Below are 119,968 nucleotides of genomic sequence, written 5' to 3'. Positions count from 1 at the left end.
CAGACCATATGACTTGGTATTCCCATACCACCAAGAAGTTGCCACAGTTTGTTATGATCCACACAGTCAAAGGCTTTAGAATAGTCAATAAAACAGAAATAGATGTTTTTCTGGAACTCCCTGGCTTTCTCCATTATCCAGCAGATATTGGCAATTTGGTCTCTAGTTCCTCTGCCTTTTCTGACCCAGTCACAAAAAAATCATTTTGCAGGGTTAATTAGACTCTAGCTACTAGACAAATGACAGAGGAAAAAAGCCCAAACGTGGCTGGAAACATGAAGACGGCAGTGGGTAAAAGATAGATGGGGGAATTAAAATCAGGAAGAAATGTGGGCTATAAGAGTGGGTGGAAATGACAGCTTGGGTTGTAAGCAGGACAGAGTTGCACAGAGAGCCTGGAAGATAAAGAACAAGATGTATGAACTGGTGGGGAGGAATAGGAATTGACAGGTGGGGAAGACATTGTCATGGAACAAGAGAGAGAGGCAAATGAGTTTGATGTCTGAGTTTTGGGCAGGGCTGGAGTACACACAAACACCTGTGTGTCTGTTCTCAGTACTCCATTTTTGTGACCAAGGATGCTGCAAGATGGAGGGTTTCTAGCATAACCACTCAGAAGCCATTGTGCAGTTATTCCATCGTTTCCTCCTTAACAGGTTTTCTGCAGAAAGGGGAAAAAATGGTGGAAGAAATTATGGGATAACCTGAGAGGGTTGCAAGTGGACGATGTTGTCTGGACCCCCTGTAAAATCCCGGAAATGGCGTAATAAAAATCTCATCTGGAAGCAGCCCTAGCAACAGAACACAGAATGAGGCTAAGAAGCAAAGGTGACTGTTCCCTTGCTTAAAGTACATGATGAGTGAATAACCTTATTATACAATAGAAATATTTCAGAACGTACTTAAAAGCAATGGGATTTTCTCAAGATGACTTGCAACCGAACCAAATGTTTGAGAGTTAATATTTAATACTATTTTTATACTAAGAAAGGAATAGAATATAGGGTTCAGATCAATTAGAGAGGCTGATTAAATATGGATAATTATAGATAGTTATTGTAACCAGTGATAGTTATAATTAATAACTTACCAGAATTATGAACCAGGAAGGCAGTCTAATAAAATACATCTAGCAATGAAAAACACCAAGTTTAACATTTTTGCTCAAACATCATTAATCAAAATGAATGTTCTGACAAAAATTAATCTTAATTTTCCAATCATTACCAACTTATGTCACTAAGAAAAATTGAAGGAGTGATGGAGAAGGCCCATATGGAATAAAAACAGGTGAGAATTAGCTTAAAGAAGCATAAAAAGAATTGAGGTCAATCTTATATAAGACTTTACTATCTTGCGAAATATTTAAATTGGATGGTGGACTGGTTTAAAGCCTCTATATGTCTCGCTGTAGAAACAGAGCATGATTATAGGGCTCCATCACACAAATGTTTTATCACACTATTGTCCTGCCTTGTTTACCATTTTTTCCCCACGACCCTCACATGACATCATCCCTGTCCTGCAGTCTTCTCGCCTCTTCCTCTCCATTTTCCGTGTTTTTCTGGAGCAAGGAAAGTGCAGTCAATGAAACGCTAAATCGCTAAATTTTAGACAACAAAACCAGAGCGGGGGGAGGGAGGAGAACATGTCCACGTCCATCAGAATGTCCATCGACCACAAGAACCAATGAACTGGAGGGGGAAGGACTAAAGGCGGGGCGGTGAAAAGGTAAACAAGGCAAAATACCACAGCAATGCACACACGTCAAAGTGACCAGCACTTGACGCTCTAAAGAAATGAAGGTAGAAATTGCAGATGCATACCAGGAAGAAAAAGTAGGTGTGATGGAGCTCATAGTAAGCTTTTCTTATCAGCTCTATTATTGGAAAAATAAAAAAGGAAAGAGCCAAAGAAAATTTGGTAAAAATATTTATTGTCTCTATACTGATGATTTGGGATTTGCATTTAAAAAATAAGCCCATTTAGGCTTCAAGCCTGTATACACTTATCTGGGAGTATTACCCTCACTAGGACTTACTTGAGCAGAAGAACATAGGGCTGCACTGTAGACCATCGACTATGAGTGTCTTATATGAACTATATTTCAAACTGGGGTTTAATCAAAGTCCATTTTATCTGTGGCAAAATTGTAAAGATGCCATTGATAAGAAGAATGTGGCAGTATCCTATCAAAAAGCAAAAAGAAGGATGGATAACTGTGACCTTCCTTGATTTAAATATTCACATTTAAATATGCTCTAATACAGGCATTGAGAACAAGGTATCTATTACCACATCAGATGGATGTTGAAGAAATAATACAAGTAAAGGATGAGAATAATATAATATAAACATTCATATGATGTTACAGGATATTGAAGGTAACAGTAGCTCTATTGAGGTAGCTGGTGCTCATGGGTAATGGTCAGTGGGAATGCCTCCTTTGCAATGGGACCAGCTACGCCCTGTCTCCTTTACAATGGGACGAGCTACCCCCAAAGTACAGCTTATATAACATATGGCAAGATATGCAATCCTCCTCTTTGAAGTAAGTCAACCAGCAATTGTGTGTGAAAATAAAAGAGAACTGCTTCAGATTCACTTGATGGTACATTATATTATATTATAAATCAAGCTGAGTCCCATTATGATTCATGGAGCTTATTCCCAGGTAAGTGTGCATTGGGTTGCCTTATAGTAAGAGATTCAAAATTCTCAGTAGGAGAAAATGCCATCACTATCTTCATTGACCAGGTTTGCACAATCACTGCAGCCCACTGTGGCTTATTTAAGCCATGGCGGGTTGCAACACATGCTAGCTGCCTTTTTAAATATTCAAGTCATGGTGGGTGGGTGTCGCAGCTTATTGTGTCATGCAAACCTGGTGAGGGTGGCTTACGTGAGTGCTAAACAGCACTCGCATAACCCTAAAACAGCCCATGGGTTAGCCATGGCAGGCTGCAGTGATTGCGTGAACTGGCAATTGTGTGTGAAAATAGAAGATAACTGCTTCAAGTTCACTCGAAGGTATGTTATTTGAATCAAACAGAGTACAATACAAATACTAGAACTTAGGTTGGAAATGTTGTAAGGAAAAAGAAAATTATTTGTGGTGGTACCATGTGTTAGCTAAAAAGAAAAACTGGACAATTCAAATGATAAAGGTAATTCTCAGTTATAGATCCATTTGGACCATAAAATGTGTTTGTTAACTTATATAAAAGATGAGACAATTAAAAACAAGCAAAAAGAAGCATCTATTATAGGATCATTATGGACTGAATATTATAGGTTGGATTCAGACTTAGGCCGTTGCTAGACGAGGATTTAGCCCGGTGCGAGGCCCGGGCTCCCTGCTGTGCATGCAGATGACGCACAGGGGATCCCGGGGTCAGGCCAGGCTAAATCCTCCCTTGACCCGGGATAACCGGGGGCGGGGGGGAGATCTACACAACTGCTTTTAAAGCACTTTAAAGCACTTTGAAAACGTTTTGAAACTTGTATATGCAGTGTGTCCTGGGCCCCAACAGTTGTCAAAACTGTTATAAAGCGCTTTAAAGCAGTAGTGTAGATCCCCCTTAGATCTGCTTGTGGCCCGGTTTTTCTGTAGCCCCGGGCTGAGCCCAGGGCTGCAGAAGGTCTAGCTACTTCTGTGGCTTTTCCTGGCTGCTCGCTTACTCGCGAGTAGCTGGGAGAAGCCACGCTGTGCCCATCTGGCTGGGGGGGAGAGAGCGGACCCGGCAGGAGAGATGGGGGGGAAGAGCGGAGCCAGGGTGGAGAGATCACAGACGGGGGGGCACGGTGGAGGCATCGGACATGGTGGGCGGGTGATCAGGCGGGCATGGCGAGCGGGCAGGAGGGCATCAGACATGGCGGACGGGAGGGGAAGAAGAACGGGGCCAGGGCAAGGAGATCGGGGACGGGCAAGTGAGCGGGGGCCAGGCCAGGAGATCGGGGACGGGCGAGTGAGCAGGGCGGACATAGAGAACGGGGGAGGATGGGTGAGCGGGCAGGGGGGGCATCAGACATTGTGTGTGGGGGAATCGGGGGCAGAGGGAGCCGGGAACCCTTTATTATTATTATTTAAAAAGCCTTACCTTTCCGTTGGTGTGCTCCTGCGCACATGGCCCCTTTAATTAAAAAAAATGGCCGACACGATGGGGCTTTTCCTTACCCCATCACGTGTTACGTCTAGCTAGGGGCAACGGCCCGCGCTAGCTGCAGCGCGGCCTCGCCCAGACTCCCCACCGGATTATCTGGTAGGTCTAGCAAGGCCCATGGTCATATTTAAGAGTAGACCCAGCCAAATCAATGCAGCTTAATTTAGTTATGACTAACTTAACTCTCACTGGTATATATTATTAAACATGGGCAGGGGCTGTTTTATATTTCAATATATGTGAAGCACTTAGCAAATTTTTTGTGCTTTATAAGTCATGATGATTAGTGATGATTGTAGTAATTAGGAATTATCATGGCCATATCATGAAGATAAATGAGCTATGTAGGGGCTGATCCAATTCCTTACTACATGTGATGTTGTATGCTGAGCTCTTCCATTTGTGTAACTCTCTGTGTTCCAGAGGGTTGCATATTCAGCGGTAGGGGACAAACTATAGCTATATGCATATTGACAATCAGGCTTTACTATCAGCTTTAAAATTAAGGATAAAACTCTCAGGAATGTTGGGAGTTGTAGGCCTTTTTTCTGTCTAAATATCCATAGGATCATGCCTTAAGTGAATCATGCTTCCCCATCTTCCACGTTTTCTGGGCAAAATTGTATATAATTTCTCCAGCTGCAATTTCTGACAAATTCTAGATAAAATATGTGATAATATTTTGACACAAAGTCTAACCTTTTCTACTCTGATCATTGACATATTTACTAGATCCTATTGATTTCACTAGAGCGTTTTTCTAGGTGTGCTTTGAGAATCCTTACTGTACAAAATATTTATTTCAGTCCTCCCACTCTTTAAACTCAACTGAAAAATATTGTGGGTGGGAGAAATGGGGAAACAGCATGAGAGAATGGGGACATGAAATTAGAGGCTCTGTTTTCTTTGAGCAACAAGAAAACAAAGATGCAAGCGGGGTGGGTGGGATGTAGGATAAAAATAAATGAGAACCAAACATGAATTATATCTACTCCCGCAAAGATTAAATAGGTATCACACATTCTAAGTGATGGTGGCATCAATGCTTCGTTTGGTTGAGCAAATTAATATGATAGGGTGACCATATTTGGGAAACCAAAAAAGAGGACACCTAGTGTGTGTGTGGGGGAAGCAGCTTTCTGAGTCCTGCAGAAAGTACGTTATTCCCCCGCCACCTTAAAGAACCTGATTGGAGTGGAGGAGGGGAAAGGATTTCATTCTGCACCACCACCATCCACTCTAATTGGGGCCTTTTCTATAATGTCCACGAATGACCCACTTTCCCCTTTAAGACCTCAATTGGAGCTTGGGATGGGGGAATGATGTGCCTCAAGAAAGCATGTCATTCCCTCCTGCCATGCTAATGGCAGCCTTAAAGGGGAAGGTGTGTCATTATAGAACATTATAGAAAATTATAGAAAATCCCCCCTGACACCATGGAAAGAACAAAAACCAGGACAAATCCGGGGAAATCCTGACAGTTGGTCACCCTATAATATGATTCATATGTAGCTTACAGGAATTAGGGCTCCAATTCTCATTCCAGTAAAAACAACATAGTGGCCAATATATATACATTTTAATAAAGGCTTTGGTTCACAATAACTAAATAAAATAAATATCAACTAGAGATCAGGATAAGGAAGTGGATCCAAAAGTGCTTCTTTCCGCATGTGGGAAGAGCTGCTTTACACATCATGCTACTAAAGCATCGTCCAAGAAATGTGAAACTAAATTCAAGGTTGTGCTACCTCCCGGACAAGTCTGCAACCTCCAGTATCAGAGGCAGTAAGCCAATATACATGAGTTGCTGGGGAACATGGGTGGGAGGGCGCACATGTGTCTTGCTTGCGGGTTCCTGGTTGGCAGCTGGTTGGCAACTGTGTGAACAGAGTGCTGGGCAAGATGGACTCTTGGTCTGATCCAGCATGGCTCTTCCTATGTACTTATGATCCAGCATGGCTCTTCCTATGTACTTAAGTGTAAGAATTGCTCTTCAACCTACCTCCATGAGCGCAGAGAGGTACCTGGTGCGGTTCTCTCTGTATCGAAAATGAGGGGGGTGGGAAGCACAGTTTCTTGGCCCCGAGTTCAGTACCCTGTCTTCCTTTAGAGAGGGTTGCTCTCTAAAGGTCTTCTAAAATTTTAAAAGTATTTTAAAATGTTTTAGCATTTTTTTGTGTTTAATTATTTTTGTCCCTGCAATTTGATGTTATATTTTATGCTGTATTGGCTCATTTATTAGTTTTTTTTAATTGTTAATTTATCATCTTCTTATTTGCATTATTATGTTTTTGTAAAACACCTAGAGAAATTTTTTTAAAGGCTTTTAATAAATGTAATGAACAAATACTACTACTGCTATAGCACAAGACAAATTGATATGTTTTCAAGTTTTAAATATCATTCTCAATAATTTGTATTTTACTGTTAGCCGCTTTTGAGCACTATTTTTGGTGGAAAGGTAGGATAGTAAAATAATTTAAAAAATTAATAAATAAAAAATAAAAAGAGGAAGAAGGCAAACCTATCTCTTAGACGTGCTAATTTTGTGTGTACTTGGACATTTTATTTTATTTGCTCCTTAATTTAAATGGTATCGGGTGATAGAATTCAAACAGCCAATCCCCAGTAACAGATTCAATCCTGATAACCGACGTGTCACGTCGCGTGCATCTGCTGATCATGTAGCTCAGCCCCCAGCGGACTCACTCAGCTGCATTGAAAACAATGTTTTAGGAGAGTTTGCGTGCCAGTATGTGCAGTAATTATTAGTCATATGTGTGGATGCGTGTTAAAGACCCCCCTAAGTACACAGAAGGAAAATGTGCTTTTCCCCAGCAGCCAAATTTACACATTTGCAATATTCATTATCCACCCTTTTGTCCTGTAATAGCAAAACTGTCACCTCCCTCTTCCGTCTCTAGGCATTTCTGACACATCAGTCAGCTGCCCACAGCAAGTTCATTAGAAAATGTCTTTTGACAGGAGTGGCAGTTCTTGACCCAGAGCTATGAAAGCTGTTAGGATGATCAGCATAAGGACAGCCTGTGGGGCAAATGCTGAGGTAATAACAGGCATCAGGCTTTACATAATATTATCTGAGACATTCTTAAAGGGATTATTAATACTCCTTCAGCCTCAGTGCTGTTTGACATTTTAATTTCACAGGGTTTAGAAACACTGACTGTATACTCTCTCTCTCACTCGCTCTCATTCCTCGATCAACATTCACTGTATTTTAACTTGCAAATAAGCACTTCCATAGTTCGTTACAAATGGAGCAGATGACAGTTTTATCTGAGCTTTCGTTATGTCATTTGGAGAAGCCACAACTTGTGATTTCGATATGTTTCTTAAAGCCTGATGTCAGAAAGCTCAGGGGTATCTTTAAAAAGAAACAAATGCATAGCCATAATAAGCCAGTGTGGTGTAGTGGCTAAAGTGTTGGACTGGGAGTCAGGAGAACCGGGTTCTAGTCCCCACTCGGCCATGGAAACCCACTGGGTGACTTTGGGCCAGTCACAGACTCTCAGCCCAACCTACCTCACAGGGTTGTTGTTATGAGGATAAAATGGAGAGGAGGATTATGTACACCACCTTGGGTTCCTTAAGAGAAAAAAAGGCGGGATATAAATGCAATATAATAATAATAATAATAATAATAATAATAATAATAATAATAATAATATCTTAATAATGATTACAAGGACTATCCATTTCTTTATTCTAAATTGTTTATAAATCATAAGGTGCTGCACAATCATATAAATTAAATAGGACAAGCCCTGCCTGCAGGATTATAATGCTTTCTGTTATAGATATGACTTTGAAATAATGGCTCAGTAGAATCAAATATCCCAGACAGGAAAAGCAACTAGAAGCAAAATTCTACTAAGTTCTATATTCTTGTAGCTAATTGGACTTCTGGTGGTTTCTTTTCTTGTGGGGAGAAAATCACATTGAGGTTGATTCACGTGGACATTTTCTATCTTTTTTTTTTTTTTTTGTCTAAAGTAACTTTTCTCAGGCAGCCTGGGACGAATGTAGAGGTATGGCAAAGAAGTCAGTTCTCACATGCATCAATTGTTGAGTGGAGCATCAGTGAGCCATCGGATATCAAACACTACAGGTAGAACTTTCATATCACTTTGCATCACCTGCTCAGCTTTTAGAACTTGGCGGCATCATAAACCCTTGACCATTTTTTCCGTGTTCATGGTTCCTTATCTTCAGTAGGGCACAGTTCACATCCGAAGTTATGCACTTTTAAATCCCATTGATTTAACTGACCTAAGTTTTTTTTAACATGTATCTTAATCTCCCATTGAATTCAGTGAAAGTTTAAAGGTCTTATTTTTGGTTGGGATGTGTATAAAAGTGTATTTTAGAGTACATAGCAGCATATGATACAAAGGACATTATAAGAGCTGGGTGGGTTTTTCCCCCCTTTTCTTCCTAGGGATGTCCTTAGGAGGACAGAAATCCTTCTCAGCAAGTCCAATGGATTTGCCATATTTTATTATAAAATATTTACACTGAACGTTTTAAAGATTTCAAGCATCCAACCATCATCACTGTAATAGCATCGTGGCTATTCAGGGCATATTTTAAGTACCCATTTGGAGTGGATAAAGCACACCCAAAGCATATTATTAACATTTAATTGCTGCACTCCATCCTCTTGTCATGTCTGAACATCATAGGCTATAGAGAAAAACTATATATCAGGTATTGTTAGAACTGTGATGGTCTCTGAAAATAAATCATTCAAAAGCAAAGGAAATCTTAGACTGAAAACAGCAATAATGGTGACTAAGTGAGTGCATTCCACTTACCTGTCCTGCCATTTGCAAAATGCACACATTTAAAGAGAAGGAAATGAAAAGTTAAGGCTATCATAAATTTTATACTGCTTAGATAGTTAACACGTGGTTTTTTTCTTTTAAAAAAATTACATTTATGTTCAATGTAAGGCACATTTAGTCATGCCATCCAGGCTTAAGTGCGATGTACTGTTCCTTTTTAATCTTATAAATGAAAGTTCCTTAGAGGGTTGTTTTTTTTTTTTGGTGGGGGAAGGTATTTAAAAATATTACAAAGCTACACCCCAATGGGAGCTGTATGCAGCCCAGGTCAGAGAAACATGTCTCCATATAGAGCTGGTTTGCACACCGTGGTGGCAATTCCTGGATTTTTTAATCCAGGAATTTTGAGGGTGAGTGGAGAGTGAAAGCTGCACACTTGTCATTTCTGGTTTCAAGTAATAACCCATGATGTGTGAACCCAGAAACTCTGGCTTGTTTGTGGGTTAAACAACCTAGAATTAATCCAACAACTGCCTATAGTTTTTGGATTCACACATTCCTGGGTTTTTAATTAAAACCAGAAATGGTGAGTATGGATCTTCTGCACTCCACTTCTGCCTGCAATTCCTGGGTTAAACAACTGAGGAATTACCACAGTGATGTGTGAACTGAAGCCAATTGAATCAAATGTGCACTGAAGATCAGAGAAAGATTGATTCATGTTAGTCAAAAGAAGAACAAGTGTTGAATGAATGTTTATGGGGATAAAGACATTGGCTGATCTGTAGCAACGAGGAAACAGAAATACACATTTATTTATTTATTTATTATTTACTACATTCCTATACTGCCCAATAGCCAAAGCTGTCTGTGCGGTTCACAAAAGTTAAACCCCCAAAATACAGCTTAGTAAAATATGAAATCTTTAACTGTTTAAAACAGCATAAAACCAAAGTAAAAATCAGGGTAAAAGCCAGCAGCAATGTAATGATTTAAACACTCAGTAATACATCTAAAACCGAAGCTGAAGGACTAAAAACACGAGGAAATAAAAAGCTATTCATTTGGCACCAAAAAAGATCACAGTGTAGGCACTAAGTGAGTCTCTCTGTGGAGGGCATTTTACAACTGGGGTGCCAGTACTGAAAAGGTCCCTTTCCTTAGCAGCTGCCTGCCTCACATTATTTGGCACCTGGAGGAAAGCCTCTGAAGATGCTCTTAGGATTTGGGCAGGTATATATAGGTGGAGATGCTCTTTCAGGTAGCCTGGCCTCAAGCTGTTTAAGGCTTTAAAAATTAACAGCAGCACTTTGAATTGGGACTGGAAACAGAGTGGAAGTCAATGCAGATCCCAGAGCACTGGTACAATGTGATCATATCAACCCATCCCTATTAACAAACATACTTCCTTATTTTGGACCAGCTGAAGTTTCTGAAGTGTTTTCAAAGGCAGCCCCACGTATAACATATTTCAGTAATCAAAACGGGAGGTTGGCACATCATGGTCAACCGTAGTTGACCAAGGACAGTTAGCTGTTGTTTTTGCAAACTCTTCTTGTTGTTGGTTACTAATTTCAATTTTTAAACGAGTTTTAAAGATTGCTGATTTTGTCTGTTCACTGCCTTGAGTTCCCTCTCAGAGAAATAGGTGGGATATCAGCTTTTAAAATAAAAATAAAATAAATAAAATAAGTAAAACAATGGTTTGCTGTATGTGAATGGCATTTGCATGAATGAAAGCCTTTTCAGATAAACTACAACAGCACAATCGTGCAACTGGGCATGTGAAATCTGCAGAAATACTGAATACAGAATACAGTATTTCTGCAGAAGGCTAAATTTGCTGTCATGTTTAAGAAAGCGCCACAGCCCAAGGTGTGTAGCCTCCTGTCTTCACAGACAGATAGAGGCACGGCATGGCATCTGACACATCGTTTCAATGATCTGAATACCTCCCTTGGTTCAAAGGACACACACACACACCACTTTAGCTCGCTCAACAGCTTGTCATGTTGTGCTAATATGTTCTTCATTGAGAAAGTGCACAATAAAATCCCAGAAGAGGGTTTAGATTGGAGTGATCATAACAGTGAAATGGTTGAGGCGAAGAAAGTGGCAGAGCAGGGTGGGTGTGTGGAGGGCAGGGAGGCAGTGTCTGAAGGGATTCCAGAAATAGTTCTTTAGAGCAGCCGTCTGAGTTACAGAGAGGTGTCTGAAGGAAAGCAGGCAGCCAGCCTATTGTGGAACAAATTCAGCTCTTGTGTGCCTGACCTGATTCCTGAAACATTCTGCTACCAAACTTGGGCCACATATTTCAGCAGCAGCATTCCCTCTAATACTGAACTTGAACGGTCCTGTGGCGGCCAAAAAATATAACAAAACACCCTGAATGGCCCGACATTCTGTTAGTCCTGCTCAGTAACTTCCAGAACAATGGACCTGTTCTGAAGACATCTTAAACCCTGCTGGTTAAAGCTTTTGGTTAAGCGGCAGGGATTAAGGTGTTGTGCGCGATGCGTTTTGCTAAACCCTGGCCACTTTCTAACCCCAGTTGGATTGCCTGCAGGAGGGTTAGCAGCTCTAACTATGGCTTAAAGTGTTGTGTGCATGACAGCATGGCTTGTGGTTAGTGCTAACCCCAGAGAACCATGGTTTTGCTAACCACAGTCCCCAAAGTGTTATCTGAACAGGCCCAATGTTGGGGATGGTTGATCCACAGGAATTGTTCAAGAATCTGTTGTGGGGACAAGAAAACAGAAGGGAACTTGCAGGGTGAGGGGGAGAGAATTAACTTATTTTAGCTCCTCACAGATTTTTTTTTCCAGAGGTGGGGGATTAAAGGTCAAGCATTGTGTGCCAGTATTTTTTTAAAAAAGAAAAACTCTCCCAATGAGGGGGGTTTGAAGGTATATTCTGGATTTTTTTGTAGTCTGTACAATTAGAATGAATTGTGCCTAGTTCTTCTGTTAGCATCTCTTGGTGCTGAGAAGGATTTGTCTCTTTTAACAGTACTTCCAAATGGCTTAATATATTGGTTGCTGAAGTGGGATTTAAATGTGTATTTTTGTTTGAAATATATTTTTTTCATTATCCCCCCCCCCCAATTATGAATTTTAAGTTTTGAATTGAAAGTTTGGTTATACTTTTACTGTGGTATTTTTATTGGATTTTTCATTTTGTTGTACTTTGATATTTTATTTGAGACCATTGTCTTTGTTTTCTGTATGTTGTTGTTAGCCACTTTGGGCTTTCTTTTGGAGGGCAAAGTGGGGTGCAAATAAACGAGGAGGAGAATTTTATAATACTACTATGAATAATATAGAACAAAGCATATACTGCAATTGTGCAGAAGCATTTCACTAGATTTTAAACTCACTTGATCATCATAGCCTTGGGCTCTAGGTTAGATGAGTCCATGAACTTTCACAGAACTCAGACAAAAAGCTCAAATATTGCTTTTCTCATCTATGACCTTCAGCCTTCACCTCAAATTTGAGCCTTACGCAGGAGAGACAAGGATAGTGTCCTGCACTTATACTTTCACCTTAGGGCTGTTGATGTTACAGAAATACAGACCTTTTTTCAATAAAAGATAGCAGAGACTGACATCAAAATAATGTCCAGATATGGCCTGAGCTTCAAATACCCTGCTGGGGGTGCGGGTGCATGGGGTTTTGTTGAGGGTGGAGTTTGCTGAATTTGGCAAATGACACAGAGAATTAAGCATTAGGTCTATCTTGTTGGCTCCCTTTGGTATATGAATGTGTGTGTGTGCGTATATGCTTTACTTTAGAAAACAAATTGTCATTGGGTTGCCAGGTTCTAACTGGTGACCCCCTTTTGCCTTTAAAAGTGGGAGATCATAGAATCATAGAACTATAGAACCATAGAATAGTAGAGTTGGAAGGGGCCTATAAGGCCATTGAGCCCAATCCATTGATCAATGCAGGAATCCACCTTAAAGTATCCCCAATAGATGGTTGTCCAGCTGCTTCTTGAATGCCTCTAGTGTGGGAGAGTCCACAACCTCCCTAGGTAACTGGTTCAATTGTCGTAATGCTCTAACTGTCAGTTTTTCCTGATGTCCAGCTGGAATCTGGCTTCCTGTAACTTGAGCCCATTATTCCGTGTCCTGCACTCTGGGACGATCGAGAAGAGATCCTGGCCCTCCTCTCTGTGATAACCTTTCAAGTATTTGAAGAGTGCTATCATGTCTCCCCTCAATGTTCTCTTCTCCAGGCTAAACATGTCCAGTTCTTTCAGTCTCTCCTCATAGGGCTTTGTTTCCAGACCCCTGATCATCCTCGTTGCCCTCCTCTGAACACGCTCCAACTTGTCTGCATCCTTCTTGAAGTGTGGTGTCTAGAACTGGACACAATACTCAAGATGAGGCCTAACCAGGACTGAACAGAAGGGAACCAGTACCTCGTGCGATTTGGAAGCTATACTTCTATTAATGCAGCCCAAAATAGCATTTTTTTTTGCAGCCACATCACACTGTTGGCTCATTTTCAGCTTGTGATCTACAACAATTCCAAGATCCTTCTCATTTGTAGTATTTCTGAGCCAAGTATCCCCCATCTTGTAACTGCATTTGGTTGTCTGATAGTGTCTGCAGTTTCTCCCCTGCCTATTGAGCATCTAGACTATTGTTCATTATAGCAGGCAGAAGAGAGGGCAGAGGACAGGGTGAAGGGGGAAACAGCCAGGGGAAAGTGCAGTTCCCTCATCAGCAGATGTAAATGTAAAAGTTGCCACATGGCAACCATATTCAGTTTATTTTAGAAAGCAAAACATCTCTGTGCACACCCACGTTAGACCTCCCATTTATCAGAGGAAGCCTAAAGGTATAATGCAGCTTTCCTCAACTTGGTGCCCTCTAGACATTTTGAATTACAACTCCCATCACCCCAGGATGGGGATGTTGGGAGTTGCAGTCAGAAACATGTGGAAAGTTCTGGGTTGGGGAAATCTTGTTTAATGCTCATTGCTTTCCCTGACAGCAACAAAATTGTGACCTCTGGCTTGCAATTGTTAATCTTTCTGTTGAATAATTTGGAAATATATGGTATTTAGAAATTAGTGGGGACTTCCTGCATGGGAAAGGCTTACAGATTCCTTTACTTGCAGGGCCAGCCCTGCCATGCAGCAGGGTGTAGTGACCTGCTTCAGGTGGCACTATGAGGGGCATAGATGAAGCAGGAATTGGTGTCTGAATGGTGCAGCAAGACTTCTAAGGCAACTGTCTTAGTGGCAGTGGTGAGACAGCATTTGAGTTCTGCACCAAGAAGCAAAATGTCTTGGACAGACACTGTTTGCCCCTCAAAGGTCTACAGCAGCAATGGGATATACCTTAATAGCCTGTAGAGCTTCCAGTGAAGAGGAATGGAGAAAACCCTCGGAGTGACTTCAGCTTAATTAATCTCTGTTACAAACTTTCAACTAGGGCTCTCTCAGGAAACTAAAGCCTCATAAGTGATTAATTTCCTGTTCAGTTCAGTTTATTGCTTGATAGCCAACCAGGCTTTTGCATATTAATTTCCTGAACTTGTGCTTTGACTAAGGGCATGAACAGAACAAGGCAGGTATAAGAGAACCTATTGTGAAAATGGGTGATTAAGTTGTTTTAAGATGCTATACTTTATGTATTTATTTATTACTCACATTTATATACTGCTTTCCACAGAGGTATCAAAGCAGTGAACAAAAAATGCAGTAGCATCAGAACAACACTAAAATATAACAATAAAACAACTTAACACACATTTAATTGCAGTAAAACTGTACTTTCTGCTGTGTGCTACAGCTGGGTCACACTTCAGGGAAAGTCTGTGTGAAGATAAGAGTTTTAAGAAAGCATTTAAACTTCAGAACTGTGGGGGGCTATCTAATGTCAATTGGTAAAGCATGCCAGGGGGTGGGCACTGCAACACTAAATGCTCTACTGCAAGTGATCCTGGGTGAATCTCAGGAGAATGCACCCTCAGAAGTGCCCCCCTCTGTCCCATCTCTAATAATCACATCATAATTTATATTCCTGCATTTTGAAAAGCTATAGTGATCAGAGAGAAAGGGAAATTATTATTCATTACTTTGATGAGGGAAGTTTTTCCTTTCTTTACTTCTATACACAGGAGCATGGCCAGTAAAGAAGATGAAAACCCAGTTGGGAGGGTGTGTATTTTTTTCTTTTTGAAATATGTTTTTATATACAAACATGAATTTGTATATATCCATAGCATGAATACATATGAAATGCATATCTATATATATATATATACACAGGCTTTGACAAAAGTAGACCAGTTATCCAAATAAGTATCTATTTGATGGTGACTTCTATATACCACTTGTTCAAATGCTGAAAGCGTTGTGTTCCTCAATTCACTGTATTATAGGAGGTGAGCGTTTATCCTTCCAGTGTTGTAATATCAGTCTTTTAATTGTCAAAAGAACGCAGAGACTCCATTTATGCTGACCAGTCATTAATTTCCATGAAGCAGGTAAGTAATTTAAAACAGCATGTACATCAGCGAATATTAAAGACTGTTCCAGTACAAAATATATATCCACTTAACAACCCCCTACCCAAAAGTAGCAACTAATTTCCAAAACAAATGTTTAAAAGATGCATTAGCTTCATTGCACCACTAGCAATTCCTTATTAAAAGGACAATATCCAATAGACACGAAACAAAGGATTTTGCTAAATAAGACACAGCCTAAAATCCATAGATGTGACAGGTATAGACGCCAAAGCAGCAATCCATTGATTCGGCAGAATGGAACAATCTAATTCCCTATTCCATTCCTGCTTAAAATCCTGTACATCATATTTATTCACCCATAACTAGTATTTATTGACATGGATCCTGGGTTGCCTTGCCTGACCAGCCTCAATAACTGCTTCCAATAATGATGGAGGCTCTAATGGTATAAAAGTGTCCGGGGCAAAACTAGATACTAAAAAATGTTGCAATTACAAGTATGGTCATTCAGCTATAGCTGGCAAATCATATTTGGCAAGCAAAACAGAAAATGACAAGAACTGTTCATCAGCACCCACCAGTTGATCCAAAGTAAAAATTGCCTTATCTGTCCATGTCTGCCACAAAAACAATTTCTTACAAATTTTTAGATCTGGATTGCCTCATCAAGTCAATTTAGCATGAGAAAATGGATCAAAGTGTAATTAATGTGACATTATATGCCACACATTTCTAACTATAGAAACTGTGGGAAGAACCCTCTGCGTACTTGTATGTCTAGAATCTAATGCCTTCCATTTAGGGAGAGGAACCAGACAAGAAGATTCCAAAACTGAGTAAGGCAGAAGATCTGATGCAGACAGGAAAAACCAAAATCCAAGACAAGTCACCAGATAAGCCTGATGATATGAAGCAAGATCTGGAAAACCAAACCCACCTACTTTAATTGGAAGCTGCATCCTTTTCAGAGATAACCTTAGTGGAGGGGAACACCCACCCACCAAATATTACAAAACAAAGAATTGATTTTCTGTAAATGTATGCTAGGTATAGGTAAGGGAATCCAACATATAACATAAACAATCCATGGTATAGTATTCATCTTAAGTGTATTTACCTTTCTCCACAAACTCAGCTTTAAAATGCCTATATCTAAATCCTGAGAAAACTCCTTAATCAATTTATTCAAATTAAGCTTAATCATTTGAGATATAACTGGGAATAAGTATTCCATGACAAATAATAACATCTGGGCACCACTGAAATTGCCAATCTGCTAATACACTATGAGATATAGTATCTCCAATCAGCATCAGCTCATGTTTTGACCAAGTAATTGAATAACTAGACAAATTACCATCAAAGCTGGCACAGATGACTGAAGTTCTGAAATAAACATTAAAAGATCATCAGCATAAAGAACATTTTAAATTCTAAACAATCATGAACATATCCATGAATACTACTATTCTGTCTAATAGCACAAGACAGAGGTTCCAACCATAAATCAAATGTACATAAGGGCATGTATAAATTCCTTACTGATTCTTTGCAGGTGGTGTGTCTTAGTAGTCAGACCTCTTTGGTCACCTTCATGCCTGAATCCCATTGGCATTTGTGATTGCTGCTCGTTCTGTGAGCACAGGAAATTTGCACAAATCAAGCAACAATCAAACAGGCGAGTCGCACAAATTTCCCCAAATTTTTTAATTTGTGCTACTTTCCTCCATAGGCTAAAGCAGGGCTGATTCAGTCTACAGAGGGAATTTGTGCAAATTAGAGAATTTGTGCAAATCAAACTGGGAATCAGGAATGAGATGAATGTGAGTGAGTGTTTGATAAATAACGAATATTTTACAAATAGTTTCAAATAGGACATCATTGCATGTTTTGTCAGCAAAAAAGAATTTCTCATACATTCCTATGAAAAGCCTTGTTCATGAAGAGCAATTCTAGTGAGCTGGCCCACTGAACCACCCTGCCATGTTGTCACTGGAAACAGTCTTTAAGACCAGTCTCTTGCTTGGGTGTATTGATTTGTCTCTGAATACCAGTTGTTGGATAGCAATAGCAAGTAGAGAGCTATTGCGCTCATGTCCTGCTTATGGGCTTTCTAAAAGTAGGGATGGATGAATCTGTTTCACTTTATAAAATGTCTGTATATTTTCAAGCACAAATTCATTCTATCTCATTTCTGCATCTGTTTGCTTTTTTTTTTTAAAGTATGCACTTTTGTGTGCATTTCCCCTTAACATATGCATTATTTTACAACCTCCCTAATATATGCCCTTTTGTACACCATGTGCCCTGACCTAGGCATTTTTTGTATGCACTTTCTCCAATGTCTGCATTTTTGTACACATTTTTTGATTGGAGAACTGCAAGACATCCGAATGCTGAAGGATAATTGTGTCTTGGCTTGTATATTAGTGCATATTAAAAGGGGAACCAAACAAATTTCTCTTCCATCCCTTCCCAAGAGTCATTTGGTTTGCCACTGTGATGCCAAATGCTGTATCAGATAGGTCTTTCTGATCCATCAAGGTTCTTATGTTCTTATATCTTGGTTCAGGTCAACCTAGTGGAACTTTTCAAATTAAGCTGCTGCCTGCCAATGTAAATGATGAGGGATGTACACACAGAGAGAGGGAGAGAGAGAGAGAACTCCCCAATCACTCTGCTATTCCCTATGATGCAACTGACCCAGCAATGCCTCTCAGCTGATGTGAAATTCACTCGAGTCAGACACTGCCACAGGGAACAACAGAGTAACACACTTGGGGGAGCTCTGCATAAAGGATTCTTGTTAGACTCACTGTACAGCCTAGACTGTCACTCTGGGTTTTCAAGGCTATGTGAGAGAGTATCTAATCCGAGCATAATGCAGGGCTGCTCCAAAGACCCAGACCCACATGCTCATATCAAAGTTTTATATCCACAGCTAGACTGATGATAATGTTGATGAAGAATTAATATAGTTATGTCAGTGTTCATGCTGCTTCATAGAATACAGTCCCCTGCCCCAAAGACAACCTAAAATTCGACACAGGGGAAACAACAGAAGAAGGGAAGGGGTAAGAAAGGAAGCCATATGTAGTTGTTTCAGTTGCTTAGGCTTAGTTAGCCACAAGCTAAGTTACAGTAGGGCACATGTGGAAACCTGTGATGCAGGGTTCCACATCTGGAGGGCCATGCAGTAGGGCATAGAGGCCAAGGGGGTTCTTAGAATCATAGAATAGTAGAGTTGGAAGGGGCCTATAAGGCCATCGAGTCCAACCCCCTGCTCAATGCAGGAATCCACCTTAAAGCATCTCTGACAGATGATTGTCCAGCTGCCTCTTGAATGCCTCTAGTGCGGGAGAATCCAAAGGCTTGTGCTAAAGGCTTACTGGAAAAGGCTTTGAGGAGTAAGTACAGAGGAGGCCTCAGGCAGGTATTCTGGGAGGGAGTTCCAAGCCTATGGTGCAGCAAGAGAGAAAGGGTGGAGTCTTTTGAGGGCACAGGAGACTTTAGTATATCTAATTTTGTTTTTGCCTGCATGCTTTTAATTTGATATGTCAACATTAGGAGGCAATGTTCTTTGAAGCAGGGCGGTATATGTAATCCAACTTGTGTTGGCAAATCAAATTGCTCTTAAATAGGCTGACCATATGAAAAGGAGGACAGGGCTCCTGTATCTTTAACAGTTGTATTGAAAAGGGAATTTCAGCAGGTGTCATTTGTATATATGGAGAACCTGGTGAAATTTCCTCTTCATCTGAACAGTTAAAGCTGCAGGTGCCCTTCCCTCTTTTAAATCTGGTCACAGTATAGCTGCAGTATAGCTCCTGCAGTTTTACTGTTGTGATGAAGAGGGAATTTCACCAGGTTCTCCATATATACAAATGACACCTGCTGAAATTTCCTTTTCAATACAACTGTTAAAGGTACAGGGGCCCTGTCCTCCTTTTCATATGGTCATCCTATCTTAAAACACAAGTGCAAGTGCTGACAGTCAGGGGAAAAAAGCTTATCCACTCTACCTATAGCTGAACTTGCCAATTCTCACCACTATACACACTGTAGCTATGCAGTTTTTCTTTAATGCACGAAATGCTCCACAAGCCATTTGAGCCATACCCATGAACACATAACCCCAAGAAGGGAATAGTACCCTAAGAAAAATTGCCATTGGTATTTCAGACCCTCTGCTATCAATGCATTTGATTTGTCACCAGTGCTGTTTTGATGCTAGGAGGCTTACTGTTGAATATTAGGTGCTGTTATGACTCTCTCAGTTGTACTTCTTTGAAAATGTATAAGGAACCAATTATATAAGGGACCGATTCCACCAAGTGGTGGAATTAAATGTCTCCAATTATCATTGTGATATTTAGTTGTATCTGTGCAGTGCCATAATAGTTGTTTCCTAGAACGAGTACCCCATACATAAAAAAAAAAGCGTCTGTGAAATAATATATTAGGCAAAAACGGTAAAAGCATAAAACCATGGTTGCTCCTTTAGGCAGTGGTATCTCTGGTGGTCTGCCCCTACCATTTGGCAAAGTAAGGCAAGTTGATTTTGGGTGTCATGAAAGCACAGAAAGTGTTAGGAGTTGTCTACATGCAGGGAAAGCCCCCTGGTGGCAGTGGATCTGCGCCCGTTAGTTAGATGATACAGGTGCAGCTTCACAGCCACTGCGGGGCTTCCCCGCGATGTTCTCACTTGACAAAGTCAGGGATTTACCCTGACTTTTTCAAAGGGAGCAATGCCAATATGGTACTTATGCCATGGAATGTTGCTCTGCGGCCAATCTGGGCCAACCTGGGGTGGAGCCTGGTGGAAGGTGACCAGCAATTGGTCACCTTCCACCAGGAAGAGGGCGGGGGCAGCTCCTAGACCCAGATGACCTCCCAGAAACCCTTCGCTTCCTACTCAGTGTTGGGATTACCTGGCGGCTGCCGGGGGAGAGAAAGCAGAGGGTTGAGGAAGGAGGTGGTGTCAACCCGGAGCCATGAAGACAGGCCCTATGATGATGGTGATGATGATAATATATATATATCCCAGCTTTTTCCCAGTACTGGGACTCAAGGTGGTTTACAAGATTAAAACATATAAATATAAATTTCAAAAGTTAAAATAGAATTAAACCTACAGTAAAATTAAAAACATGTTAAAAATTAAAAACTGTAACAGGTCCAATACATTAACATATAGTTCCAAAAGCCTGCTGAAACAAAAAAGTTTTTGCCTGCCTCCGAAACTGTAGCACAGAGGGAGCCAGCCTAGCCTCCCTGGGAAGGGAGTTCCAGAGCCTTGGAGCAGCCACCGAGAAGGCCCTCTCCTGTGTACCCATCAGGCGTGCCTGGGATGTTGGTGGGACTGAGAGAAGGCCTCCCCAGAAGATCTCAGAGCACAGGCAGGCTCATATGGGAGAATACGGTCTTTCAGATCTACAGTATGATTATTTTTACTGCCAAGCAGAGTGGGGAGCAGGGTGAGAAAGAGACGTTTCCCACTCTACTTCAGGCATTGTTGGTGTGTTGGAGCTCAAACCTCACCTCTGTCTTGTACTAACCCTTTTGGAAAGGTTATTTCTCTTTTGCCATGCCTCCCATGGTAGTCATTTTGTGGCAGTGCCCGGGACGGTTTCTCAAATCACCAAATGTGCCCATAGCCCCCAAAGGTGGCCTAATCCTGTTCTAGAGAGTCAGCCCTTGTGCAAACAATCCTGCTGGTGGCTTCTTTCCAAGCAAAAGCAGCTGGCCAGAGTCCATGTCTCTATCTTCCCTGCCACATGTGGCTGAATGTGCTTTACTGTGCTAGGCTGCAGGCGAAGAGCCAGTGAGAAGATGTGTGGGGTCCAGGCTTCTCCCTTCACTCACCAACCTGACTTCTGGATTTTCTGCTCTCACCTGGAACACATGTCCAATTGTACTAAGTGGAAAAGAAACCACTGCATAATTCTATGGCCAATGTATTACATGGACTTTGATGTTCCTTTTGGACTGCTGCCTAGGTTAAGTCTGGGTCCAACCCACCCTAGTTATTTATATGGGGCTTTACATATATGTCCTAGAACATGAAGATGTCTAAACTCATGCAGATGCTGTACTCCCCCCCCCCCCGCACCAAAGCATCCTGTATCTCTTTGCCCGGATATGGGCCAATGCGTTAACAGCAACAGAAGTCCCTTGGGCTAAAAAGTAATCCTGGGAACTGCCGGCAGCATTTTCTCAGTGCTGATAGCATTTCCAGCCTTTGATGTTGCCATTTTCCCAGGATTTCCTGCATCCCGTCCAAGACGCTGATTGCTTTAGCCCTGTCTTTTGATGCTGCTCTGCCCAGTTCACTGATCTGAAGTCTGAGGAAAGGCAAACCAATTTGTTCGCTTACCCAGATTCAAGCGTGTTGACCTGGGCACGTCACAGTAGTTAATCTGCTGTGAAAATATGCAAGTGAAGAAGCTAAACACAGGCAAGGGAAGTTTAGAAGGGACATGCTAAAGCTGTTTAATGAAATCTGGAAATCTGGAATAGTTAAAATGTATTAGAGTGAAGCAGGGATGGTTAAAAATTACTGATTGGGAATCCTGTTGATCCATATACTAAATCCTAAAGTGCTCACCCTGAGATCTATTAACAGCTATTACTAGCTAATATATGATAATGACATGCCAAATGTATGATAGCAACAGACATGCATTTATTTTAAAATTTCTAACCTGACAAACATTCCTCCATGGGCTTCTCAAGGGTGCTAAAAGCACAAAACAGCAAAAACAGTATCTATTAAAACATACCAGTTTCTAAAGGACAGCTGCGTTAGTCTGTTGCAGCAAAAACAACAAAGAGTCTTGTGGTATCTTAAAGACTAAGAAATTTATTCTGGCATAAGTTTTTTGTGGATGAGTCCACTTCTGATGAATGCGCCTGATGAAGTGAGCCTTAGTGAACAGCTTACGCCAGAGAATAGATTTGTTAGTCTTTAAAGTGCCACAACAGTCTTTGTTTTTGTTAAAATCTACTGGGGCGGGGGCGGAGGAGACCTTGTTGGTTAATCTAGGATAGGTTTTGTACAATCTGCCAAACAGATTTTTTAAAAATTATTTGCTCTACTGGTACAGATTAGCAGTTTACATTACTAGAGGTCATCTGGTTGGAGAAGACTGCTCTACGCATGATTGGGGCTCCTGCTTTTTACAGGGTTCCTGATCCTGATGACAGAGCCTACGAAATGTAGATGCTTTCAGAAGTTATGCAGGCTGCATGGGTCTCCCCTCCATGTGTGATCAGTAACCATAACTGCTCCAGTTCTCAGGTGTAGGGTGGATGGACAAGGCTAGGAATATTCTTCAAGAGTGCTTTTCCTTCTCCTGGCAGCCCATAGTGTCTGCCACCAATAGAGTGTGCTATAACAATTGGACCCATTTCATCCTAGGATGCCAGGATATCCCCTCTGCCTGTGTCACCCACAGTTTCTTCAGGATGATCTTGGGCAAAGCATAAAACCCTCTGCAAGGAGTTAGTGGCTTGGGTGCGCTTTTAGCCACCTTAGATGAAATCCCATTAGGGTCTCATTATGCAGTCCAGAACCAAAGTCATTACGCACTTCAAAAGGTCAGGAAACAGGGCATCAATCACAGACACGGTTCAGGAGGCAAGAAAGAAAGTGAAGGCAGGATGGACCAAGTTGTTCCAATGCTAGCTGGATTTTCTGTGAAGGCTTTTAAGCCCAAAGCCTGCTGGACCCCATAGCTCAGTTGGCATAATCAAGTCTCCCTTTGCAGAGCCTTACTACTGAGGAGTCACTTTCTCCTGAGGAGACCTTTTTTATTGGTGAGCAATCCTTCACATAGGAGCCTTATTTGCCTGTCGCTTGAGGTTATGACACTCCCTGGGGGTCAGGGAGTTGATCAGCCTTTGCCTCAGAGGCAGAAACTGTTTCCCCTAACAGGGATGACCTTACAACCACCTCTCCTGAGGGTTCAAGCTCCTGTGGGTCTGGGGTGCCCTGGCTTTCTGCGGCCTCAAGCTCTTCCTCCAAAGAGAACTCCTCTAGTTGGGGCATGACACTGACTAGAAATGTAGACCATCAACACTGTCCTTGAATTGTCTTTCCAAGTGGTGAGGAGAAACACCTCTTGCTTCTCTGGATTTCTGATCTAGATGAAGAAGTGAGGTACGTTTTCCACTCCATGCTAAGACACTGCAGGTGAAAAGATTATCAAGTGGCTAGATGCACACTGTGATAAGTTGTCACTGGGCAAATGTCCACCTGTGTGGAGTCTACATCTAAACTCAGACTATTGCAGACAGCCATCTTACGGCCCAACCAGACCTGATTATTAATGCAACTAGTAATTATATCAATGGCTTGAGCCATTCTCCTTCACAGACATCACTAGGAGACAGATGACTCTTCCACAACACTGACTCCAAAATAATAAGCCAGTTTTCACTACAATTTAATAGATTGCTGCCTCCCATCCAACTTGGGGGACAAGGAAGCACCCATATATTTAAAGTGTATGTAATGATAGGTGCACCCTTTTTTTAATGCTGTTTACCCTTTTAGAGATGGTTTGACTACAAATAGCATTCACAATAGGCTGTAAAAAATAAACAACTACCCCTCTCCCTCAATACTACATTTCAAGGATATGAAGTCAAGAGACTTAGCACAACTGAAAAAAAATATTTTCCATTTACCTCAGGTAAGTGCGGTTCCAGAGTCTACGAGCTGATACGGTTTTCACTGAATATGCTTAAATAAAAAGGTAAGAAAAGAAACCAGCCTTTTTCTTGTTCTGCCTCAGGATATTACTGAGTTCCTTCCATCTTATTCAGAAATGCTTGCGGATTTCTAGGAATTTAATTTTAATCTTCACCTCTCGCAGAAGATGAAGGATTGCCTGGAAAGGTGATTTGTATCTCTTAATACAGTTCAGGAAGCTTTCACACAAAAATGGGTGCTTTTGTTTTACTGAGAAGCAGGCTTAAAGAAAATAAGAAAGAGAAGTAATATTAGCCAGTGTTTATAAATTAGAAGGGTACGAAGGTTACATAGAGCAAGGATTCAAGTTTTTCTTGTATCCACCTTAGGATTTCAGTGCCACTTGAAATCACCACCAGGGCTTGCTGAAGCCATTTTGTTTCCTGAGGCAAAGGGACAAGATGGTGTCCACCTCTCTTCCATATACAGAAGCTGTCTGAATAGTTGAATATTGATAGGATAGCATCCTCTTCCGCACATGAGGACAGCTGTCTAGCTTAAGGGTTAGTAGAGCTGTGTGGCACACACTGCTCTGTCCTTTAATTCCTTGCCTCCGCTCTGTGCCCCCCAGATCCACACCCTACCTAATGGTAGAGCTGGCTCTTTAAATTTTGTTTTGCTTCTTACTTCTAATCTCTGCATGTAAAATAAAAAGACATGGTAATCTAAGGCTTCATTCACCTGTACAGCTACTCCTGAGGTGGATCAATTTACATCAATTTGCTCAAGATCAATTAATCCTGGTTTGTATTCTCTGAAGACAACTTCTCTTCCCACTCACTCATGTTATAAGTGTCCTAGGGTGTCCCTAGGCTACTGGTGATTTTCATGTAGTCTAGTGATATTCATATAATGTGTGGGTACACTTCCATACCTTTGGACTCTAAGCGCCGTTTCATTTTTTTTTTTTATAGTTTGTTCTCAAGAGCCAATCCTTGAAGCCATATACAAGCATGGGGTAGGATTAGCTGGGCAAATAAGGATGAGATCTCCACTCCCATGAATTTTGGAGGCGAAAGGTGAGATGAATGCACATTGTACTCTTTATAAATGACTGTGACACACGTATATTTTGTACTTTGGATTTGGTTCCTGTCTGCAGAACATAGTATATGATCTGTCCCATTGTGAAGGACCCCTTCATACATTCTGATATGGAAAACTCATGTTTGCCATTGATAGTGTACTCATCATGAAGTTGTGGCTAATCTCAGCCCCATGACAAATCTATTTGAAAAAAACAACATTTGCAAACATTGCAAATGTAGCACAAATGTAGCACTTTTTTGGTAAATGTAGCACTTTTTTTTACAGGCATATATTTAAAATACAGTACTTTAAAGATGCAATGCTATGCATGTTTAGACAGAAAAAAGTCGCACAACCCCCAGCATTTCCCAGCCAGTAGGACTTTTTTCTGTCTAAACAGAAAAAGCAGTTCTAAGTTTGTGATATAGCAGGAATTTGCATCCAGGATCTCCAGGTCCAAGTTCAAAACAATGTCCTTTGGGCATCACTAACTGTCTGGCTGCCATAGGCTTAGATAAGACTCAGATATCATGTGTATGAATTTTGCCATTGCTCATCTCTTTCTGTTGCATATAACCTATTTTAATTGTGAACTGACTCCCTGAGTGCAGCTGTAAAAAATTTTTTAATGGACTCCAGAACTGTTGTTGTTCAAAATGGATACTGTTTTATACTGTTGTTTTTATATTTTTTGATGGTTTTAAATTTTGTATACTTTTTTTTTAATGTCCACTGTTTTTAACTTTTGTAAACTGCCCAGAGAGCTTTGGCTATGGGGTGGTATATAAATGTAATAAATAAATAAATACTGCCCAGAGAGCCTCAGCTATTGGACAGTATAAAAATGTAATAAATAAATAAATAAATAAATAAATAAATTCATAGGTGAGCAGAAAGTAGATCTCCTGATATTTTGGACACCAACTGGCAACATCCCTGACCTTTGGTCATGATGACAGGGGCATGTGGGAGTTGAAGTCCAAAATATCTGGAGATCTACCTTCTCCCTCCACCCCTGAGCTAATTGTTGTATTTATGTATGTATGTAGTTATAATGTTTATATGCTATAACAAAAAAATCTTAGTAAAACAATTTAAAACAAGTGAAGCATAGGCTGAAACAAATCTTAAATACAATAAAGATTTAATAGGCCCAGAAAATACAACTCTGTATTCACTGTTTTTAACTTTTGGAAACTGCCCAGAGACCTTCGGCTATGGGGTGGTATATAAATATAAATAATAATAATAATAATAATAATAATAATAATAATAAATCTGGGATGACAGAAATGTCTACCAGTGTAACTGCCTGGTGAACCTCCAGAAATGAGGCATCACAGCTGAGAAGCCCCTCTCTTTTATAGCCACCCGCCTAACTTTCTTGGGTCTGGGCAGGTATGTATGCAAGGAGACATATGGGATGAATCAGGGTTCCCAGTCACGCAGAGATTTCTACTTGTGTCCATGCAAATGCAAGTCAAAACTCCCTTTGGGTCTTCCCATTCAACAGGGGAAAGGTCAGGGGTGGGACATTCATGCGCACTCATGTCCCTTCCCCACTTCTAGGGGCTTCATCACACCTACATTTCCCCCCTGGTTTGTCTCAGCAATTTCTAGCTCTGTTTCGTTAGCACATCAAGTTATAGCCCCTTTCACATGGGTTTGTGGTATCGCGCTATACCGACGAAACCTCCCTTTCACTTGTTTGCTCTTCCCCTCCACTCCTTCTCCTTCTGCCTCCAGTTCATTGGCTGTAACATCGTGATGGGTATGGGCCCCTTCCGCCCTTGCTCTGGTTTTGTTGTCTAGCGATTTACTGATTTAACTTTTCATCAGCTGGGCTCCATTTCTGTGGGCAGTGAGAGTAGGGTTGGAGCAGTAAAAGTCCATTGAACTGACTCAGCGCAAGTCCGTTGGTTCGACACGGTACTGGAGGAGGAGAACTGCCCTGCCCTGCCCTCCCCTTTTGTCAACAAGCTCTCCCTTCAAAGCAAATACCCCCAACAAAGGAAATAGCAAGAGGAGGGCACTACATGGGGACTGAAGGGCACTTTAATTCCATTTGGGGGAAATAATCCAGACTTTCAAACTTGGCAAGTCTAAAGCCCTACTTAAGAGCTATCATGGTGCCAAGTTTCATCACTTTATCTTTAAAAATGACTGTTTTTTTAAAAAAAATAATAATTTTCAAACCCTCAGTCTTAAAAAAAATCATAAAAATCAAGAGATGGACTGATTGACTTTAAGCTTGGCATGGCTAAAGCCCTAATTAAGAGCTCTCACAGTGCCAAGTTTCATCTCTTTATCTTTAAAAATGGCAGAGATGTAAGTGTTTTTGTTAATTTCCAGAGACTACAATGAAGCGGTTATCCAAAAACAGAACAGAGCTCCAATGAGGCACCCCTACTAGACAACAAAGCCAGAGTGAGGGGGAAAGGTGGCCAGGTCCATCACAATGTCCATCATGACAAGAACCAATGAACTGGAGGGGGAAAGAGAAGGGGTGGTTGGGGTGGGGTGGGAGAGCGAACAAGCGACGAGGTGAAATAGCGCAACAACACACACACACACACACACACACACACACACGAAAGTGACCAGTGCTTGCTGCGCTAATGAAATGGGGGTCGGAATCGCAGGTGCATATCAGGGAAAAAAAATAGGTGTGATGGAGCTCTATGTTCAGAAGATATAGATGAGGGTTTCTTGTCTGTTTCTTGTGAATAGGACTATCTCTAAAACAATGTTTGGTCTGAGAGTCTAAGATTTGGCAAAAGTGTCTGAATGTTCTTTAATGGTCCATGTGGTGTCTTTTTAAGGGAACTAATTGTTGGTTGTTTCTCTGAATGTTTAGTGTGGGGAAGACATCAGAGTTTGGGGAAGAGGACGAATCCTACACCTTCCAACTTAAGAGAGGAGGTAGATGACTCTGTGTGTGTGTGTGTGTGTGTGAGAGAGAGAGAGAGAGAGAGAGAGAGAGAGAGAGAGGCCTTAGCTAGACTTAAAGTTTGTCCCGGGATCATCCCAGGGTCATCCCTGTTCATGTAAATGACACACCGGATGATCCCGGGATAAACCTTAGGTTTAGCTAAGGCCAGAGACAGAGAGAGGGAGGAGGAGGAGGAGGAGGAGGAGGAGGAGGAGGAGGAGGAAGAGAAACCATTTGGAAAGAAGACAGAACCAGAGAGGGAGCTGAGAGTGATGTGAAGGCAGGAAGTGGTGGAGTGGATATGCACATGCTCCTTATTTCCACTTATGCTCTACTTGTATATTTGTAAATAAAGCAAATGTTCCCCCAAAGTCATGAGCTTTCAGTGCTTTGTCCTCCTCTGAAGGATGCCTAATTTGGATAGTGGTACTGACTCAAAAACCTCTTATTGTTTGGAGACGTGTGTGTGTGTGTGTGTGTGTGTGTGTGTGTGTGTGTGTGAGAGAGAGAGAGAGAGAGAGAGAGAGAGAGCACCATATAAAGCAGCAGAGGACTGGGGATCCTTCATCTCCCATGCCCCCATTCCCCTCTCCCTTGGATGCCTCCAAGGCAAACAAACTAGTAGATTAGGAATAGTTAAGGGTTATTAAAATCACTGAGGCAGACTATGGAACAGATGCTCTTTCTCCCTCGCCAGAGGTTAGAAGGGGCTGTCTCACTGGAGCTGTTCTTTCTGACAGGACATTTCAGGAGTGTGATGTGTTCTCAGACAAGGCAGCTTTTTATTATTGTGAAGATCTAGTCCCCTCTGTGCAAGGCAGTGCTTGCTGAGGCATTAATAACGAACGTTAGAAATTAATCAGAGACTAATGGCAAGGGGGGAATAATTTGGAGTTGCAGCTGCACTCAGGGAGTCAGCCGCATTGTCATTTTAAGTAGCTGCCTCAACATGGCGGAAAAGATAGGAGGTCTTAATTGTACCGGTCCGTCATCTCTGCAGGCCTGTGCTCAGTTGCAGGTCACAAGTGGAGATGATTATCGTACTACCTGCTGGTTTGTTCGAGCCCCAGATGGTTCTGATATGTGTGGGAGACTGCAAGGACTGGAGGAAACATCATTAGGAAGAAGTAATGGCAGAGGTAAACTCAAGGACCGATGTCATGATGTTTGGAGGCCATTGCTTAACTTTGCTAATGAACAGTGGTCCCATCAGCCCAAATCCACTTAAAATCAAACAGGGAAAACTCAGATGACTTATAACAGCCCTCCCCAACCTGGCACCATCCAGATATTTGGGACATCAACTCCCATAGCCCCCAGACCATATGGACAGTATCCTGGGATGTTGGGAGTTATAGTCCAAAACATCTGGAGGATACCTGGTTGGGAAAGGCGGAATTACAGTGTAATCCTAAATATGTTTACTCATATACAAGTTCCACTGAATTACTTTCTAGACGGAGTGATCAGGACTGCAGCCTTAGAGAATTTAGAAAAAGAGCTCACATAATATAACAGAGGGGTTTCCTTACCATCTGAGGTGATGTGGGGCTTAGGTTATTTATTTATTTAAATTATTTATCAATGATTTCAAGGCAGTTTTTTAAAAAATATTGTTAAATAATTATTGAAGTCAGTCTGGTATGCAACATATTCTTTATCTAATTCAGGGCACAATCCTACGTGAGTTTAGACCGAAAAAAAGTCCTACATGCATAGGATTGCAACCTTAAAGAAAAAATCAAGAGCACCAAATCCGTACTGCAGGGATAGGCAATCTGGTGTGGGCCAGATGTTTTGCATGCCCCCCGCTCTGGCTATTGGCAGTTGTAGGCCAAAACATCTGCTGGCCACCAGGCTGCCTAACTGCATTAATCTGGCCCTTCCTGGCTAAAAGGACAACTGGATTCCGCAAACTCCAGGGTAGCCCTGATGAATGAAAATCTATGACAACAGGGGAAAGATCTGGCTCTGTATTTACAGCAGGTGTGGGCAACTTGTAGCCCTCCTAGTTATGCTGGCAAGGACTGATGCTAGCCCTCCTAGTTATGCTGGCACGGGCCTAGAGAGCCAGTGTGATGTAGTGGCTAGAGTGTTGGACTGGAAGTCAGGAGATTCAGATTCTAGTCCCCACTTGGCCATGGGTGATTTTGGGCCAGTCCCAGACTTTCAGCCCAATCTAGCTTATATGCATGGCACCTTCGGTTCCTTGGAGGAAAAAAGGCAGGATATAAATGTAAAACTAACTAAATAAATTGCCCACATCAGATCTACAGGGAAACTGATCATGGGTGTGACTTTTGCTGAGATACAATGGTTGTGTGTATGTGACCTGTCTGATATGAGGATAAAATGGGTTTCCTAATTGATTAAAAAAAGCAGGGCGGGGGGAGGGGAGATGCAGAAGATGATAAAGAGGATGAGAAGGAACTTGTTTGGAGTCCCAGCAGCTGGTGAAGCCATAACAAGACTGGCGGTGATGATGAAATGGAATGTGCTTGTAAGGCAATTACAAAACAGTAGGAAACTTTACAGGGAAAATATCTGAGGAAACAGGGAGAAAACCTTTCTGCCCACCTCTTTCTGCCCAAACTCGACGCAGTTAAAGAAGGTCTGGTCCCACCTCTGTTCAATATAAAAAAGCCTGAATGGGAGAGTAGGGGCATTTTCCCTCCCTCTCTTCTTGGGGGTCTGAGGAAGAAGAAGGGTCACCAGATCCATTGGACTGGAAATTGCTTTGATGGTTCAGTTCCAATGGCTCTAAACAAAGACCTCGAATTTCTGCCACTGCTTGTTTCTTGGAGGCAATTTCAAAGTTCCAGTGTAGGAAGGATTGATTAGGCAGTGGGGATAACTCATGAATAAATAGGACTATACTAATAGCAAGGAATAGTATTTAGTATACACTTTCATTAGAAGTGACACATTACTATGTTGGTTGTTCATATAAGAGTTTATAAAAGATTTTTATGAGAGTTTTTTTGTCTTTTTAAATGCATGTTAATATGAATTTTTATGCATCTTCATTTGTGCTTTTAGAATGGCCTGAGGAAGGAAACTTGTTTCCCAAAACATGCTGGGCCTCAATACATTCAGGCATTTCTGAGAACTGTTTTCCTCCTTGGTCATTTCCTGACTAGTAATGAGTCAAGGCTTTCTGAAGTTCTGCAATTCCTAAAACATTCCTATCACGACTCTTATATATTCTTCCTTGGAATATACATTGGTAGATACTGGGACTGTGAGATCTCGAGGACTTTGGGCAGTTTTTCCCAACTGGGTGCCATCAAGAATGTTTTTGGACTACAGCTTCCAGTATATCTGGTCCTTGGCTATGCTGGCTGGGGCTGATGGGAGATGTAGTCAAAACATCTGGCAGGCATCAGGGTGGGGAAGATTAGTTTATGGCTTAGGGACATTTAAGCAGAGTCACTATTGGAAATGTATATGGTGGCCCAAGCAGTGCCTCAGTGCTGGAAGTATTCTGGACAAAATAATTGTTTTAAAAATCAGATACTCTGGGCAAAATAATTATTTTAAAAATCAGATTTTAAAAATCCTCAGTATTTAAATGGCAAAATATATGTGTGATGCTGTCACATGTGAATGGTGTATGAGCAACGAAGTGATTGGATTCTCCTTTGATAAACAGGGAAGTGTGATCTTTCCCCCCATCACCACTTACAAATTTATTGTTGACAAGCTCGGCAATTAAAATACAAATTCACAAATGATGGCATTGCCAACCATTGTATTAGCTGTACCTACTTTTAAAATCCGAGTATGAAACAGATCTATTTAGTACTGTGTCTATTCCACGCCCACTCTCCCCAACATCCCGGAACTGGGCCCATACAAATTAGGACGGCCATCTTATATATAGCTGAAATGCCAGCTACATAACAAGTTGACAGCATTTTCCATCACTGTAGGTCTACTCTGCCAGTATGCCTGCTTCTCAGCCAGAACTTCTATCTCTAGAAATGCAACAATTCAAGTGCAAATGTTCCTGCATTATTTCCAGTAGTGTAAATGAACTTTACCCCAAAGACGGAAAATCCCACTTATAGATCCCACTGAGTTTGTACATCAAGACCCTGAGGGTCTTGTAATCCAACACAGCAAGATGTATGTCTTCCAACCAATAGCAGCTGAGAAATACAACAACAGCTTTTAAAATGGCTTCTAAGAAAAGTAGTGTTTATCCTTTCAACATTATGAGTATGCTTTTGGCAAAAGACCCACTGAGGATGTTTATAAACTTAGGAGCAGTGTTTTAAGGTGTGCCACCCTGCTTTTTCTAAAAATAAAAGATGTTTGTGATTTTCCCCCACCCCAAGGTCCAAGGTTATTTGTAAATATAACAAAGAACTTTCTCCACCCTCCTTGTTTATGCACACAGAATGTCTGGAGATGACTGTTTTGTGCTTATGTTATCTAAGTTTATTTATTATTTTATTTAAACTATTTTTATGCTACTCCTCACCCCCCACCCGCCCCCCGCCCCCAAAAGGCTCCCAGAGTAGCTCACATTGAATCGGTAAAGGACATTTCCTGCCTGCAGACTTTCAATTAAAAAAGTAAGATACACAAAGAGAAGGAGATGGGGAGGTAAACAAGAAAAAACAACAACCTGAATTTTCATCAGGCCTAGTAGAATGGGTTTGTTCTGCCTCTTATCTCCTGGTGCGGTTAGGCCAATTGGAGCAGGCCCTGATGTTCCCTCAGTCTGCTCCTATCTCCATGTAATTGCTGCAGTTGTTAACTGATCTCTGAAAGCTGTATTGTCGGATTAAAAATCAAGGACACTGCAAGACAGGTACAGGCTCCATGCCACTGGCAAAAATTAAAATAAAATAATAATAATTTTTAAAATTGTTAGAATGTCACTGGTTTATTCAAAACAGAAAATTAGGGCTCTCCCGTTATTTATGATGTATTCATTAACAATATTTATATACTACTTCTCATTTGCAACAAACGTCAAAGCGTGCTACAAAAGAATAAAAACAAATAAAACAAAAAGTAATTTCCCCACACCCCGCGGTAGTATCATGAAGTTGGTACAAAGATAGCTCATGGCTGGCTGAAAGCCAGAGCAAACAGATACGTTTTCAGTAAATGCCTAAATATGCCAGTGTTGAGGCCTGACATACCTAAGAGGGGAGATGATTCCACAGGGAGAGAGCCATGGCAGAGAAGGCCCATCTCCATGTTGTTGCCAAAAGGAAATCTGTAGGCAGACAATAGGGCCTCCCCTGAAGATCATAGCGGTCTGGGAGGTTAGTATTTGATTTATGGGGCCAGTGCAGGCTGGTGGCTCCAATTTTAGTGGGGCTGTGAGTCCACTCTGGGTTTCAGCCAGAACTCTAAAGGAGCTATCCAAGGTGCTGAAGCTATTTTGGGGAGTTGTGACTGGTTCTGACTGAAACCCAGAATGGATTTACAGCCTTACTGAAATCAGAGCCATCAGCCTCCACTGCACAGGGCCCTTATACTGAACACAAGCGGTGTTGCTTGGGCCCCCTAAGATATATGTCTGCAAGGTAATCCTCTTGCAATGACATTATTGACATTATTGGTAGAGATGGCATATCCCGCCTCCCCGCACTCTGCCGACACCTGTAAGGTAAGAGAAGCATTAAGTTTTCTTGTTCATGGATGAGAAATCAGAACCAGAGTAGATTAATGACATACCCAAGGCCACACAGAGCGTTAGAGTCCCCGAAGCTTCATAATGTGTTAAGACAATGAGTTTACACTTCATGCTACTTCCCCTTCCATAAACATATACCTCAGCAGGCATTCAGAATATTGTTATGCATTCGCCTCTTCTCTGAGAAGTTCAGTGACAGTGCTGGAGGGTGTCATTCCCTTTGGATGTGAGAGTGCACTGGAGACTTACGGTATCTTTGTAATATCTGTTTATTTAGAGCTATACGAGTAAATAACTTTGGAAGCAAACAGACTCTCAAGGCAAGCGGCACAGGTGCTAATCCTGTGTCAAGTTCCCAGAGAGAGTAACTGTACCCCAGTGTGCTTTACGTAAAACAGACTCCTTAAACAACCCAGAATTTCCGACTCTGGATGTCATGATAACAACCTAGGAATGGGGTTGTTAAATGAAAGCAGAAGCAACAAGCGCAGGGGAGTCAGCCCACACGCTCACCGTTGCTGGGCCCTAAGAACCCATGGTTTAAGGAACCCGTGGGTTGTCATTTCGTGTGAACTGGGTCTCAGTTTTTTGGCTACACGAGTATGGGTAGATCAAACAGTTTAGCTGTTATTAGGTACACCAGAGGCACCACAATTCACCTAAAATAGATTTAGATTGATAGCCTTGCCAATGGGGCCCCTTCTTAGTGTTTCCAATAAGATTTAGAAATTGTGTGTTCTGCTCTAGGCTTTTTGGAAGCCACTTCTCAATGCCCTGTGCTTACTTCTTGACCATCTCCTTTGGATTCATTGGCTGAGTTCCCACGATCATTTTGAGCCTATGTCAAGCCACTGTGATTTGCAGGATGTGCCAGACACCCGTTCTGTAACTCAACCCTCACTCGCAGGTTGTGAGAGCTTCGGCTATTGGGCGGTATAAAAATGTAATAAATAAATAAATAAATAGTGTCAGCCAAACACAGTGAGGATGGGTTGTTGGCATGGTTAACAAACCACCCATAACACTAAGGACTTTTCTATACAAGGCTTATTGTGCTCTCGTCATTCCCTACCTGTGATTTTTTACAGGTTCTTTAGACTACATTGTGACACTCCAGTTTCACTTCTGTAAGCAGCATTTTTGGTGAGTTTTTTAGAGCAAGAGAAATATGGCATTTAATTGTGAAAGTGAAAGAAAGCACAATTGCCTCTTGTGCATTTGCTGTATTCCGCTATACCACAGTGCTACCTAGAGGTTATGTAGCGGAAAAGCAAGGAAGGAAACACTCCTCGTGTCGTGCTTGGATCTCAATTCTGCAATGAACCAAAACTAGATACAGTGGGTAAACTCTGGTCCTAGAAACGTGGGATAGGTACCAGAGTAGAACAGAGACTCCTACTACGAAAGAGTCATGAGGAATGTTTTTAAAGCCAAGCAGACTGTGGGTTATTCTTAGAGCTGAGACACACCAACATGAGGGATACCCAAGCAGAAAGAGTGATTGACTGCCCAAACTCCAAGGCAGTTATAGGGTTTGGAACAAAGGGAACAAAGTGCCTCAAGGATGAGTCAAAAGAAAGAGAACAAGAGTTTAGTTCTGGGGAATGTAGAAGAAAAAAAAAACAAAGCTCAAGGAGATTCCTTGCCACTTGATTAGTTTACATATATCTAGCTGTCCAGAGAAGTATAGTGCAATATGCAAAAGAAAGGGGTCCTCAGGTAGTGTTTGACCTTGCTGAGCTCTCTGGAAGGGGAATGTGTCAGGACTGGACCATTTTCCCTGTTAGGGCTTGTGATTGGCCAGTTCAAAGGTGCCCTTGTGGGTCAGTCAACTGGATGGTGGCATGACAGTCAGGTAGGCATTTGTATGTTTCTGTGGTTACAGGGAACAACTGCTTTAAATCTAATCAAGGAGGAAGCAAGTCTATATGGTGAGTCATGTGCCTCTACAAAGGTTCAGAACCAATTAAACCCACAGTAGATAATAGATGTGTCAGAGAGCCAATACATCTGAAACTCCTTTTGGATACCACATGTACCTAGGGTGACCAACTGTCAGGATTTCCCTGGATTTGTCCTAGTTTTTGTTCTTTCCATGGTGTCGGGGGATTTTCTATAATTTTCAATAATGTCCTGGAATGACATACCTTCCCCTTTAAGGCTGCCATTAGCATGGCAGGAGGGAGTGACATGCTTTCTTGAGGCACATCATTCCCCCACCCTGAGCTCCAATTGAGGTCTTAAAAGGGAAAGTGGGTCATTCGTGGACATTATAGAAAAGGCCCCAATTGGAGTGGATGGTGGTGGTGCAGAATGAAATCCTTTCCCCTCCTCCACTCCAATCGAGTTCTTTAAGGTGGCGGGGGAATAACGTACTTTCTGCAGGACTCAGAAAGCTGCTTCCCCACACACACACTAGGTGTCCTCTTTTTTGGTTTCCCAAATATGGTCACCCTAATGTACCCATAATGTAGTGTATCTCTATTTAAATTAAAGCAATTATTTCTAATCACATCTATACATATACATTAGCATATGCACATTTTTTTGCAAGTCTTTGTCACTTTTTGGTTTCTTTTTAGTGCCTCTTTTTCTGTGATGTGTAAATGGCCAACCTACACATAACTAGTAAAAGAGTTTCCACATGCTATTTGGGAAGGGTTTTTACTCAACTAACAGAGATGAACTCTAAAACTACAAACTGCTTTTTGTATTTAAATCTAACAGCTCCTCTAAAATAAATAAATAAATAACTTACTTCGTTGTGAAAGGAATATAGATGCCTGCATTTCTGGTATTCGTAGATTGCATTAATGTATTAGCTGAAGCTAAAACTCAATAAGAGACTCAGATTAGATTTGAAGAAAGGAGCCAATACATGCACAGAGGGAAAAGAGCAACTTAAGTGGGCAGTCCAGAGACTGAAATCAATTGGGCCAGAGCAACTATTTGTCATGGTGCGCAACCCCGCTTGATTTGGAATTGGGCTCAGTAAATCCCTCCCCTCCCCAAGAAAACAGCTTGGTTTATTTGTAGCTGAATTCAGAGCCCATCCCATTCCTGATGACATCACTGTAAGCATGACAGGTTCTGAACACCTCTCCCCAAATTCTGCCCATATGTCTTGCTGCCCCCCTCATCCTCACTTACTTTTATGGAGCCTGGCAGTGGCAGCAGCTAAATAATAATAATAATAATAATTTTTTACCTGCCCCTCCATTTGGATCGAGGCGGGGAACAAAAATAAGTATAAAATACATAAAACTGAATTAAAAACATAGTATACATTATTAAAACAGCCTAAAAACATCCTAAAATTCCACTGGATAGGCCTGCCGGAATAGATCAGTCTTTATAGCTTTCTTAAGTGCTAAAAGGCTCTTAAGCTGATGAGTCTCCTCCGGCAGGCCATTCCACAGTCTGGGAGCAGCAGAAGAGAAGGTCTTCTGGGTAATACTTGTCAGCTTAATTTTGCTAATCTGAATGTCTTGAACCCTCCTCTCCCCACTCTCTGGGAGTGGTGATGACAGATGTGATGCCAGGAACTCTTGCTAGAGGCTTGCTGGCCTACCTTCCTGACGCCCACTGGAATACAGGAACCCTGGCGCCAAGGAGGGATCCTGAGAAATGTTCCAGAGTGCCTGAGCCTTTTGTATAGATGTCAGGCACTTTAGAAACAGCAAGTCCAGGGCTTGGTAAAATGATAGAATTAGAGGTGGAGCAGCAAAGGATAGCTGAAGCCCAAGTGCAACACAGGTCTGCAGTATGTTACGACGTAGGACAAGTAGTTGCAAAGATTTATATGGCTGGAATGGAGGTTCTCTCTACCCCTAGACAGAGGTGTTCCTAAATCTGAGATTCTGCCACAAAGTCAAATAAATGTTGAACTTACCAGTAGATGTGCATGCATGATCTAATCCCCAGAATTTAAATAAAATCTAGGACCAACTCATAATTTTAAAACGGGACTTTGATTACACCGTTAGGCCAGGCAGAGAATTTGCCTGATATTTCTTTTGGGTGGCATTTCAATTCACTGGGCCAAATGATCAAACTCTAAATTGGCCTATGGTTATTATGTAAATAGCTATGGCCTGCAGTAAATTGTAGGTAGCCTGGTATGTTACGGAATGCCTAATTTGCTTTAGCAATGTGAGCCTGATGATATAACTAATTGCAATTTGAGTGGTGAAAATAATAAAGCCATATGTATAACTGCTGTGCATATTTCATAAACGAGACAGCACTGCTATAAACTGTGAAATTAAGTAGAGCTTCACAGAATGGGAGTGGGCTGATGTGCCAATGCCCTGCGGTTCCTTTTAGAGGCAGCCAGAGTTAAGCCACTGCTTCATTCTAGCTTCCCAATAGGAATTTACACAATGCTTATAGGATTTTGTGTGTGTGCGTGTGTGCGTGTGGCAGGGGTTGCCTTTAGTTTGTGCAGAAGTAGTCAGTCTTACTTTCTTTGGTCTAGACCCTTGGGCACCATAAACAAATGGACACACAGACATTTTTCTTCTGCTTGTTATACAGATAGGTGAGTTTGGCTTCTGTTTTAGAAGGAGCCATCTGCTTTGGCTTTAGACCACTCTCCAGCAGTGCAGTGTAGCAGTAACGGAGACACATACATATACAACGAACAGATAAAATTAGTACATTCAAGAGAGAATTCTTACAATGCCAGATGCCTCTGGGTAAGCTCCTGCTAATTCCGAGGTTGCTATCTACTGAAATCTGGACTGGTAACATAAGACAGTCCTCTAAAAAAAATGAAGGCAGAATTGCTGAATGATAAGGAATGGAGGGATTTGGGATTTTAAACCCTGGCTGGCACCCTGAGAAAATTCAGTAACATCCAACACGGAAACACTTTATTTATTTATTCTAGGGATTTATCTGCCCCATTTCAAAGCAGACATTTTCAGAAGATAGTTTACAGTTAATATTATATTGTCATGACTCCACTGGAAAATCCTCTTCAGAGGGGGAGCTAGAGCTCCCAGAGACAACTGGCGTTAAAGACTAGCCCATGCCAGAAGGCCAGGAAGAGTCTGGGCCCTTGGGGGAGATGAGTTTGAGTAACTTTTTATATTGTATTTTGTATTCGTGTTTTTAAATTGTTGGTTGTTTTTATGCTTTTCATGGTTTTAATTTTTGTGAACCGCCCAGAGAGCTTCAGCTATTGGGCAATATAAAAATGTAATAAGTAAATAAATAAATAAACTTAGGCAAAGGCCAGTGCTGATGTACAAGCCTAAGCTGGTAAAAGTCTCTCCAAGTCACTGCCGCCATATGTGCTTCCACTTCTCTACAGTCTGGATGAGAGACTACCTGAGAACTAGGGTTTGCATGCTGGTTGAATAACTAGTCAATTATGGCCAATTTGGGGGGGGGGGCAGGGGCCAATTTCTACCACCCCTGGGGCTGCACTTCTGCTGCCGTACCGCCAGCACTACAACTGTCAGTTCGCTGCCAAATTGTGGCAGCACAACACAACAGATTCCGTAAAGGTCCAAACGGAGCCTGTTTTAAAGTTAAATTTGACCCTTTTCGGTGTTCACTTTGCACTCCCAAAATTCAGTGGCAAACCACTGGTGATGCACCACCAAATTTCAATGGTGCAGCAGCAGGAGGAGTTGCAGGAGGGATGCATGTGGCCTGCATGTTCCTCAGCCCTGCTCTAACTATACACACTTATCTGGGAGTAATCCCCATTGAACTCAATGGTTCTTACGTCTGATTAGATATGTTTAGGATTGTGCTGTAAGCCTATTATTATTATTATTATTATTATTTTATTTGTATCCTGCCTTTTGCTCAATACTGGGCCTCTTGGGATACACATTATCTGGCACAAAGGATAGAGAGAGTTGGAAGACAAAGCAAGAGTGAGCCTTCTCACTACAGGGAGCTGGTTCTTGTGTTATGGCAAGCATGAGGGGAATATACTTTTTTGCTAGGGGCTGACTTCACTTTATCAGAAGAATCTGGGGGGGGGGAGAAGGTATTTTCCTCCATTGCCCCCGCCCCCAAAGCAAACACTGTACTGAAGGAAAATCTGTGAGCAGATTGCATCTGAAACTACAATGAATGTTGTTGACTGCCAAAATGGCTGCCAAGATGGCAAGCTAGTGGGGGGAGATTGGGTGGACAGATGGAAGTTTATTTTTGGCAACTTGTTTATTATTTTTCAAATGTCCATCAGAAGCACAATGCTGATCCAAACTGTGAGGTACAAATTAGGTGAAAGGGTTTTTTTGGGTTGTTTTTTACAAGCATCAGAGAGTATTCAGATTTTTGTTTTGTACCTTTATTTTCAACTTACAGTCAGTAACAAACGCAACCCCTTATAGCTAAAGCCTCTGTGGCAGAATTATCACTGGTTGCACGGGGATGCGTCTAAATCATGGATGTGTCTCTATAATGAGAGGAAGGAAGGGTTATGACTTATTACCCCGAGCAATCTTTTTGGTGAATGGTATGGCTGAACAGGTCGGAGAAATATTGTTCTCCAGCAAGCGGCAACTTGCAAGGGCAGCTGTTTCTGCAACATAAAAATAATCTAATAGAGAAAGAGGAGAAGGCTGAGCCAGTTCAGAGCAAGAGACCTGAGGCTGATTCCCCACTTGCCACAGGTTCACAAGCTGCTCATATTTCATACAATCATTTCCCCCAGTTTTCTGGAAACTTCTTAAAATTTATTGTTGTAGTTTTCTTAGTATGCAAAGGGAGAGTTTCCACAAGATACTACTTTTTATTCAGGATGGCTAGCAGCTGGCCCCATGTTCCTTGTGCCCCACTGAGCAGCTCACAGTGTTGTTTTCTGTGAACTTGCTGTTGTGTGCAACTAGATGTGATGTAATATGTGTATTTCCCCTTCCCCCCTTCTAAATAAAAGTTGCCAGGGATGGGGGAAGCACATTGGACAGAGTCAGGACCATTTATTTATTTATTTATTTATTTATTTATTTATTTATTTATTTATTATTTCATTTCTATACTGCCCAATAGCTGAAGCTCCCTGAACGATTCACAAAAAGTAAAGCTATAAAGCTTGCTGTATAAAATATAGAAACTTAAATTGCGATATAAAAACACAATATAAAAACACAATTTAAAAGTACAGCCAGAATGAAACCCAGCGGCAATGCAGAGATTTTACAGATTTAAAATATAGATTTAACAGCAGAGTTAAATGACTAGAATCTAAAATACTAGGAAAATAAAAAAGGTCTTCACCTAGCGCCATAAAGAGTACAGTGTAGGTGCCAGGTGAATCTCTCTAGGGAACTCATTCCACAGCTGGGATGCCGCAGCAAGAAAGGCCCTCCTCCTGGTAGCCACCCGCCTCACTTCCTTGGGCAAAGGCTCATGGAAAAGGACTATGGCATGTAGGGTTTAACCAACAATGTGCATCAGGTTTGATCAAATCCCAAATTGAATTAGGCTGCTTCAGAGAGATTATGAGATTCCCTGAGGTAAAGTGAGATTCTCTTTGAATAAGAACCAAAGCTAGATCATCCTGAAGCTTCATGTGTGATTGGGTGCTGCAGAAGGGCAGACAGTCTGAAAAAAAATGCTTTACCCCTCTTTTATTTCTCCAGATATGGGCTAGGGGGGAGATGAAGGACTGACAAGTCTAGCTTCTAATCACAGGGAATGGGTTACCAGGTCCTCTCCAATCTCTGCTTGTGGGGAAGGATTTGACTTTCATAAAATCTTTTGCTCAAGGCTGCTCTCTGCTCCTTTTGCTGAGTGAAGAAATGTGTTGAAGAGCTTTCTCTGAAAGGAATTGTTTGTGGCTGGCTTCTGTACTTATTTCTTCCTTATCCTTATAGTTCCAACCAATCCTTCTTATTCCAGCTTTCCAGTTCCTTTTTCTAAATCATTCGTTTTCTTTTCCATTCCATCCATTCACCCTGATCTTCCTTCCTGAGGCCATCTTTTCATCTCCATGGATTAAGTTAGCCTCCCTGAACCTGACACCCTCTGGATGGATGGGACTACACCTCCCATAATCTCCAGCCAGCCTGGGCACAACTCCCAACATCACCATGATGGGAGTTGTAGTCCAACCCATTAGGAGTTGGACCTATGTTTCCTGTTTGTCTTGCTCTTCTCTACTGAACTTCTAGGCAGTTCATTGTATTGTTTCCTGTGAAACATGTTCCTGTGATGTGAATTCTTCCTTGGGTAGCGACTAATTTCCCTCTCCCTGCTACAGGATGTGGTTCAGCTGCTAGATGTTTCAAACCCTGTCTTATGTTGGCCCTGGAGCTTGTGGTCAGAGGTGTAAGTTACTTCCCTCCTCAGCACTGGGCTATGGAAGATTGCTAAGAAGCGAGGTACTGTGGGCTCTTCCTGAAAGACTGTTTGTGGATTGTGTCTGGATGAGGGGGTGGGTGTCGACAGTAGTGTGATGCCATCATGGCATCCTGCCATTACCAATATTGATAGGTGCTTTCAATCCATGGCTAATGTGGGTGTGTCGTCAGCATACAACAACATGTTTTATGGGTGGTGGCATAGTTTCAGGAATACTGTGGGTGTGGCTGTTAGTATCACTGCATTAGGGTTTATTTCAGTACCATGTCATTTTCTTCTTTATTAGTAGGAATGGATAGGCTCCCGATTATGTTATGCTGATATTTGCCCTGTTACAGTGGCCATGCAGTGTAGAGTGATTATAGGGGCAGTCTTTTTCAGAGGGAGTTGCCCAAGGCTACCTATCAAGCTTCATGGCTGAGGAGGGATTTGAATCCAGGTCTTCCTGGTCTGCTGTCTGCTAATTCTCCTGTAAAGATGTGGACGAAGGGTTACTGTAGTATGGCTAAATTAGAAATTGAGGAAGAGGCTGTAAAGTGCTCTGTATACTGAAAAATCCTGTTGCAAAAAGAGATAACAAAATAGTAACAATAATTTGTTAACACTGCAGTGACCATTCAGTTTTATAAAGCTCTGCACAAATAGTCAGTAGTCCCATGATTTTAGTCCTGTTTCTAACTACTACGGTAGGATGGCCACTTATACACCACTAAAAAAAAAGAAAAGAAAAGAGCAAATGCATCACACACAAAAGGGTCACATTTTTGCATAAAATTTCCATATGCTAACATATGCATATAGGCAAATTTAGAAATAACGACCCTAATGTAAATAGAAATGTAATACATATCACCAGCATGGGAACCAGTGTGTCTACCCATTCTGCTGCCTAAATGCTGTGAATTGTTGATAAGACAATTTCAACAAGGTTCTACCTCCTTATGGTTCTGTATCTTTAAACTGCACTTGGACTGGGCAGCCCTTGAAATAGAGGATGCCTTCAACTGGAGGACTGCCCTCTGACAGCCCTTGAAATAGAGGACTGTTTGTCCTCTGTGAAGAGGGCCACTTGGCCACTTTACACTACTTAGGCCCTTAATATGCAACTTAAATAAGTCAAGGGAATGGCCTACAAGAACATTCCTGGTATGCTTCCTTGTTATTATAAAACGTTTATTCTCCCTGTCAAGCGATGCTGTGTGCCTAGCACACAGCCATATAAAGCAGAATTTGGCTGAATACATGCAGTCAGTCTCCTGTTTAGAACAGAATAGCATGTAAACATAATCTATTTAGGCAGTGTTGGCTTTCATAAAAGTAGCATGCTTAGAATTCTTTAGCTTTCTTATCTTTTCTAGCCCTCGTCTTGGGACCCATATTTTGAATAGTTAACTCTTAGCAAGTTCATATTGCTGTATTGAGTATGGATACAATCCCCAAATACGGTCCCTTTGGTTCGCATAACACAGAGATGAGACCTGCATTTATTTTTGATTCATCCATGTGGAATTTGTGAAAACTCGAAATGTTCCCGAGGGAATGTGGCTCCTTGGGGCATTTACAAAGAAGGCAACTATCACCGGTGCAGGCTGGCCAGCCCTAACATGAGGTAGAGCGAGGCAGCTTTGTCATTTTGGGTGTCATGACAAAAAGCAGCAAAGTCTTAGTTATTTAATTTATTATTATTGTATTTTTTTACTGCTAGGGAAGAGGAGAGTTGCTTGTGGGATTTTCTGCTTCATGAGCAAAAATAACTTAGATGGTCTTGGGTACTATGCACCTTCACTTGGGTGGGTGGCACCATTTGTTTCTGTGTCAAGAAGAAAAATGTCTTGGTCCAGCCCTGCCAGTGGACATTAACTTGTGTAAAAGGGAATTCTTTTAAAATCCTATTTAAACATCGTTTCTCTTCTTCCATCAAAAGGACCATGCAGCTAGGTCCTGATCTACATTTATTTATTTGTTATGTTCATATCTCACATTTCCTCCAAGGAGTCCAAGGTGGAGTACATGATCCTCCTCCTCCTCTCCATTTTATCTTCACAATAACCTTGTGAGGTAGGTGAGGCTGAGACTCAGTGACTGGACCAGTGAGCTTCATAGCCAAACGGGGACTAAAACCTGGATCTCTGAAGTCCCAGTCCAACACTCTAAACACTATACCACACTGGCTTCAACTTGAATGGGACTTTTATCATAATCCATTTCTTCAGCTGTATTGGGTCCCTAATCAGACTGCCTCTGACTTTTGTTCTCCAAGCTCTTGGACACTTAATTTTTAACTAAAAGTTTGTTTAAATTAATTATTAGCCACTTCGTGGGTCTGAGTGTGAAAAACTTGGGTGCAACCCAAAGGACTGCTTCCCCGTTCATTCACAATGCAGTGTCTGTCCTGTAAAATATGACTTTCGCTGCAATACTAAGCTCACTTACCTGGGAGTAAGTCCTAATGAACTTGCACTTGCTGCTGAGTAGAAACGTATAGGATTGCAATGTTTGGTAGCATATGGTGACCATATGAAAAGGAGGACAGGGCTCCTGTATCTTTAACAGTTGTATAGAAAAGGGAATTTCAGCAGGTGTCATTTGTATGCATGCAGCACCTGGTGAAATTCCCTCTTCATCACAACAGTTAAATCTGCAGGAGCACTGCCCACTTTTGTAGAGTGACCAACAATGTGCATCGTATTGGTTGGGCACAGAATGGATAGTGAGAATAAGACCCAAAGCAAACCTGAAAAGGGTAAACGGGAGCTGATGGACCTAGAGGTGTAGTCTTACAAGGGAGATGAGGGAGCTGTCCAGCTAATAGGGAAGGGTAGACCTGGAATCAGGGCCCTGGACAGGATTATCAAAAGAGCAGTCCACAAGGTAGCTAAGGCTACAAGGAGTGGGGTAGGATAGATGATGTACAAGCACCAGCCTGGCAGCAGTTGAGGACTTTTATAGTAGGCCTTGCAATCCCACACTTCTTGGTACATTATTGGAGGCCCTCATCCTTAAATTAGGTCCCACCTTCAGGAGCAAAGCTTGGTGCAAAGGGGCCTTGTACTCCCAAAAGAGTGCTCTGCCTTCTAATGAAGGCTCCTTTCTGGGTTCACTGCCATCTTTGTTCTTGGAGTCCTCTCAGGAGGGGATTGTGGTGTGGTGGCCTTGTGGCATAATGGGCCCCCCAGGCATGTGGCAAGGGGTATCTGTTAAAAGTTCTTGGATTCAGTGGGGTTCAAGAGTGGTATGTCGTTTATATTGGCTGTCCCAAATCCCCTTCCCTCCTACTTCCAACAGGAACTCGCTCCTCTTCCAAGGAGGTTTCATCCAGCTCAGGTTCTGAGAACTGTCAGGTCCTGTCAAGTAGAAAGCAGAAGTGAGTCCTGGATTTGTGCTGATATAGCAGCCAGGTCTGTAAGAGGTTAGTCATGCTGATATCTTCAGCATATTTCATGACATGCAATCATATCTGATCAATGTCAACTGATATGACTTAAGCGAGCTAGCATAAACCAATCCTCCACTTCTTATGTACTGTATAAGTCTACTTACTAGAAGTACCAGGATTGCCATGCTGCTGTGGTGGCCTCCCGCCACTTTCGTTTTTCTGTTGCTCCTGGAATTGAGACAATTGTGTGGATTTATGTCCATGGGAAATATACTGACCTGTGCTGTATGACGTCAGTTTAATAGAGCCAGTAGACTTCACAACAGATCTCAGCTCTTCTGAGCAAATGGACTCTTTGTGTGTGTCAGGACTGAGGGCGGGGGGGGGGGGGGATAGATTTGCCCATGGTTAATTCTGAAAAAAGAAGAAAATTCAGGGCTCAAGCCTTCAAATGTCTCTCCTTCTGATCTGGAAAATTTTCCTTTTAATTCCTGATATGTGGAGAAGGACTATACAGTGAAGAAAATGTTCAAGATCATACTCCTGTTAGGTTGTGGGGGGCGGGAGGAATGGCACATGACCATTGGCCATGTTGTCGGGATTTCTGAAAGTCGAAGTCTTAAAAACTGGAAATTTACTTTCTGTCCACCCTTGCTGTAAGGGGCTGAAGCAAGGTATCTCCAATCCACAGTTTTCATGAATTGAAACATTTTGTGACAACTGAGTATGCTGTTTTCATATGGCTGTTTAGGGTTTTTTTACTTCATTTTTTTTAAAAAAATTGTACTTCTACAAATCATGGACTTCCCCAAGCATACTGATACCTCTCATTATGTCTCAGTACGAGTGCCATTCTATTGGCACTCATTGGTTAGATGATGTTTGCTGTTAATGATGACTCCAGAACTGAGTTACTCATGACACTGAAAATGGATTTTGAGAACTCAGGTTTTGTCTAAATTGGTACAATACATCAGAACACAAAAGCCCTAATATGCTACAAAACTTGCCCTCAGAATTTCAGGATCCTTTATAGTAATTATTACAGTATTTCATTCTATGTTTTCCATAACGAAACAATATTTACTACTGACCAAATATTCATAACATACATTATATTTATCATTGTTTACTTGATAGCCTAGAGACTAACTTAGGGAGAAGAGAGTCCCATTCTTTTTAGAGGGGACCAATGGCTAAATAAAATGGATATATATATATATATATATATATATATATATATATATATATATATATTCCATTATATTTTATTCATTATATTTGAATAAAATATGAAGAAAATACATTCTGCAGTTGACAGAATCTGTGTATGGTTAGCTTAGATAATATATCACTCCGATATCAAATATATCACTTATATTTGATTCATTCTCAAATATAAGTGAGAATGAATCAATACATCAAGCAGCCCACACTCCAAAATAAAAATTCACTGCAGATTCAAAAGTACTTATATTTTAAAGGTATGTATTATTTTATTTTTTGATTTAGAATCTTATCTACATCTTATAAGAGTAGATAGCAACCTTTCAAAACATGTTTTCTGTATAAAGACATAGTTAAGTAAAATTAAATATGCAGGAATGTGTCTCAAACTAAACCTTATTAAGGCGCAATCCTATGCATATTTAGACAGAAAAAAGTCCTACAGCTCCCAGCATCTCCTAGCCAGCTATGCTGCCACCATTGTTGAATGCTCATTTCCACAAGCTGTTTGATAGGCTGAGGGAATCATGATTTTCTTGGGGAGTGTGTATATGTGACTGCGTGCAGGGATGGCCCTACCATTAGGCAAAGTGAAGCTGTCACCTCCGGCGGCAGATGCTGGGAAGCGGCTGCAAGATGAGTGCTCTGGGCCTTGTGGCCTGCTCTGCAAACTCTAAGTTAGCCTGCAGCTTTTAAGGGTAGTAGAGGATACTGTCCTATCATCAGCCTTGAATACAAATCTATCTGCCAGTCCAGTCGGCTTTCACACAGGTATAGGATTGCATAGGATGGGGCGCCATCTTGTCCTTTGCCTCAGGTAGCAAAATGTCTTGGGCCACCCCAGACTGTGTGTGAAGGGTATGTGTGTTTTATGGGGAGGATAATGCTGGCTCTGGCCACACACCCTGTCAGCCCAAGCCCCTTCCACTACCAGCTCCACCCCCTCCCATCGGCATGTGGACACTCACCCACCGCCTATAGTTGCATGTGGCCTTCAGGAGCAAAAATGTTGGCCACTACTGCCCTAATAGATAATAAGACAAATAATGGAAAACAAAGGAGGGCAAAGAGCATGCGTAATTTCTCTTGTAAACCAGGGCCAATTCTTACATCATGGCCACTACATGAAAGATGGAAATGCTTTTGTAGTCACATAGGGTTCATAAATTGTGGGTGCTACTTATCATGTGGATTGGACACAGAATACAAATCAAAAAGAGTTCAAGTCGAACTAGGATAAATGGTCTTGTAAGCAGGCCCTGTTGAACACATTGCAAACATTCATCAGCTGCATCAGAATGTACATTCAGCAACCTATGTCCATTACTTCAACTGAAACAACATCCCATATTGTTTTCTCAAATAGTTTTATTTTAGTAAATGTATCTACTTACACAAAAGATTCGCCTGGCACCTACACTATATTCTTTTAGACGCCAGGTGAAGACCTTTTTATTTTCTCAGCATTTTAACAGTCTAGCAACTTAATTTTAACTTTGCTGTTTTAAATTTTTTATTTTAAATCTGTATTAATTTCTGCATTGCTGCTTGATTTTATCCTGGCTGTGTTTTTATATTGTATATACTATTTGTTTTATATTTTGAATGGTTTTTGTGGTTTTAATTTTTGTAAACTGCCCAGAGAGCTTCAGCTATTGGGCGGTATAAAAATGCGATAAATAAATAAATAATGATTTGCTAGAAAGTGCTAAGACATAGTTTGCAATCCCCTTGGAGTTCTGTATTTCTACTTCATAGTGACACGTCTATTGCTAAATCCACGTATCAACACGTGTCCCCTCTTTCTTAATGTTCTTCTTTCATGCCTTCTGCTTATGCAACTGTTAACTTTCTGTTCTATGTTCCGTTTTACTCCAGGCCATGTAATCAAATTCAGAATAAAAACCAATCCGTGGTAGCATGCAGTGCTATAATTCTGATGGAACAGCAGCAACAACATACTCCTACTTAGTGTCTCTCTCACTGCAGTCCTATGCATGTTTACTCAGAAGTAAGTCCCATTGAGTTTAGTGGGATCTATGGCATTACACTCTCTTTCTCTGTTCTCAGAGGTGATTGTATATGGAAGTTTTCCAAATATTACTTACTAATTCACTTGTGAGGTTTGACACTTTTAAACACTGAAGGATAAAATCCATTGAAACAGTTTAAGGATCCATCCAGTTCTATTTTTCTGTACATTAAGAATAATGCTTTGCTGGCAGTATTAGCATATTACGCTCATGGCAGTGATATTACCCCAAAACAGCTGCACGGTGGCAGTGAAAACATTTAAAGCTAAATTACATGGATTGTTGCTATCTTGTAGAGAATCTCTACCTAGCTGGATGTGCAGATATTCTTTACATGATGGTGTCAAGCTACATGAGATTCAACAGGCAGCAGCTTTTCCCAGCATGCTGATATAGTAATGAGGAGAGTGTCACCTGTTGTTTCTGGCTGTGAATGCAGTTGATAAAAGATTGAGGGAAAACAACATGGCAACCCGTGGGAGACCAGTAAAGGCTATGCCTTTGGGAATGAAACTCTGTGGAACAGAACGAGGTACTGTTTCCTGCTGTCTCCAAATGCGATTTCAGCCAGTGTGCTCATCTTCTGAAAAGTAGTGATGCATACAGACATGCTCAGAGGCACTCTTTTATTTTTCACGTTCCAGCAGTGAATGCAGCTTCTCCCTCCTCCCCCATGCAAGGAGCAGTGAAGGGGTGGGGGGAAGCATCCTTAACAACCAAGCTGTTAAAGATAAGGGCCATATGGCATGGAAACAGGTAACAACCTAATCCACACAAGAGTTTGGTTTATTGTGCTCATTGCCCAGCTACCCAGGTCTTTAGACTCTACTAGTCCGAAAGCTTACACTAAATCTATTCGTTTTTGAGTTGGGGGGGACGGGGACGGGACGACGACATCCTGCTAGAAGCTTCGACGTCCCTCCCTGCTTCCCTCAACTAGCTTTGCCATTTAGCACAGAGGTGGCTGAGCTGTGTCGCTAGCCCAGGCTTTGCAGCGGCCTAAGCAAATCGGCGGACATAGCGGGAAACGGTTGTGGGTGGCTTTGGGGACCGAGCGGGGGATGGGAAGGCATGCGAGGGGTGCAGAAATCGGAGCAGCAGTCTCAGCAAGGGGGCGGGGCCGGACGCCAGGGGGCGGAGTCTTCCCGCCCCGCCTCCTGCCGCTTGTCTAACCTTTCAAGTGGTTTCTCCCCCCCCCCCCGCCACTCCTCCTCCCCCGCCTTCGTCTTCAATTTGCGCCGGGCGGTGGATCAGGCGAGGCGCAGACGCTGCAGGCTGCATGAATGGGTAGGACCTATGTGAGCAAAATGTGTGTTTTCTTTTGAAATAATAATATTGAGCGATCAAAGTCACATCCCCTTTCAAGCCGGTTTCTGCTCCAGCTTGCTGGCTAGCGGGGGGGGGGGGGGCGGCATGCGTGATTTATTTATTATTTCATTGGCAAAAAAACAAAAAAGAAAAAAAGAGAAAGTTTCCGCGTGTAGAGAGAGGGTACATCTATGTACGTGTGCACGCCTAGGATCAGTGAGCGTTGAATTTCTCCTGCGTCCCGATTTCACCTTTTAGCCTCTGGATCCAAACTGTTGAATACAGTTGAATACTGTTCACGTGAGCAGTAGTCGGGTCTAGGGCGAGAAGTGGCATCGGATTGAGACGAAATTGGCGTCGGGGATTTGAAATCTTTCATGTGCAGGAGCATCATAATCATAATAATAATAATAATAGAAGAAGAAAACGCGATTAAAACTCAGCTTGCCTGATTTCTACCTCCACATCTTTTGAGCTTTCCTGTGTTTCAGAGACTATATTTTGCAGGCAGGCAGGCAGGGAGGGGGTGGAGGAAAAAGAGGTGATATGCAACTAATTACCTAAAGGGCTTTAATGAGGTTTGCTACGGGGTCTGGAGACTGTTGGTGAGGGGAGGTGCAGAGTGGAGTTTGAGCACTGACAAGATTCTCTGTGTGAGAGAGAGAGAAAGAGGGAGAGAGGGTCTCAGTGTGATGAGAGATGTCTGTCCTTAAATGCCTCCCCGTGCTTTGGCCAAATCTGTGAAAGAGCAAACCTCTACCCAGTTCATTCTGATATCCTCACTGAGGAGGATTTTATGCATCTTCCCTCCGTTTGAACAAATTGCTCCCTGCTTTTCTTTAAGAAGAGAGAGAGAGAGAGGAAAGAAAAGAAAAGCATGCGATCTGCCTGTGAGCTATCCAGCTGCAGCTTTGAGGGGGATGGTGGTCTTGGTGTGGTATGTTTTCTTTTCGTACCTCCAGCATGGATTCGCCACCCCCCCCTCTTCTGGAGGAGGAGGGGCCAGGAGACGAAGAGACAGATGTTTAGGTCTTTTCATTTGGCCGATTCCGCTTGACAGGGGTGAAGGGATCGCTGGAAGGGCAAGGCGAAAGAGCAGGAGCTTGGGGTAGAAATGAGCATTGCGGGTCGCCAAAAAGGCAAAGGGGGTTGCATGTTTCCTTGTCTGTGGGAGGGGTAAGGCTTTTGTTTTGAAAACCACACACCCTTTCTGTATTTATGAAAAAAAGAAAAAGGAAGCGGGTGGTTAGGTTGCTAGGGAGTAGAGGTGATGGTAACTGAACATCTGATTATGCAAGTTGATCAGTGGCTGTATTTATATATAGCTGCATCTAGACAGACAACTATATTCCATCCACATCAACTCTAATCTGTAATAGCTACAGGGTGTCTGTTTCTCTAGCTGGCATTGAGGGGATTGCTAAAGGGTAGGCTGTTTCCTGAAAGAGTGATAGGGAAGATACAGAGAAACTTGCATGCCTGTTTAAATAGGGAGATCTGCAAACATGTGATAGAATATTCCCCACCAGTGCCACCCCTCCATCTCCGATCTGTGTGCATATCCAGGCTAAAAAGGACACTTTGGTTTCCTAATTTGCTGCTGCTGCTGCTGTTGTCTAACCCTGGCTTCCTGTAATTCACTGCAGGCAGAACAAAGCTCTGTCACAACTGTGCTTCCTGGTTGTCGCCTCCTGCCTGTAAGCGGCTGAACGTTTCCCGCTTGATATCATCATGCAGAAAGAGATGAACGAGACGCAATGAGAGATTCAGGTAACACCACCAAAAAATATGTTCGATATCTGTTGCTGTGTTAGTGCTGCTATCTCTGGAGCATTGCCATGCATGGAGATCTTGTTGAACTCAGCTTTATGGCTGTGGTTGCATCACCATTGATTTTTAAGTGAGCAGCATTGAGCCCTACAGTTCATTAACACACACCATCCAAGGGGGGGGAAATAATGAAGCTGAAGTAGAGACTGGTCTCTTATTCTCTTAAAATGCCTGTCAAAGGAAGCAAACATTCAGCAGTTTGTTGGACATTGAGAGCTAATGTATTTTTTTCTTAAAGGTTTTTCTTTTTCTTCAGTTGTGGCAGTAGCAAATATATATTTAAATCTCTCTTCATGGTCACTCTGTGAGAACAAATTCTGGTTTGTTAATGTTGTGGGGGGTAAGGGGGGCGGATAGACTGTCTGGTTAAAAAAGGTTGTCAGGAAAGGAAATAGGGTTTAAAAATGTAAACTGATGATTGTAGCTACAGTGTTTTGTTCCAACAGGCAATTCACTGAAGTGACTTTCTTTGGAAACAATTCAATATTTGACTGGAATATGCTTGAAAACTGGTAAAAGATTTGAATGCAGTAAACTTGCTGAGACAATGGGGGTGGGGAATGTAAGGGGCGTGTTTGTGTAATATGTGGCAAATGAAGTACAACAAAAAGAGCTGGGCTTTTCATTGTTTATTAAGCTGTCAGACCTTTTAATTCACGAGTTTATTTCATCATTGACTCAGCAAATTATTCGTCGGTTATTTGTCTTTGCCCTTCTTCAAACGACAGTTCTACATACGATAGAATTTTCCTCATGCCTTCTTTAAATTATTTCTTTGGCATGGCTCCGGTACATATATATTTTGAAGCATCTAAGGGTCCACCACACATCCAAGTCTTCCTTCTCAACCTTTGTACCCAGGCTGAGGTCATAGGCCTTCCTGAAGAACCCACTTGGATTTAAATAATGTAGCATTCTGGTGTGTGTGTATGTTTCATCATCAAATCTCTTCTCACTGATTTTCTTTAAGTACTGTTCTTGTCATGGTATTTATGCATTCATTAAGACGGCTTTAGTCTTTTTAAATTATGGCTGTTTGACAGGAACCTTTTCATGGGGAGAACTGGAAAGTCTTACAACAGTTTGATAAGGCTGTCATAAGATTGTAATTAGGACTTGGATCCATGTAAAACAAACAAACAAATGCGGTGGGGGGAGGGGAGATCCCCCAAGCAGCCCTCCCCCACTCCTTCCTTGCTCCCTTCCCACCTTGTGCCTTCATTTGCAATAAAATTAAAGAACTCAGGGGAGAGCTCAGCTAAGTGGATAATTCGTAACAGCTGCCGCTTTTCCAAGGTGACATTTCTACAGCTGTCAAGAAAAGCAGGGAAAGAGAAAACTTTGGGTGCAATCCATGGAGCACTGCTCCTGTACAAGAAGCATTAAAACACATAGGACTTGCATGCCAACTGTTCCTGGTGGATTACATGCTCAAAACGAGAGTGTTCAGGCCACACTGGGGAAAGTAATTCACAATGGACTGTTCGGGGTGGGTGGGGGAGTGGTGTTGTGCTTTAGGTATTTGTGTGATGCTACTGTGAGACTACAAAACTTGGTAAATGTTAACATTCACAATCTCAGCTGAATTTTATGAATGTCTGGTAATATATCCATTTCCCTACTTGATTGGATATACTAGTTAATGCTGACAATTGTATTTCGGTGACTACCTGCATGTGCCAGTGTGTATATGAGTTTTTGGGCAGTCACAAAATTTGTTGGGCGATATTCCACATCACCAGATTGTAGATATTCATATGTGCATAGACAATATGCTGATTCTGGTAAGGTTTGTGGATTTTCATCCAATTGCCTTTGTGTGTGTGTGTGTGTGTGTGTGTGTGTGTGTGTGTATATGAAAATCACAGTGCTTAAAATCCATTGTGTAATTGTTCCCTTTCACATTCATTGAAGAGATTTCCATTAACTTTAATGGGATTAAGGTCACAAAGGCACATGATGCAGCAACCCTTGCTGAAGCTAATACAGATCTGGTCAGTGCCTTGGTGGTAGAATGCTTAGGAACCTTACACATGAGTTCTCTGGAGGAAAGGCAAGATAGAAATATATTGAACGAATAAATTTTAGAACAAATAAGACCTGTCCATGGTTTAGTGTGAACATAATGTTTAGTAGGAATTACTAAGTTATAAACTGCATTTGCACATAATGTTAAGCCATGGTTTAGTATTACATGCGAACAAGGCTATAATTAGTTTTCTGTCTCTTGGCTAGCTTGGTATCAACACTCCGTGGTTTAGCTTTACCCCAAATGCAAAAAACAAACAAACAAACAAAAAACTTGGCTGCTTGCACAACTTGCAGTGAAGGCTCTGAGTAAGAACTGAGTTCATCTTAACACATGTGTTTAATTTTTGTTTTTGTCAGTGGGATAGTTTACCTGCATAAACTTCAAATGCATGCTGACTTCTTTTCCTCTCACAGACCACAAGGCTTCACCACTTGCTTTGGTTGTCTCATGTGACAGGATGAGGTTGGAACTATTTTGTTTTGAAGCTAACACAGGTCTCTTGACCTGATTTTGCCTCCTAATGATAATACAGAGTGAGGAGCATTTTTTCAGAAGAGAATTAGCAAGTGGGAGGAGGTATTTCTAGTTACCCTATCAATTCTCTTCTGCAAGTCCACTAAGCGTTTTGGTTTTTTTTACTGTTACACTTTCCAACTGGGTTCTGAGACTAGAAAAAGCTTGGTTGTAGGAAAACATGGCCTGGAGGGTGCATTTGCAGCAGAGGATCAACAGCACAGGAAGGTTTAAGCCCCATCTTTTATCCCCTGCATATCCCTACCCCACCCCGGTGTGAACATGCTCTACTGAGAATTGGCAGATATTTGGTTGGGAAATCATGTTTGCAGGTATAAAGTGTAGTTCTGCCTTGAGTGTGAAGTTCAAATTTGAATCAAATTATAATAATAAAGAATTGCACCCAGATACCTCTGAGCATCTGTTCGTGATAGCGGCACACTGAGTGAATATTTCGGCAGTGGGAAGACACTGACCAATGACATGGGCTGGATAAGGAGTTTAGACAATTCCTCCAGAAGTACAGCAACAGCCTTCATGTCATTGGTCAGGAGATGGGACATATTACTGAGTTAACAACTGACAGGGATTGGAGAATGCAAGCTGTCTTTTAGATCGATATAGTAACAGAAGCATTTATGAGAATTACGTGGCTAACATGTCAGTTGTGGCTTGCATAGGCCTCAGGAGATGCCCAGAAATAATTTGGTAAATGTTAGAGACAGGAGCAAGCTAGCTAAGCTAGTTGGATGTTTGTTGGGATGTTTTGATGTAGATGTAAGGTCCAGCAATTTGATTCGGCTAAATATGGGCATAGGAACTTAGCCTATGGAGATCACTTTGTATAAGACTTGCACTGGACCATACAGGCTGCCAAACTGAATCTACACAAAGGACCAGCTTGGATTCTCTATCCATTGCCTGCTTCTGCTTCCCTGGTGCCCATGGTATTACTTGGATGTATGCCGAATTATTTTTGGTATAATGCAGGCTTGTTTCATAAATGCATGTTTATCACTAGATAATTGTAACATCAAGGGATGGCTTTTGATGTGTGAATGAGCCATTACAGGTTCCATTACCATAGGTGGCATTTTCGTATTACTCAAAAGTCAAATACAATGTTTTCAATAGTCTGTTTCATGCTTTCTGCTGCCAATTATATTAGTGGCTTTTATTTTGAAGCATTGTGGCCTCTCAGCTAGAAAATCTTTCACCTACCAGTGTTCCTTTTTTAAAAAAGAGAATCCTGCGCAAATTGCTTATGTGGTATTTATTTACAGCAGTTCTGTTGAAAACACCAAAACAAAAGTCACCTTAAGAATCTAAGCTTGCTTATCCTCTGTGTATGTGTGTGATTCTTTGGGAACAACAACCCCTTTCCAAAGCTGCTGCTACTTTTATGTAGGTAGTGCCATGTATGTATGTGCATTTAAATAGAAGTTGCATTAGGGCAAAGACAATAGTACATTTGTCATGCATATGCAGAACTTTAACGGCAGCGGATTAAAATATCCTGCATAGGGGGCAGAACATCTATACCACTGTTGCTGTCATGTTTACCACGATGATGCCCCTGTGTGGAGGTCCTAATGGTCACAGGGAGCAGCTGGTTTTTTGTTTTGGGGAGGGTTTTTTTGTTTAATTCTTGAACCTTTTGAAAAAAGGAACCATTCTAAGGAGCGCAGGCTTTGAGTAAAACTTCCAACTATTTTTGTTGCCCTGCAGTGGTGTCAAGCATTTGGGATGGTGAATGTCCCTTTGGGCAGATTTGGCCTCTGAAGGAAAACTATTTGGCCCAAGGAGGCGCTACTAGATTTTAATTATTTTGTGGGGAAAAAGCCTGCCCATGATTTTACTCATAAGGAAAATAAGAAAATACTTCCAAGTTGTAAAAAATAAGGAGATTGTATACTTTGATGTCACGCATCTCTCTCTCTCTCTTACTATATCATGCTCTAGCTATGCCTGAGCTCCATAACTGTGAGGCCTTTACTGATAGATGGCATAAACTAGGGTGACCATATGAAAAGGAGGAGAAGGCTCCTGTATCTTTAACAGTTGCACAGACAAAGGCATTTCAGCAGGTGTCATTCACATGCTTGAAGCACTTGGTGAAATCCCCTCTTCATCACAACAGTTAAAGTTGCAGGAACCTTTTATAGAGTGACCAGATACAAATATATATATATTTCTGGACCACAATCTTGATAAGAGAGTACTCTCCAAGTGTACAGAACAGGGAGCTCCATCTCTAGCATAGGCAGTAGCATTGTGAGTCACACTTTTTGTCTGAATATTATTATTATTTATTTATATAGCACCATCAATGTACATGGTGCTGTACAGAGTAAAACAGTAAATAACAAGTAGATAACAGTAAATAACAAATAAAAAATAGGTAGTGTTCTGTTAGAGAGGGTTCTTGAACTGGCTGTGTGTGTGTTTTGGCAATGTTTTAGGAACCCAGACAATACTTAGAGGCTGACTTGTGTTCTTGTAGAATATGAATTGCAGGCTTTTCTTCCTCCTCCCATCCTGCTTACACTCATGAGACCTGAAGGGGACACCCCTCTCTGTGTGCCATCTAGTGTTGAGGTACAGCGGATGCCTTCTCGATGGTTATATCAGTATTGTGGAGCCCCTTGCCCCTTGAAGCCTGGATAGCCCCTCTCTCGTCACCTTTCGCCAATTGATGAAGACATTTTTATTACAGCAGGCTTTTTGTCTGCAAAGTACCTGCCTGCTGTTTTATGTAAAGGTCATGTTTTATCTGTGGTCTCTGCTTTTCTTCTATTTTAGTAAATTTTTATTGGGTTGGATCCAGACTCAGTCATGCTTAGAGCAGGCCCATTAAAACCAATGGGACTTAGGCTGATCGCGACTAAATTCAGTCTTGTTGATTTCAGTTGGTCTACTCTAAGCATGACTAAATTGGATCCTACCCACTGTATTTTATAACATTGAAGTTTTACATTGGTCCAAGCCACCCAGAGTAGTGCATAGGCCCTAGAATGGTGGGAATAGAAATCTCTGTAGAAACATGTAACAGTAATTTAGGCCAGTGTGTCTCAAACTTTTGTAGGAAGTGTAGTACAGTTTTCTTTGAATTACAATTGGTGGCACAATTTTACTCTTACCCCCAAAAGATTGGATTATGTATAAGAACCCCTGAGGAACAGTTTCCTTTCTTTCTGCACAAAGTTGCTGATCCTGATGTACTTTTTGACTGGAAAGGGCCAAGGCCTGCGCATTGACACCAGTGGCCTCCTCTGGGGCATGTCCATCTCTATATTCAAAGTGATTGGATGATCAAATCATGCCAGGAGGAGGGAGATAGTAGAACTATCCACTCCAAAACAACAAGTGATGTAGGTTTTCCTGAAAATTTTGGACTGGAAAATGTTCCAGTGCAAATTTGGTTAATTGACTAGGGTAATTTCCATAGGATTTTTGTTTGTTTGTTTGTTTATATTGGATTTTTTTTCCATTGCCCATGGGTGAGCAACTTGTAGTCCTCCAGATATGCCATCAGCTCTAGCCAGCATAGCTAATGGTTGTGGGATTATGGGAGTTTTAGGCCAAAACCTTTAGGATGCCACAAGTTAGCATCTTTATTTTACTTGTATTTAGTAAACGTAACTAAAAAAAGCGCTCCATGTTATTGTGGTGTATTGGGACAAAAGAAGTACTTGACCTGGAATATTTGAGGGGGGAAATTAAAGCACACTTAATATGAGTTAAATATTATATTATGTATACATTTTATTGGAATATTTGTAAAAAAAGAAAAAAGTTAAGACAATAACATGTACATTTTCCACAGAACAATAAAGCACTGAAAAAAGTTCCGGAAAAAATTCTACCCCACATCACCTGCTTTCAAAGAAGATGAGAGGAAGGAGGCAAGGGCATAGCAATAAACCATTCAGAAATGTAGTGGGATTTGGGTTTCTAGAAGCTTCCATTTCTTATGGCGGAGCTCTTCTTGCATGGCATGCTACTGTGGGGAATTACTTACGCCCTTCCCCTTTGTGGAGAGCTTTTTGTTGCAGATGTTTATAAGGAGGTGGTACTTACAAGCTGTGGCGGCATGCCAAAACTTGGAAGGTTTCATTGGCAAATGTCACAATCCTTGTGTCTACTCAATTTGTGAGGCCCACCTTACCTCACATGGTCATTGCTAGTCGGAGCCATAGCTGTTGGTGTATGGAGAGAGAAATAGTCGGCTTGCTTATGGGTTTTAAATGTTTGGTTGATTTAATTGATTGATTGTGAATTAGTTAAAATTCTTGTTCGTAGTAAAGTGTATTTATTGATTTTTGGTTATATTGTTGTAGTTTGTACATTTTGGTTAATTGGAATGCACTTTTGTATAGAGTGCAATATAAATTTGTATTATTATTACAGTGCTTCAGAATAGTTTCATTTCTCAGTATAGGTCTACCTTGGGCTCTTGCAGTCAGTTGAAAGCTAGGGTTGAGTGTGGAGTTTTCATTTCACTCTTTAGTTGATGTAGATTTTTCCAGTCTACAAACAGCATCCCCCAAATCACTAGATTTGATCCCAGCTAGATTTGATACAGCTTGCCTTGCTGTATCACATACTCTAGAAATGCCTGTTTGGCTAGCAGGAAGCTTTGAAACCCTCCTGAGCTCTCAGTCAAAGTAAACAGCATAAAACAAAATGCACGCAGGCCTCTGAAAGCCTCAGACGTTTTTACAAACGAGTTATGCAAAAAGAGATTTTAAAAGACGAGTTATGTTTCCCAAGTCTTAGCTGTTGTGACTGTGCTGCAGAACTGACCTCTTTCAAATAATCTCTCATGATGTAGAGCTCAGGATATACTGCACTAATCCTCTGGAGTAGCAACTCTGCCCAGTACAATTGAATGAGTGACATGTTATACAGTCCTAAGAAGGACCGTGTTTGGGAAATAAACAACGTTGGAACCGGAAAAATAGTTCGCAATAGCTAGGGTTTGTTGAATAATTTGGAATTGTTGTCTCTCTGGAGTACAGCTTTTCTAATGTATAGTTTTTCAAGTTGCAGCCATCTAGGCAAAGGAAGTGAGGGCAAAGAGGAAGAAAGTTATGACAAAGGAGCAATAAGATTGAGAAATGGAGCGGAGGTGGTGGTAGGAAATTTCCCCTTAACTTCCAGGGCAACAGAGTCTGGGTGGGGAGCAAGTGCAGGCCCTTAGTCTTTCATATGCATGATTGCAAGGCCTTCTCAGTCCACTGAAGTGTATGAAAGAAAGGGAAATGTTTGTAATAAGGAAAATCAATGGTGGGTGAGGGACGGCATACTCTCGGGCATCATACAGTTTGGCCAGTTTGAGGACTACGAAAGGGTAGTTGTGCAGATATATTTAAAGCAAGGCAATTTGAAGAATTAGTTTAGGCCATAATCTTATGCACAATTACATGGGTGTAAGTGTGCTGTAGAGTCCAGTGGGGCTTTGTCTGCGAAAAGGTGTATACATTAGGTTGTAAAATCATTGAGTTGGAAGTCTGTTTTGTAAATGTAAAGAAGATCATAGGGCAAACCTTGATTCAGTTCTAAAATCGGTGGGCAACAAGTTTATATTAAAGTCAAGTTTCATTTTCTACCAGGTTATAATTAAAACGAATATTATAATTGAAATCTAAGAAAAATGAAAATTAAACATGCCTTTTTTTTAAAAAAAGTTTTCCCGCTCTGGTGCATACTGTGATGTAGTTGATGTAGGACGAAATGGAAGCAGCAATTATGGATTTTCTATGATGGGAGTATTGTTAGTAGTAATAATTTATTCTGCAGTTCTTGAATAACACCAGCATACTATTTCTAGGAAGAACTCTACAAATGTTGACTCATCTTGGAAGAGCCTGCTTCACTCAGGAAAATTAATTGCAAGGTACAGGAGATACCTGAAGGGAGAAGGGAAACATGCTAGTGACAGCTCAGTAGGAGATGATTTCATTTCTTCTTGATTAAAATTTTCATAGCAAGCTCTTTTTACAGCAGATAAAGTGTGAATCATTCCCTCTGTTTGTAATGTTCAGAGGTGAGTGTTGTTGCTTATGTAGCCAAATGGACACCATCCATGCACAAGAGGGAGGTATCAGCAGACTGGCCCATAGGGCGAGGGACTCCAAGGTTTGCAGAAGTCCCAAAAAACCTTTAGGGGAAAGAACTCTAAGCGTGGGTGGGATCCAACCCCAAAACAACCCAATGAGGACTGAACATGTTCAATGAACACGGAACACTGACTGACAATTGCGTAGGGTGGGGGAAATGGAATGGTGTAATCTTGGAGGGACGGATTTGTTTGTTTGGTACGGTATGATTTTAAGTTTGTGGCAAGAGCAGAGGGAACTATGATGCAGCACCAGGCCTGCACTGCTGGCTGTTCCCTGATGCACTTAAGTAGGGTGACCATATGAAAAGGAGGACAGGGCTTCTATATCTTTAACAGTTGTATTGAAAAGGGAATTTCAGCAGGTGTCATTTGTATATATGGAGAACCTGGTGAAATTTCCTCTTCATCACAACAGTTAAAGCTACAGGTTCCCTGCCCTCTTTTAAATCTGGTCACTCTAGTATAGCCCCTGCAGCTTTAACTGTTGTGATGAAGAGGGGATTTCACCAGGTTCTCCATATATACAAATGACACCTGCTGAAATTCCCTTTTCTATGCAACTGTTAAAGATACATGAGCCCTGTCATCCTTTACATATGGTCACCCTAACTTAAGCCAGGACAGAATAATGCCAAGGTACAGGGTGCCTATGTGCATGTGGTTTGGGAGCACTGGTTTTGCGTTCTTTGGACTTTGTTTGTGGCATGCCAAATTTTTGAGCCACCACTGGTCTACGCTCCTTGTCTGAATACTTAAATTCTAGCTGTTCTTTTTTAAAATCCGGGACCTGTCTTTCCTAATGAGTAATCCACCAGGCAACAGTGCTGTAATTCTTAACAGTAACTGATTTGTATTTCAAAAGTGTCATGCACATTAGAATTCAGTGGTTACCCCAGTGCATCCCGCCTCCTCCTCCCACCCTTAATAACGAAAATTAAAACAGAGTCGGTTTCTGGAGCTGTGAATTGGGTAGAGGCTGGCAAATTAGCACAGATCAGCCTATTGGCAACTTTCCCGAAGCCCTTGGCCCACCAATTAATTTGCTTTTTAATACCTAACAAATATGTACTGAAAATTAATGCTAAGGCCTAGCCAGAACACCTGTAGGCATTCTGTAACACATGGCTAGAAATTTGTTTTGTCTATTGAGCTTCCTGATAATGAGAACCTGCAGCAGCTGATCTGCTTTAACCTGCAGTACAAAGAAAGTAATTAAACGTTTTTAAGTATATGAGTAGAGAAGGAAGCATGAAGTAGTAGCCCAAGGAAAAAAAATGTGTTTGCTGTGATGCTTGGAGCCTGATTACGAACCCTGGTGCAATGAGACTTCCGTACTCTTACTTTATAGGTCTAGTGTGGATGCTCTATTCTTTCTTATGATAGCATGGATGCTCCATGCTTTCATATTGGGAGGTCAAAATGTTGTTGTTGATTTATTGGCTCTGGTTTGCACAAAGACGAGTGTGCGAAACTAGTGGTTACCACACCTAAATCTGGTTCTGTTTCAGTTTGTGTGAGAAAATGAAGGGTAGTATCCAATGGTGTCATTCCACATACTCAAATAGTGCTAGTGGAGCTCCGCCAATCTTTCTGCTACGCAAGCATTTGTGCATTATACTTGCACAAAGGCTTGTTCATGCATAATACGCAGTGGGGTTGCGCAAGCATTTAGTTGGATTCTCCTATCGCGTGTAGTTCTGAACCTGGTTTCCGCTAGCTAGCTCAATGCCATTTCCGCTGACAGAATGACACAGTTGGATACTACCCCGAATAGTAATGTTACAGTGTAAAGATTCACAGGTTTGGAGCAGTTTAATTTTTTTAGGGGGGCATGTAGTCCTGAGCACCACCCCTTATTCTCTGTCCCCAAGGCTGCACATGTGGAGGCGGGGGTTGCTGTTGCAGCTGCCCCTTTAAATTGTAGATAGGGTCAGTAGCACAACTTTTTAGCTGCCTTTATACTGGCTGGTCCGAGGAAGGCTTAACTGGGTGGAAGTAGATAGACATTCTGCCCATTTCCTCTGCCCACCTATCCAAAGTTAAACCAGTCTCAGACTATTTGGCTCGAAGCTGGTTGTAAAATTATGCTGCTTTCTCTGCTATTTCTTAATTAAAAAGAGATAATGGTAGCGATGGTAGCAACTCTGCATTGTGCTTTGCTTAGGGCAGGCGTGGAGAACCTGTGGCACTGCAGATGTTGGACTCCAATTCTCATCTTTCCTGACCGTATTGACTGGGCCTGTTAGGAGTTTGAATCCAACAACATCTGGAGGGTGACAAGTTCCCCACCCTGTCATAGGGGCCTGATGCTGACTAAGTTAAGCTGATGGAGAGATGAGCTTAACTCTTATGTAACCAATGGACTTAAGGAGGTTAAATTTGGGCTGTATTGAAGCTGACTTGCACATTACAAGGTGGTAACGCTGATGTCCCTCCAAAACTAGTTGCAGCTACTTTTAGTCTGCTGATGTGTGTACTTGTGGTTACACTTCATGTTTTCAAGCGTACACTTTGGGTGTACACCTAAAAATGTAATATGTGAAGTTAGCCTTAAAAATAAGTGCATGGATATTTTTTTCACTAGTCTGCTATTCAAGACATACCAAAACAGGGAACCTATTTCTTCTAATTTACAAAAACTTCTCAGCCTCATTGCCTGGAGGTGTATCTTAGTTGCCAAAGGTGAGTGGATTTCCAAGCCTGGTGTGAAATGGTCTTAAGCTAACACTGCTGTTGGGAGCTGTTTATTATTTTTGCTGTGGAGGCCTGGGCTTCTCCTTAACACATGCTATACTTCTTGCACAGCAGTACAGTCAACACTCCCAGCCCATTCTTTTTTTACTGAAGTCTCATGCTGTTTTGTATATTTTTCAACTTTGGGAGGATCTGAGAAACCTTTAATCTTTTATTTGCAATCTTGTAAGGCAAATCTATGCTTTGCATGCAGGGACAATTATTACTGACATGCACTGTGTTATATATAATTTTACTATTGCATTTATATCCCACCTTTTTTCCTCCAAGGAACCCAAGGTGACATACATAATCCTCCTCCTCCTCCTCTCTATTTTATCCTCACAACAGCAACAACTCTGTGAGGTAGGTTGGGCTGAGAGTCTGTGACTGGCCCAAAGTCACCCAGTGGGTTTCCATGGCTGAGTGGGGCCTAGAACTTGGTTCTCCCAACTCCCAGTCCAACACTTTAGCCACTGCACTGCAATATATATACACACATGCATATGCCTCAACTGATTTATGTAAAATGTGTTTAAATAGTATATTACTAATACCCCAATTTGCTGTTCCTGGTGTTGCTTTTTTTCCAAAGGTCATTAATTTGTATCAGTTCCTTACTGACATAGTTTCCTTGGTACAGATTGGTGCAATTATAAGGAGATAATCACCTTTCAACTCCAAGAAGGATTTCTTATGAAACCTACTTGGAAATGCATTTTAAGGAAGATGAGGAGACAGGCTGGGATGAAAAGAGAAGATGTATTTCTCTTTCCTACCCATGCCCTAACACATGCCGGTATTGTTTTGTAGATCTCAAGAGAACTGGGTGTTCTTTGGTTTCCGTTTAATCTGAGCCAATTTGTTGCACTACCTATTGTTTTGTAAATGACGTGTGTTTGCTGTTCAAATATATACTTTACAGAGTGTTCTTTTTCCAGAAATTCAGTCTCCCAAACTACTTAACTGTGGAACTCTCTTAGGTTTTTCTTTGTTTCTCTCCAACGACTGAGTGAAAGCGAAGCAAGTCAAGAGTAAAGCTATGGATAATAGCAACCAAAATCCAAAGAGCTCTTTAGGCCTGCGTAATCACTTCTCTATGTGACTGAGACTTCCTGTCCCCCACCCTCACCCCAGTTTCTTGTACTGCAGAGGTGGGCGACTGTGTGGCTCTCAGGAGGACTGCAGCTCCCATCAGCTCTAGCTAGCATAGCCAATAGTGAGGGATAATGCGACTTGCTGTCCAAGAATGCCTGGAGGGCCAGAAGTGGTCCATGCCTCTGTTAGAAGCCTCTCCCTATAGTTATGAGTCTTGTAGAGTAGCTTGTCCTTGCCGGGGTACATGGGCAGTTACGTTCAGAAGAGGAAGCCCAGTTAACCCCAGTCTCTCCACAAAGCTCACTGAAAGGCCCTTTGGATCATAGTCAAGGACATTCAGTGACTTTCAGAGCAAGAGGTAGGCCTCTCTAGGGAAGTGGATGTTCTTAGGAAGGGCATCGTCTTCTTTCTGACCTCTCTTAATGCATGTTTTGACTGGCTCAAGAGTCAAGGATCTCAAATGATGTTTATCAGTTGTGTGTTTCCATGAGATGGTAATCTGTTTGTTCCCCCACCCACCCACAAGCTTTTTTGAATCCCTCGGCTTTCTCACGTATGGACTTAAACCATGCTGTAGCTTGAAGGCTACTGCATTCCGTAGGTTCCTTTGATGAATGTGCTGAGGAGAAAAGTGAATACTGCCAGGGGAATCCCAGTGTCCTACGTTTTTCCTTGCACCAGACATTAGATCGTGCCCTTGTTGCCCTGCTATAGCTGGTTTACATCTGGCCCTAAGCCAGCCTATGGGGCAAAGGCAGGCAGAGGTGAGAGGCACAAGCAAACAGTCTGGTACAAGCACAATTCAAGAAACAGGGTCTTATCAGGAATCCATGGGTCAGTAGCATAAGATATCACTCCAAGGAGAAGCAAGGTTTCAAGGTACTGGGAGCTCAAAACCTTGTTCCAGCAGTCCTCGCCTGGAATCGAGGCTTATAAGATGGAGCTTCCAGAGCCCAACCCAGGACTCAGTTGAAGCACATTAGAGGCTTCTGGAAGAAGTACTTGTGAGGAGGGCCCTGCTCATGCACTCCTCGCATGATTGTTTTTGCTTGTCTTTTGAGAAGCTGACGCTCTCATAGATAGATGGTCACTCAGAGGCAGAATTCCCCTCCTCTTCTGAGGGTGGACCCATCACCATCTGCCCCAAGGGTCCAAGCTCCTCCTGGCATGGATTGCTCTTTGATGCTTTGATGTTTGACTCTGGGAGCTCTATCCCTCTTCTGAAAAGGATTCCTCCAAGAGGGTGTGTGTGTATGACACTTGTACAGTTCTTAACCAAGAGTCATTGCCATTCTTTGGCGTCATGTTCTTAATGATGAGTGTGGATTTGGGGGGGGGGGGAACAACTTCATTGACCCATATATTGGTGTACAAATTTAGGGGGTGGGAATACAGCCTTGTCACACTTTTAACCTCCCTAATTATTCGTATAGCTTGCATTATCTTGGGTGTTTACCCAGTTCACATTTACCTGCTGCAAGCTTTTTTGCTGTATTTATGTTGGTGTTCCAGTAGGAAAAGTATATAATACCAACGGGAGACCTGTGAGGGAAAAGCACTTTGGGTGCTGCTGGTTCCTTAGCCTCTGTCTGCCACATGTTAGATTCATGTGTTCTCTTTACTATGGTGACTCTCTGGTGTTGGGTACAATCCTAGAGACTTTCAGTTGCTATCGACTATGGTATGAAGTCCCTTTGGGGAATCTTTTTATATGATACAGTTTGAGCCATTCAGGACTATCCTATCCATTACTGAAAAAAGATCTTGATTAAAAGAAGTGTATCTTAAGAGAAAACAAAATCCAACCCAAGTCCTACTTAGACTACACTGTTGAAATAAATGAACTCCCATTCATTTCAATGGGTTTATTCTTAATTTGGATTTTGTCGGCATTATGCTGAAGGGCTAGCTTAAGGCATGTTGTAATTTATGAGCACAATGCCACAATAATCAACGAAGGGTTCTGTAAATCAGTTGATGCATCATCTGTCTCAATTTGCTTGTTTGATCAGTGGTAAATTACCTGATTAAATCTAAATGAATTTGCATATTACCAAAGCATATACGTACATTACTTTCTTTCAAGATATTGAAGGGGAGAGTGAGAACTTACAATGTAATAAACGAAACCCACCATTTTCATTCCTCAGTAGAGTAACACATCCAAACTAAAATAGCAGCAGAATAGCATAGCATTGAGATCTGCTGCTGATGGTCAATTTTGCTTGTAACCTGTGAACAGTGTCTTTGTGCTGTATTCATATTCGCATTGTTCAGTTGAAAAGACAGACTTTGCATTTCTAAAAATTTAACAGCTGAACCTAAAATTTCCATATCCTTTCAGAAACTACAGTGGATTCTGAAAGGCTGTGGCAGAGAACTTCAGGAAAGCTAGCTCAGCGGGAGAGGTAGGGATCAGCCAGTGTCAGTATTTATAGTCTTTCAAAGTTGATGGATGGCAGGATTACAAAACTGCAAAGGGAAGTTGAAACCCAACAGAACTCAGGTTTTTTATTTGTATGCAGGTTTCTTTCAGTGGCCCTGCTCATCAAGTAGAGGAAAGCAAAGGTGAGAATTTCCTTGAGGTGCAAATATGCATTGTGCTGCATTATAGTTATGAAGAGGACTGATTGTTTTTATCTCTCATTCTTGAACCACCCAGTTCTAATGTGGTTCTGTGCTCTATAGTAACTTATGATGCCTGTTTATGCAAGAAAAAGGTGGGGGGTGCCATGCAAGTTACTTTCCAACCTCCATTCAGGGTGGGGGATCTAAATTTGTAAAAAAGGTCCTTGTTGCGTCCTTTTCCACATTACAGGAGATGAAGGTGCTGAGCATCTTGCCAAATCCAAGAACTAAGGAACATGCTTTGTTAGGCCCAATCTCCATTCTAGCTGCCAACAATCCTTAAAACCTCTTTGGCTTTGGTTTCCAACTTCTAGTAATGTAGACAAATACTTATTTTCCATGCAGCTAGAAAATGCATTGCATGGTTCGTTTAAAAAAGAAAGCTTCTCTAAATGGCATCTATGAGAGCTGTTCAAACCAATTGGTGATTCACTTATTCAGTCTTCTATCACATTTTTTTTATCTGCACTGCCGTTAAAATTTAACTCGTGTATAAGGACACAATTTCAGTGGATGCTCCGTCGCTCCAGTGTGCCTGTCTGGAGACAGTTTTAGTCCTGTCCAGCCCTATATGACTCTGGAAATTGTTATTGTTTGAAAAGGATTAGAAGACCATTCGGGTGTGGGTCACAGGATAGGCTTCAACTTTGGATCCAGAGTTCCCTGACCATAACGCTTGAAGGAACATCATCTGTTGGCTAGAGGTCACAACCCTAGTTGCTTTGCGGAGATACATTTTTGGAATAGATATACAATTTCCCAGGTTTCATAGGCTATTCTTAATTTAACTGAGCCAGAATAGGCAACGTGCTGAGAAAGAAAGAGTTCTTTTAATTGAGGTTAGGCCAGCTCTGCTGATAGTACACTCGACAGGCTAATAATTTTCCAGTGTTTATACAATTGCCTGCAATAACAGTGGGAAAGCTATAGAGTTTGCATACTAGTTAAATGCCTATGTTCCAGTCATTGGTAGCCAACATTACACCATTGATTTTTTTGTTGTGTTAATGCTGCTATGTGTTATGCAAGTCATTTTACTATGATTTGCAGTTGCTTGTGCTGTATCAAATATGTATAAGTATAGATATGAATGAACCTACCCATTGAGAAGTATTGTCGAGGATTGTCCAAAGAAGTGGCAGTGCAGCTTTTAAAATGAACCCTGGGGAAAAGCCAACAGGAGCCGGGGAGATTGTGGTTTGTGTTGAGCTTTTACTTGAAGTTGGAATTTTTTGGCCCCATAGTGGAATATGCCTATATACACCAGTTTCTGGGGAACGTGGGCAGGAAGGTGCTATTGCATTCATGTCCTGCTTGTGAGTTTCCCATAGGCAGATGAGTTGGCCACTGTGCAAACAGAATGCTGGACTAGATTGACCTTAAGTGTAATCCATCATGGCTCTTCTCATGTTCTTAAAGAAACGTAGGAGCATATTGGTGATGGTAAGATTTCTTAATGCTTTGAAGGTGGCTGTCTGATGTATACTTGTCAATATTCCCAGTGACAGGCTTTGCCTGGGACATTTCATTACTGTGATACAGGTAAATGTTCAAAAAGGGAAAGGGGAAAAATTACTGTCTTCTCTTCTTTAAGGCATCTTGGCCACTCCTAGCAAAAATGGCAGAGTTCAGCATAATCACGGCCACTGCTGAAACCTCTAGCTGAGTGAGTTATGAACACCAAAAGTGAATGGCAGAGCTCCTGCTGCCTTGTGACACCTCCAGTGCTGAGAACCTTGATGTGGTTTGCTGTGAAATTCCTCTCCCTTTTCTCTGCCAAAGTATGCAGATGTGTTACTGATGGTAGAAGTCAGAGTTTCTCCGAGTGAGATGCCCGATCCTCTGGCATTGGTGGGAGGTAGCTGAGTGGAAGGCTGGTGGAGCTGCGTGTATAAGTGTGTAAGATTCATCCAAAACGAAATCTGTGACAGTGAACATTCAGAGTTGGGAGGCAGGGAATCTGACTTGGGGAAGCTCACATGTTTTGAGAGTCTCTGCTGTGGTTTAAGAAACTGCATGAATTGTCCGTACTCTAAATTACATTGTTTGGCCATGCTACAGTAATTTCTCAGATTGCTTTTTGTGGCTCAGCTCACAAGAGAAGAGGATGTGGCCTTACCTGTTCTTTGTATGCTATGTATCTTAGCTTCCCACTTATATTTGGAAATAAGGGGGAGAAGCCCTATCTCAGTTCGGGAAGCTTTAACCTTCCCGCCACCTAAATGCAGAATATGATAGATCACCACAGGCTTGTTAATAGGAATCCTGCCTGCTCTCCTGTAGCAAGTGGAGCATTCCATGAATGCACTTTTGAAAGAGGGATAAAATGTCTCCTGTGTCCCTTTTGCCCAATTCCATGTGTTCAGGTTGAATCCAGACTGCCAGGCAGAGAAAGTGCTGCAATCTGAAGATCTGTGTTTTGTTTGTTTGCTTGCTTGTTTGTTTCAGACTGTAGATCAGCCTCCTCCAACTTATTGTCCTCCTGCTGGCTGGGGCTGATGGGAGTTGAAGTCCAAACACCTGGAAGGTAGCAAGATTGGGACAGGCTGCTGTACATGTACCGCAAGGGTAAAAAGAATGTATGGCAGATGGGCTAGTAAAAGCTTTATGTGGAGTAGTACCTTTTGTGGACTTCCTTTATAAGTCTGGATTACAGGTACTGTGAGTGCACTTTTATAAAAGGAATAAAGCTTCTCCTGTGTCGCTTATGCACAATTCCTTGTGTTCAGGTTGGTTTATGTGAAGTTGGCTACATATTGCAGCTTTTCTTAAAAGAGTACGATGGCTTGGATGGTGTAAAGAGAGTGTTCTGGCTGCAAAAGGCTGTTCTCATCATGCAATGAGTGAAAGAAGATGCAAGGATTGGTGTTGTGCTGCCCAATTTTTCCAAACAGCTTCTGTTAATTTCTTTTCTTCCCTTTCAGTGACATTTCAATACTATAAAAGAAATGACATTTAGAACAAAATGCTCTGGGAGAACTCCACTTCCATTCAATTTTATCATTTGTCTTGTGATACTGAATGTCCTTTTAACTTTAGCGGGACATGAAAGGAAAGGACTTGTCAGTGTTATGTATCGATGCAATCTAGGCCTTAAGATCTGTTTCCATGTGTTGATTTAACAAAGCATGGCTCTTGCAACACCACTGTGTCTGCAGGGTTTCAGCCTCGGATGACAAGAGAGCATTGGGCCTCTGCTGTCTAATGGTATGTTTCTCCCCTCCTGGAAGCGTTGAATGTAGTCCAAGCTTGGAGTAACTAGTCCAATGATTAGATTATTAACAGAAGTTTTTTTACTCACAGTGCTCATTAGAAGACTGTGTTCAATTAGAAAAGGTGTTCAAACCACAACTTCTGCTCCTGTTTTTTTAAAAAAACTTCCAATCCTGCATTAGTGAACACACCTGTGTGTAGCGCGTACTACGCTTCACATGTACCGTATTTCTTCAATTCTAAGACGCACTTCCCCCCCATATAAACATCTCTAAAAACGGGGTGAGTTTTAGAATCGCGGGTGTGTCGCGGGTTTTTTTTCCTGTTGGCGGTACTGAAATTAGTGTGCGTCTTACAATCGATGGCGTCTTACAATCGAAGAAATACGGTATTATAATTGTGAATGAAATCTGGGGATAGATGTTTTACCAAGATGTTTCAGTTTACTCCTAGTACTCATAATTGAAGGCCATAGCAAAAGTTCCACATACTTAAGTTGCAAGTAGAATTATCCAGCACTATGGGTAAAAAAATAAACGAATGCTACAAAATCCACTTTTGATATATAAGTGTGTCCTGTATGAGCCGTCTTAATTCCTAAGGCCATCTGGGAGCCCTTGCTCAGGACTCCTGGCCCTTCATAGATAAAAAGAATGGTGACAAGGACCTGGGCCTTGTGGGTGAGGATCTCTGTGTCATGGAACCACCAGACTCCCCAGGCAAGCAAACTAGAACATTGGTAAAAGCCTTTCTTTTTAGGAGGGCTTTTGTGGAGTTATCCTGGCTCTTTGTGTGCATCTTTTGATCATCCATCCATCCATCTATCTATCGAGTATGGTGGTGTTACTGCTTTAATTGTAATTATCCATTATATGACCCTTCTGAGGCAATAATAAAAGAGCCTGAGAGCCCTTTTGGCCAAAAGGTGGGTGGTAAGTTAAGACGAATAGGCAAGAAATTAAAAAGGCAGAGGAGCTTTCTCATCTCCGTCTGTGTCATCGGTTTCCTTGATTGCTTCTATTGGACTGTTGGCTTAACATTACTGATGGTGCTCTTGTGTCTGGTAGTGTGTGTCATCTGGTTCCTCCAGGTGGACAAGTGCATGCAGCACCAATGCGTCCTCGGTTGTTCTGCGTCAACTATTCTATCCCAGTTGCAGGAAAATGGCTGGCATTTCTCCTTCTCCTGTATTCTCCCTCTTAGATCATCTTATGAAAATCATGTGGCGGCATGCAGTAGCTTTAAAATGCATTTTATATATTTAGTATGTTTTCCTATCACTGAGAGTATTTATTATTTATTTAAAATATTTTTAGCCTGCTTCTCAGCCAGAAGAGGGTCCTGGAATGGCCTACTCTCGACCAATAACATAAGACAGTCCCCTGCCCACAGGCTTACAATCTAAAAAGACATGGCACACAAGGAATAGGGGATGAGGAGGGAAAAGGAAAAAGGAAAGAAACAGACCCAGTTATCATCTTGTATATTTTAACAGGGTATGTGATCTGAGGGGAGGGACTGTAGCACAGTGATAGAACAGATGCTTTGCATGCTTAAGGTCCTAGATTCAATCCCTGGCTTCTCCAGGAAGGGCAGGCAAAACTCCTGCCTGAAGCGCTGGAGAGATGGGGCCAGGCACTGTCAACAATACTGGGCTAGATGGACCAAGGGTCTGTCTTGATATAAGGCAGCTTCCTATGTTCCTATCATGTTTAACATAAATGAAGTTGACTTAACTGAAGTTGAACAGTTGACTCTCCACACCCCAGTGAAACTTATCTCTTCCATGCCATGTGCTTCTCTGGTTGGGCAAGGAGTGGGGGAGTGTAAGTGTTTCTCTGTTCCTACTACCAGCCTTGGTGATGGGTAGGTCAGGTGGGATTTTACAAAGGCGCTGTCACAGGAGAAAACGTAGGTAGCAATTCCAAAATGGGGTTAGTTGGGTGGCATTTCGCAATGTTTATCAATATTCTGCCTGACCAGCTGAGCAGCACTGTCCATAAATAAAAATGTTATTGTAGGAGGGTCCTTAGAGGATGTATATCTTTGAAGTAAGAGAGCAGAAGAGACTTAGGGTGTCTTTGTAAAATATACAAGTATAGTATTTGGAGAAAAAGTACCTGAAAGCAGATCTGAAAGTATCTGAAAGCCGAAAGTACCTAAAATTAGACATCATGACAGCTAATCTTGCATCAAATTCCAAAAGAGCAAGAGTTTCACCTCCAAATCCCCATCCCCAAGGTAATAATCTAAGCCAGGGATGACCCTGGGGGTCAGATGAGGCCAGCTGAAGTGATTGCACCTGGTCCCTGGAGATCCCATCAAACTTAAGTCAAAATATGATGACATGTTTGCCAGTTTCCCTTGCAAACAAAATTTCAAATTCCATTTCTCTTTGACATTTTGTATAGAGCTGATGTCTGAACGCATGTGTTCCATAACCATGAAGGCCTTAATGCAAAATTTCACCAACTTAATTATGGAACCTGACCTCTCATGAAGAGGTGAATTTGTGCTGTAAATAGACTTCTGGCCCTTGGATCTCTGCCTGGAGCATTGAGTGCCCCCCTGAGAATGTAGAAGTTGGCCATCCGTGGCCTAAGCAACCTGTAAAATAAGCATGGGAACATAGCCAAAAACATGGAGGCAACTCTGGGTTTTAGCATAATGGCTCCCGGTCTGTAATATCCCTAATGCTATAAACTTTCCAACATAGAAAGTTGGCTGTGTTGTGTATCAAACATCTGGCCCTCAGTAGGTAACATGAACACACCAAATGCATATTTGTCATTTTCTTTCTAAGCAGGCGAGATATGACTGGGGCAAAAGCCAAACACGGTTGTCAAAAGTTGCAGAGTGACTTGTACGATATTTGAAAATACTCCTGAGAGACTGCAAATCACCTTTTTGCAAATTGGCTAGGACAGGGTAATGTGAAATGGTCACGGATTCTCTTTGAATTTTGCATGTCTCACTTCTTCTTGGTAAAGGCAATTAGAAATGCATGTAAATGTCTTGATCAACTATATTTTCGGTGAATGATGATAGAGTTTAATTAAGTCGAAATTAGGATGCAATGTTTTGCTGTATGTGTCATTTGATACTTCAGTATAAAACAGAGATTGAAAGACGGGCTATTGGTCTTCAACCTAATGCCTTGGATCATGGAAAAGTTTTCTAAATGGTCAAGATTATAGCCAGTGTGACATTCCCTCCACTTGAGATACTTTGGCCACATTGGTTGCAGTTTTATTGCAATTATACTTTTAAAAAGCCTCAATCTGAAAATGGTACTGTGCCCACAATTAAATTGTATCTCCAAGAAATTTCCAAAGCATTTTGGAGCACGGTTGGATAATAGTCATGTCTGCCTCTTTGATTTAAATAAAATAATTGGAGACGTTTTGGAATAATTATCATAACGTATTAAATAGATTATTGCCCCAGTTTAGGATAACGGGGGCCAGTATTCAGTTTTGAACATGCAGGTTTCGCCTAGAAGTAGCAATTTCTTGTGAGTTGTACCAGTCTCATCAGAGTGCTAGAATCCCAAATCACTTCATAATTTGTAGAGAAATTAGCTGTGTTCAAAACTAGGCAAAGAGACTTTACCCTTAGATTAAGATATGATGTGCCAACTGTGGCGGTACACTAGTGTTGGTGGCAAATGCATCTGTATATTATCAGCTTATAATAATTTCAGGATGGCTTTCTATGTGCAGTGGGTGCAGAGTAAAATGATCGTCCTTCCTTTCCGTTCTTTTCCATTACTTCTTGTCTGCAGTCACTTGGTTTAAGCCAGCCTATAACTTGCAACTTTGCTTGGTTTGTTGGCAGATGAAAATGTTTTCCCCCCCCTTTCCTTGTTCCAATTCTTCATATTACACAAGGGTATAGGGAGAGTGGCATTCTAATGTTTGGCTCCCAGTCTTTATCTCCAACAGACAACCTCAGTTATTTTCACACTCCCTACTTCTGCGCTGGTTCATGCATTCTCCCTGCCTCTTCCTTCGAGAAGATCAGAGAGAGTTTTTTTGTTTTTTAATGAGACAACTTGACAGCCTTTCGGAACAATGAGAATCAAGGGTTTGGGGCCTTATGCAGTGCAGCCACTGCACCAGAGGTCCAGAGCCTCAGCCCCAGGGGTCAAATCTAACCTTCCCAAGATTTCCTATATGGCCACGCCCCATTCTCTTGGATCCACCCCCTTTCCCCTGATCTCTGATCATTTGGCAGCTTTCCAGCTTTTGTGCAATTCCCTCACCCTCATCCTAAAAGACTGAAATGCTTCTCTTAAGGCTGGGTGGCTGGGTTGGCACACACCCCCCTCCTCAACCCTGCACTTTCCTTCTCCCAGGGCAGCATCATTTGATCCCAACGCTGAGGAGGGAGCATGGGGTTAATGGGTGGCCATCCAGGTCCCGGAGCCACCCCCACCCTCTTCCTTGTGGAAGGCGACCAATAGCTGGTCGCCTTCCACCAGGCTCCACCCCCGGGATGGCCCCAGGATAGCTGTGGAGCAACACTACATGGCGGAAGCACCGTGTTGACGCTGCTCCCTTTGAAAAAGTTGGGGCAAATCCCTGGCTTTTTCAAAATGCACCATCGTGGGGAAGCCTTGCGGTGGCTGCAACCTTGCGCCTGGGTCGTCTAACCAACGGAGCGGAGATCCACAGCCACTGCTGGGCTTTCCCCACGTATAGACATACCCTTAGTTACTGGCAGTAAGACTTTAAGCTACAATATGCTGGGGGGTTTTGCCCCTCCTTTCTGCCTTTGGACCGACCCACCACTGGAACGTGGCCCCTGAGAGCTTCTCTGAGATGGAATTTGGCCTTCAGTTTGAAAGAGGTCCAACGCCTCTGTGCTACATCCTCTGGAAAACTGGCCTGATGCTCTAGTAATTTATTGAGCGTGCATGTCTTTCTCACATTGTTCTGCCTGTCCCTAGTACTGGGTATCACATTCTTTCGCTAAACATTTTCTGATTTAGCATAAAACAAAATATACTGTAGGAAGAAGGGAGCACATGCAACTAGTACTGGCATGCTCTGAAATGATGCCTTCAAAACAGGCATTGATATGATAACAGACCTAGGTGAAGTATTTGTCCTGTGACTCACTTTAAGACTTGCACGTAACAAAGGACCTCTGTTGGATGCCAGTGCTTTAAAGCAATCTGTTCCCAATCCCAGTTCAAACTCCTGAGATACAGTTTCTCATATGATAAGCTACTGGTATGCAGACTTTGTGGAGGTGGAGTCCATATCCTAGGAAGCGTATCTCGTCTTCTCCACTTCTTATTTGTGTATGTGTCCAAAATTGTGTGTTTAATTGGAGAACAAGCTTTTGAATTATTGTTCCTATGGACTCTGTCTTCCTGGCCATTGCCCTGATTCTTCACTTTCATTATTTAAGCTTTTTTGAAATATATATATAATAAATTGCACCATCAAACGGAGAGAGGTTTTTTTTTCCTAAGCAGAAGCTAAACCTGGATATTTTATGATCCTTGAGTTCATGCTACTTGACACTCTTATCTCTAAATGTCTCCTCCACTGCTGCTTCCCCTTTGGCAGATTATGAAAATACAACATTATGAAACCTTTAAAAAGAAAAGAATGAATCCACAATTACAAGAGTCCAAGAAGTATAAGCAGTCTGACAGTTTTCTTTGGAATAACTCAATTCAGACCCAATACAAACCCAATTCAGTTTAGGAGGCATAATGGATATATTTCTTAAGCCTTGTCTAAGTTTGACCCACAAGGAATAACTTGTGTTTGTACTGATGGTAGCAAGTACGCCCCAAACAATTATTTTTCCTGTTATGGATGTCTCCAATTAGCAAAGTAAAACCACTTAAATTTTGGACTGATTGTGGTTTCTGTCGAAGTCAGTGTTTTTGTGGGCTGCACAACTAGCCCGTTTCCTTGTCCGCCTCCCCTCCCCCCACGGGGCTGTTGCTCATTCTTTTGCAGAGCTAAAGTGACACACGTTTAATGAAACTTCATTGCCATCCAAAAGGAATGTAACCCGTTTTACAAGCAGCCCATCTCAATAGCAGGTCAGTTGTATAGCAGGAAAGAGCTTGCATGTGGAACACCCCTAATTAAACTGATCAATATTAGCAAAGCATAAAAAAAACCAGGCTGAGTGTTTTTATAACAGCATAGCCAAATATAAGAACTTTTTACAAAGCGGGTATCTTTAACGAGAGAGTTGTGCTGGAGGTCTCAAATCCTCAAACAGTGGCCAAAGTACCACAGAATTAAGTGTTCTTAAGCCTATTGAAATCAGTGGATTAAACTTGTTAATCTGTTAGCTATTGGCCATTGAATTCTTAGCCCCATCAACATTCTTTACTAGTCATATCTGTGGATGTATAGCAGGCTTGCAAATAGTTATACAAAAATTAATGGCCCATCTTTTTAAGCAAGTCTGAAACTTGTAGTAGCTGTTTGTAGCAACTACATGTTTGCAGTTTGTAGCCTGAAAGGAAAAACAGAAACAAAACCACCATTTTTTTTCCAGTTTACCAAAATCTCCCTTGCTTGGTGGTTTGGAGACAATTTTTCTTCACCCCTGGTGACCAGGCTGGTAGCTACATACATATCCAATTTATATGTTCCCAGTGTATGGTAGTGAGGTATTCACTACCATACACTGGAAATGGAGCCCTGTCACCAAAGACCAATCTACATTTTATACTTGGGATTTGGAAATGGTTTACCAATAGTTTTCTGAAATTATGAATCTAGCAAAGGAATATTATTCCTGACTAGGCCATAATTGTTTGAAATGTTAGAAATATTCTATAATTAAGAGATTCCCAATAACCTTCATTCTTCATGAAATAAGTTCCAAACTTCTCAGAGAATATGAAGAGTCCTGATTGTAGAAGGTGAATATATCTGTTGGCCTTCCCCAAACTGGTACCCTCCAGATGTTTGGGACTTCAACTCCCCTCAGCCCAAGGCAGCATGGCCAATGGTCTGGAATGCTGGGGCTTGTAGTCTAAAACTGAAGGGCACCAGATTGGGACAGGCTTAAGCTATTCTGCCTAGAGATGAATGAAATGGTTAAGCAGGAGCAATGCCCACCCCGAACAGAGGCTTGGTACAGACGTCATAGTATGAGCCATAGTTTGGGAATGTCCTGCACACTTCTTTGTCTTCCTCTAGCCTGCCCTGGTTTGTTTTAAAACATTGTTTGCTGTGATATACGGAACAGGAGACAGCTATGAAGCTTCCCTCAGTTGTTGAACCACAGCAAAAATTGAGGTAGAGCCAAATAAAATCTTGTTTACCCATTTCGTTTAGTCTATGTGATCAATTCATTCTCTCTGCCTACAGGTACAGAAGAGGACATCTGTGCAAGTGAGGTAAGAACATTAGGCTATTCAAGGAGTAATGTCAGCATTTCTGGAATTTGGTGCATTTAATATATTAAAAAATGGAAACTAGGTAATTGTTGAATTGTTTTAAATTTTGGTAATTGTATTGAGAATAGATTTTTATTTTGGGGTTGCTTCTATAAAAACTGCTTTTAGCAAGCAATTTCATGAGTGAAGGTCAGTGCCTTGCACATTGATTTATGGGTTATTTGTTTGAATTGAGAATATCAGGATTAGGCTCCCTAGCAATCATACTGATTTTATGTACTTACTTATTTCTTGAAAAGAAGTTTGGGTTGGATTGTATAGATTTTCATTTTCTTATTTTGTAGTTTGCCGGCATTGTAGATGGTAGGTTTTTGTTGTTTCCACCTTTTACAGGTTTGGTGCACAGATAGGAAGCTGTTGTATTTGGTGTTAAGAGATTGAAATGAGTCGTATTGGCGGCTCAAGCCATTTAAGGACTTTTAGGTCAAGACCATAGCTTATGCAAGGTGAAAATCCAGTGTATCCCTTGGGAGAAAATGTAAACTGGAATGACTTACAGGAAATAGACCATCCACTTGGGAAATGGAAACATCTCTGAAATTAAGAGCAACCCCACCTAAAGTTCAGGCTCCAGGTCTTTCAAGGCCCTTGGGCAAGACACCCTCAATTATCCCCTTTCACCAACATTGTGACCAGCTGCTGCTGTTGCTCCTCCTTCTCCTCTTTCTTGTCATCGCTACCACTTGCTTGCTTTACAGGCAAAGAGTAAGTGAGCAGTGACATTTACTGCTCCTCCTTCTCACCACCCCTGTTATCTGGACCAGAGGGAGAGGCAGGTTGCAATGGTGAAGAGCAGGTCCAGGTCCAGGGGGCTGTTGTCAGTGGGCCTCTGCTGGGGTGCGGGACTCTCAGTAGGTGGCTGACCAGGCCTCCCCTTGACGTTGGCCCTGCCCACCTATGCCATGTTATGGTGGTCAGGTTTTTATGTTTATGAAGCTTGACCAGCATCAGTGATGTTCTCTCCGGCTCCAGTGTAAAGTCAGCAAGAACCATAACACAGTAATCCATGTTGTTACAACAGGGCAGGTAAACCAAGGCAGGTAAATCAAGGAGGAGCTCTAAAAGGCTTACGTCACTAGAACTGTGCCACTGGTTGTATATTATAACCCACAGTTAGAAACCCGTGAGAAATTGGGAGAACATTTTGCGTGGAATACATTTGAAGAAGATGCCCCAACGCCTATTTTTCTTGGTGTTTTTTCTTCTGCAGGCATAATGCACATAAGATCACGTCCATTGGCCAGTTTGCAATTTCTCTTGTGAAATCTTGTATAGCTTTGTAGTTGCCTTCAAGATCTGTGTTGCTTTCTGCATGAGCTCTTTGCCCACTATACAGCAGTTAAGCATCTCATTTTTGTCTCTATCACCAGGGTGTCTCTTTGATGCATGTGTTCCACACACTACACATACTGAGTTTCTGCTTTCGCTGCTTTTTTCTTCTCCTGCCACCCCTTTTAGTGTTTTGGCTGTGTTTACCCGTTTAAAAATAAGAATGAAAAATGCATTGACACTGTTGCTTAACACAGCACTATTGATTTATTAGCAGCAGGTTTTCCTTTCTGCATCATAAATGCTTGTTGAGTTTCTGCATTCCTGTACCTTGATTTAAACAACAACAACAACCCTGCTTGGGGTGCACTGAGACTTTACAACCTGGTTAAAATGAATCTATTTTACATTACACAGCCTTTTTCCCCCCAGTGGGAAAGATGCAAGTGTGCAACTTATGTGTTTTCATATAGTATAAGTAACAAACCATTTTTGGGTACATCTTGAGTCTCTACAACCAAAGAAAAGAGAGGATTTCCAGAGTGCCCAATACAACCCTGAATGTGCACAAATCCCTTTGTTTATTATCAAAAGTCCATCACAACTGCATACGCTGAATGTACAGAACAAGAAACTGAAATGCAGCCATTAAGAAGCTGAAATATGTATTGCACTGAAATGGGCACCCCGCAAACACAGTGAATAACATTTAAACTGAACGACATTGTTTGGAGCATAGGTGGGCAAAAGGTAGATTGGGATCTGTTTGCAGGGACTTGCAGTAGATTGGCAAGGATTTCTGATTCCCAGCTGTTTAAACAATAGCAATAACAGAAAGACTCCCTCCATCACTACCTTCATATTGCTGAAATGAAGAACGGTTGAGCTAACCAGGAGTGGGGTTTGTATGGAAAGACTGTGAGCTCTGTTAAGGTTTGCTGCTGAAAACCAATTCCTCAGAAGGTTTTAATTCTAAGTGTATGTCTTTTGCACCTGTTTCTGGTTGGTGCGTCTCAGGACCCTAGTAAAAAAACCACCAAAATAAAATAAAAATAAAGAGATCCCTCAAGCTTGAACCTTGCTCATCTCTGGTATGGAGACTTATGTTGCAGCTAAGCATGGCTTGTTAATCTACAATTTTTTTAATATATATATATATATATATATATATATATATATATTAGTTTGTAATCATTTTAATGTGTGTTGCAATTATATACTGTGTTCTTAACTGATAGATTTCTGGTATTCTGTGTGTCTTAGCATTAACTTTATCTGCAGAACAAACAGTAAATGTGAGTGCTAAGCCACATTTGTTCTCTTACCTGTAGCTTTTTAAAGAAATAGAAGCCAAACCCGGGAGCTTGGAGAGCTTTTTATTTGTCTCCAGTCAACACCAATTGACTTCATGAACTTACCCTTGCTCAATTCTGCCTCTCCCAGTTTGGAGTCTCAGCTTCTCCTGTTCTCAAAGGCAAGGCTCTTGGGACTTGGGCTATATCTACGCGGCTGCAGATGCCAAAAGCGTTGGCAGCACTGGACTTCTCAATAAGCAGCAGCAGCAGCAGCCTTGCAACGCTACCTTATCAGAAGCAGGTTGCTGCTCTTCAGCATTACAGTCTGTGATTGCATTACAGTTTGATGTACTGGATGCAGATAGAATGTGGGCAGAAGGCTTTCTTCGGTTTAATATAAACTTGAGAGGCAATTTTGTGGAGGAATAGAAATTGCCTGCTAGAGAAGCAAGTGGGAAGAATGGCTGAGTGAGCTGACTTCTCTTTCTATCCTTGCCTTGAGTGAGCTTCTGTAATCTCCCTGTTTCCACAGCAATAACTGCCAGCTAGCCCATGCTAGGATCCGTGGGCTGCTCCGCCTTGATTTGGACTATAGCTGATAGCAGTTATACGTCACACCTCTGTCTTACATATCTGTCCCTGACCACATTGGACTCCTCACCCACCATCACTGCTTTTGGGGTGTCTTACCTTCAAGGTTGAGAAATTTGACTCCATAGAAACACAACCCTAGCATTAAAACCTTTGCACAGGTACCAACTTGATGGATGGATGGGTGGATAGATAGAGAAGGTAGTTAAGCCTGTGCCATGCCAGCTTCTTGTGTGTGCATGTATGGGAACTGGAGGGGCATTGTGCTTTTGGCGTGATATCAAATGAGACAGGAAATGAAGCTCTTTTCAGACATGTTTTCAAATAATCTTGAGATGTTTTGAAAATTCGCTGAAGTCTCCTAGAAGGATTGGTTGCTGTGGATGTAGAATATTTCCTACATTTCAAATAGAAACCCTTATAGGATCACTTCACAATCGTAACCACATCGTGTGTTCTGACTCTGTTGCCCTGAAATGCAGTGGTTACATCTGGTTCTATGAAATTAACATCACCTAGGGGAGTTGGCTGGGGAAAGTGGCCTGCAATATGAGAATGCAGCTTTGGCAAATGGCCACTTTAGGTTCGGGACCTGGTTTTAATTCAGTCCACAATCCATTCTAAAGCATAAACAGTATGATGGACTAGCATTTACAATTGAAGCTTTCATGTTCTTGATGGTATGTAAAGACTCAGAGTTGCTTCTAGCTGTTGAATTAACTACTTGAGTTACAGAGCAATGAACTGCCAGTTCAGAATGTTGTGTGTGGTCTGGCTGGCAAAATAAACCTTTCACAATGCTTTGTATCAGACAAATCCCCTCTCCTCCAGGTTCTCAGATGGTCACTGTTAAAGTCCCTTGTCCTGATCTTTTACGTAAACCTATATAATACATACTATTCCTGGGATAGTGTAGTTACATTTGATTGCAGCAGAGTTGCTCCCTAACTGCTTCCTACTTGTACCTACCCTTCAAGTCCAACTTTTCACTCACATTCACTCCTATTTTCAGCTACCTGCCCTTGCTGCTCATGTTCGTTTTGCATTTCCCATCTTCCCACTCCCTAGTCCAGCCTAGCAAGTCTCACTTCATTCCCATAGGAGACTACCTGGACTTGACCTATGCTGGTGTATTTGATCCTCTGTTGCCATTATTGATTTTAACTAGCTTCTGACTTGACACTTCTCTCCTAAGTCCAGACCTCTTGGCTAGTTCTTTGACCATGTGCCTTGGATTTCACCAGTAATCGGTATGGCAGCTTCTCAGCTTATGTCGAACTTGACTCTACAAAAGGTTTAGCCATTCTCTGTACTTAAAAGACCTAAACAGTATGCAGAACTGGGCTTTATAGCTCTTGAATTTGCAGGCAGAGGTCTTCTATAACAAAAGGTGTCACAACTCTGTCTGAGCATAAGCCAAGGGGGGAGTCCAGGGTCACTTGTTCCTTCTTTTGTAGTTCTCCATAGTTGCTGGTATGTGTATGTGATTTTACTTTCCCACTTCAACTAAGTGTCAATTCTCAATTTCTTTTATCTTTGTGTGTACTGTGCCATGCTACAGGATCTCCTTAGTTTTTGCATTATTATTTTTTCCTCACAAGCATTTGGCACGTTTGTTACACATACAGTACACTTCATTCACTATTGATTAACATTCTTTGCCAACATTTTAGCAGTACTCCAGGGCATCTTTGGTAGCCCTTGTCTGATGCATCTCCTGCTCAATCACACCAAGCTGTGGTATGGCTGGCCATGTGGGTGCTGATAGTGTGTATGTGTGTGTCCATATATTCAGACATGCATGCATGTGTAAAAAGCTACACATATGCATACCCTAACTAGCTGCCTAGCCCAACTAATCTCGGAACTAGATTAATGTACTCCGACTTTGGCTGGTAAGAAATGTTTAGTGGGTTTGAGTGCCATGAAATTTTAAGGTTTAGTTCAATAAAGTTAAGAAATGTCATTCACCACCCCTGCCTCACTTTTTTCTAACTATTTTCCTTTATTCTCTGTTTATCCAATGAATTGTTCTCTTCATGCTTTCACAGATTTCCTCAGTCATGATCTGTGTTCGGTTGGAATTTATTGGCATACAATTCGTTCACGTGCAATTAGCACAAGAGACATTTCTGGCACTTTCATGTTCTTGCTTTTCCCTTTCTCTTCTGCTGTCCATTGATTCTAAATGGTTGCTGCTAATGTGGATACGGCAAAGGTCTTCCTTCTCTCAAATACAAAGCAAAAGTAAAAATTGGGCTTCAGATGCTTTTAATAGGAGTGTGACAGGGTATTATACTCTTCTGCATGCTTCTTTTGCTTGAAAAATGTTATGTGGTGACTAAAAAGCTTGCATTTTATTTCACTATTGGACTTTTGGTCCAACAAATATTCCTTCATCCTATTTGAGTACATCATTTTCTTGTAATAGTTTGGCAATTATTTTCTATAACAATTGTTTCCAGCTTTTTCAGACTGGAAAGCCCATGCACGATCGTCTTCTCTTCTATTTTTTTTTATTTTTTTGCCTAGTCTTTCTTTCCCCTCTGCTTTCATCCATCTGTTTAAAAACAACAAATCAAATCGTAACCTTCAATCAACAGATGGGGCCAAATGCATCCTAACAATGCTGAAAACAATCCGTAACACTTTTCTGTGTCAGTCTTTTGCAATTCTATGCTTAATCATTTCCGCCAGGGATTTTACTTATTTGGTTTTCTTGGGGTCCATTTGACCCCAAAATTGGATCGATATGGTCATTTTTTGTTTTTCATTTACAGAGGGTTAAACAAAGAAATGGCAAGGCTGCTGGTGTGACCTACTTGAGGATAGTATGTGTAGGTTGAGGCTTAACAGTTGAAGGAAGCTCAATGCTAGTACAAAAAAGGCTTTCAAACTGCATTCAAGGGTTCCTTGGAAGCATCTCTTGGGTTCCTCAGTGACAGCATAAGAAATGCAGCTTATCCACCGTTTCTGATCTTTCCCTGCAATATGAAGTTACAGAGGAGGCATGGCCTAGGGAACACCCATTACTTCACATGGGGTGACAGTCAATGGCCTGGTTCAGACAATGTGCTAAACCATGCTGCTTAACCACAAAATGGTTAATGGAATGCATTAAGGTCAGTGCATTCTGTTAACCATTTTGTGGTTAAGCAGCATGGTCTAGCGTGTTGTCTGAACCAGGGCAATAAGGCCTCACAAACCTAACCCTTAAAAGATGCCCAAGAATTCTCCGCAGTGGTTCGTCATCAGATAAGCTGACATGGAAGTTGTTCTCTGAAGGTTTGGAAACTGCGGTATTAGAAGAGCTTCAGATATCAAGTGCTGATGTGTTTCCAAAGTGCATATACTTTAAAAGTTGGATATTTAAGTAGTTAGTTTTTAGTTTCCTTTCTCTGATAGTTAAATGGAGTACTCAGTTATGGGCTGAAGATAGACCTCAACTACTCTTATAAAATCTCTCTGTCAGCATGCTGCTTTTAGGTGCATACTAAATGATATGAAGGGAAAAGCAGAGCTCTCTTTGCTCCCACCAGTATGGATTAATTTATATCGTTGCCTGCCTAATCAAGCAGTTTCCTTCAACATAAAAGCTTGAATTTCACTGCTAAGTTCTCTTCAGCCAAAAATAAAAAATCAAATCACTTCCTCAGGAAATCACGTTTGCATATGATAAGAGTAAGTTCAGCAACTTTGCTTGGAGATGCAGGAAAACCGAGCAGAGTGGCAAACAATTAAAACTCTAATTTTAAGGGACATTGTTTCCTTAGCTGAGCATAAAACAGAGCTTTGCTGTAATAATGACACACTGACAGGGCTCGCACAACATGCTAATCCATGATGGTTTATTTTCCAGAACAACTCTTGATGGGTTAGTGTGTTGTCTGTGGGATATTTTTCCACTCACGGTGGGTTATTTTCCCCAAATAAGGCATCCTGAGAACTCACAGTCTGCAGTAAAGGTTATTTTACCCATGGTGGGTTAGCGTGTTGTCTGTCGCACTAGCATGGGTAATGGAGAACGCTGTTGCCCCTCTCAAGTGATCTCTGTTCTCACCACAAAGGAAGCTTGGATACCTGCTGGGCTGGGCGGGAGGGCTACAGGAAGAAAAGGGGTGTGTTTGTGTGTGTGAAATAAACCATTCTGTGTAGCTTGCTTGCCTGATTGACTGATGGGAGCACAGTAGGTTGTTTACATAACCACCTACCCAACGTAGCTTGCCACCTCCCATAGGTTAGCGTGATGTATGAACCCAGCCACTGTGAAGAATATATTTTGTGTGTATAGATCCTTTGTATTTTCTGGGCCTCCATTACAAGGTAGAACTTATTTTTAAATCACTTTGCTGTGCTCTCCTGTAACAGGTTGGCCATCTTAATACACCCTGAATCAAGATGATTCTATCTTCATTATCCAGTGACCTATTATTATTATTATTATTATTATTATTATTATTATTTATTTATTTATATAGCACCATCAATGTACATGGTGCTGTACAGAGTAAAACAGTAAATAGCGAGACCCTGCCTCATAGGCTTACATTCTAATAAAACCATAATAAAACAATAAGGAGGGGAAGAGAAAGCAAACAGGCACAGGGTAGGGTAAACAGGCACTGGGTAGTGTAAAACTAACAGTATAAAAGTCAGAACAAAATCAAGTTTTAAAAGCTTTAGGAAAAAGAAAAGTTTTTAGCTGAGCTTTAAAAGCTGCGGTTGAACTTGTAGTTCTCAAATGTTCTGGAAGAGCGTTCCAGGCATAAGGGGCAGCAGAAGAAAATGGACGAAGCCGAGCAAGGGAAGTAGAGACCCTTGGGCAGGCGAGAAACATGGCATCAGAGGAGCGAAGAGCACGAGCGGGGCAATAGTGTGAGATGAGAGAGGAGAGATAGGAAGGAGCTAGACAGTGAAAAGCTTTGTAGGTCAACAGGAGAAGTTTATATTGGATTCTGAAGTGAATTGGAAGCCAATGAAGAGATTTCAGAAGTGGAGTTACATGGTCAGAGTGGCGGGCCAAGAAGATGATCTTAGCGGCAGAGTGGTGAACAGAAACCAACGGACTGATGTGAGAAGAAGGAAGGCCAGTGAGAAGAAGGTTGCAGTAGTCCAACCGAGAAATAACCAATGCATGAACAGGAGTCTTGGCAGAAGAGACAGACAAAAATGATGGAATCCTGGCAATATTATACAGGAAAAAACGACAGGATTTAGCTACTGCCTCAATATGAGGAATAAAGGAGAGCGAGGAATCAAATATAAAGCCAAGACTACGAGCTTCCTTGACTGGAGTAAGCGTAACATCATTGACAGCAAGAGAGAATGAGAGATGAGGAGAAGGTTTAGGAGGAAAAACAAGCAATTCAGTCTTTGCCATATTAAGTTTCAAACGACGATGAAGCAACCAAGCTGAGATATCTGAAAGACATGCCGAGATACGATCGTGAACATCAGGAGAAAGATCTGGAGATGAAAGATATAATTGTGTGTCATCGGCATACAGATGATATTGGAGGCCATGAGATTGAATAAGATTACCCAAGGGCAACATGTATAAAGAAAACAACAACGGACCAAGCACCGAGCCTTGGGGAACCCCTACTGAAAGGGGAAAAGAAGAAGACGAGCTGCCATTAGCCAACACGCTGAAAGAGCGACCCGCTAGATAGGACGCAAACCAGTTATAGACAGAGCCACAAAATCCGAGGTCATGAAGGGAATCTAAAAGAAGATCATGATCAACCGTGTCAAAGGCTGCAGTTAGATCAAGGAGAATAAGAATGGAATAATGGCCTTTAGACTTGGCAGTAAGAAGATCATTGGTAATCTTAGTAAGGGCTGTTTCAGTGGAATGCAAAGGATGGAATCCAGATTGAAAAGGATCCAGAGCAGAGTTACTAGAAAGAAAATCAAGACAGCGAGAGTAGACCACACGCTCCAGCATCTTTGAAACAAACGGCAACAAAGAGACAGGTCGGTAGTTAGACAGAGATAGCCTATCAAGAGTAGGTTTCTTGAGAATAGGAGAGACTGTAGCATGTTTAAAAGCAGAAGGAAATGAACCAGAGGACAGAGAAAAATTAATAATATGAAGCAAGGAAGGGAGGATAGCAGGGATAAGATTAATAAAGACGCGAGAAGGAATCGGATCACAAGAACAAGTGGAAGGCTTCGAAGAGCGCAGTATTGTATGGTATTGGTATGGTATTGGTATGGGTATTGGTATGGAGTGTATTTTGTAAAGAAATTGATTTTTAAATGAGATTTCTGATTTTCAGACATCCTTTTTAGGGCTGATATTATAGAGAGAATGCCAAAACTGGATGGTGAGTGAGGCAAACAAGAAGGATCATAGGAGACTTTTCTCCTGTTATGTTCTTAAAGCTCTGAATCAAGTTCTTAAAGCTCTGAATCAAGGGGAGGATAGAACTGCAAAAAAGTGCCCCTGTTTTAAAAAGAGAATGTTCTAGAATTAAAATATTTCTTAGCCATAAAGAAACAGAGCAGAGCAATGGTGTAAAGATTCAGCATAAAACTTCAGCAAAGCAGATAAAATCAAACATTAAACATGCGTTGATATTGCTTGTTTAAAAATGGCTTTGCCTGGGTGCTGGAGGACATGACAATTGGCACCAGACAAGCTTCCCTTGGGGGAGGACATTCCATAAGTGTGGTTACGACTGGAAAAGCTCCCCCTCCCCGTCTCCCTACATCAGCAGGCACATCAGATGGTGAGCGATCCAGGAGAGAGCTTCTTTAATGAATGCAATGTTTGGACAAAGTCCATGATTCCAAGCATCAGTTCAGCACTTTCACTGCTTCATCTGACTCCAATGAAAAGGGAGAAGCAGAGGTTGATATCATCAGCATGTTGATAACATTTCACACCAAATCTTCACATGATCTCTCTGTGGTTTCTTGTAGATATTTAAAAACTGTGGGCGATGAGGTAGAACCCTGTGAGTAGTCTCCTTTGGAATTGAATATACAAGTAGGAAAGGAACCAGCATAGTGCCTCCAACCAGATAGCCTGGTCCAGAAGGACGCTATGGTTAATATTAAAACTTGCTGGGAGGGCCAGGAGAATGAGCAGAGTCACATTCCCCTTTCTCTCTCCTGGCACAGGTTATCTATCAGGGTGACCAAAGTAATTTCTGTGCTGAAACCAGGCCTGAAGCCAGACTGAAATTAGTTTCATCCAAGAGTGCCTAGAGTTGCATAGCAACTATCTTATCAGGAACCTTGATGACTAGATGATAGTTGTTAAAATTTTCTGGGTCCAAGGAGAGTTTTCTCCCCCTCCCCTTTTTTAACTTTTATATTATTATTATTTTCAGTACAGTGAGCATGAATTAAACCCAGCCTAAAAAAATGTGAAGGACAAAAAATCAAACACAACCAATTTAGTTAGGATTCACAGAATACAGAATTATAAAAGCTGAAATACTTCAAGCTTATATACCTTTCTCTCAGTAGGTCAGCAGGTACTGGGTCTGGAATGTATGACCAATATGCTACAAAAATGGCTACCACATGGCAGGTTTTCTATGACCTTTAACAACATTCCAAGGAGAGTTTCTTCAGCAGTCTTGCCATTACCTTCAGGATTTTGACTTCAGTGATTTGCAAGCAAGTCATAGCAAGCCACTCCTTAGGGGCCAAGTAAACGAAGGACCTGAGTCATACAGAAAAGCTCTGGCATCCTGAGAAAACAGTGGTGGGGAAGTACTGCTTCTTTGCTGTTATGGAGTAGGGTTGATAATGAGCTCTTACCTGTATTCTGTCAAATTCACCAACCTGCTTTACACATAGCGCTTAACCCATGGTTTATGAATCCCATTATTTGTTGCCTTACCCAGGGTTCGTCTGGCAGACCATCCAAAAACTGTGGTTTGTTCTCTTAATCTCTGGTTTATTTATTTCCTTCCTCCTTTGTCCACTTCCTCCCTGTATTCCAAATGTGCTGTAATACAGGCATGTAGAATGAATGGCGTTGTTGCTGTTTTAACCACTACTGTTTGCTGCCTCTGTAGCCCAGTGAAATAATCCATGAACAACCTATGGTTCTGGGTCCACATGTAACGACAATTCATTGTTTAAACAACTCAGATTTCACAACTCAAGAGCAAACCATGAGTTCTCTTCCTAGGTTGTTTGTGGTTAACATCCCATAGTTAAACCACAGTGCAAGGCCTGCATGTAATGACAACCCACAATTCAATGACAATCCCTACTCAACCCAAACTCTGGATTGTTGTTACATGGAAATCATGCCTTACTGACCTGACCACTAGAGGAGACCCTTCCTTGCCACAGGCAGCTTGCTGTTTAGAAGCTTGTTTGAAAATGACTAGAATAATCCCCAGTTCTTGTTGTTGTCACTGTTTTGTCTGTTGATACAGTCCTTCTACACAGGGGAATACATTCTTTCCCTTTGTATGCTGCTGAGATACTGTTGGCAATTAGAGCCACAGGAAAGTCTATAAATAAGAGTCGTCTCTGTGGAGAATATTTGAAGAAAGCAAATAGTTAACCCCTAGTAGCTGAAAACACAGCAAAGTGTCTTCATTTCAGAATAAATGAGACCCAATCCCAAACTCATTTGTGAAAGTGTTGGCAACATTTTAATTTACAGCATTTCCCTTCTGCTGTTAATTTGAAAAGCTCCAAACAGACACATCCTGTTTATATTTTAGTGTAGATGATTCTGGAAATTAATTTCTCTGTTGCGAACTCATGCCACTTTCTCTTCTTTCTCTTCCCTCCCCCACCACAGCTTTAGGATGACAAACATTGTCATAAATCATACATGGTTTCTAAGGATGTTTAATGTGTTTGTGGAGTTTGCGTAATGAAACTTCCTCGGTAAAGGTGAAGCATTCGAATAGGTTGTCTTGCTGAAAGCTTGATATTAACTTTGCGGAATGGCGCTGCATATAAATGCATAGGTTTGTCCAAAGTTTACTGCTATAGCATTCATTGTGACTATGCTATGGCTGGAGCAGACGTACTGTGGTGAAATGTGTTTTAAATATTAGTAATGCTATAGCTCTCAGGCTTTTTCTTTAAGAAATGAGTGACATTCACTATGTAGGGCGATGGTTCTGTATTGCTTCCAGAACTAAAAGTATTGAATTCGATGTGGAGAAAAATTCAATTGAAACGGGTCAGATCTCAGATTATTAACATCATGTGCATGATTGGTCATTCTGCTGACAGAAACGGAGAAGTATAGCTCTCTTTATGAGGATTTCTACATGGCTGTTCTGAGACTGCTAAGTTTTTACTCACTGTACTTGAATGTATTGCTTTCCTTCACTCCAAGTCTCAAGGTAGGTAATAAGTGTGTGATGTTTGTTTTCTGGTTGCTGTTGTGAAAGTCTATCCAGTTAAATCAGATATAATTTAATAAATAGCTAAAATACTCAGAATCTTGTCAAGTTTCTGAGGGGGAAAAAAGCTCCATAGTTGCAGGCCAGCCACAGAGGTACATCTCCATTTGTGCCTGTACTGCCTTGATGTTCTGAGAGGTCACCAATGTCGTGCCTGTGGACAGTTTCCTTGCCTCCTGTCAGGCCCCAGGCCATAATTTTTTTAATTTTAATTTATTATTATTATTATTATTATTATTATTATTATTATTATTTGGCAGGCTGGCCTGCTTTAAAGCAAAGTGCTGCCCTCCAGCGCCAGTTTTATTTGGGTCAAAAGTTTGGCTTTGTGCTTTGGCACTCAGGCCCCACTTCTGCCTTGTGCCTAAGTTCTTGGGCCTCAGGCCTAAATTATTTTTATTTTATTTTCACCAGCTTGCTTTCTGGGAAAGGAATGTTTTGTGATTAGCCAGGTCCACGTGACACTCAATTTTTGATTGCACAAGTGCTTGCCATGGCAGCCATTTTGTGAGAGGACCCATGACTCTCTCTCAAAATTCCCAATGTGCTCGCTGACCCACAAAGGTTGGAAGGCTGATTCAGTCTGGGGAAGGCTGGTTTAGATGCGTACATAGTTTAGAGGTATAAGAAGAGCCCTGCTGGGCATTGTCCAGCATCCACAGTAGTCAACTAGTACTTCTGGGAAAGCCCACAAGCTGGGTATTCGCAAAGGTAATTCTTGGGCCCAGTTAAAATGAAGAGCCCATCACATAATACGACTGTTCCACTTGCGAATGCAAGGTATGGGTGTGTGAATCCCTCTGCAGGGTCTGGGTATGAATCCCTCTGCAAGGAAAAAAAACCCTACACATAGAAAACACTTATGTCAGGAAAAAAGCAGGCCAAGAATCCTTCTCCCTGATATCTAGGGCCAAATTACATTACTCTAAAGGCATAGCTAGTCTTTTTTTTTTTAATTTGCTGCTTTAAGTAAATTCTGCGTTAAGACTTGTGTATGAAAACACTTGTATTTAGGGTGTATTAGAATTGTTCAGCCTTGTTCCGTCACCGTGCTGATTTCTTGCATACTCACCCATTTGTTTTGGTGTGCTCTGCGGCTGTACAGCAGGGGGCTGTTTCTCAACGTTGGCCTGCTTTTGTTATCCTTCTCAAATACTTCTTTCTGTCCATATTTCTGTGATCTCATTTATTAGAACCAGTTCTGCATGCCAGCAACAAACATGCCCAACAAAGAGGAGGGAGGGAAGTCTGTGTCAGGCAAATGATTCTCTCTCTCTCTCTCTCTCTCTCTCTCTCTCTCTCTCCTCCCTTCTGCCGCTAATGCACCTCTTTCTATTGCTTGGTGTCTTCTGCCCATGGTTTTTCATACTCCGTTAGCTTTTATTAACATTAGTAGATATAGCTCAGCCCTGCAGAGCTTTCAGCTGCTATCAAATCTGCACTAGCCAAGGATATTAATCATGATTCTGGTTGTCTCTGTCTCTTGGTCTCACTTGAGTGTCACTGCCTCCCAGCCCTCCCCTCCCCTCTTCACCGTCCTTTAAGAGTCCTAAGGATACCCCTGACAGTTTTCTTTAGCTCTGGGTCTCCTCTGTCAGCAACATTTTCTTGGCTGTCATCAGATAATCCAAAGTACTAATGATAAAACAATGTTTTTGACTGCTGCTGAAGTCAGCTATGCCCTCATGTGAGACCTGGCTGGCTCTGTAAAGCATTGCAGAACTTTGTGGTGGGAGATAGGGCTACATACATAATTTCCAGCTCTCTGTCCTCAATAATCTTTGCCTTTTGTCACTTGGTAGTCTTTCTTTTCTTTGTTTTGTTTCTTTAAAAAAAAATCTGATTCCCTGCCTTCCCAGGATTCCCTGTGGTGGGGGCTGTACTCCAACGCTTCTGGAAGGCTGGTTCAGCTTGTAAAGGCTGATTTAGATGTATATATGGAAGGGAGGGCAGGGCCAGTGGGCACAGTTGCAACCTTCACGTGTGTGTTTGTTGTGTACTTTTGTTTGAACAGCTCTAGAGGATTGGGCTGGGAGACTTGGGTTCAAATTCCTGGTCAACCATTGGGTAGTAATTATGACTCAGTCCAACCTAAATCACAGAATTGTATGATTTAGAATGGGGTGGGAGAGACTATATTCTGCTCCAGGCTTTGGCTATTGGATGGTACAGAAATGTACTAAATAAATTCTTGAGCTCCTTGAAGGAAGAGCAGAATAAAATAATAAAAAAAAATCCATTTACTTTAACACATGCATTGTGTAAGATCAGTCCACCATTTTGTTGTCTGCAGGGGCCAACTTAGGTGCCTTTGTGGAGTCCAGAAGCAGGCCATGACGGCGTTGAAATCTCATTGATGGGTGTTTTCTATTATCCTGCTTTTAATCTATAAAATAGGCTTTTCACATTGTTACAGAAAAGCTATAAAAATTATTAAAAATATATTGAGGGATGAATGAATAAATGGCTCACTTATTTTAAAGAAACCAAGAACTGAGCTAATGTTTGTGGTGTTTGGTAGCAACAGTGACCTAAAGTAATAACCAGAGTGTTCCATGAGTTGTTGCAATGAGAGAAGCAGTTGTAAGGGATGCTGTGTATGGGAGCATTTTGTTCCCTGTGTAAGTAGCCATTTTGTTTTTATTTAAGAGTTGTACAGAGTTGAGAGTAAGTTTCTTTGGGTTCTCACTCCCTAGTCTCCCTGTGCTACTAGTTTGATAAAGTTTGCAAATGTTACAGAATTTAATACATTCTTAGGTTAAGGCCACCGGAAATTAAGCACAGCTTTTATGTTGTAGCTGGCATATTAATATTTCTGGATTCCTATGTGTGTTGAGTGTTCTGGGTGCTTAAGGTGGGTGTTATATAAACATTTCATGAATACTTTAGGTGGTATATTCCAGGCTCATTGAGTAAGGGGAAGGTATCTCTTCCTTGCTTTGCTCTGATGCTGGGAGGACGGAGGGTGTCTGGACTGCTATGGAATGTCTCTAATACAAAGCATGCTTAGAGTTGTCATTCGCCTCTGAGTACTATGTGTGTACACATATAGTAGATATGTGTGCAGCATACATATATAGTGTCTTTTTATATAAATCTGCACACTATATTGTAAAGAGATGGCAGAAGCTACCACAACAGAAGATCAGTTTTGCCTGAACTCAGGCTCCTAGGTTGTATGTTGCAGGACAGTCTTGTACTGTAGTCCACTGGGTACTTGATAAGACCTGTTTTGGGAGCCTGAAAATTTTTGATCAAGTATTCGGTAGGGTTGCAGTGCAAGACTAGCATCCTGGGCGCACCTCAGTGGCCGAAGACCTTCATTTCACCCACTACTGCTGCTGGTTTGCCTCCTGTGTGGCTACAAAATCAGAGCATCTGCACATGCATCAGAGGGAGGCAGAAGAGTCCTGAAGTGGTAGCATGGAGAGCACCACCATCCTGAATTCCCCACTCCCCCACTTTTCCCAATTGCCAAACTAGCACACAAAGGGTGAGCTAGAATCTTTCTCCCTGATGTGTTACTGTTTTACTTGTAGGGAGCTTTTTTTTCATGGGAAGCATTTCAACACTGATCCACCCCCACCCCCCAATCCCTTTCACGCACACACTTGCAGTCTAATGTGGTACAGTCCATCCTACGACCTCATTGTGCGGCCTGTTTTGTGCTGCTTGTAACTTATAACAACCTTTCACCTATTTTTTGTGTGTACGTCTCTACTTCCTGGAGGTGCATTTTTCTTTTTTATGAACTTTTAGGGTAATTACCCATATTGTAGATTAAAACTGAAGAAGTGAGATGACAATTGAAAAGCCAGCACTAGCCAGAGAGAAAATGAGGTCAATTTTGATCTTGCGTGCTACTTTAATTGTGTCAGAGCAAGCAGCAAAGTTTTAAAACCAGGGATAGGGAATCCAACGTGGTAAAAACATTATTGGTGGAACTTCCGCTGTTAACCTTCTTCCTTACAAAAATAATTGGAACCGGTTCCTTGGTATTCATCATACCCACTTTGTGGCAATGTTTTATATTGGCTAAATAGCCAGTGTCCTTATTTTAGGGTTTTGTGCACTTACAAGCTATAATGGACTCAGTTAATACTTTATTCTGCAGTGGCTGCAATGGAGAGTTTGGAGGATGATGGAGCTGTTCAACCACAATGGTTGGGGTGCCCCTGAGAAAGATGCTATCTCTTAGGCCTGGTTCATCCTTGACACAAATGGGGTGGGCTGCCTCTCCATGACATTTCTCTTGTTGCTCCAGTAAGCAATAGAACACAGGAACTGTGATGCTATTCCCGCGTGTTCAGTATCTGGCCAAGAAGGAAAGCCATGGTCAGGAAGGGAAGGATCCTGTGACTGGTCTTGCCCACGCCATTCCTGTGTTCAGACACTACTTTCAGTCACAGGAGATGACACCATAGAGAAGGAGCTCCATGCCACCAGCATTAAGTATCACTAGGATTGTCGTGTCCCTGCCCAAGCATCCCTTTTGTGAAGACTTGTGCTTTCTAAACCAAGGTCTTATCGTATAGATTAATCATTGGAAATATATGCAGGTTGCTGTCTTACACATCTCTCATATCTATGTAACACCAACTGGCAACTTCCTTCCTAAGCTATTCATCAATGGAGTCTCCAATATTTAAAGGTATACTATCATCTTTGGTATGTGCATGAGAGGATGACTGCAGGGCTATGTGAGAGTGATATGATGCAACCTGCAATAGAGTCAGAGGGAAAAGTCTCTGTATTTCTTTCCTCTTTATCTTCAAATTTGCCTCATACTATTCACCACTTGATTCAAAGCATTTACGAAACTTTTTTCTTAAAAAAGAAAAGAATAACTCCTTCCTTCACTCCACCTTACCTGATTCCTGTATGCAAACAGCCTTTTTGTTGCTGGCCAAGTGAACATGTGGAGGTTCAGACTGTTAGTCTGAAAGGCTTTCTTCAAAGATCGTTATATAATCATCTATTACTGACCATGGCCTTAAGTTGTTGTGTTTTTTTTTAAAGTGACTGGTCACTTAATTACCCTGTTCAGAGGGCACGCTTAGCCAAGGTTAAGCATTTTGAGCAAAACATTACGGCTTAGTGCGTCATGTGAACCATTCCTAACCATGGTGGCTACATAACCCTGGGTTAACAGCCTATTTATTTATTTATTTATTCATTTATTGCACTTATATACCGCTCCCATAGCCAGGGTTCTCTGGTCGGTTTACAGAAATTCTTAAATTAAGTTAAAAACAAGTATACAAAATTTAAAATTCTAAAACACAGAACATACACACATAAAGCATTAAAAACCGTAAAAAAAACTAAACATGTGGGTGATTAAGATGTGCCGCCATATGCCTGGGCAAAGAGGAAAGTCTTAACCATGGCTTAGCATGTTGTCTGAACAGACCCAATGAGGCTAATACCCTTGATTTGGTAATGCTTATGCTAAGGAGAAGTCTCCCTTGAGCTGATATTTGGCACACACAAAAAAAGACTTTTATATCCTTCTGAATTAATGAAAAAAAATTGGATCCCCCACCCCCGCTCAGTATTTTACGAGACTTTTTTGATTAACTCTGTTCTTTTTAATTTTTCTTCTCAGACAGTGACGGACCCCCAGTCAGATGCTTCCCTACAGACTTCTTATCTCCTTTCGTTTGGTGGTAGAATACAAAGTAGTCATCGCGGGAGGACAAGAACTGCTCTGGGCGTTGGATTTGAGGCTGGGCCGGAAGACGTGATCATCTCTTCCTTTCCGACAGTTGGACCACAATGGAGACTCTGTCCCAGGACACTCTGCTGGAATGTCAGATTTGTTTCAATTACTACAGCCCTCGGCGGAGGCCCAAGTTGCTGGACTGCAAACATACCTGCTGCTCGGTTTGCCTTCAGCAGATGAGGAGCAGCCAGAAGGACCTGAGGTGTCCATGGTGCCGAGGGATCACTAAACTGCCGCCCGGATTTTCTGTCTCTCAGCTGCCAGATGATCCGGAGGTCATTGCTGTGATTGCCATCCCCCACACATCAGAGCACACTCCCGTCTTCATCAAACTTCCGAGCAATGGGTGTTACATGTTGCCCTTGCCCATCTCCAAGGAGAGGTCCCTCTTGCCGGGGGACATTGGCTGCCGCCTTCTGCCAGGCAGCCAACAGAAGTCTCTCACTGTGGTGACAATACCAGCTGAGCAGCAGCCCTTGCAAGCTGGGGTCCCACCAGATGCAGGAGAGGAGGAGCAAGACAGGAGGGGCATTGTGAAAAGCTCCACCTGGTCAGGGGTTTGCACCGTCATCCTGGTGGCCTGCGTCCTGGTCTTTCTCCTTGGTATTGTCCTCCACAACATGTCCTGCATCTCCAAGCGTTTCACTGTGATCTCGTGCGGCTGAAAGAAGGCTGCAGTGGCGATACTCCTGTGGGCTAATTTTAGGGGTTTGGGGAGGGTGGTTATGGTGTTGGCAGGATGCCATGAAATGAAGCACTGTCACGTGGAGCGTTCTGCAGTACTGAGTCATTGACACTGGGCAAGCTGGTTGATAGTTCAGAGTCTGCTGTAAAAAGTAGGACAGTGAAACCTGTTGGTAGAGTATGGGGCATGTCCAGTGCTTATCTGCAGGTAACAGTATCAAGGAAGACTGCATGCATCACCATAATCACTTAACAAATGAGCTGTAATTTATAATGATTTCATCATGTTATGAGATTAAAGATATCTATTTAGCTGGTTCTGCTCTACAAGTATAGGACATGATCTCTCTCTCTTTCTCTCTCTCTCTCTCTCTCTCTCTCTCTATCTCTGTGTGTCTCTCTCAACAGAGTAGTTGATTTACAAATCAAAATGCTGTATGTTCAAGTAGAATTACACATCAGAATTAAGGAAGTCAAGCTACCCAGTACTTTTCCAGACGTAGTGGAAACATAATTCTCTTTATTTCTAAACAGCAACAGGGGAAATTGTGAAAAGTAAAATAGTCCTTTAGTCCATAAGGCTTTTGTATCTTTTAAACTGCACATTAATTAAAATGGTTTTAAAAATCTGTGCCAGTTATAGAAAGCAAACAGTTTTTCTAAAGCATTGGAAGTATTTTGGATGTAATATATCTGTGTGTTTATGTGCATTCTGTTTTCATCTGTAGTTTAGTGTTTGTTTGTTTTTTTAAAAAAATTGAAATGCGATCCAAGCATAGAAGCAATAAAGGGGATCTAGGAAGGGGACCTAGATATCCAGCCAGAATGTTTTTATGTATGTGCCCTTCTGCAAAGCACTACTTGAAAATGTAAATCCTGGGCATGTTGTTTCAAGCACACATAGTGGATGTCGTGGGTTTCTTAAGAACCTGTCCTTCCTGAACTAGAAGAGATGGCATAGTTCAAGACACAGGCTGATCTTTCAATATGACCTAGTGAATAGCTTTTGAAGACTTATATTCAGGTTCCATATCTTTTGAATGCAAGTTGAAACTACATTACAGAATGAAGCATAAATTCAATATAATTCTATAGATGCTTATTTATTATTGCCAGCGGCAATGCTCTTGAAGATTATGGTGATGATACAGAATAAACAAATCAACCAGTAGGGTGGCACCCCTTACCACCAAAGGCATTTAGAGTAAGGAGAAAATTAAAATCACAAAGGAAAAGCAAAGAAAAATGACAATCTCTTAAAGAAGATTATGAACAGAAAGGCTGTTACCCCATCCAAACCTCCATTGGACTGATGTGAATTGCCAAGATGAGCTTCTTCCTGCAAAACTTAAAACAGCTTTGCCCATTACCAAGGGAAATATACTGTTTATATAACTAAGGGTGGGGAGGGGAAGATAGTTTTGAAAATAGTGCCTCTTGGAACAGCTGGATTCTATTGATCATGTTGAGAAAAAGCATGGTCCTCGCATTGGTGGCAAGAAAGTCAAAAAGTATCCAAGGCTGTTGGTTCATGTTATCCTGAATCAGTAATCCCTGTTTATACAGACAAGAGTCCCAGGGTACTTTTAGCAGTACCATCTTGTTCATTTTGCTGGACATACTGTCTGTTTGCTGGGGATTATGAATCCTGCCTATTCTGCTGTTTGCGTCTTGAGACAAAACAGAGGCAAGTTTGGAGCCTGCAAATTGAAGACCTATAGGTGAACTCTGGGATAGAGAGTCCATTGCTCCAACAGTGGCACAGGCCTCTCTAAGCAGGAATGAGTAGATAGAAATGGAGAGGTTCTTACCCCTTCCATGATCCCAGATTTTATGTACAAGGTGGTGGATATTTTGAGGTATTCCCCACTTTCTCCATATCAGTGCAATGCCGGTGGATGTTATATGTTGATGGAAGCTACTGGGATGGCCCTTATTCTCCCACTTCCCAGCTTCTGTTCTTCATGTTCCATTCTTCATTTCATGGGCCCAAAGTGAACCTAGGGATATCAAACAAATGTTTATGAATCTGACCCACGGCTTCTGCAGCGGACTGGCTTTTCCCCAGTTGGGGGGATTCCGCGGATTGTGGGCTATTTTCTTGTCTTTCCAGAATTTTGCATGCATTTAGTAAGAGAAAAATACATTTTTTTAAAATAAAATCAGCTGAAAATGCATATTTCCCTGAGAGGCTAAAGCATGAAAATGTGCATTTCAGGGAAATTTGTGCATTGTGGGCAGATTTGTGCTAATTTGGACGATCTGCAAAATGCTGATGGAACGGAGTTTACAGGATCCATACATGTCTACACCACCCTTTAATGTACATTTATCCAGGCCAACCTTCTCCACCCTAGTGCCCTCCAGATGTTTCAGACAACGTCTGATCATAGGCCATGCTGGCCGTAGCTGATGAGTGTTGTTCCAAAGATTTGGAGGTCGGGGAAGGCTGCTCTAGATCCATTGTACAGATAAGCTTTTTTCCCCCCCAAAGGGCATCAGTCTTTCATTATTTTAGTTACTGTAGAGGAGGCTGAAACAGGTTTTCTCCCCTTTAACTCAAAGCCAAGCTAGACAATCAGTAGAATTTTATGTTGTGCAACTCTGTCACTTAAGACTGTAAGTGAGGGGGTACTGTTTGACTGCTCTCCCATTCAATAAACACCCTGCCTGTAACCATAACCTCTCCAGCACTATCACCCTTAATCACCTTGAAAATCTTTTGCTCTCTGGCATGACTCTGACTGTTCATCCTCTGCACTCTCCTTAAGCAATCTGTCTTTGAAACCCACCCTTTTCCACGAACCTTTGGTGTAGTTCCTTAATCATTGTTCCATCTTTAACCAAGTTTAGAAATGGATAATTCCATTGACTTGCATCCATCCCTTGTAACCCTTGTCTCAAGTATCCCCTCAGGCTCTGCTGTCTTCACTTATATTTGTTTCCGATTGTAAGCTCATTGGGGATGGGTACCTGTCTAATTGTTTGCTTACGAAACTCAATAAAGTGTTACGTACACTTAGATGTGGCATTAGGTAAATAATAAACTAAAAGCATGTTGGGCGAAAGGCTAGGCTAGAAACTTTAACATGCCAGTGCTCTCAGTGCAGGGAGAGGTTTTTATTAAAAAAAATCTTATTATGATTACATGGTACAGTCCAGCTGATGTTTCAGTATCTAGTTTTGTGTAGCTGGGCTCAAACAGAGGCTGACCAGCAGAGACTTTGAGAATCAACCGCATGTCCAAAGAGACTCTTAGGATAAACAAAGTTCCACAGGGTCACCTCCCCCTCTCCCATCTCACTGATAAGAGAAATCTGCAACTGTTTAATGTTGCCCTGTAGGAAAGCTCTAAAAAGGACAGAAGTCCTATCCCAGCCTGATGCTTTCCAGATGCGTTGGCCTAATAACTCCCACCCTTCTCAGCCAGCATTGCCAATGCATCTGGAGGGCATCAAGTTGGGCAAGTTGACCATATTTTGCCCTGGTGTAAACAAACACATGGAAACGCACCAAGGTGTTTGTTTACATAATTACTTATCCCGAGTTAAACCAGTTTCTTGAATTCCTCTGTAGATTTTAAAAAAACTAATCAAACCTTCCTCTTCCTCCTCAATGTAGTGCTCTTATTAGAAAGAGAACAAGGCATGCTGTTGACTTGCCTGCTCTGTTCATAAAACGTTAGAAACAGCAAAAGTACCTGGAGAAAGGTCTTTTGCTAAATAAAGTCCTAAATGTTTACTGACTATACAAATAATTGCATTAATAAATGTTCATTTCATGCTCAAATGCTCCTGTGATATCTATGCACAGTACGTATCTATACAACTCCTTATTAGGATACTTCTAAACATAAATTGGTTCATCATGTACATTGTTCCTGCATGGGACCTACAACTTTTTATACCAGGACCTTATCATCACTTTCATAATCTGCCCCACCTTAATTTTTGTTAGATTAAACGGTGGTCTAACGTAACACATACAATATTTTGAAGTTGAAATCTGCAGCAGACTGTCCATTACCTTTCATCCTGAGCACAGGTATAATACCATGAAGATGATCTACTTATGAATTCTATACTTGTTAGCTTTTCCCCACAGGCCAAAATCATTCTCGGAAGCATGCACTGTTAGCTGATTTTTACCAGGGTTTTATGTGTAGGCTTGGTGCTCGTTGCCAGAGGAATTGTAATAGAGAGATGTTCTTAATACCTAGTGCATCTGACATGAAATTAAGTTTCTCTTATGCTTTGATGTTGCAAACCTATTTCTATATACATGAGCACTTTTTTTAAAAAAAACACACACTTGAGAATAGCCCTTGCCACAGCTTGCATACGATTTTAAGGGATAGGTCCTTAGATGGATTTCAGAGTGGTATGTACACACATTAAAACTTTTCTACCACAAGTGTTGCTCACAATTTTTTTCTCTAAAAGAATTTTGGGAGGGGATGCAGAGAAGGAAGGAGCAGTTCATTATTTGCCTGGGTACCAAAAATGATCTGAAAAGTGCTTTTGCATAGTTCTTTTTCTAGTCACCATTTAATGTTCCTTGGTACCATATTTCCTGCTACATACAACAGCTACAGCACACTTTGGGATCATATGATCTCCCCTGTAAGAGCATGGGGATAAAAACCTTCTACTTTCAGTTTTTATCTACAGTTTCTTGTGATATCTAAACTTGTGGAATTGTGGTTTGTTTAAACTAGGTTTGAGAACAAGCTAGGATCTGAAACCATGGTTTGAACTTGCCTTTTTCTCACTCCGCACACATATGTACAAATAGTTTGACAAAGACATGCATTATTAGGGAGATGGAGTTGGCTGTAGTTCCCTGTTGAGTGGACACTTGGTGGCAAACCTGGTTATTATTTTTGATTTATAAGTTGTGAAAATGGCTTTCTGTACTAAGCTGGTTTGGGACTTGGCTAGGACCTAAGAATGGAGGCTAACTGAGAGTCTATGTCTTCTGCCTTGAGGCCCTTACTGTGAGTAAAGGAATGGATGCAGACATTATGGTACTTTAAAAGCCTGGCATCCAATTGAATGTGGAGTGCCAGAGACAGTGTCAAGCGGTATCTCCACTACCTTCTCCTTTTGACCTTTTCAGTTTCTGCTTGTCAAGGTATTTCATTGGGAGGTCAGCTGAAGACTATAACTTGACGGTGAACATTTTAAAGCATAGTAAGAATGAATGTTCATATAATCTGGAGAAAGTCTGTAAAGAAATAAACTCTAGATTCCTACCATCAGAATATGAGATGACATATGGTTGGAGAATCTTATTCTCCATTGCTCCTTCTGCCTGCAGAAGCTTGCAGTTTGCTTATTTTTCTCTTCTTGGGCAAAAAAAAAAAAAAAATACCAGTGGATTAGAATGCTGTGGTTAGTGTGCTGATGTAAAAGCATCCTAACTATGACCAGAACCGAAGACACTCCTTAGAACTCTATACATTCCAAGGCTGAAACTTGGTATTGAAATAAATCTCTAAGAATAACAGAGTCAGAAGACTTCATGGTGATTCATTTAAAAGGCAAAAACAAAAGCCTGTATTTTCTTCAGCTTTTACAGCTGATTATAATGACGAATCCTGCCCTCTTCCCTTGGAGATTTGATTGCTCTTACAGGCTTTGCATGAAGAAAGTTGAAAAATCCCAAGGAACATTTGTAGAAGTTCCATGTTTGATCCTGAAATTTTTCTCTCTGTGTCCCTCTCCCTCTCTCATCCATGCAACTATAGCCTTATGAGAATTGGCATAGAAATGAACTAGAGTGTATTGTATGGTATTGTATTGCTCCCTTTTTCATATAGTTTGATACTTCTATTATCAAAATAAATGCAATGGGATTGTGACTCCTTCATTTTGGTTTGGTGAGTTTAAGGGAATGGCCAAGATGTCTTTCCCAGCAAAGGAGCATTGATGGTAAGTTTTGTTTTCAAAAATTCTGGAACCTGGATGGGGCCAGGGAGAAAATGCTTGGGGGGTGGGGAGGGAAGGTCAGGGACAGAGGCACATAGGGAAATAGGCATAAGAGCAATTTGCCACAGCTAGTGTGGCCACTAAGTTGTACTGCTGCCATGTTCTGCTTCTCACTTTATGATATGCTGGGGGCTGGGGAAAGGTAATAACGGCCGGGGAAGGCAACAGCAAACCACCCCACTATAAGGCCTGCCAAGAAAACGTCAGCAAAAGCTGGCGTCCCTCCAAGAGTCAGTAATAACTCAGTGTTTGCACAAGAGGTTCCTTTCCTTTCCAAACAGAAAATGTATCCCAACCAAGAGGCAATAAAACTACTAGTCATGATGGCTACAGTATGTGCTACCTCCAGTATCAGAGGTAGTAAGCTTATATACACCTGTTAGGGAACATGGGTGGGAGGGTGCTGTTGCACTGTGTCCTGCTTGTGGGTCCCTGCTTGGCTACTGTATGAACAGAATGCTGAACTAGATGGACCCTTGGTCTGATCCAACATGGTTCTTATGTTCTTAACTGTGATAAGTAAACTGGTGATGATGAATATCCAAAAAGGCTTATAATGTATCTATACAAGCCACAACATACAGTCATCAAGCAACAGAAGAGAGCAAAATCAAGTTGTACAATCATCTAGTACCAGAAATAACCAAATATATTTCAGCTATCAGTTTTCAGCAGTCTAGTACGTAAAAAGCTAGATGAAAAGGTACATAGAGAGGTATATACATGCATGCGTATGCACATGCATAGGTTTATATAAACACACATCAGTGTAAGCTTCTCACACCTATTGACAATGCTTCAGTGTAGTTGAACCTGGGCTTGCAGGGATGCTGATGTCATCTGCCACATACACACAGATGCTCAGATTTCCCTATTCTGATGAGCTTAGCAATTCCTACAGTAGTTGAATTTTCCCTATTGTAATGCAAAGTCTTTTGCGGTGGCTTGGTCTTGAATGAGAAGATCCATTAGCTTTATCAAAGACCTGCCTGTCAGTTGCCTCACTGTGCATGCAGCTAGCCACACCTTTTAAGCATGCACACAGAATGAACATGCTGATTTTACAGGAAACATTCCAGCTTTACTCAATTTGAGAGTTGGAACAGCACCTTGTGCTGCACATGCCTGTCCTATCTATCTCCGCTCTCCTGTTTCTGGTTCCCTGCAAAATGTGGAGGCGAGGCTGAGCGAATAAAGGTTAGCTCAGCCTCAACTGCTCAAAAGTTAGAAAAGCTGAGGTTAGAATACAAAGGCTAAGACCTGTGCAATATTTATGTATACAAAATGTAGTACCTTTTTTCCTAGTTGGTGGCTAGCAACACTGCCTGCCTGATGCCCTACCATGCATATAACTGGCTCTACATTTCAAGCATGCACAGCGGAGGAATATGCTGATTTTAAAACAAAATATTCTAGCTTTGCTCAACTTGGCAACTAGCCCAAATTTCTGGCTTTTGCACAAATGGGTCCCCTCTTGGTTGGCTTGCAAACTTAGAAAAGTCTTACCGTCCCAGAAGGCTTGAATAGTACCAAACCTTATTGTGCATGTAGAAGTGATACTACAGTACTCGACCAAAGGGAAACCCACCCCCAGGCAGAGATGGTATTGAGAGAGGCCCAAAATGAGGCAGTTTCCAGTGTGGAAATAGACTTCAACTGAACACTAGCCGGGATTGGGGTGATAGCTACTATGCTTCTAGGGGTGTTCTGCTGGGGTTTTGGGAAGGGCTAAAGCAAGTATCCTACCAGACAGAGTTTATTCCTGCAGCAGGATGAGTACCCAGAGTAGGCAACCTGGTAATCTCCAAACGTTTTGGATTACAGCTCCCATAATTCCTGCCCATTGGCCATGCTGACTGGGTTGATGGGAGTTGCAGTCTAAAACATCTGGAGGGCAGCTGCTCAGGTTGGAGCTAACCATGCATCTCAATAAGTTGGCAGAGTCCTGAGGTGGTAAAATAGCCTCAGGCTGTAGGTGGAAATATAATTTCTGCATTCCTGTGTGAAAAGAATCCCTTGGAAGTCGAAATCTTGGGAGAAAAGGCCTAACTTAGTGTTCTCCCTGCTTTGCTAGGTTTTCTACTTACAGGGAAATGGTATTGTTTGGTTTTTCAAGTGCAGTTGCAATCATTCAGAATTGTGGTTCCTCATTTGCAGTATGAAGTGGTACATTCATGAGAACATAACAGCCATGTTGGATAAGACCAAAGGTCCATTTAGTCCAACATTTTGTTCAAACAATGGCCAATAAGCTACCGACCAGGAACCCACAAACAGGACCCTTCTGCCCATGATCGCCAGCAACAGGTGTACATAAGCATACTGCCTTTGATACTGGAGGAGGTAGCATATAGCCATCAGGACTAGTAGCCATTGATAGCCTTCTCATACAGGAAATTATCCAACCCCCTTTTAAAACCATCCAAGTTGGTGGCCATCACTATGGGCTGTGTGAAGAAGTCTTGAATCTCCAACCAATCAGCTTCATGGGATGAGCCTGGGTTCTAGTATTTTGAGAGAGGGGAAAAAATGTTTTCCTATCCACATTCTCCACACCATACATAATGTTGTACATCTCTATCATGTCTCCCCTTAGCCTGCTTTTTCCCAAGCTAAACAGTCCCAGCTGTTGTACCCTTTCCTCATAGGGAAGATGCCCCAGTTTTCCCAGTTCTACAATACCATTTTTTAGGTGTGATGGCCAGAACGGTGCATCATATTTTAAGTGTGGTGCCACCATTCCATGGACTCTGCTTTACTGTGACATCACTGTGTTGCACATGTAGATCCGGCCTTAGGGGCTAGAGGTAGGGTCCACTGCGTCAGGAGTGACTGAGACATCCTTGTTTCCTCTGCTTACAAGCCCTAACATGCAGCACATGGCCATAGCTATGCCATAGCCAGAGGCATGCTTGATACTGCCTTCAACATCCCAATTAGGCTCCATCTGATACAAAATGTGAACTGACTTTTGCAAGGGCTCATGCCGTAATCCAGGGTGCGTCAAGAACATACTTTGAACTGGGCGTTCCTCGTTTCCACTTTTTAACACTAGGCCTTTTACATGGCAAAACTTGGTAGCTTGACATAGCATTGTGATGACTTGTTAAGCAACAGAACAGAATGTCCATCGTGTCTCTCTGCGTAAAAAGGAGCGCTTCTACTGTATTCCATAAACAAAGTCTGCCTGGCTGTTGGTTATACAATAGCATTGCTTGCCAGCCGGACATGATGATATAAAGCTTTGTAAGCTTATTTTTAGATATTAGTTTGGGAAATGCGTAGAGACAGCTCAGCTCATGCCCCATGCAGCAAGCAATGCTCAGAATTTTTGTACAAACAGCTTCTTGTTATATAGTATTTATCAGGCTCAGAATCTGTTGCAGGACTGCAGTGGAATTTCAATATATTAGTGACCTTTACTTGATGACATACAGTCCTAAGGCTTCTCAGATGGTGATGTTCAGTTGCCTTTCCCTCGGTGTGTCTCTGGCTTTCCTATACCAACAAAACAAAACAATAAAGACTTTGCAAACTAATATTGACCCAAGTCAAAGCAAATCGCTTAACACCTCTTCAAGCTGTTGGGATAGGCAGGTTGACATTTCAGGCACAGTCCTTTCTGTCTTCCTCAAACAAGGACTTAGATCTTGTTTAGACGGTAGGAAGATAGCATCTAATAAATATTCAGAAGACACAATTTCCATGCACACCTCAAACCATTCCATCAAAGTATTCGTAATTATGAGTTGCTTTTCATTCTTTTTCCCTTCCATTTTGCCAAGCTGTCCTTTGAACAGGAACATTTCTAGTTATTACATCTGGAAGAAGAATGATCCCAGGCAGCAGACAAACATTTTACCCCTCTTTTCACCACTACCAATTAATATTCTGAGGCCAGAGTAGCACAGCATAGAGTGGCCATTAATAAAAAGAACAAGAAAGCTTTTAAAAAGTGCATTATACATGAAGCATAAAATTCTTGGCAGCTAGTATTCACTAGTAAATGGCTTAAGGCCAGACTGCAGATCCGCCCCCTTAATATGTACTATTGAATCCACACCTTTAAAAATAAAGAATATGGCTTCCCGTTCCGTTCATACATACAAGGGTGACTTTTCCTCATTACCCTATTTCTTTGATTCTAAGATGCACTTCCCCCCCCCATATAAACATTTCTAAAAATGGGGTGCATCTTAGGGTTTTTTTTTTTCCTGTTGTGGGTATTGAAATTAGTGTACGTTTTACAATCGATGGTGTCTTACAATCGAAGAAATACGGTACTTTTAATGCTTGCTAAACTTTTGTCTAGGTTGATAAGTGTGGGGTCTGGAACATGACGGAGTGTCCCTTCAGAATTCCAACCAGCCATGTCCTCTTCCAGGATACTCTATTTCATTTTTCCTATCCCCTGGTTTTCTGTCATCCCTCCCACACACCCTCCACCATTCAGCCAGCATTCCAGCATGCTCATTCTTCATGGGGCTCTTTTTGGAGTCCCCCCTAGAGTGGCCACTTGTGAATCCCTGAAAAGAGGACAAAAGTGGGCACCAATTTGCATACAGTTTGCATATGCATGTATGCAAAATTAGAAATAACCGCCCATTTCTATATTGGGCGATATATAAATAATAAATTTATATTGTACACATAAATTATATATTCATTAAACATCAATCATGTTTATATATTCATTTGAGTTTTCCCAGTACTGCAATACCATTTTTTAGGTGTGGTTGTCAGAACAGTGCACCATATTTTAAGTGTGATGCCACCATTCCATGGACTTGGCTTCATTCCCACATCACTGTGTTGCACATGTAGATCCGGCCTTAGGGGCTAGAGTTACAGTCCACTGTGTCAGGAGTGATTGACACATCCTTGTTTCCTCTGCTTTTCTGTCATGGTAAGACTCCCCAGCCCCAAACCTCTCCCAACACACAGAAATGCATATCTTCCTCCCCAGTTATCAACATTAAAACCCATCATAGCTAATAAGAGCCTGAGCAGTATATATCCATATCGTGATTCCCAGTCAGACTGGATTGCCAGAGTAAGGCAGGCAAAGGAGGGGAAAACTTTCCTTGAAATATTCCTCCTTCCCACCCACTTTCCCAGTGCAATGGGGCTCTTCTCCTGCACCCCTCAACACTCCCTTCTGATCAGCTCTGAGGCTCCCTAAGTAGCTGCATCAAAATATGAAGTCAGATAGGGACTCAAGGAATAAAAATTATTTAAAAATCAAATACATGGAAAGAACACACACACACTCCTCCACTGGCTGTAGCATTCTTGCTTGTACAGCTTGACCACCAGGCAAAGTAATATCCCAGTCCAATGTTCCAGCAGACAAGCTTTAAGTTCAGGCAAATGCAGAAGTAGTCAAACATAATGAGGTAGTCCATTACATATATATTCTGGTAGCAGTGTCAAGCAGAGGTCCAAGGTCATAGCACAGAGGTTCAGGGACAAGGCAGGGTCAGAAAGCAAGAAAAGCTGGTGAGACATTATTTCCAGCAACGTGCAAGCTCTCAATACTGGCTTTTATTCACAAAGGTTGCAGAGACCTCCCCCCCTCCCCCAGTCTCAGCTGCTGTCCATCAGAACTCTCTGGCCAGAGCCCTACTCCTGAGGAGTTGCTTTCTCCCAATGAGACTATTTTTGCAACCAAGCACTCCTTCTTACAGAGGGCCTACTGGCTTGTTGCTTGAGGTGACGGTGCTCCTGAGGGTCAGGGGGTTGCTCAGCCTCTGCTCCAGAGTCAGAGTCCCTTCCCCCTGTCAGGGAAGGATTTGGAGCCATCATCCCTGAAGGCCCAGTGGCCATCTTCCCTAAAGGCCCAGGCTCCTCCCGGTCTGGTGCCAGTACTTGATGTGTCTCCCTAGTTTCTGGGGATCTGCTTCCTCCTCTGAGGAGGATTCCTCTAGCAGGTGCATCACACAAAGGGTTACCAAATTAAAAGGAGGACAGGGCTCCTGTATCTTTAACAGTTGTATTGAAAAGGGAATTTCAGCAGGTGCCATTTGTATATATGGAGACCTCTTCATTATAACAGTTAAAGCTGCAGGTGCCCTGCGCTCTTTTAAATCTGGTCACTCTAGTATAGCTCCTGCAGCTTTAACTGTGGTGATGAAGAGGGAATTTCACCAGGTCCTCCATATATACAAATGACACCTGCTGAAATTCCCTTTTCTATGCAACTGTTAAAGATACAGGATCCCTGTCCTCCTTTTCATATGGTCACCCTAATCACACACACACACACACACACACACACACACACACACACACACACACACAGAGCGAGAGAGAGAGCGAGAGAGAGAGCAAGTTGTTAATTGTAGGATTATTGTGCTGGAAAGGTGAGAAAATTCTCAGTAACATCTCTCACTCTCCTCCTTCCAAGGTTCCAGGCAGTTTTTAAAAGGCTACAATTACCTACACACTTACCTGGGAGTAAGACCATTACACTCAATGGAACTTACTTCTGAGAAGACACTGATGATTCCACTAAAAAAATGACTGTGCTAGAGGAAGCAGGCGGCCATTTCATTTTCAACATTCTAATCTACCCTATTTCTTCGATTCTAAGACACACTTTTCCCCCCATATAAACATCTCTAAAAATGGGGTGCGTCTTAGAATCGCGGGTGTGTCTTAGGGTGGTTTTTTTGGTTGGTGGTCCTGAAATTAGTGTGCGTCTTACAATCAAAGAAATATGGTACCTGAAACAGGAGGGAGGGGGAGAGCAACGCTATTGAGCATGTGTCACGCTATCCCTGAAGAACGCCTCTGTTTTCACTCAATGAATAAATATTAATTAAAAATCAACCAAAGGGAATTTTTTAAAAAGAAAAGCCATTCCACTAACTACAATGAAGGAGGAAGAAGACACCACCATTGGATTAATGGGTAAGGAGCTGAATACTCCAAATTTCATGGATAATCGCCAGCCTTAATCATTAGAACCATTTTTATTCACAGAGGTTTGTTTTCTCTTTTGTACTTTAAACTCCCCCTCCCTTCAATCTTTCACCAATCTTCTTGAAATTTTCAGGGTATGTAAAACCAACATTTCTTTCCGGCACATGTAAATTTCAGGAAGATTGGTGAAACATTTTTGATTTTATGAATGTTAGAACGAACCCCCCCCAATTACCCCTTTATAATGGTAGAATGCTTTATCTATTCTCTGACCTTAACTACAGGGACACTACTGTGTCCCTGTAAATATAAGTAAATATTACATTCATGTATTGTAAATAGAAATACAGTACATCTCACCATAGTGTGGAAGATGGTGATCAAGTAACCTGTGTGCCTTGCTCAGTCTGCTGCCAAGGTGCTGTTGATGGGCAGCTTTAAGACCTGTATTCTTCCTCCTGATAGTTCTTTATCCATATGCTGGAATTGAACAAGGCAGCCCATCAAATACAGGATGTTTTCAAAACAGAGGATGGTTCTCTGGCAGTCCTTCTGTAAAAGAGGAAATATGGCCCCATTCTTAGGGTTTTTTCTCCCCTCCATTTTTTGTTTTGTTTTGTTCATTGCTACAAACCATAGGGTTCCCCCAAACCTACTGACAGCTCCCACTTGTGTATGAATGGTGCCATTTTGGCTTTGTTAGGACATATATATGTTAATAGCAAAATACTGTTTGGCTTCATCAGAACACACCCACCCTCTATCTATCTATCTATCTATCTATCTATCTATCTATCTATCTATCTATCTATATTTGAGATCGCTATTAGTATATATGATGGTACAATTAAGACATGCATCACATAGAAGTTAATGCAAGTCATCACCCACTTGTAGTGGCCCCAAATGTCTCTCTCCTCCCCTGCTTTTCTTGTCTTCCCTTCAGCCATCTCTGTTGCTGAAAGAGAGGAAGTCACAAGCAGCAAGAGGATCTCCTGCACAGAAAAGATAAAATAGCAAGGTATTGCTAAACATAACTGTTTGTGGGGAGTGGACGCTGACATAAGGAAGCTCTTTGAAGAAATGGGGCTGGTGTTAGAGTTAAAACAGATACCGCTGTAAAAGAGGGGAAATGAGAGAGGATGGAGAATTTGGGGGTTGCAACAAGATGAGAGAGAGAATATAGGTTGAAAGACGGGAGAAGAAGAGAGAACGGATCTGGTGTTTTCCTGTTAAGAAATACTAGTGGTTTAACATGTCAGCTTGGAGGGGCAGCATTTATGATATAATATGATATGATATTACTATTCCACGTAAGTACAGCAATAAAACATAAAACATATCTATCCTAAAACTCCCACCAATCAGTTTCATGGGATGATCCCTGATTGTAATATTATGAGAGAGGGAGAAAAATGTCTCCCTATCCACATTCTCCGCACCACGCATAATTTTGTACACTCATATGTTGTCTCCCCTTACTCTCTTTTTTCTGATGCTATACAATCCCAGCTGCGGTAACCTTCCATCATAGGGGACATGATCCAGCCCCTTGGTCATTTTAATTGCCCTTTTCTGCACTTCCTTTGGCAGGACCACTGAAGTTTATCTTAGGGCCCACGATCCTTTAGATAACCTAGCCCCAAGCCATTTAGAGCTTTAAATATTAATACCAGCACTTTGAACATGGACTGGCAGCCGGTGCAGCTGGAAGATTCCTGGCATAATATGATTACTGTGGCCAGTCCCCATTAAAAATCTCACTGGCCTGTTTTGGATCAGCTGAAGTTTCTGGACCATTTTCAAAGGCAGCCCCATGCATAACACATTGCACAACTCCAGATGAGAGGTTATCAGGGCATCAGTAACTGTAGCTAGGCTATCTCTGTCCAGATAAGGGCGTACGTGGTGTATCAGCCTAAGCTGATAAGAGATTTTCAGTGCTCTGATACACAAAATCTCAGGCTCACAAAAGCCCCTGTCACCTTCTGTCTAGATTTCTAGTGTTTTACTTGGGTTAGATGGGATTGCTGGTGGTTTCCATTAAGCAAGGCAATAATGACTGTAGGATATTACTAGTAACGCTATTTGAGGAACATAAAAGGAAGTTGTGACCTTTTGATGCCAGGCAGTCCTCCACGCAGGACAAATGCACAGCAACTCTGTCCAAATTATCTCTCAGTAGTGCTCTTATCAGTCGTGATACTGTCCGTATTTGTTAGTGCTGATGTTTGATCCATCTGGTATCTTTTGGTCTGTGCTTTTCTGCCAACTGCAGGAGCCCCAAAAGCGGCGTGTGATTCTTCACTGCGAGACAGTTGCTGCTTGTCTCGGTTTCTTTTCTTTTTCTTAAAAACCCTGATGTTGCAACTTTCTCCCTGTCAAGATGAATTACACAAAAATAACCGTCATGCTTGTTTTCCTTGAAAAGCTTTGGATGCTAGAAGTTAATGGATGCATGGATGCAAAAGCTTTGGATGCAGCAGCAAAGTGGTGTATTTTTCAAATGTGTTTTGTAGGAGAGACCATTGCTTCTCCAAGCCTCTTCTTTGCCTTCACAGGGATCCGCTTTCCTTATGCATCGAACCAACTGAATCATGGCATTTGGCCCTTGGAATAGGAACCATCTGATTTACAAAGCAAACCGGAGGGAAATTTATTTTCCAAAAGCCACTACCCCCTGGAAATGGCAATTTTAAGCAAGTTTGTTGGCAAATATGCATCCTTGCTCTCATGTTTGTTGAGCTCCAGCTAAAGTTCGTGGCAACTAAAAGCCAAAAGAAATGTAAAGTTAATCCCACAATAATCAATTGTGTGATTTTTCTTTTCTTTTTTGCAGCACAGGGTAGTAAATTGAAGCCATGGCGGAAATTCAGATTCAGGATTCACCCCTCTGTTCCTGCTATGGGTCCAATCCAGATATCTCCCCTGTCCTTTTGCTGCTAATTACTAAAACCACATACACACAAACCACATAATTGAGAATTGTGTGAATAACATCACATCTAATTTGGCCCTAGGTTCTTGATTGCTTTCAATGTGGTTTCAGCAAAGCTAACGTTAGCTAAATTGGGGTCTTAGAGTGGTACACAGTGGAGGCTGGTGGCTCCAAATTTGGTGGGGCAGTGAATCCATTTTGGGTTTTAGTCTAAACCAGCCAGAACTCTAAAGAGCCATCTGAAGTGCTGAACCCAATCCCCAAATTGGGTTAAGCACCTTTGATAGTTCCTTTAGAGTTTTGACTGGTTCTGACTGAAACCCAGAAGGATTCACAGTCCATCAGAGCCACCAGCCTCCACTGTTCTGCACTGTATGTTCAGATTAGATCAACTTTCCCCGGTGTCAGGATTTGGTCCAAGCTCCATGGTTTGGTTTCTGACTCTGATTCAGTTACAGAGCTAGAAGTAGTCCTGCTGTGACAGGGGGCAGGGGAGAATATTCCCCAAGACTCTTGAGGAATCAGGAAGAATCTTTCCAGGGGCTTCTCGAGCAAGAGAGCCAGGCTCAGAGACTGTCTCCCCCCTCCCTGTGGGAACCCAGTCTCTGTTGGAAGGGGAGGAAGCAGAAGAATTGACAGATGCCAGGGCCCACCGCCGAGTTCAGTGGGCAGGGTTGAGAAGAGATGGGAGACATTTTGCCAGATTGGCTGCCCAACAATAGTTGGCTTGGGAGGATCCTACCTGAAGGGGGGAGGCCAGAAAAAGTCTGCTGAGCATGATGGGAAACCTATCCATTGCTTAATATAAGAGCCCTCACGGAGACAATGGTCCACTTGAAAACATTCTCATGTCCTTTCATGCAACCAGCACTACCTATTAGAGCCTTGAACAAGTTTTACTGTCTAGTCTGGTCAACAAAATTCTATCCCAGATGTTTGTTATAACAACAAACACATCTGTGATAGCATCTTTGGAGCTAGGTGCTTTATTTGCCTTTCCAGTAATGTTTTGTGCAAAACAAATGGATGTGCCATAAATGGAGGCATCTGAAATCCGTTGGAAGCACGAAGAAGGCTCATGAGCAGAACAGAGAGATTAAATTTGCATATTGCTTATTGTTTTTGTGGTAGGTTTAGAAGGTGCCTTTCTGGTGTATTCCTCCCCACTGCCTTTTTCATTAGTACCCCCCCCCCCCGGGCCGGTGCCCAAGGAGAGAGACATGCATGGGGTTGGGGGAGAAGAAGAAAAAGAAAAGCTGTTCTTCATTCAGGTCATCCTTGTACCATCTGCTCTGTATCTATTTAAATGTTGTCTGAGGAAAGCGGCGATGCCTTTTTTTCTTTAGCTGCCCCCCCGCCCCCAAATGTTTCCCAGTAGGATTTCCATTCAAATGATTAACTCTATCTATGCTGGGAAACCTTGTGTGGGGTTGTTGGGTTATTTGGTGAGGAAGTTTGAGAATTGCAGATAGAAAACCAGAGGTCCAGCCTGTGGATTTCACTTCTTAAAGTTGGGGCTGTAGCTCAATGGTAGAACACAAGGTTTGCCTGTAGATAGATCCAGGTCCAATACCAGTGGAGGTTGGTAGCTCCCATGTCAGTGGGTCAGTGAATCGGCTGGGTTTCAATCAGAACCAGTCAGAACTTTGAAGGAGCTATTTCCAGGTAGGGCTGGGAAACGCTCTTGTCTGAAACCCTGGACAGCCACTACCAGGAATCCCGAGCTAGGTAGACCAATGATCTGACTTAGGGCATGGCTAGACGAGGGGGGTGGAGGGGGGTGATCTTGCGATATGATGATCGTGACATCATCCCCCTCGTCTACACGCAGCTTGTGACGTACCAGGAGGAAGAGGACGTCTCGCCTGCCTTTTTTTTTTAAAAAAAACAAACAAGCTAGAGCGCACCAGCGCAAAGGTAGTTGGGTGGTTTTTTTAAAAAAAGGCCCGGCCCCGCTCCCCCCACCCCCAATGGGCAAGGAGCATTTGCAGAGCTCCATGCCCTGTGCCCAGTTCCCGTTTACTCGCGAGGAGCCGGGACTATAGCGGGATGGCTGCCCACATGTCTCAGAATCATCCCAGGAATGCGGGAAAAAGTGAGGAAAATGTGTAGGGCCATATCCCAGGGAAATGCAGGGATTTTTTAATTTATTTATTTATTACATTTTTATACCGCCCAATAGCCGAAGCTCTCTGGGCGATTCACAAAAATTAAAACCATTAGGAACATAATAAAACATCAAACAAGCTAAAAAACCAAATACAAAATATAATACAAAAAGCACAACCCATGATAAAACCACACAGCAGTTTTATCATTCCTCCCTGCTCCCAGGATCCCCTGTGCATCATGTGGATGCACAGGGACGATCCCGGGATGATCCCCGTGATATCGTCCTGTCTAGCCATTCCCTTATTTTAAGACAATTTCTAAACTTCTTGGAGTGTGCAAGCGAAAAAGTTAAGGGTGGTTTTTGATGGCCACAGTGTTGGAAATACACGGGTGCCCCCTTTCACTATGCACACGGCATCACTGGCGCAAAGTCAATATTCCATGCAAAGGCCTGATTATGCAATTTCCCCTCTAGGAAAAGAGGTGGACACACTTTTGCTTGGTGTGCCGGCATTGCACATTGTGATGCGTATAGTGGGAAGTGTTCTGTTGTAGGAAGAGGATCACCATGCCAGCTTAGTATGTAAATTGGCATATAGACATGCCCTCTGGGGAAAAAAATCACGTTGGGATTCCAACATATAACTTGCAATTTGGGCTTTTTGTTTCGTTTTGCCACAGTCCATCATGGAATTTGATGAAGCTTCTAAGCTAGGGGTGGACAAGATGTGATCTGCATGTCTCCCACACCACCTCCCATATGGTCCCTACTGCCTCCCACCATCCCACAGTGCCCCTCCCATTTTAAAAAAAAGGTATCTGTAGCAATTATGGAGCTCCCAAACGGCCCAATGGAGCATGTTTGGAAGCTAAATTTGACTCTTTTGGTGATCCGTAGACACTATAGAGCACCAAAATGGTTACTTGTGAACTACATTTACCCAGTGTAGAGTTCTGCTCTACTACGGAGTGGTTGGCTGCAGAATTTTGGGCTTTCTAGGGGAGGGCAGCAGCTTTGGCTTGTGGATATTCTGGTTGTTGGTTTTTTTAATGTACAATTTACAGCTAAATTTTGAGAAAATTTGCATATATTTGGGCTGCAATTTGTGCAAATTTCAGCTGCAATGTGTTCAAATCTCTATTTGTGAAAATTATGGCTTGAGATAGGGGGACCATATGAAAAGGAGGACAGGGCTCCTGTATCTTTAACAGTTATACTGAAAAGGAAATTTCAGCAGGTGTCATTTGTATATATGGCGGACCTGGTGAAATTTCCTCTTCATCACAACAGGTGCCCTGCCCGCTTTTAAAGCTGGTGAGTCTAGTATAGCTCCTGCAGCTTTAACTGTGGTGATGACGAGGGAATTTCACCAGGTTCTCCATATGTACAAATGACACCTGCTGAAATTCCCTTTTCTATGCAACTGTTAAAGATACAGGATCCCTGTCCTCCTTTTCATATGGTCACCCTAATCTCACCCACCCACCCACAGACACACACACACACACACACACACAGAGAGGGAGAGAGAGAGAGAGAGAGAGAGAGAGAAAGCAAGTTGTTAATATGGGGAACCTGGTGAAATTTCCTCTTTATCACAACAGTTAAAGCTGCAGGTGCCCTGCCCTCTTTTAAATCTGGTCACTCCAGTATAGTTCCTGCACTTTAACTGATGTGATGAAGAGGGAATCTCACCCGGTTCTCCATATCTACAAATGACACCTGCTGAAATTCCCTTTTCTGTGCCACTGTTAAAGATACAGGAGCCCTGTCCTCCTTTTCATATGGTCACCCTATATTAGCTGATTAACAGCGAAACCCTACACATACTTGCTCTAAAGTAAATCCCACCATGTCCAATGGAGCATACTCCCTAGTAAATATGTTTTCTGATGCTGGCCTAAATTCTCCATGAATGTTTTCTGCCCTACTTTGATTTTCTTTTTTTATCTATTCCCTCCCCCAAAAACCATTTTGCTTTTAAAAAAGAAAAAGAAGAAAAAGAACCCTTGCCTTTATGTTACTAGTTCAGTAGCCTATCCACCCTCGAAACACCTACATTTCTGTTGCCCCTTTCAAGCATTGTTAGATGGCAAATGATAAGCTGTGAAGGTTGATATTAGCTTGGGGGCACTCAAAGGATTGCTATGTGTGCAGAGGTGGCATATCTCCTTGTATAAAATCATATGATGCATTTCTTTGTCCTTCCCAGTCTCCCCCCGCCTCCCCCGTCTCAAACACACGCTTCCTCTCTCACAGACTCACACACCCACACTCCCCTTCAGTTAATAATAGTCTCATACTGCTTGGTGGCTGTTAATCGAAGTCCTCGATATGTTTCATTCGCAATAATGTGTGTAATTTATCTTCACATGGAATGTGTGTGTGTGTGTGAAGGGCTAAGTAGCCCTCCAGAAATACGAGCTGTTGGACTGTCTTGTCAAAATGCTGCCAAATATTGACTTTGTAAAGGGGGTGGGTGGTAAGGAATATATCAAATGGTTGTTTATCAATTTGAATGTCTTAAAAGCATTCCTTGCTTGCTCATAGATGGTCTCTTGAAAGCTCCATGTTTTTTTTTTCTTCCCTCCTATCCTGAGGGCCACATTTTTTAAGAAATGGTCTTTTTCTTATGCCTTTTCATATATTGTCCTTGCATATGTGAAAACGTTGGCTGTTCTGAGAACTGTTCGGGAACACCCATTTGTTGCGATTAAAATTCTTGAAAATTATTTTGAATGGACTTTGTGTGCTTTATCTCCCTTCCATATGAAAAAAATGTGGCTAGGATTCATGTGCCCAGGATTGGCTAGAAATGTTTCAACGTAGATGGGTAGCAAAGGAGGAAAATCCAAGCTTAACTGCTAAATATTATGTACCCGGAGTTAATTTTTAAATATCAGGCAAGAAAGAGATTTATTTGAGATACCACCTAGCTGTAGGTTAAACCTGGTTGCTGTCAAGTATAAGTCTCAGCATGGCTGAGAGGCCTTGCAGGTTGTAGTTAGATTTAATTAGAACTAGTTTGGAATGTCAGAATCAGTGCAAACTTATCACTGTCAGAGTTCTCACTCCCTGTCTCGACCTTGAAGCTACATGGTTTCCCTGAGAACTTGAGTATGTTAGAAAGGTGGGGGGCCCTTGTTGAACAAATCCCTCAGTTTGTAGAGTCATCTTGGTGGGCTGAGCAGTGTCGCCCTGTTTGGACACAGCCATGACTTATGGGCCACATCCCCTATCTGGCGGGATCTACACTGTTGCTTTATAACAGTTTATAACGGTTTTGACAACAGTTCAGGCCCAGGACACATTACATATACCGTTTTCAAACTGTTATACCCTGCGTGTCAAGTGGTTTTGAACAGGCCCGCACCTTCCTTTATAAGCTGGAGCAAAGGCGAGGGGCCTTTGAGAGGATCATCTTTTGACTCATGGCCTGAAATCCCTCTCTGTTTGGATCCATCACTGTTTGGGACTTAGAAAGCACTCTGCACATGGAGTCTCATCTATTTGGACTTTGGATTACTATGGACAGTGCCATGAAAAGTATTGTGCGGCTTTTCATAGACTTGAACTCACATTTGCTGTGGATTGTTTGTTTTGTTTTGTGGTCAACTCAGTGTAGCGGCAGGCTGGGATTGATTATGACTGTTGGACTTTTACTCTGCCAAATCAGGTGGCAGGGAGTTCCCAGTGCTAAAGCAGAAGCACGGGACTCCTTGTGCTTGACGTTTTACCTTGCCTGGGATTGTGCGTGTTATCACACACTCAATGTAAGAGTTGACAGGGGTTGGTTTTTACTGTTGGACCTTTCCCCTTCATACTCAGGTGGTGGGGAGTTACTGGTGCTAAAATACAAGATACCCATCTCGTGATCTTGTTTAGGCTTTGGCCATGTTCCCCTAAGCTGCCAATGTGTGGCCCACGTATAGACTAGCTCCCCTGGGATGGTTTGTTAAACCTTTCAAGAATGTCCCATTGTAATTGCCTGAAGGATCATAACAGGAATCTTTCCCCTCCCTTAGTCGGGTTTGGAACCTGTTTTTGGAATTGTTGAGACGGCAACTGGGAAACCAGGTTGTTATTGTAGTGAGTAGCATTTTGACTGTACGTTATCTGGTAGCCTGAAGCGTCAGATCATCAATCAGCTTTAAGTATTTTTGAAGTGTGTAACCATTAAACTTTTTATTATGGGATTTCCTCTAATAAAAGAAGTCTCACTGATTGGGTGTGTCCCGTGTCAGTTTGCCAGAATGTGTGAATGTTGGAGGGAACGGGAAACACGACCGTTCCATGGGTTGGCCTTCACCAGGGCCCAAAGAAGGCAACCATCCAACAGTGTACCCTTCTTGCTTCCAACAGAACACCAAAGAAAGCCAGAGGAGCATTGTGGGGGAATTCTCAGTTAGTTGCCCTGCCTCTTCCAAGTTAAGTAGGCCCATTGAGGGGGCTTAGTGTTGGTACCAAATCCTGGTACCAACACTAATGTAGGTCAAATATCTAGAAGTGTTGCAGTCAGTAGTTTGTTTTTCTTTTCCTCTGTTCCTTATCTGGCACAAGATTCCCTTGAAGCTCTGTCAAATAATGCCAGGTCTGCACAGATGTAGACAGAATAATCAGAGGAAAGGATAGTGCTCATGCTCACAGGTGTTTCCTTCCTGGACTTCGCATGTCTCTGGTCTGTGTCCTGCTATTGAAATCTACTCTAAATGGTGAGCATTTTAGCTCCAGTCAAGAGAGGCAATTCATCAATCTCCAGAGAAGATGAAGTGCATAGCCAAAAATGAAACCAAAAAAAAGACAGTTTCATATGCTAATTAATATATACAGATGCAAATTTAGAAATCATTATTAGAATTCAAATAAAAAATACAGTAGTTGAAGTCTGGGTGGAGGATCGCAGTGTGGAAGACTGTGACCAGATAGCCTGTGTTCCTTGCTCACTCTGCTGCCCAGGTAGCATTAGTGGATAACTTCTGATGGTTCTTCTGGACTTGACAGGACCAACTGTCACATAAAGGACACCTTCAAAATAGAGGACTCTGTCCAGAACATTATCGGACACAGTCTTCCCCCAACAAGGTGCTGCAGTGACCTGGTTGAATGTTCTCCTTTATTCAATTCACAAGGAGGTGGTGATGCCTGAAGGCCTGGACCTGATGAACCAGACAGAGGCCTTAGCTAGGCCTAAGGTTTAGCCCAGTATCATCCCTGTTCTTGTAAATGATACACAGGATATCCAGGGAGCAGGCATGGATGACCCCGGGATAAACCTTAGGTCTAGCTAAGGCCAGAGATGACATAAAGAGCAAAATGTTCCTTCATT

General features: G+C 41.9%; 1 protein-coding gene across 5 annotated transcripts; it reads left to right on the top strand.

Moving 5' to 3' along the window:
* Positions 1 to 50,036: 50,036 nt before the first annotated feature.
* Positions 50,037 to 100,151, top strand: RNF152 (ring finger protein 152). Of its 5 annotated transcripts, XM_063130273.1 has the most exons (6): positions 50,037 to 50,082; positions 51,750 to 51,873; positions 66,778 to 66,841; positions 66,959 to 67,001; positions 77,630 to 77,658; positions 95,877 to 100,151. In XM_063130273.1, exon 6 carries the CDS (start codon positions 96,047 to 96,049, stop codon positions 96,656 to 96,658), a length of 612 nt encoding a protein of 203 aa, XP_062986343.1. In that variant the 5' UTR covers positions 50,037 to 50,082; positions 51,750 to 51,873; positions 66,778 to 66,841; positions 66,959 to 67,001; positions 77,630 to 77,658; positions 95,877 to 96,046; the 3' UTR covers positions 96,659 to 100,151. The 5 variants fall into 5 exon arrangements, with proteins under 5 accessions (XP_062986343.1, XP_062986345.1, XP_062986344.1 ...); XM_063130275.1 differs by lacking the exon at positions 66,778 to 66,841; XM_063130274.1 differs by lacking the exons at positions 66,778 to 66,841; positions 66,959 to 67,001.
* Positions 100,152 to 119,968: the final 19,817 nt, after the last annotated feature.

This window comes from Elgaria multicarinata, chromosome 7 (assembly GCF_023053635.1).
Source record: "Elgaria multicarinata webbii isolate HBS135686 ecotype San Diego chromosome 7, rElgMul1.1.pri, whole genome shotgun sequence".
Lineage (NCBI taxonomy): Eukaryota > Metazoa > Chordata > Lepidosauria > Squamata > Anguidae > Elgaria > Elgaria multicarinata.
Note: the sequence above shows the minus strand (reverse complement) of the source record. Positions and strands in the feature narration are given on the sequence as shown.

Coding starts and splice junctions, on each gene's coding strand:
- RNF152 (XM_063130271.1), top strand. CDS start 96,047: ATGGAGACTCTGTCCCAGGACACTCTGCTGGAATGTCAGATTTGTTTC.